Here is a 144,179-nt window from a genome sequence, read left to right on the forward strand (position 1 = left end):
AGAACCACTTGAATGGACTGGCTGCTCTGACTATTCATCATGATATTGCAATCACAGCTGATGAAGTCATAGATAATTTATCGAAAAAATTCCGAAAACCTGATTTCCTTTTTTAATAATTGAAAGACTTTTTCGCATATTAAGGTCATAGAAGTAAAAAATGAATCCCTATTTTTTTTTTTGTTTTTATATAATATAATAAGTGATTTTCCGCCGTGGTGTGATGGTAGCGTGCTCCGCCTACCACACCGTATGCCCTGGGTTCACACCCCGGGCAAAGCAACATCAAAATTTTAGAAATAAGGTTTTTCAATTAGAAGAAAGTGTTTCTAAACGGGGTCGCCCCTCGGCAATGTTTGGCAAGCGCTCCGGGTGTATTTCTGCCATGAAAAGCTCTCAGTGAAAACTCATCTGCCTTACAGATGCCGTTCGGAGTCGGCATAAAACATGTAGATCCCATCCGGTCAATTTGTAGGGAAAATCAAGAGGAGCACGACGCAAATTGGAAGAGAAGCTGGGCCTTAGATCTCTTCGGAGGTTATCGCGCCTTACATTTATTTTTTTTAATAAGTGATTCTCATGATTATAAAAAAGAACCAATAGAAATAACTTAAAAGTAAAAAAAAAATTATCAAATTAACTCCCCCACCACAAAAAGCTCTCTACGCCACTGGTTGCATATATGTATGTACATACTTATATACCGATTTAAAATTCAATTTAATTCATGTCGCATTTATTAGTTTCATTAATAAAATCCATTAGCACAAATGTGCAATAATAGATAATTGTGTCAACTAAGCTCACAGCGAGACTTGACATAGCTGCGATAATAGTTGCGAAGTTCAATTGTGTGTTTGTGTACTTCAAGTGTGCAGCTTGTCTGCAATTTATGCGCCAATTATCTGCCCGGTTACCAAAATAAGCTGCTATGGAGGGGCATATAGTTTGAGGTGAATGTATTGTCTTTCGTTATAGTTACATAATAAAGCTCTCAAAATATTCTCTTACGCTTTATGGAGGCTCGATATGTCCTGCAATGCAAATATGCGTTGGAGAGACTTCGCCCTGGCCGAACCGTACATCTGTAGTGGGTTTATGGGGAAACATTCTCCCCCATATGGAAACCCCAGCGAAGTTATGCAGTTACGCTGTGAGTTCCTGCTATGGAAGGCAAAACCTCAAGGTGTCAAACACATCCATCTAATTGCGTGATCAGCAGCCTAACGCCAAGTTCCATTCGCGGATATATATCAGGGATGCATTAAACTGAACCACGTCCCGTAATCTTTGAGAAAGGCTGGAGTAGTCTCCATACCAAAAATGGAAAATGCCAGTCATCTGCTCACGAAATACTATAGGCCTATTAGATTGACACCTTTTCATTATCACTAGATTACTAGATATGTATATAAAATCACATATGAACGAGGTGTTCTCTTCAGGTCGCTGGTTATAAACCAATTGCTTAGGCGGTTCGACGGAGGACCTCTCAAATTTACGGCATATGCACATGATTTTTCAGTAATCATAAGCAGCAGATGCCTAGCAACAATCAACTCTCTAATGGATAAGGCACATCATGATGTACATGCCTGGGCATCTGGAGTCGCGTTAACTGCCAACGCGGAAAAAATGATCTAGTGTTATTTACTACGAAATATAAGGTCCTTAATTGGGCAAAGCCTAAGCTCGAGGGGTAACCCTACAAGAAAAATATAGCACAAAATATATAGGAGTTATCTAAATGGTAGAGAGAGCGAAGAAAACCTATGCGGCACTGTATGCATGCAAGAGGGTGCTAGGATGCACGTGGGCCCTATCACCCAAACCCTCTCATTGGATATTTACGGTAATTGTGAAATCCATACTTTACTATGGAGTTCTTGTTTGGTGGACAGCCACACAAAAAAGTATGTAGTTTACCAAAAAACATGAGAGGTATGCAGAGTATCAATGATTAGCATAACGGGAACCCTAAAAACTACCCCGACAGTAGCATTGCACGCCCTTCTACACATCCCGCCTTCAGACCTAATAGCTAAAAAAAAAGCGCGTTAGCAACTGCATTGGTGGAATGGCCTAGAAGGTCGCATGTGGTCATAATAAATCGCTCCCGAGATGGTCGGGCTTGGTAACGGAACGTACCGGATCTGCATCCGGCAAAGGACCATCAACTCGATAACACTCCCCAAGGCCTTCGGGGAGTGTCCTTATCGCTACAACAACAACAACAACAACAACGGCCGGTGAATTGGCAAAGGACGGTTCAATACTCGCTCAAACGCTATAGACGTCCCAATTCGTTTGTGTTAAATTAAAATAAGACAGCAGCTGCATATGATCCATCAAACAGAAAAGCCGTGGACAAAAGCGCGGACTACGATGGTGCACCCAAAAAGTGGCTCATATCTCTGAAGAGTGGAGATTTGTGGCTCATGATGGGCATGCTAACAAGACGCTGCTTTCTGGCTTAACATGCTTATAAGTTAAGTCTCCTCTCGTCAGTAACAGCAGGTGTAGGAAGTGCGAGCTGTGGAAAGAAACAGTTGAGCAAGTTCTGTGCTCGTGTCCTGCGCTCGCCAGTTCAAGGCTCCAGTTATTAGGGAAGGCAAAGTTGCCAGATCTCGAGGCAGCAATTAAGCTAGGTTCTAGAAAACTTCTAGTGTTTGCCAAAAGGACGGATTTATTCTATAACATAAGTCCTGGTACTTGATTAGGGTTACTCCTTTTGGTCGTAAAACAATTTTTTGTAATATTGCGGACACAATCAGTCTATGTGAGGTCTTTATTGAACGGCCAGTTCAACCTAACCTAACCTAACCCCTTAAAAACACACACACGAGATTTCATAAAAATCGGTCAAGGGAGAGTTCAGTCACAAACTCTCGTACAGAAGAAATATATGCATATCACGATTTATGCGATAGCTATATCTAACTATTTATTTGAAATATTGTAGAGCTTTCAAATAAAGTTGAGATGCCCTTGCGAAAAGTCCAACTCTAGGACATTGCACGCATTTGTCAGAATCTGTAAGTCCTGTCAAGTTAAATCAAAAATTTTCTCATATATTCTCAGTAAATACAGGCCTATTAAGTCACCGTTATCCTATATTAAGCAAAAAAAACTGTTATTCAACTGTGGGATAGCAATGCAAATTAAAAATTCTTCCCACCATTAGTTTCACCACCACCTTCGACCGCTTTTCCACAATTTAAAATTGAATTGAGAAATTCTTTATTTTTTAGCGTCTCTACCACAAAAATTACATGTTTATGCATGTTTGCCACTGATCGCTGCAACCGCATGCAACTAAGGACCTTCAGTAGACGAAACAAAAATTTTGTAGAAATCAGCGATTTCATTTGCAAACTGGGCAACCCCAATTCGCAAAGAGTGCATAGGTACGAGATGTGTTGGTTCAACAACCGGCCCAATAATCAAAGCTACGGCAGACATCAAGTTCAAACAACCACAAACCCGCCACAATAGCAGCAAGCAGCAGCAGTTTCTTGTTAAAAGCCTTGGCATATTGGGATTGCGCGTGCAGCATCAAACTCTTTTACCACCTTTTCATTATTAATATATGTATGTATGTGGGTCTCTACATCTGTGAATATGTGCATATGAATGTTTGTTTGCAGGTCGATTTTTGTCCTTTTTTTCTCTGGATGGCTGGTGATTTCTTCTTAAATCAAGTAGGACGGCATTGTTTTTTGTTTTTTTTTTATACTCAGCTGAGCAGAGCTCACAGAGTATATTAACTTTGTTCGCATAACGGTAATCCGCAACGACATAAACTAGTCGAGATAGATATAGACTTCTATATATCAAAATGATCTGGGTGAAAAAAGAAATTCATTTAGCCATGTCCGTCCGTCTGTCCGTCCGTCTGTAAACACCATAACTTGAGTAAATTTTGAGGTATATTGATGAAATTTGGCATGTATATTCCTGGGCGCTCATCTCAGAACTTTATTTAAAATGTACAAAATCGGACTACAACCACGCCCACTTTTTCGATATCGAAAATTTCGAAAAACCGAAAAAGAGCGATAATTCATTACCAAAGGCGGATAAAGCGATGAAACTTGGTAGGTGCGTTGACCTTATGACGCAAAATAGAAAATTAGAAAAATGCTGTACAATGGGCGTGGCACCGCCCACTTTTAAAAGAAGTTTTGCAAGCTGTAATTTGGCAGTCGTTGAAGATATCACGATGAAATTTGGTAGGCACGTTACTCCTATTACTATATATGTGCTAAATAAAAATTAGCGAATCGGATGACGAACACGCCCAATTTAAAACAAAAAGTTTTTTTAAGTCAAATTTTAACAAAATTTTTTATATCTTTACAGTATAAAAGTAAATTATGTCAACATTCGAATCCAGTAATGATATGGTCCAACAAAATACAAAGATAAAATAAAATTTCAATATGGGCGTAACTCCGCCCTCTTTCATTTAATTCGCCTAGAATACTTTTAATGCCATAAGTCGAACAAAAATTTACCAATCCTTGTGAAATTTGGTAGGGACATAGATTCTATGACGATAACTGTTTTCTGTGAAAATGCGCGAAATCGGTTTGAAGCCACGCCCAGTTTTTATACACAGTCGACCGTCTGTCCTTCCGCTCGGTCGTTAACACGATAACTTGCGCAAAAAACGACATATCTTAGCTAAACTTGGTTCACGTACTTATCTGAAGTCACTTTATCTAGGTGTAGAATATGGCCGAAATCCAACTATGATCACGCCCACTTTTCCGATATCGAAAATTACGAAAAATGAAAAAAATGCCATAATTCTGTACCAAATTTGAAAAAAGAGATGAAACATGGTATTTGGATTGGTTTATTGACGCAAAATATAACTTTAGAAAAAACTTTGTAAAATGGGTGTGACACCTTCCATATTAAGTAGAAGAAAATGAAAAATTTCTGCAGGGCCATATCAATTCAAAAGCCCTTGGAATCTTGGCAGGAATACTGTTCGTGGTATGATATATATAAATAAATTAGCGGTACCCGACAGAAGATGTTCTGGGTCACGCTGGTCCACATTTTGGTCGATATCTCGAAAACGCCTTCACATATACAACTAGGGGCTACTCCCTTTTAAAACCCTCATTAATACTTTTAATTTGATACCCATATCGTACAAACACATTCTAGAGTCACCCCTGGTCCACCTTTATGGCGAAGTCCCTAAATGGCGTCCACGCATAGAACTATGGCCTACTCCCTCTTAAAATACTCTTTAGTACCTTCCATTTGATACACATGTCATACAAACACATTCCAGGGTTACCCTAGGTTTATTTTACTACATGGTCATTTCCCCTTATTTTGCCTCCAAAGCTCTCGGCTGAGTATGTAATGTTCGGTTACGCCCGAACTAAGCCTTCCTTACTTGTTTTTAATTTAGATTGATTTCCCTTAATTCTTAACCCTTTATTTAAGTTAAAGGGTCTTTTTCTTTTGATTCCAGCTCATGTTCAAACATGTTTTATTGAGTGTATTTTATTTTTTTAATGCCTCAACCTGTTTTTTTTTTTTTTTTTTTTGTTTTTATACTAACTTCATACCAACAAAAATGATTTCACAACCTGACGCAATTATTGCATCACACTGAAGGCAAATAAATGTTGGCAGCATAAATTTATGTGTGATAAAGCGGGACATGAACGTTTACACATATATTGGTATATGGTTATGGCAATTACCCAGCAAAAAATTTTTGGTAGAGAAAAAAAATATTTACTACTTACAACTCTCGGTAAAAATAGGGACACAGTTACACTTTTTCGAACGAGTCATGAAAAAGCGTAAGTGTGTAAAGAGAAAACGCTGGTTATATTAAGAAAACATAAATTTATATTGGCTGTTTTTTTTAAGCGGGTTTATTTAGTTTGACTGTGTAGCAAACACAATTTTGTTACAAGTTTGAAACTTGGAATATAGTTCAGAACCCGATGGTAATGCAATAATAAGAACTCGCATGGATCGAAGTATTTCAAAAAATTTTATTTGTGGTCCGATTTAGCTCATACATATTTTGAACACATAATACATATCTACATGAATAGAAAGCGACCTATGAAAAAAATCGCCGCCAGGTGGCGTAAGGGGGTCGATTTGGCTCATATTTGGTACAAATATTACAACCAGTCCGGTAGAGGTTACATCAAAATACTTTGGAGTTCGAGAAGGGACAAGCATACGTGGCGCTGAGTCGAGTAAAGTCTTTGGAAGAATTACGTATTGAAGACTTAGATTGTAACATATTGTCAGATAAGAGTCCGTGTAATAATAAGTCACTAAACGGTTTTATTGAAAACAATACTTACATTAAGCAATAATAATACTAAAAGCTAGAAAATAATTAGGTAGGTCCTAGGTACTAGTCATTACACTCCTGATAAATCTAGGGCGTTGATCAGACAATTGAATAAAAGCATTGGGCGCGTGAAATTTATAAATATGTGAGGCGCAGACCTGATTAAGGTTCAGTTGGTCTTACTTATGACTCTCAATAGAAATTTGACGCGTCCAACGCTTTTATTTAATTGCTTGATCAACGCCCTATATTAATGAACTGAATTGTTGCGCAGAAGGCGACTTAGTCGCCACTGCTTCTCATGCGCATTTCCCTGCGCTCCCTTTTGGCATGCATCAATAGCGTCATCACTAGAAACGTCATTTTACTCACCGCAGTCCAACATTGTATGTCTCTGCACATTAGGTGAACTAAATTTCTAATGGAAGCTCCTCTCCAAAAACTCCGTGTACAGAGAGTCTTTCGCCGTGAAAGCGAGTGCAATGAAACTGCGTTTTGCAATTTGGTGGGACAGTGTGTCCAGAAAGAATCCTCCTCTATCCTACGCTTATGTAGATATTCCTTGAAACCGACGTGCCCACTCAATATCTGGGTAAGTTGATAATATAGTTCACCGTGCTTTCACTCGCACCATTCTGGTATATTCCGTACTAACATGCAGGTTCAGCGCCCTTTCCTCGATTCTTCCTAACTTTCTTGTCACCAAACTAATGTTCGTGACCTTTCGCTTTTCTTGGCATATTTAGATGGTCGGCCGATAAAAATACCATACAGATCGGCCATTTCGCTTGACAATAAACCCACTTGTACTTTTCGGGATAAAACCAGAATCGCGTCGTCCGACATCGTACTACTCATATAGCAGTAATACGGTAAGCTGCTAGTAGCTCTTTTTGGTGGATCATTTTAGATCCGTGCCATACTGGTGCTGCATAAAATATTATAGAGCTGGTGATGTTGGATAATAGCTGACGGGTAGCTTCGCCTGGGTCGTTGGGCATTATTCGCGTTAGGGCTGCACTAACTCTAGGTACTTTTTCTCCCACCACACTAAAGTGCTCCTTAACAAGTTTTGAGTCAATGTTCACTCCTAAGTAATGCAAGAAACTCCACGATTCATCGCAACTGATTAAGCAATCAGCTATGCGCTATGACCAGCAGAGGTGCGTATCTCCGCAATTAAGCACAACCCATTCTGTAGCTACTTTTTTAACCACTGCCGTGAGTATTCAATAATTGCCGCTAGATGGGACTTCTAAACATTATCTAACTGGCGACAAGTGTTTTTTTTTTTTACTTTCAAATATAGATATAGTGTTACTAACGGGTTCTGAGATACGGCTTGTCAAGTTTTTAAACTTTATTTTCCTTTATATGGGCGGTGCGACGTTCGATCTCCAAAATTTTATCAAATATTTCTTATGTTTTTGGTTTTAACAGAAAAAATCCTTATACCAAATCTCGTTAGGGTTTCTCGATTTTTGTTCGCTTAAATGGCAGTAAGAGCACCAAAGAGTGATTACCTAAAAAGGGCGCACTCCTAACTCCGATATCAGTATCTAAGCCTTACGTGAAAGCATGTGACGGCAAAAGGCAGTGTGCAGTCAGCATACGTGACATGAACCTATAGCACTATACTTTTAATGATAAGATGCACTTTTTTAGTGTAAGGTTGTAAGACCTGCCATGATCTTCTTCACTTTACAACCCCATGTTTGCGGCCACGTCTTTCGTTATTAATCAATCTTGAGTAGCCTTCGCCTTCTCTTAATCTCACAAAATCTTATTTGGACGTCTACATTATAAGACGCAAGGAATGCGCTCTTTTTAGCTAACCTTTTCAGTCCTATCTATTCCTTCATATCCACGATTCCACTAAAGATGTATGTTTCACTCTATGCGGATTCATTCCAGAAATTCCTTACAATTCAACACACTTTTAGCCGTTGTACTGCGCGAGATTATTGCATTCATTGCTGCTTGGCTGTAAATATAAAAGTTGACGCGGCTGCAGTTTGAACTATTTTCTCCTCGTTTTTCTACCGCTTTGGTTATGGCCTGGAAGGTTCAATGTGGCTATGTTAAAACGTTCCCGAGATTGTCGTGCTAGTACATACCTTATTGGTGCTTGTTACCAGAACGTTCCGAATTTTTATCCGCAAAGGACCATCAGCATCAATAACACTTCTCAAAACCTTCGGCGAGTATCCTTATTGCCACAACAACAACAAAATGTCACTAAATACACAAGCATTTGTTATAAAATATGATTTCCTATTGCCGAATTACTTTAATGTACGCATATATTTGCATATATATTAAAATTTTTGTAGCTCATCCATCAGCCTGTGTATATATTTGCATATACATATGTATACAATGTACATACATATATAATATTTTATTTTATTATCTTTATATATGCAGAACAACTTTAAAAACTGTAGAGCTTTACATCAACAAAAAAATATTAAATGCCAAATTATCATATCTGCCTACCCACAAGCAAAAGTAATATACATTTATATGTTTAATAAATATATTTACATAAAATTGTATGTATTCTCACACAAATAGACACATTGGTATACGAATGCAACTCTGTTTTTCTTCCCGCCATTTTTGTCCCCAAATCTGTGACTGCAATCGTCAAGAAACTGGTCTTTTATCAAATAATTGTATCCATCTCTTTTTTCTCGCATTCAATCTCTTTACAATAAAAATTCATTTAAAAAATCTCTTAACATACAAATATTTACTCTTTAAAAATCGAACCAACTTTTTTTATTTTATTTTTTTCCACCCAACCTTTCGCTTCTACTTAAACATATTGCCAATGTTGCTGTTCGCTCACCTTTTATTTATAGGCGCTCTGTGGCTCCCCTTTTGCTGGAGCTGGTAGCAAAACAAAACGGAAAAAGCACATACAAAGCAAAAAAATAAAAATCTAATTTAAAAAAAGCAACACAAAGAAAATAATGAAAAAAGTGGTTCCAGCAGCAACAACTCTCATCACTTCTCTGTTTTGTTTTGCTTATATGTTCGCCACAAGCCGTTTCGTTTTTTATTGCGCTCTGTCGTTGTGGACCCACCTTCGCCTGTACAATATTTAGTATGTATGCTCTGGAGGCTATGTATAGGCGAAGTTGGTTCTGTCATCGACTAACAACTGCCTAGTTCTCTTTCTTTATAGGCATATTCTTACTTATGGACAAACATACATACCAATAATTTCCTCTTCTTTTCTTTCCTTTTATTTTACTACCACTTTTTCTACTTTGTGATTTTTTGAACTTCAGGCAGTGCATTGTATTCACTTGTTTTTTTTTACAATTTTATTGCTGCTGTCTCTTCTTGTTTTCTTTTCGTTTGGTCTGTACTTTTTGATTTGTTGATTTCTTGTATTATTTGTATAAGTTGTTTCTTTCAGTTGTTATGGCGCTCCAACAAACTCTCTTTTGTTTCGTATTCAGATCTCTTAGTCTTATATGTGGATCTGAGAATACAGCACAATGTTGTACGTGTAGCTGTCGAATTTTGTCACAAACATTCGAAATTACTACCGATACAGTTTAAAGGGTCGTGATTTATCTTGTTGCACTACAGCACTTTTCAAGATCCCAAATTCAAAGTAAATGTCAATGTAAAGCACTTATTTTTTTGCTAGAAATACTTATTGAGTGTTTGATCGGTCCAGTTTGCGTGGTAATTTAATAATACGAGTTGTATTATGGGATCGCCATGGTTGTACTGATGAACAACGTTTAGTTATTTCAAGCTTTGCACCAAGAAGAAATTTTAATACAGATGTAAGAAAATTTACCTATTAAAGACTCTGTGGGAAACTCAAGAGACTGGTGGCGGGTTTCTAACTCGTCAAAAACCTATACTCAAAGAGTGACTAGTACTAGAAGCTTTAGTTTACTCCTCCAATCCGCACTTCCTTCATTGCTGCTATTACTGACAAGGCCTAATTAAAAAGCTTGTGATGCCAGAAGGCGGTGTCCAGTCAGAATGCACATCGTGATAAGAGTGATTTTGTTAATCTTAAGTTGAAGGACGTACACATGATTTTCGGAACTTTGCAACCCTGTGATAGGTTCAACGCTTTTCCTGTTTGGTCAATCATTTGCAGCTCTAGCCTCCTTTTAATCTCGCTGTCTACGTTACCAGCTTCGAGGGATGCGTTGTGTTTAGCTAGCTCATCCACTTTTTCATTTCCACCTATTCGCATATACCCAGGGACCCCATATAGGTATGTAGATGTATATTTCTCTCTATCCAGGGATTGCTTACACTCTAACACACTGTTAGATGTTGTTATATGACAGATTATAGCCTGCTAATTGCTGCTTGGCCGTCAATGTTAAGGTTGTCGGCGCAGTATACCTCAGATCCTACTTCATACATTACCTTAGAATTACATGTCGGTATATACTTGTATCGTCTCGTCTGCTATTTGAAATCTTAAGCGCCAATCTTGCATTTCTATTATGGCTCTAAAAGATACATCGAAGAGCAGGTAGAGAATAAGGTAGTCTGTCTGTCCAATACGTGATACCAAGTCTCAGTCAAAGAAACAACAAAAAATTGGAAAAAAGTATTTCCTAATTGGCAAAAAGTGTTTCTAATAGAGGTTGCCCATTGGGCAGACAATCCTGGGGTATTTCTGCCATGAAAAGCTTCTCAGTTAAAGTTCATCTGCCTTGCAGCGGACGCTCGGAGTCGGCATAACACATGTAGGATCAGTCGCGCTCATTTGTTGGGAAAATTATGAAGGATCATGACGCAAATTGACAGAGAATCTCTGTCTAAATACCTTCGAAGATACATGCCGACTTATGAATTATTTCTTTTATTTTTATAAATACAGTTCAGTTAGTGTTGAATTGGGAAGTCCGGAGTAGAGGTTTACGCCCATCGCTTTATCGGCGGCGGCGTAGGCTCTATTATATACCGGCGGCGGCGGCGTAGGTGGCCCGCCGGCGTACGCCGGTGTTCTCACATTAAAGAGCTTGATTTTTCTATTTAAAAAATAATATTTAGGAAAGATTTTGTTTGTATGTATTTAAGGAAATCAACGTGTTGGCCATTTCGGAAAGATCCGGGGTTTTTGCCTCAAGATCTCACAGACCGTTGAAAATTTTCAGGAGTAGCTCCTTGCGGAGGGATTGTCCCTCGTTCACTTACTCCAGAGAGGCTTCGAACCTAATCCCAGCCTTTGCTGCGTCTGCTGAAAAGAAATAGAGATACATAAAATAGCCACACTTTTGTCTGCATATCTCGTGCAAAGCGCAGTTTCACCAGGGGTTAACTCCTAATAATCGTCGCGAACACAATTTCTTTAAATCATTTGTGGCTCCATGGCGACCACGCACTTCCGGTTACTATTAATGGTCTATTAATACTCATGGCTCTCGTAGCACAGGGCGCCTCCAGTGTTTTCGGCTGTTTTTAAGAGCTACAATTCCCGATGTGCGAACAATAGCAATCCCTACAACCAGTCGCTACCGCGCCTCCTGACCCTCACGCCATATGCCAGTACAGAAGCTATAGGACTGCGACTTCGAACTCATACCTTCGTCGACTTCACTTTCATAGAAGCTCTAGGTGTAGCCCTGAAGACTTTCCAACGGATGCTTTTGTGGCGCTATGCTGCCGAGCTACACCAGAGAAACGCCATGAAACGTTAGGGAGTGACTACTCGGCCAAGGATGCCGCCTTCGAAATCAAAAGCAATATAAGTGGAAGTCATTGCGTAATGGGTGAAAATCGTATAATCCTCGGCGCATCTGCATGATTAAAATTTTACAAGGACCCTGGATAAAATTTTTAAAATGTAGACCTAAGCTTGCAGACGTTTGTGTTCACAACATTCAATAGTCTTCATTAAATCAAAAAGATATTTTAGAATGAATGTCGACCGATTTTAAGTTGAAAGATGTTTACTGATGTTTTCCGGCCTTATGATATAAGAGTTAATTTTGGATGACCGCATAGCTTCTGTTTTCAGACTTGTTCGAATGTCCACTACGTTAGGGTAGTAGCACACACTGTCATTAGTTCGACTGTCTTCGGAAAGCTTTTGCTTCATCACATTGAGTGTTCTTGCGAAGGAAAAAGCCTCACCTGGTAAATATATGTGCCCACGTATTCACATTTGTAAAAGGAGCCGTAACGTGTAGTTGATGTTTAAACTTGGTTGGTAGGCTATAATCAATGTAATTCACTTCAAGGGACTAGTTTTGGATAGGGCCGCCAACTTTAGGAAATGTCAAACCGGGAGACTTGGGTGTTAAAGGACGAAGTGTGAAAATCAAAATTAAAATTTCAGATGCTATTTTATAATTTCGCAAATAAACAACAGATGTTTGAATGTAAGCCCAAGCGATTTTTCAAACCCTTCTCAGACATACATATATCCTCAACTTAAGTATGAGGTAAGAATCATTTCAATGGAATGCCCCTAGAACCTACTAAAGGATTTTGCATCACTGATTTCGATTATTCTTTCAGCCAATCGCAATATAATATTTTAAGAAAAAAAAAAACGGCACCTTTTTTGTGTATTTTGTTTTTTTTACAACTTGAGGACAATTTGAAAACAATTTGAACGCTTTGGGTCATTTTATTTGAATTCATTGTTCATTATTAATTTTTTGAAAAAAATATGCAAAGTGAGCATATAAATTTATTATATAACTTTTCTTTTAGTGTTTTGTTTTAATAACTTGGTGAATTGGGTGATGGAAAGTCCGTGTTAAGCTGACATCGAAAACGCCTGTTTTCTTAAGTAACTTTTGAACATTTAGAACGAGTTAAATTTCGCAATTAGTTTCTTATAAGTGGCAGTTATGCGCATCAGTTGGTACCACTTTCGACCATATCCGACCAATTTTCGACATGAACAATAAATGGCCTAAACAGTCTTAAACAAGTAGAAAATATAGTAACACGCCGCCGCTGCGCCGATATTTTTGACTTTCGGCGGCGGCATACGAAAAACGACCCTAGTCGGCGGCGGCGTTTATCAGCGGCGTATATCTCTAGTCCGGAGATACTCATAGCTTCGAAATTTAGGATTTTTGAGTTAGTTCCCGATTTAAAATGAGAACATACTAGAACAGATCTTTATTCGCGTGAAAGACTAGCACAGTTCAACTTTTGCGTAAAAAACTAAAATATTTCGTTTTTTTTCAGGCAGAAAGGCGAATTTTGTTTAGTCTTATAGCGTTTTCTTTTCTGAAATAAATTGTTGCCTAAGTAAATGGTAAAGCCTTAATAGAGTTACTCCTACCCACGAAAAATGTCAACATTTATAGTGCATGCAAAGAACATAAATGGCTACCCCGTGTATTGGCTGATCTTCACAAACGCGCTGTCAATGATAATTAAAATTCATTAGGAATTATTTCCTTCATTTCAATTTTCTTCGCTAAAAATTTGTGGAGTTACGAAAATAAATCGTCACGATCAGGTGGTTTAGCAGAGTTGCACTGCCACACGGCCAATTTATGCAGGGTAAAAGTGTAACGCTTTTGCGTTGCGAGCAGGCAACAATTTTCACAAAAGAACAAAATACCCCGTAAAGGCATTGCCTGTTTTTAGAATAGAACAAATTATATTTACAACCCTTGCGCCGCGTACAAAAAGCGTAACACTTTTGCCAGAAAAGAAAACGCTTTTAAACACGAAAATTTAAGTGTGGTAGTCTTACATGAGACCGATGATATTATTTTGTTCGATTACCCTCTTATTCAGATATGGTGAAATTTAGTTGTATCTATACAATTTAGCTTAAGAGGATCTAACTGGCATATATGTACATATTTAAGAGTTTGCACTCCTGAAATTGTGAGCCAATTTACGTTCTACTCTTACGCAATCTGTATTATGTCTTTCTTTATCCTTATGCGCACACACATATAATTACATATACATATAATTGTAATACAGATCTTAAAAATTGATTTTACGGCTCCAACATATGCATACTTACCTGTTCATTTATTGAGTAAAGGCACGATCAAACTCTTAACATATTCTTAGGCGAGAGTACAACATATCTCTCTTATTACTACAGCATGGAGCAAAGTTTTTTTCAACTCAGAATATTTGATCTTCTATCAGCATAACACTCCAAGTGAGAGTTCTTATATAAGTAGAAATGTGAGCAAATATACATACATACATGTATAAGTCTCTTCTAGGTGACATGCAACCACTTCTGGCTTCGGGTATAAGCTGCAGGTCGGTCGTGGCACTAAGAAATCACGATACAACGTGAACAACAGCAGGTCTTTAGGTTGATATCGACTGAGTAGAATGATCACTTGCTGATGACTGAGAAAATAGGTGTGTATGAGCGTGTTTGTGTATGTGTAATAGATTATGTGTAACCGCATGTATATTTTTGTATATTCATGTGTATACTTGATTTATGTTTGTTTCTTTATAAATTTTCTTTTTATTGTCGTCACTACAGCCTATCATCAGGTAATGCGCTTGTATGTGTACTGTACAAAAACACATCCTTCTGCAAGTGTTGAAATCTTTGTATGATTGTACGTATATATGTATGTATGTATTAATATCCTACCTGTTTGTAGGTGTGTGCACTCATATTATCATACATTTATGCACTTTTATTCTCAGATAAAATAAGTATGAATATATTTGTTTATTAGTGTGCCGATGTTCTGCCTGCTAATTGCTGTGACGCTGCCAGCAACCGGTGTTGTTGCTCTTCGCTGCGTTCTCTGCTGGGTGCTCCCGCTTTATATGGCCGTTGCATGCAACTGCAATTCTGCTTGTGACTTTTTGATTTTGCCATTTTACTTATGTTTTGGTTTCTATTATTTATTTCTACGCTGCTGTATCTTTTCCATATTTTCTTTTACTTTTTCATGTTGATTTTTTTTCGTTATTTAAAATTTTTTTTTTAATTGACTTGCATTGTTGTTGTTCGTTCGACTCCCTGCTGTCTTTTTTTTTTCCTTATCTACTCCCTGCATTATGATTGTGTTGTTATTCTGTGGTTGCTGCTGTTCGCTGTATCTGTGGCTCTGACTCTGACTGCGACTAGTCACTAGTGTCTCCACTTCTGGTTAGACATGTGTTTGTTGTTGTTGCACTGATTGGGAGCATTAGTCGTGCGCTCGCTCATTGCTGGCTTTGTTCTGATTGTTGTTGTTGCTGCTGGTGTTGCTATTGAGCTGGTTGCCTCTTGTGACTATGTAGCTGGTGTTTTCAAGCGTTCTGAGTTGCTGCACTGTGCGTCGGCGTATGTGTGTGTGATGAATATTTGTTTTTTATTGCTTTTTCTTTATATCGGTGTATCGGCGAGTAGTCATTGCGAACGCTAGAAGCAGAAGGTGGCAGAACCTACACCGCGCACCGATTGCATTGGCTGGCACAGTTGAATGCGAACAACGAAGCGAGTAAGACGTGTTTTGTTGGTTGGTGGTTAACATATTAACACTTTTTTTCTTGTGAACGAACACTTTGTGTGCTGTACGCTAAAAAGTCCGTAGTTTCAAAGCGCCAACACAACAACAACAAACGCAACGCCTAAAAGCATTATAGTGCATACGGTTTGCATTGTGTATGAAAACGCGTGTGTATGTGAGTATGTTTATGTATGTGTGCTAAATTGTTATGCGCGGACATGTAAAAATTGAACAGTGCCAAAACAAAAACAAACAAAATATTAAAGAAATATAACAAATAATAAGCACAAAACCATAGAATAATGTTTAAAACGTTTTTTCACGTAATTGAAAATAATTAACAAAAATTATAATTAATTGTTAAAAATATTTCTCGAGTTTTGTATATTTTGAAAAATTTGTAAACAAACCGCAAAGTAAATGAAACATTTTTTAGTGAGAATGAGAATTAACTCTAAAGATTATCTCAAGTGAAGACTAAAAAAATAAAAATGCAAATTTATTTAAATACAATAATATACTAATGAGAAGTGCTGTGAAAATTTTTAAGAATATTAAAAAAAATTATATGCAGAAATAAAACTAAAAGATGAAATTTAGAATTTTTGAAATCTGGGTAAAAAAGGTGCTCATAACGTTGAAGAGATTTTGAGGTATATAATACTTAACATAATAATAATAATACCGTCAAAATTTATTGATTAATTTGAAAGAACCTAAATAAGCACCTGAACCAAAAACAGATAAGAAGTTTATAATTTTTTTTTTAATTTTGTGATTGCTGAATTGAGACGCAAAAAATATAAAAAATAAATAAAAGCAAATTAAAAAAAAAAAGACAAAAATATTTTTTAAATAGTAAATTTGAAACAAATAATATTCAAAAAACTACACGAAAACTTGTTTCTGTAGAATATAAAGGCTTGAGAATATAACGGTAAAAGTTAAAATCCTCAACAATGATATAAAAGAAAGTTTCAAAAATTATTGTTTTTTAAATTTGAAAATAATTTTGCGAAATTCCTTATATATTTTTTAAAGAAAAATTGCAAATATTTAAAAAAGAATGCTAGGAAAAATTATTTCATAAAAATTTTTTTTATTTGACAGGCTAAAAAAACATTTTTTTTATAAACTAGTTATAATTCAAGTTTTTTTAAATCTTCATAGATTTGGCTGTTTTTTGTTTACATAATTGTGTGTCTGCTTTGTATTAATAGATACATTTTCAAAGTTGAAAACAAATGTTTATATATTTTCGTACATTTTTTTTCTAAAATTTGCAATAATTTAAACATTACTTCAAATTATTTCTAGCAATTCTTCTGGCGATCTTTTTGCAACAATTTGAATAGAATTTAAATAATGTTTTTTTTTGATTACTTGTGCAATTCTTATTTATAACAATTTAAAATTTTTTCTTTTCTTTGAATAATGAAAACAATTACGAAATTTTTTTTTACATTTATTTTCAATAAAACTATTTGTTTTGTTTTTAAATTCTAACATTTATTTCTTAAAGTTAAAGTGTTTTCTTATTTTATTAATAACAATAAAATCATTTGCAGCATTTCAATTCTAAAATTAAATTGGAAGCTTTAGAGAAGTCTTTTTTCTCATATTGTGACAATTTGGAAGTAATTTTTTCGAAAACAAAACCAAATATAGGTATTTAAATTTTATTTACACAAAATATGTATTTTTGTATTATACTTAAAATTGTTTTTCTATAATTTATTTATTCAAACAACTTTTTAAAATAAAAGATTAATTTTTCTTAAATAACCGTTTTTTACAAAATTGTTTTTTTTTTTTATTTTTGTTCTCACAATAATTTTATATTTGTTATAATTTTATTATTTGTTTTTTTTTTTTTAAATCTTTTCTTCTTAAAGTTAATTTTTTCTAATTTTATTAAAAGCAATTAAAAGGTATAGAGCATTTAATTTTTGCAGAAAAGTTTTTTCTTTTCATATTATGACAATTTCGAAGCAAGTTTTTTGAAAAGAATTTTAGCTGTTCAAATTTTACATAAACAAAACTAATAATTTATTATAACTTTAAATTTTTTTTTATCCAAATAAATAAAAAAAAAAATCTTCTTCAACAATTTTAACCGATTTTTCGAAACTAACCCTTTTTTCTAAAACTTTAAGCCTATTTATTTAATTAATTAATTTTTTTTAATATTATTTAAATTTATTTCCTTTTCAGTATTTCAAATAATGTTGATTTTTAAATTTGTATAAAGAAGAACAATTTCTTTTTCAACATATTTGATGCATTTTTAATATTTTAGATATTTTTTTTATTGTTTTGTTCGTTTATTTTTTAGGATTTGTCTGAGCTTTGGTTTTGACTTTAGCTTTGACATTTTTTTCGGGCACTATTATTAAAATAACTTCTGCGTAAAAATTTTTGCGCGCAATTTGATATTTTGACATAAAAATGCACACAAAACTTACAAAAATAAACAAAAATTATGCCTCTAACATTTTACAGGACCATTGCGCTAAACGAATTCTAATTTGGCATGGGAAAGAATTTCACAACTGCACGTAATATATACAAACAATTGACAAAAATACGCGAAAGTTAATGAAAATTGTTGCGATTGCAAACAAGAGTAAGAAAAGTGAACAAAATTAGAGAGAGTGAAATATTTATTAGTAAAATTACAAAACTAAATATTGCACTAAATTGCATATTGCACTAAACAACTTCGAAAAAACATTATACTGCCTATTTACCTACATTAACGAAAACACTTAACAAGCAAAAACTTGTGGTAAGCAAGAATATTCGTGCGCGACCTCATCAAAAACGCGAGTCCCCAATACCAACACCACCCACTGCTGTGCACCGATGTATTGAGTGTGTATGCAGCAGGTGTGTGAGCGCGCTTATTAATACACAACAACAATAATAAAAAACCAAAACAAAAAGTAAAAAATAATAATAAATAAACAACTCATAATACAAAAAAGAGAACAAACTGCGAAAACAAAAAGAATTATAAAAAAGTAACCACAACAAACTCAGCTGCGAAAGCGTGACAAAATAAAAAAAAAACTTAAAATAAAATTAAATCACAATAACAATAACATGGCTGTTGTATTTTATATGCCCGAAGCGGGCGCTGATGATTCTGCATCGAATGGCAGCAATGGCAGCACGGGCGGCGGCAGCGCTGCCTCATCCACATCACAGTCCCCGAACACAACAACATCGGCCACGCAAACGCCAATGCAGAGTCCGATGGTATCGAGCCCACAATTTGTGATGGCCCTCTGTGAGGCAGTCTATCAGTCATTGAACAGTAAGTAAACAAATTTATTTATTTTATTAATAATTATATTTAATATATATTTAAGCAAATTATTGAGATAGTAAATATGTACCTAAAATAAGCTCTACATTTTTTTTTTGTTGATTTAGTATTTTTTATTTTCTTAAAAAAAACTCTTAATATTTTACAGAAAAATTTGAATATGCAATTAAAATATATATAATCTAAACAGTTTTTTCGCAGGGTGTGCTCCCTTATTGATTTCCTTATTTCTTATATTCCACATAATACTCCGCCTTCTAGTTGCTTTCCAAGCCTCGCAGTCGGCTTCTTTGAAATTTTCTATCAACCCCTTTATAATTATAATTGATTCATAGGTTTTTTTGCTACCACGATTTGTATAGGAGGCGATTTTAAATTTTACCGTTACATAACTCAATGAAATAAATTGAAAAATAACACACAGAAAATTTTCCTCAAAAGAAAATTTTCCCAGGATATTCAGATAATATAAAAAAATAAATGTAAGGCGCCATAACCTCCGAAGAGATCTAAAGCCGAGCTTCTCTTCCAATTTGCGTCGTGCTCCTCTTGATTTTCCCTACAAATTGGCCGGACGCAACCTACATGTTTTACGCCGACTCCGAACGGCATCTGCAAGGCAGATGAGTTTTCACTGAGAGCTTTTCATGGCAGAAATACTCCCGGAGCGCTTGCCAAACACTTTCAATGGGCAACCCCGCTTAGAAAAATTTTCTTCTAATTGAAAAACCTTATTTATAAAATTTTGGTGTTGCTTTGCCCGGGGTGTCAACCCAGGGCATACAGTGTGGTAGGCGGAGCACGCTACCATCACATCACGGCGGCCGCCAATATTCAGATATGGATTAGTAAAAGGCTTTACTTTTTTACAATAGAAACAGAAATAGATGTGAAAAATATATATCAGATTTTATATAACAACAGTTGAGGAACTACTTAATATAAATTCCTGCAAATCGTGAAACTTTTCTCGCATGCATTAAAAAAATTTCATCATTTAGCAATTTGTTTCGTCAAGAACCTTATATGTAGCTGTCATCTCAACATTTAAAATAAATATTGCTGAAGACTATTTCACTCTTATGCGAATTTTTGTATAATTTTAAGTTTGCTTAGTTCTATCAAGCACAGTTTTATCAAGTTTTTTTGCTGAGAAATTATCATGATTTGCCAGATATCATATTAGCTCTTAGAAATCGCCGGGTGCAACACTGATCATAGGTAACCATCTGAATATCATCAATAGAATAAGTCAGCAATTAAGTAAATAAAGAAAATTGCTAAACAATAGTAAACTAAAGTAAGCGGTAGTAGGTAAATGAATTAGTGAGTCATTCTTTAATATTGTTATTCTTATTATTATAGCATTACTTCTACGATATGTTGCACTCAGCAAACTTTTCTAAAATTGAAAAGTAAATACGTACATATATACTTAATTTACCAAAAAAAATTAGCATTGTATGTACAGTGCATTGTAAAACAGAAATACGGTAGTAATCATAAGTTCTTTTAGATAGAGCGTTCTTCGGAAGAGTTCTGTGATAAGGAATTTTGAAAAATAGGCAGCCGAAATAGGATGATTTGTAACTCAGCTGTCGATATGGTATTTTTGACCCGTGAATTAAAATTTTAAGTCATAACTACACAAGATTTTCTTTTTCGAATATATTTCATTGATATTTTGTTTAATTTTATCACAGTTTTTTTAAGCTTTACTGTAATTTCTTACTTAAATAAATTTTGTTTTGCGTACAAAGGCGCTTTTGCTTTATTCAAAAAATAGTTTATCCTCCTGATTAATGGCGCGACACTGGCTTTGACAACTGTCGACTATATCAACTGATATCGCAAAGCTTCAAGTATGGACAGCTGCAGAATCGAAAATCATGCGACACTAGCCACATACAGACTAGAGGCCTGCACTACTAATTAACGCAGTTACATGTAACCAACCTACGATACAGGCGAGTACATGGTACATAACTGTAAATTTCGCTTCTCGTCGTTCTATGTTGGGTAACATGTAATAACCATATTATGCTAGTAACAAGCTATGCAGTGGAATAGGGTGCAGAGATGAGCTTTATGAGAAACTTTGTGTATGAACATTATGGAGTATGCAAGTATATATGTCGTTGTTGTTGTTGTAGCGATAAAGATACTCTCCGAAGATTTTGTGGAGTGTTATCGATGTTGATGGTTCTTTGCCGGATATAGATCCGGTAACAAGCCCCATTAAGGTAATAGCTCTACAGTCTCGAGAACGATTTAAGTAATATGACCAAATTGAAACTTCTATGTAATTTCGCTCTGTTTGGAACTATTTTCGAGATCTCTTATGGACAATTCTATGATCATTTGCTGCATCATTCTGGGGTCGCTTCAGAGCTTGTTTGGAACTGTTTTCGAGATCATTCCGTGGTCCCTACAAGATTGTTTTGAGACTGTTTCACAGATAATTTCAACGTATTTCACACTCAATTCTAGACCATTCCCGGAATGGTTTTGGGAGTGTTTCGAGACTTCTTCTGTTCGCTTGAAGACTGTTTCGGAAAATTTATGGGTCGCGTGAGGATCACTTTGGAATAATTTGGAGATAATTTCGTAGAGGTAATTGTAGAGAATAATGAGCTGCAGAGATGGCGTTATCAGAAAGTTTGTTAATGATAGTTCGGGAGTATGGAGGTAAGAGTCAATTTAAGATCATTGCGAGAAAAATTGAAGATTATTTTTAAATTATTTTGTATTCTTTAAAAGAACTTAAGGGTTTATTTCGAATCTGGATCATATGCTTATATGGATCGCTAAAGGATGGTATAAAGATTGTTTTGGGGTTATTGCTAGATCAGATTGGTTTAATGAAGGGGTTAATTTGAAGCCATTTCGGGATCATTTTGGGGATTACTTTAGATAGTTTCGGGAACTTGCTATGACTGTTTACGGAACCATTCCGCGGTCACGTCGGGACTTTTTTGGAATTGTTTTCAGGATCATTTCTTGATGCCCTCAAGTTCGTTTCGAGACTGTTTCTAGAATAATTTTTGCTTTCGAAAGTGTTTCTTGACTCTTTCAGGGTTAATATGAGTTCAGCATAATAGTTCACTTTGGTGATACTATGAGCCCAGTTTGGGGTCACTGCATGACCATTTTGAGATCGTCTTCGGGATTATTTCTCTGTCTTTTAAAAACTAACTATGCTTAAATTTAATTATTTTTAAATTGTTTTGTATTCTTTAAAAGAACTTAAGGGTTTATTTCGAATCTGGATCATATGCTTATGTGGATCGCTAAAGGATGGTATAAAGATTGTTTTGGGGTTATTGCTAGATCAGATTGGTTTAATGAAGTGGTTACTTTGAAACCATTTCGGGATCATTATGGGGATTACTTTAGATAGTTTCGGGACCTTGCTATGACTGTTTGCGGGACTATTCCGCGGTTACGTCGGGACTTTTTTGGAATTGTTTTCAGGATCATTTCTTGATGCCCTCAAGTTCGTTTCGAGACTGTTCCTAGAATAATTTTTTCTTTCGAAAGTGTTTCTTTACTCTTTCAGTGTTAATATGAGTTCAGCATAATAGTTCACTTTGGTGATACTATGAGCCCAGTTTGGGGTCACTGCATGACCATCTCGAGATCGTCTTCGGGATTTTTTCGCTGTCTTTTAGAAACTAACTATGCTTAAATTTAATTATTTTTAAATTGTTTTGTATTCGTTAAAAGAACTTAAGGGTTTATTTCGAATCTGGATCATATGCTTTTGTGGATCGCTAAAGGATGGTATAAAGATTGTTTTGGGGTTATTGCTAGATCAGATTGGTTTAATGAAGGGGTTACTTTGAAACCATTTCGGGATCATGCATGACCATTTCAAGATAGTCTTCGGGACTAATTCGGTGCTTTTAGGAACTAAATATGCTTAAATTTAATTTCTGTCCTTCCTGTGTGACGCGGAGTTCAGTAAGGACGTTAAATTGGATTTAAACCCTGCAGACGGTTATCGTGTATTAACCGAAATATATTGGTACAAAAAAAAAATTGTGTTTTATTTCAAAATTTTTTACCGCATGCCAGCGTAACAACAACAAGTTAAATTCACAAGTAAAATAATTGTATTAAAACTAAATTCAAATCAAATAAGCATATAAAATATTTATGACTTATTTATAGTACAAAAATTATTGCAAATAGTTTTTTCACGTTATAAATAAAACCAAACAACAATACGCGCCATGGTTAAAAAAAAAACACACCCAATTTTACTGGCCGCATGACCAAGTGACCACCGTTTTGGCATTATTTTGGCCATACCAGCCGCCCCAAATATCTGTTTAACCAAACGGTAACGAGATACTATTTACTTGAACGTATTTACCACACCCGTGCCTTGCTTTGAATGCAAGCAAAACAAAAAAAAAAACGAAATAAGAAAAATGTTAAAAAGAAAACAAACGAGCATAATATTCATATTGCAAGCTTAAATAACAACAGCAATCAGATATTAAAAATCCAGTTTGGCGCGTGTCAAGCTAACAGCAGCCCAAAAAACAACGGTCATACTTGTAGTCTTTATTCAGACATAAGAAAATCTGCAGGCGATCGAATCTCCAATGTGAGTCTGCGCAGGCGCATTGATGTATATTTATGTTGTGTTTATGGTCACATGAATATTATATTAGTGAGTATGTAAATGACTTTACTTTTATGGTAATAGATGATGTAAAATTTTGATATGATCTTATGAAAATAAACTGGTTTAATATGAGAGCGTTTACGAGTAGGTTGAAATTATATGGTTATAGGAATGGTTGTTTTTTTAACTGGATAAATATAAATAAGTGTCAGAGTTATACGTTATTTGTTCACGCATCTAAAATCATAGTATTGTTGTTGTAATCTCGAAGCTTTTTGGGGTGATGTCGTTGCGACAGACCTTGACCTGTGAATCCTGATTTTTAGATGCTAAGACGCGTTTATAGACGACACAGTCTCTCGTGCGATCGAACTTGTGCTTGAGAGCTAACTTTTTTTAGAGTTTAAAGCGTAGAACCTCATTAAATTTGTGGTGGCAGTATATGAAATTTTCATCCAAACTGCGGGAGCCTGAAGCGCCGTCAGATGCTACAAATAAGTAATTTGCTTTCTTAGAAAACATAAAGCCTTAAAGTCCCGATAGGTTTTTTTTTTATCAGAGGATTTAAATTAGAGAGCGTTGTACTGAGCAGTTCCCTTGTATAAAATGAAAAACCTTGCGAAATTGTTTTGATCCGATCTGTAAGTGATTGACAGCAAAGAAGTTCAGAATGTGAGAAATGTTTGGTTATGTTCGGCTAAACTGGCCGGTCAATAAAGGCTTCACATAGACTGAATATGTCCATAGTGTCCCCAGAATTTGTTTAGCGACCAAAGGGAAAAACCTCAATAAGGTACCAGGGCTTACGTTATAAAATAACTCCGACCTTTTGGCAAATACTAGAAGTATTCTAGGACCTATCTTAATCGTTGCCTCGAGATCTGGCAACTCTCCTGCCTCTTGTAGTTGCAGCCCCGTCCTCGTGAGAGCAGGACACGAGAAGAGAACGTGCTCAACCCTTTCCTCCACCATCTCGCAATGTCTACATCTGCGGTTACTGACGACGCGTCCTTTATAAGCATCTGACGCCAGAAGGCAGTGCCCAGTTACTGTGCCCATCTTGAGCCTTAATTCTGCTTTCTTTAGAGATATAAGCAACGTTGTGAGTCTAACGTCGTAGAATTTGCACATGATCTTAGAAATTTGGCAACCCCGCTTCTGTTACCACATTTCCTACTTGATGAATCATATGCAACTCCTGTCTGTTTTTGATTTCTCCCAAAGGGATTCGGACGCGGTATGTGGATAAGTGAGAACTGTGGTTGTTAGTGTTGTAGTATTAGCGATAAATGTATTCACGGAGGTGGCGTAGTCTTATCGATGTTGATAGTATTTTGCCATATATATGTAGGTTCTTGTTGTATACGTCACGTCGATCGTAATATCAAGTCAAAAATAGTATACCTGACGTCCAAGCATATGCAAAGATGGATTCTATAATCGAGAATAAAACCAGTCTAACTTCTAAGTAAACTAGTGCACATTATTTCGATAATATTATATTTTACTCTTTTATTGAAATTATCACTGGTAAATTCTGTTGCACGCTCGCTTGGCTGCAACATAGATATGATCATGTTGTCCATGCCTACCTTCAATGTTTTATTATTTAAGATATTTTTTGATTGGCACTTTTTCGGATAATAACTTATTTTTTGTTCTTTTTGTTTTTTTTTCAAATCTAGATATTAATATGCTTTCAAACAACAACTTGTCTCTCAGTCAGTATCGTGTGCCACTTATGGTTTTTTGTGTCCCTTAATATTTGTTTATATTTATTTTTTCAAAACCAATGCATGTATGTATGTATATAGTTTTTGTTGTATATATGCACATCTTAGCTTATAACCAGCTGTGCTGGTCTTTAAGCCAAGCAACATATACCAGAGAACACTAAAGTATCGTATAACGTTCAAACCGAGGCTCCTTACAGTACTTTTATATGCAGGGCGCGCAAGCGCATGCGATCGCTGTTGTGGATAAATATACAAACGTATCTAAGTATAATATATAGATGTACATACCTCAAGATATACACGTAGTACGCAAAAGCCAAAGAACTTTACACCCAACATAACTGGTTAGCTGTTTTGAAGTGCATTGAAGAAATAAAAGTAAAAAAAAAGAATTTATAAAAAACTCACAAGCACATATACCTGTAAATATTTTTGCAATTTTGTAGCGTACATATGCATATATTTAACCAAAAAGTTTCGCTTCTCTTAAAAAAAACAAGAGTTTCAGCGCATATATACATACATAGTAGAAATGGTTGTGAAAAAGGAAGCTCTGCAACTGCAAACAAATCGAATCTGGAAAAACTTGTTTTCACAGCAAACAACCACAAACCAGCTTAGTATGCTGAAAAAAGTATAAAATGTTAAGTCATGAAGTAACAGCAAATATACTTATTTATACTTGAGTATGTATTTCGAGATATAAGAACAATTGCTCAGCATAATCTCTTTTATAAACTGTTGCCTTAAACAGTTTAAGTGCTTGCAGGATTAAATGACAATGCTTTAATCAAACAGATCTAGAAAACAAAGTTTTAATATTTTTACTTTCCAGATTTGTTCTTACAAATTGCTTTGTAGCTTAGGTTGAACTGCGGACGACACATAGACTAGCTTAAGACTAAGAAAATTAAATTTGGTGGGTTCTTATATACTAAGTTGCGTGTAATGATATATGTACAATTAAACCCCCCCCTGCCCCTCGTTTTAAAATTAATAGGAATTTTTCCTAATATTTGATGGTATCAGTATCTAATGAAAGATAGGCGTTCTCCATCGAATTGACCTTATAAATTATATCTCGTGAAATGTAGCCATAAAAGGGAGTAACATTTGGCAAATAATCTATATTACCTCTCAAATTGTTTAGAAATATTACTTAAATATTCAAAATGTTCATTCTAAAACTAAATATCAATACTTAAAGTAAAATATTTCAACATCAAATATAATGCTTTTTATAAACAAAGCATATACATAAGTAACTGTTTATGTAGATACATATGTACATATATAACCCATGTTTACTTGTGGCAACGCTGAGTCATCAAAGTCAACACTAAGGAATAAAGCAAAAAAACTTACTAAAATGCCTAGCAAAAACACCAAAACTCTTCCCACCGGTTAAGGCTATTGAACGATAAGATTACACATACATAAATTCTATACTCATTTGTAGAACTTAACACATACCGACGAAAAGTTAAGAGCTGCCGTTAGCAACCCTTTGCCATTATAATCCCTAACTGAACCTATTCATACCTAGCCTAGCTTTTGTTTATCCTGAGCAGTTTGCTCTTTTTTTTTGCTTTTATTTTTTATACTCACTCTCATTTTATGACTTTGCTCCATAAATTTTTATTATATATAATTTTACTTCACTTTCTCATATGCCCTTGTTTGTATGAGTAACTCTTGAATTCGCACTCTGTTTTATACAATCTTATTTGCTTTGTATAATTTATCTTTTCTTTTAATATTCATATCTTTCGCATCCTTTTAATGGAGTCGGCTTTAGTTGTATGTGTTTTGAATTCTTTCATTCCTTTTCATGCCTCTATCCTTAAGTGCAATATGTAGGCCTCTCGGGAGTTCCATAAGCGTAGTATGATGGCTGTTTTATTTTGTAGGCATTCTCTCTGTCCTCTTTCCATCAATTTTTTATATTTCATAGCAACCCACGGCTTATGAAGAAAAAATGGTATTTTAATACATCATATCATCTAACATTAGATACCTGGTTTTGCTAAAAATCTTTGTTCTGTATATCGCTCAAGTTATATCGAAGTAATTTTCTTGAAGATGTTCTAAAGTCAAAGCTTTTGGTAAACGTAAGTATAAAGTTGTTATTTACACAGTATTCAATACAAGATGTTTTTTTTTTATGTTCCCGTAAGTATTAACAGGGTCATGAGGTAAATATAAGTATTGTAATAGGAATTATAAAAAAGTATGATTATGTTCGTCATTGTGTTTGTCTGAAAAAGATCACGATGAGGTAGTATATATGAGAACCATTTAAGTTTTACATTGGTGTAGTTGTTTTTAAGAAAAACTTCAAAGTTTTGCTGCAGGATAGCCAGGTTTCAAACATATTCGTATTGTGGCTAATATTAGCAATTCCCACTCATCACTTTATCGCTAGTAAATAACTGCTTAAAACAACAATGTAAGCAGATTAAGCCGCAAATAGCTGCGAACATCTGTACACAGTAACAAAACACGCAGGCGATATTTCACACACAATTACATATATAGCCAAAGCCAATATGAGATGCAGAAACGAGAAAAAAAGAAGCAACTATTCGAGAAGGCTGTTCGCTAAAAGTCTAGAACCTGAAAAAATACACGAATGAATCAACTGAGAGTATAAAAGCAGCGCAATCAAAGGAATAATCTGTCAATTTGAAATAAATGAATTATTGAAGTTGTGAAGTTCTACTATCATTTTAGTGCTGTCTATAAAAAATATTTTGATATAATGAAGATTTGAGTTTATTATTTGACAGTTCAGTGATACGAACAATAACAGAGGCAATTTAACGCGAACTCCTAAAACTCGAAATGAATTAAATTTTAATTATAACAAAAAAAAAAAAAAAAACCCGAGGAGCTTTATCAAGATACATATGTACTACGCTGTTCCCTTTACGCTAAACTCGAATCTGGTGTCGAATTCGGGTCGGCTATAATCAATGTCCCTTTCCGTAACGAAAGCTTCTTTTCTTTTAGGAATACTGATTTCAGTTATGGAGAACCGAAGGCCTTTGGGAAATATAACTTCGTTTCTAGGTCTGAATTTCTATGTGAGACAGGAGCATTTGAGATTTCTCTCCTTCTAGTATTAAAATGGATCAATTGCAACTAAATAGAAATACTTGTTGGTTCGGAAAATCCTCCCATCTTAAATTCACCGAAGGCATGATGCACATACACTTCTCCGCTAGCATGTCTGGGAAGTCCCCATGGAAAAAGTCTTTTCTAAAACTAATGTTTTTAAGTTAACTAGAATACGCTCAGGAGTTGAAGTTCAACTACACTAGAAGCAACTTTGCAAGTAAGAAAAAAATGTTAGTTTTTTTAAGAGGGCCTTCGTCTGTCGCTTAGCTATAGCAACCGATACCGAAAAGTTGATGTTTTATTATCGGCTTTTTGTCGACTAGAGCTGGATTTCGTTTCGATTTTTAATCGATTTAATCGATCTTATTTTAAGGAATGAAGAGTCAATTTTTATTTAGGTTCGTTTGATTTTTTTATCTTCGAAGTTTGGTTCATCTTACAATCTTCTAAACTGAGCTTCATTAGTGGATACTTAAAGTTCAAATAAAAGAGTTTTTCAATCTTCAGAAAGCTCTACCTAATTTAGAACCATAAATTATGAATATGTGCCATTGTATTGATGGCTTTTAGTGAAAGGATATAAATGAATAAATTTTATCACAACCGCCTAGGAGATTATGGCGTTGCGTAATAAGTCAGGCTAACTATCCCTGTTTCAACATAACTGAAACCAATTGCGAAACCAAGGAAAGCCAAGACACAACAAAAAACACTTTACGAGCAAAAACCGTTTACAGGGTCTTAGTCAATAATGCTATAATAAAATAAAACACATCCATTACTAAAGATTTTAAGCCATACAAAACATCTCCAACGATTAAATAACTGTAAAGTACTTCATATTATCATAAACCTCAGGCAAACATTTTCAATGCATTAACTAAATATGCTTGAATTTAAAATTTACTTCTTCAGTTGTCGGCACGTTAGGTTTAGAGCTATATCAGATATATGTACGTGTGTATGAACATATTTTTTGCAAACAAGAATTTAAATACATATGTATGTGTATAAATGTATATAAGCATACATTTATTTGTAAGTACACTTATTGTTCTTTAACTCCAACCCAAAATTTCACACATACTTTTAACCTGCTGCAGGCAATTCTTTATACACTTGGCGTTCAAGGATGCTAGCACTTCTCAAATGCCTAGCATATCCTCTTCCGTATTAATAATGACTCATATATGACGACTTTATATACATATATATAAAATATATATATATAAAAGTTAGTATAAGTGCATAAAATAAAAATGTCTGCATTCATATGCTTAAGTTTCTGCAATCCCAAGCAAATAGAGTTGTTACAGAGCACTGCCATTAGGGAGCCTATAAATACTTAAGAAGAACAATAACTAAAAACTCGTCATTTTTCTGTACACATGAGCATATATACTTACTTACGTGCTTTAGCATAACACCCTACCACGTCATACTTGCAGCACACCTACTCGCATTTACAGTTGACTGTTGTCAGGCGCCTGTTTTGTAGCCTAAATGGTAGGCATCAACAAATGGTGAGTTTAAAAATTACTGCCTACATTCCGGCGCTCTGCGCATTTTTACATATTTTGTTTTGCATATTCTTAATACTGGCCCTTTCAATGCTGCGCTTGCACGCCCTTTTTGGCGCTCAAAATGCTGCATATCTATTTTATCGACCATTTTACTGTTGCCAACAGCTGTTTTTCTGTATACACACAGTGTTTTCGCCTATAAGTATGCAAGCTTTTTACTGTTGCCAACAGCTGTTTTTCTGTATACACACACAGCACACAGTGTTTTCGCCTATAAGTATGCAAGCTTTTTTTGTGTTGCGTTGCGCGCTCCTCGGCTTTGCCGATTTTGTTTTGCTCAGCTAATTCGCTGTGGCAAACGGCCATGAACCTGATGTTGGTAGGTCGTTGTCGTTGTTGATGTGTTGCTCGTTGGTGTTGTGGCAGTCGTTTTGCTTTATAAGCTGTGTATCTAGGCGCTAAGACGCGGCACACTGCGCTAGGCTGCTCAAATTGTTGTTATATATTCGGTAGAAGTAAAAATGGGCGCGTCAATGAATGCAGCAAAACAAATATGGCGTCGCCGGCAATTGGCGCGCTTAGAAACAGCTGTGCGCTACAGCAGTATGGCTGAAATTTTCATAATTTGTTTATTAAAAGCTGCATGTTTTCGTTGCTCTTGTACGGCCTTTGAAAAAATTCGGAAGTGCCCACGTAATTTTATTTACTTTACTTACACAAGCTCTTTCAAGTTAGCCAGTTTACCTCCACCGCCCCAATATAAACACCAAAAGCTGTTACAGTAACAGTATGAAGCTTGCAAGCCTCGCTGAGGCTTTTGTTGTCGGGATCTTTTGTGTTGCTGATTTCTTTGCTGTTTTTGTTTTTTCTTAAGTCATGTTGTTGTAGCCTTTGTGTCATTGCCATTGCCATTGACTTTACTACTTGAAAAACAGCAGCCGCTGTTTCACCATTATCCAGTTTTGCTGCTTTTCATTTGTTTTTGTTGTTTGTTTTGATATGTATTTATGCCCTCTTGCTTGCAATTTTTCCATGCCTCATTTTCTATTATCGCATGACTAGCAACTGCGTCACCAACTGCTAACACCAGTCAGCAGCTTATTATATCATGAAATTTTCTTGTTTGTTTTTGTTGTTGTTGCTGTTGCTGCATCGCTTGCGCTGCACTCTTCGCAACCATAACACAAATTTGCATTTAGTTGCGCCACATAATGTGGCAGCAAAGTCAATGACGAGCAACGTTGAAAAATTTGCACCATTGCAGTTGCGTCTGCTCACTGACCGTTGTTGCCAACCCGTACAGAAACAGCTAGGTGTTGTTGCTCTTTGGTTTTTCATTACATTTAACACGCTTGTTATCGTGTTACCATTCTCTTTTCAGCTCTTTTCCCAAGATTTTTTTTTTTTTTTCAAACCATTTTTTGCTATTATTTTACTTTTTCTTGAGCTCTAGGTAGCTCGGCAACATTTATTTTTGCTGCAAAATGTACATCAATTTTGATTCATGTATATAAACAAACTGTGTTTTCGGTTTATATTCGGTATTATATTTTTTATTGGTCTTGTTTTAATGGCAACGGCATTGCTACATATTTTCATTCCGTAGTTTTTCTTTTGTTTAGTCTACAGTCATTCTAAACTTCAATTTCCATGGTCTTTCAATGATGAATTTTTTTAGCTCTAAGTTTCATTTCTTATACGGGCCAACAAATAATATTAAGCTGCAGTTGAAATCTGAGTTTCCTAACATCATATCAGGGTTGCTTTCTAGGGATAATATTTATGTAAGCCACAGAGAGGGAACGAAGCTACTGGATAAAGTGGAAAATCTGTCGTCAGATCATCTACAACTAGAGTTACTGGGTAAGGTCAGTGACATAAGACAGGTTGTCATACCACGAAGATAAACTATAAACTTTTCTCCACGAACCATTTTGAGTACGTGGTAAATGCCACAAAGTCCTTGATATTATACTGCACGATCTGGCGCAGATTATCCAGAAAGAGAACTCCAAGTAAGCGCTGCCTTGCGACACTTAGAGCGGGGCAGTTCCAGATGAGGTCAACCACCATTCTCTCATCTTAATCAACCTTTCAACGAGCCTCTGCCAGTGTAGAACTGTCTTTTTACGTTCTTCTCTTGATCAGAGATCCACTAAAACCTAACTTCAACACATTTTCCGCGCCTGGGACCGCGTTTTGCATTACTTCGGGTAGGTAAGCACGCTACGTGAGCTCTTTGTCTCTCACGTTAACAGGGTACGCATACATCTTACCGTTTTGCGAGAAGAATATTCCTGACATAAATGTTGACCATATCCCATCTTTAACTTCCGCAGTTCTCCGACGCTATGCGCCGTGATCCCATTGGAAAAAGGTGTGATGTGCATCATTCATAAGTCCACAAAGAATTTTCAAGCTTGTCTATTCTGTGGAGATATTCACGGAAGTACCAGTGGGCAGTTAAAAACTGTGTTAGGTAGAAGTTAACCTCTCAATGTGGTAGCTCCAAAATTTGTTCCAGCTCATGAATCAGTTCCTGGTGCACTTGCCAGCAGCTCTGCAGCTCAATTGCTATCGATACTACATAAAATGAAAACTGACAATAATGTCGCATCAATTAATATTGATATATGATACTCCAACATTGATAAAATATCCTCATGAAATATCTGCTAGAAATACATTTACTGTGAATAAATATCCTAATTTGTAGCCAAAATTTTCATTAAATATTTTCGAGTTTAAAATAACAAAAAATAATAACAACAACTGCCTTATCGGTATCTTCATTTTTAGCCTCCAGTACAGGCTCTATAACACTCCCTATCTGAACTAAAGCTCCATACGTTAATTTAAGCCTATCTTTATTATAAACAAGCATAGCCGGAATACGTGTCCACCCCAACGTTGGCTCGCCTACATTTGAAAAATGGTCCCCTACCCTCCTTATCATTATTTTTCTCTTCCTCTTTTTCCACACTGTCACACTACAACTTCTAATCTCTTTCTCACTTCCACTCTCACTACCGCTCTCGCTCTCATTTCCACTCACATTTCGTCTAACACCTTGCCTCTGCACCAAATGTCTGCTTTAAATATTTGAAGGCCATCTTACCTAAATAATAAGGCATAAGTCACTAGGCCGTTCCCCTTCCCCGAGAAAAGGGAAGACAAGTTTGTAGAATATTCAAAAGGACAATATTGTACCGAATTTTATGAACTTCTGATTACTATGCACCTTCTGCTAACGTTCGAATCGCTGAACTGTCGAATAAATAACTCCAATATTCAGTATTGCAAAATGGTCTTTATTTAGACTACTTTGGGAGTAGTACAATTATACCTCCCTATCACGTTCTTCACAAAAGCGTGTTAAAATCAAACTGATTAGTCATTCCTCAGCTTGCGCTGCTTTTATACTCTCTGTTGCCTTTCTCCTAAAGTCTAGACTTTTCACGAACATGGAACAGTTGTATCGCATACTTGGTTATTTAGCTATATGCGTGTGTATGTGTGAGTGACAACTTCTGCTCTTAGCTGATGACTTGACTTGATGACTAATTTCCTTGCTTTAAGCTGCTGGTTATGTGTGTGGAATATTCTTCGTCTACTTCTATGTAAGTGTGGCTTCTTGCTTTAATATGTACATGTACATAAGTGTGGCTGCTTGCTGTTTTTGTTGTTGTGAATATTTACTAAGAGCATAATGATGCTAACATTCGCCACAATATTAAAAAAAAACATCACATATACATATACTGAAGGCTTTATTCTTTGCGCTGTTCGGAATAATGGTCCCTGAAATTCGCAATCTTTAGAAAAGGATAACGAAAGGACGTTATCATATTAACTATCTGTAGCATCCTTGAAATTTGTTTAAACCAAAATCAAAGCTCTGATAGAATAATATCTAGCAGATCCGATTGTAGGCACAATATTATTTACGTTATCTCAACAAAATAAATATAAGTTGTTGCCTATTCAAAATAGCGCTTCATTAAAATTAAAAGAAATATTCTAGCAAGCAGACTGTTGTAAATATGTATGTACATATGTTGAGGTTACCTAAATATATGCGAACGTTGGTACACAGTCTTTTCAAATTTCAAGTACTATAAAATTAATTCTTAGCAGACTGCTTGTCTTTCAATTCTTCGCCACTCAAGCATCTGTCTGAGCTAGAAGTAAAACAACAGTAATAAAAAATAAAATGTAAGGCGCGATAACCTCCGAAGAGATCTAAGGCCGAGCTTCTCTTCCAATTTGCGTCGTGCTCCTATTGATTTTCCCAACAAATCGGCCGGACATGTAGGTCCCGATGTTTTATGCCGATTCCGAACGGCATCTGCAAGGCAGATGAGTTTTCACTAAGAGCTTTTCATGGCAGAAATACACCCGGAGCGCTTGCCAAACACTGCCGAGGGGCGACCCCGCTTAGAAAAATTTTCTTCTAATTGAAAAACCTTATTTCTAAAATTTTGATGTTGCTTTGCCCGGCGTGTGAACCCAGGGCATACGGTGTGTTAGGCGGAGCACGCTACCATCACACCACGGTGGCAGATTCATATATATAAAACTATATACATAATACAATATCAAACATACATCATATGTACAGGGTGATCCGTAACGTGGTTTGGTATTATATTGTTACGAATTTTGGGAAGTTCCTGAAAATTTTGCTCCTTCTGCGAACGCTCGAATCGCTGAACTGTCGAATAAATAACTCCAATGTTCAGTATCGCAAAACGGTCTTTATTTGGCCTACTTTGGGAGTAAACCTTCAAAAGTTCAATTATATTTCACTACTAGCGTGTTTAAATCTAACTGATTATTTCTCAGCTTGCGCTTATTAATTATTTCTCTGTTGGCTCGTTCGCAGAGATAAGGTCTAGACTTTTCACGAGCATGCTTTCTGCAACAATTTTATCTCATACTTGGTTATTTAGCTACATATATGCGTGTGTAAGTGTGCTCTTAGCTGATGACTACATAATCTCTCTGCTTCAAGCTGCTGGTTATATGTATGGAATATTCTTCGTTGCCTTGTACATAAGTGTGGTTGCTTGCTTTAATGTGTACATGAACATAAGTGTGACTGCTTGCTGTTTTTCTGCTGATTATTTACTAACAGCATAGTGATGCTAATATTCACCACAATAGGCTACTTTCACAGTGAGTTTTTCCGCTTCAACTGTGTTCATTATGAAATCTTTATAATAATTTTACCTGATGGAGCGCATTTTTTTGTTTAGCATAGCCCAAAATTGGGAACTGCTAAAGTGTCCATCGAAAATTCGTAGGATTCATAAAATTTTACTCCAACGATGTCGCAAATCAGCATCAATATTAGCTGTCCACCTTAGAATCATTGGTCTTTTTTGACTTGAATAATCGAAGCTATGCAAATAACCCATAAATGTTTTAGACCCCTGAACTTAGAAAAAAAATTAAGATGGCGAAAATTAATCGGGTTTGCAAATGCCGTCACGCAAAGAGAATATCGGCCTCAATCTTCACAAGGTTATATCACGCTAAGTTATTTATTTATTTTTATTTTTGAAAAGGGTGCCCCTGGTTTAAATGCTTGCTTGAGTCAGTGCGTTTAAAAAACACATTGCATGGAGCACCCTGTAGTTAAGCATACTTTCATATACATAACAAACCTACAATGCATGTACTATATATCGATAAATATATATTCATGTCTCTGTTTCCGCGCCAAACTGTCTGGCTAGCACCTCGTCAACTGTCCTTCATATCTTCTAGTTTAGTATCATCACTAGGCACGCTGTTGTCGTTGTCGCTGGTTTGTTATGTTGATGACACATGCTTCTGGTACTTTTACACGTTGTACGTGAAGTAGCAAATGTTATGAACTTGAGTTATTTGCATTTAATTGGGTTTTCGACTTTCATTAACTTTAATATTACTTGTCAACAATGCCTTTTCTGTAATAAAAGAAAGATGAATAACAAAATCGGATATCTTTCATATTAACATGAACCTATATTTGCTATATTTCAATACTTATGGACAGTTCGATGAACGTGAAGCTAGCGAAGCACTTTCGGGGGATCAAAAAATTTATAGGTCAGTATTTTTTCGCTAATTATACGCTAATTAATGCAAAGAGATAAAATTTGGCGCGCTTTTCTAAGTGCTTTTTGTTTATTTTTGAGTGTATCGCCAACTTCACGTGAACTCGTAAAAGCTGACAACGCTGATAGAAATGAGACTTAGTTGTTTTTTGTCGCGTTCTACTCGTTATTTAGTTGCGATAAGAAAAATTGTGTCGCTCTTTATTAGTGTTTTTCTTTCTTTGAGTACTTCGCTAATTTCACTAAAAACTGACATACACTTCCCTGGTCGTAATGCTATTTAGCTGATATTTTTTTCAAACGAAAGTATGCATTGGATCTTAGTTTTAATTTAAAATGTATGGCACAGCCAATTTAAAAAAAAATTGTTATAGTTTAGTCTGAAGTTAAGATGTGAAACCATCCACTTACACAGACGATATTTGCATCGGCCGGTCAGGTGCAGCAGGATAAAATGACTTGTAAATTAATTTCATATATGACCAAATTAAGATGATATACCTTTAGGGAGTTGGGAAGGGAGTGAGAGTGGTAGTTGGAGTGGGACTAAGGTTGGATGTGGTAGTGGGAATATTAGTATTAAGGGAGAAGGAGTGGGTGCAGGAGTAGGTTTGGGATTGGTATTGCGAGTGAGAGTAGAAAAAGTGAGTGGAAGGGGGAGCGATAGTTTAATCGGAAATGGGTTGGGGTGGAGAATATAAAGATACAAATAGTGTAACGAATTTAAAGCAATATCGCTTATTTGCAACCTTCTGCTAACGTTCGAATCACTAAACTGTTTAATAAATAACTCCAATATTCAATAATGCAAAATGGTCTTTATTAGACTACTTTCACAATAACACTTCTACTTCTCAACAGGTAGCGTGCTTAAATCAAACTGATTACTGATTGCTCAACTTGCGCTCTTTTATACTCTCCGATTTCCTCGTTCGCATACTTCTAGGCGTTTCTAGAATTTACTAAAAGCTATAAAATTATCAGATATAACTACAGAAGCACGTTTCTCATATGCGCGTGTGTATGTGAGTGATACTTGCACAAATGATTGCCTACTTTTTTGGGCATCTCAGATAAGATATATGCATGTGTTTGTACGTATATATATATATGTGTAGACATAATGATTGCTCTACCGATGATTGCCTACGTTTGGCAGTATCTCAGATATATGCATGTGTTTGTGCGTTTCTCTCCGCTACTTGTATGGACATATGGGTAGACATAATGATTGATTTGTTGATGTGCATACAAGTCACTGCTTAGTATCGGCTTAGAGATGATATCATCCCTTAGTGTTGCTAATATTCGTCACAATAGGATATAAGATGAAGAGGAGAAGCGAAATTAACCAATTTTCGGGCAGAAATAAGTCGTACCAGGCAGACTATACTAGAATATATTTCAAACCTAAAAGTTAGCAGTGGTACAGTATACTTTGTTTTTTAGTACTTTATTAGCTGCTCAAAATGCAATAGTACTTGTTTTTAAATTTTTGCTTACTTCTCATATCTAATAAAAACTACTTTTTTACAATTCACTCACTAATATAATGGTTAGTAGGAACCTCTCGGTATAGACATTTCGACGACGGTAATTATTTTCACCCTTCCAACGTTCCTATTTTGCTATAACTTTTCTATTGACTAATCGTGTACTTTATGTCTATCAAACGGGCTCTTCATCCCACAGCCACATAATTACTTATTTCCATAATAACAATAGTTGTAATATATGTTTATACAATTACAAAAACATCAAATTCATTATCTTTGAATTATAAGTGGTCATAAAATCACAAGCAACCGTATAATAAGGCGTAAAAGGCACATTTTCTACACCACAACTCATTTTTTTTTTTTTTTTTTTTTTTTTTTTTTTTTGTTATTATTGCATTTATCAATTTTTTATATAATTTAAAATCTCAATAGAAATTAATCATTTAGCAGTCAATTAAGAATTATTTAACTATACATGCAATAAGTAATTTAGCTGCGCATTTAAAATAGTTAAATAAAACATAAAAAGATATATATTTGTTTTTTGTTAGTTTGGTGGAAATTGGAAATATTTGCAAAATGTGGTTCAATGTATGTGGGTGCTGAGTGTATGGACAGTTCTGCTGTCGTCGCCAAAATGTGTTACGTAGATGTGATCTGTGTTCATACAAAGTGTCACAATCTGTTTCAAGTAAAATAAAACAAAATGTATCTTAAAGTAGTTCCTGATTTTTTTGCTCATTAAATTCTTTATTAAATTTGTAGTATTTTATCCTTTTAACGACCAGTTTAAACCCATTAATCTTTCCGATAAGCCTAATGCACTATAATTGGTGCCGTGACAGCAACCGTGTGTCCCGGGCTAAAAAACCACCCCATCTGGAACCGTCGCCCACACCGGGACCGCTTTTGTATAACTTCAAAGTGACGTTACATACTCTCGTGTTTATACTCAGCGTGCTTTGCACACAGAGCATATTAACTTTGGTAACATAACAGTTGATTGTAACGGCATAAACGAATCGAGATAAATATAGAGTTCCTTATATCAGGATTAAAAAATAAACCCCTCGTAACAAAGTTCGAAAAAGTAATTTATCTGAAAGTAGCTGTAAAATTGCAACTCACGCTGAGTATATAATGTTCGGACACACCCGAACTTAGACACCCTTAGGTACTGGCTTTCTCATATTTTGTAGCTTGAAGCTTAGCTGGAAGTCTGACGACTTTTACAATTTTCTATAAGAAATAGTATTCATAGCTTATTATACGAATTTATATTATAGTACCTCTTCCGATTTTATGCAGTCCTCAGCCTTAATCAAATAAAAATGGTTATGTCTCATTCTCTTCCTACGTGATGAAAATAAATTGGCATTGGGGGCTTTCAGCCAACAATTCCTTTATTGATATGTTGCAAACATGTTTCCTTCAATTGAGTGATAGAAATTTTGCTTTATGAATGACGAGTTGAGCCAATTGGCAAATGAAATAATTATTTATAAATTTGAGGGAAAAGCGCTTGTTAAATTATTTTTCACAACTCACTATAATATTGAGAGTTGAGTGAATCAAGCGAAAAAAATATTTTGTTGAGCGTTGATTTGATCAGAAATTCCCAGCAATGCGTTCAACGATCGGTCAACAATTGTGCTTGTTGAAAGTGCACATTGAAAACTAATGAGAAGAACTATTAGAAAATCGTCAAAAATTTGCGATTTCCCATGGAATGGTCAAAATACATATACATATTGGGCTTTGTATACTAAAATATCAGTGCGTGTTGATTCTACTATGCCTCTAAAGCAAAAATTAGATATTAATCAACAAATTTTAAGGTGCTAATAGCTATAAATAGCAAAGAGAAAATTCTAAGTTGATGTGACTTCAAAGCACATCCGATTTGGTTTTCTGCTAGTTATTTCAGTTTTCAAACCCGGCTGTACTTGTAACTTTGATTGGATAACGGTTGGTTGTACATTTATAAAGGAATCGTGATAGGTATAGAATTCCATATATCAAAATCATCAGTATCGAAAAATTATTTGATTGAGCCATGTCCGTCCGTCCGTTCGTCTGTCTTTTAACACGATAACTTGAGTAAATATTGAGATACCTTCACCAAATTTGGTACACGAGCTTATCTGGACCCAGAATAGATTGGTATTGAAAATGGGAGAAACCGGATGATAATCATGCCCACTTTTTATATATATAACATTTTGGAACACACAAAAAACTTGGTAATTTAGTAAATAATACACCTAGAATGTTGAAATTTGACATGTGGACTGATATTGAGACTCTTGATAAAAAATTAAAAAAAATTTTTAAAATGGGTTTGGCGCCGCCCACTCAATTTTACAAATATTATTAATCATAAATCAAAAACCGTTAAACCTATCGTAACAAAATTCGGTAGAGAGGTTTCCTTTACTATAAGGAATGCTTTGAAGCAAAATTAATGAAATCGGTTAAGGACAACGCTCATTTTTATATAAATACTAATAATAATAAAATATACGAATAAAATAAGCTATATCTTTGCAAAAAAAGAGCTTTATATCAATGGTATTTCATTTCCCAAGTGGATTTATAACTATAAAGAGGAAAAACTTCAAATTTTAAGAAATGGGCGTGGCAGCGAGCATCGAGTCATACCTCGAAGATAAATTAGTTCAGAATATAACCATATGTATATGTATTATTGCGCAGCCTTGTAACACTGTTAAGCACACAAAACAAACAACAACAGCATTTCAAGTGTACAGCTGTGTATGTAATATTCGGTTTCACCCGAACTTAGACTTTCTTCCTCATTTCTTATTTCACTTATTTGCGCTCACTGCTTGTTTGTGACATTGGTTGCATTCCAAACAATCAATTGTTTAGTGAACTGTTTAGTCATGTCCAGATACGTGCAAAATATGTTATTGAATGATAAAGTGCTTGAGTAATACTTCTCAAAAACGATACATTGAACTAACTGACAAATGAAATTTTTATTTTAAGGGAAATTAATTTTTAAAATAATCAGCTCCATGTGAGCTTTAAAATGTATCTGCCTTTTGAACAAAAACTTTGTTCACAAAATATGATTTTATGGGATGGATAAAGGTTGAAGTTTACTTGAGAACGCGGGTCTTAGGTTTTCAGACTCAAGTGGCAGAAAACAGCGAAAATTCAATTGAGTATTAGGGCCAGAATATGTATGGCCGTGATAATTTGCGTCGATGTCACCGATTTTCACATTCATTCCTTATATAATATCAATTTTTTTTTTTGTTACGTTGTGAATATGTTTCCGTCAGTGAAGTGATTCTATTATGGGGATTTTAGCAAACCGCCAAATGAAATAATTATCATTAAATTATAAGGAAAAGTACTCTTAAATTATTGGGTGTGAAACACTTCACTAAAAATATAAAGACCAACGATTTTATTCATAACCAACACTTTAAAATGACAAAGAACTGTCAGACAGCCGAATGAACACGTTGAGCAAATGTAGCATAACAAGTAAGGAAGGTTAAGTTCGGGTGTAACCGAACATTACATACTCAGTTGAGAGCTATGGTGACAACATAAGGGAAAATAGCCATGTAGGAAAATGAACCGAGGGAAACCCTGGAATGTGTTTGTATGACATGTGTATCAAATAAAAGGCATTAAAGAGTATTTTATGAGGGAGTGGGCCATAGTTCTGTAGGTGGACGCCATTTAGGGATATCGCCATAAAGGTGGATCAGGGTTGACTCTAGAATTTGTTTGTACAATATGGGTATCAAAAGAAAGGCGTTAATGAGTATTTTAAAAGGGAGTAATCCTTAGTTCCATAGGTGGACGCCGTTTCGAGATATCGCCATAAAGGTGGACCAGGGGTGACCCTAGAATTTGTTTGTACAATATGGGTATCAAAAGAAAGGTGTTAATGAGTATTTTAAACGGAGTGATCCTTAGTTCCATAGGTGGACGCCGTTTCGAGATATCGCCATAAAGGTGGACCAGGGGTGACCCTAGAATATGTTTGTACAATATGGGTATCAAACGAAAGGTGTTAATGAGTATTTTAAAAGGGAGTGGTGGTAGTTGTATAGGTGGTTGCCTTTTCGAGATATCGCCATAAAGGTGGACCAGGGGTGACTCTAGAATTTGTTTGTACGATATGGGTATCAAATGAAAGGTGTTAATGAGTATTTTAAAAGGGAGTGGGCCTTAGTTCCATAGGTGGATGCCTTTTGGAGATATCGCCATAAAGGTGGGCCAGGGGTGACTCTAGAATTTTTTTGTACGATATGGGTATCAAATGAAAGGTGTTAATGAGTATATTAAAAAGGAGTGGGCCTTAGTTCTATATGTGGACGCCTTTTAGAGATATCGCCATAAACGTGGACCAGGGGTGACTCTAGAATGTGTTTGTACGATATGGGTATCAAATGAAAGGTGTTAATGAGTATTTTCAAAGGGAGTGATCCTTAGTTCCATAGGTGGACGCCGTTTCGAGATATCGCCATAAAGGTGGACCAGGGGTGACTCTAGAATGTGTTTGTACGATATGGGAATCAAATGAAAGGTGTTACTGAGCATTTTAAGAGGGAGCGGGCATTAGGTCTATAGTTGGACGCCTTTTCGAAATATCGCCATTAGGGTGGGCCAGGGGTGACTCTAGAATGTGCTTGTACGATATGGGTATCAAATTAAAGGTGGTAATGAGTATTTTAAAAGGGAGTAATCCTTAGTCCTATAGGTGGAAGCCTTTTCGAGATATCGTCATAAAGGTGGACCAAGGGTGACCCTAGAATGTTTGTACGATATGGATATCAAATGAAAAGTGTTACTGAGCATTTTAAGATGGAGTGGGCATTAGGTCTATAGGTGGACGCCTTTTCGAGATATCGCCATTAGGGTGGGCCAGGGGTGACTCTAGAATATTTTTACGATATGGGTATCAAACGAAAGGTGTTATTGAGCATTTTAGGAGGGAGTGGGCATTAGGTATATAGGTGGACGCCTTTTCGAGATATCGCCATTAGGGTGGGCCAAGGGTGGCTCTAGAATGTTTGTACGATATGGGTATCAAACGAAAGGTGTTGCTGAGCATTTTAAGAGGGAGTGGGCGTTAGGTCTATAGGTGGACGCCTTTTCGAGATATCGTCATAAAGGTGGACCAAGGGTGACCCTAAAATGTTTGTACGATATGGATATCAAATGAAAAGTGTTACTGAGCATTTTAAGATGGAGTGGGCATTAGGTCTATAGGTGGACGCCTTTTCGAGATATCGCCATTAGGGTGGGCCAGGGGTGACTCTAGAATATTTTTACGATATGGGTATCAAACGAAAGGTGTTATTGAGCATTTTAGGAGGGAGTGGGCATAAGGTCTATAGGTGGACGCCTTTTAGAGATATCGCCATTAGGGTGGGCCAGGGTGACTCTAGAATGTTTGTACGATATGGGTAAATAACGAAAGGTGTTACTGAGCATTTTAAGAGGGAGTGGGCGTTAGGTCTATAGGTGGACGCCTTTTTGAAATATCGCCATTAGGGTGGGCCAGTGGTGACTATAGAATGTGTTTGTACGGTATGGATATCAAATTAAAGGTATTAATGAGGGTTTTAAAGGCGAGTGGTCCTTAGATGTATATGTGAAGGCGTTTTAGCGATATCGACCAAAATGTGGACCAGGTGATCCAGAAAATCATCTGTCGGGCACTGCTAATTTATTTATATATGCAATACCACTAACAGTATTCCTGCCAAGATTCCAAACGCTGTTGATTTCGCCTTGTAGAACGTTTTCATTTTCTTCTACTTAATATGGTAGGTGTCACACCCATTTTACAAAGTTTTTTCCAAAGTTATATTTTGCGTAAATAAACCAATCCAGTTACCATGTTTCATCCCTATTTTCGTATTTGGAATAGAATTATGTCATTTTTTTCATTTTTCGTAATTTTCGATATCGATAAAGTGGGCGTGGTTATGGTCGGATTTCGGTCATTTTTTATACCAAGATAAAGTGAGTTCAGATAACTACGTGGACTAAGTTTAGTAAAGATATATCGGTTTTTGCTCAAGTTATTGTGTTAACGGCCGAGCGGAAGGCCAGACGGTGGACTGTGTATAAAAACTAAGCGTGGCTTCCACCGATTTCGCCCATTTTCACAGAAAAAGTTATCGTCATAGAATCTATGCCCCTACCAAATTTAAAATGGATTGGTAAATTTTTGTTCGACTTATGGCATTAAAAGTATTCTAGACAAACTAAATGAAAATGAGCGGAGCCACGCCCATTTTGAAATTTTCTTTTATTTTTGTATTTTGTTGCATCATATCATTACTGGAGTTGAATTTTGACTTAATTTACTTATATACAGTAAAGATATTAAATTTTTTGTTAAAATTTGAATTTAAAAAAATTTTTTTTTAAAAAGTGGGCGTGTTCTTCATCCAATTTTGCTAATTTTTATTCAGCACATAGATAGTAATAGTAGTAACGTTCCTGCCAAATTTCATCATGATATCTTGAACGACTGCTAAATTACAGCTTGCAAAACTTTTAAACTACCTTCTTGTAAAAGTGGGCGGTGCCACGCCCATTGTCTAAAATCTTACTAATTTTCTATTCTGTGTCATAACGTCAACCCATCTACCAAGTTTCATCGCTTTATCCGCCTTTGGCAATGAATTATCGCATTTTTTCGGTTTTTCGAAATTTTCGATATCGAAAAAACGGACGGACGGACATGGCTCAATCAAATTTTTTTTCGATACTGATGATTTTGATATATGGAAGTCTATATCTATCTCGATTCCTTTATACCTGTACAACCAACCGTTATCCAATCAAAGTTAATATACTCTGTGATCTCTGCTCAACTGAGTATAAAAATTGTTGCTCAGTAATTTGAAGTAATAAAGTATACAACAGTGAGTTCAGAAAGTTTTCGCTCAACGACTGATCAACAGCTGTATTCGCACAAAAGCGCCCAGTGTGATTGCTTGATCAACAGTTGCGTTCTCGAAATACGTAATTTGTTTCATTTCGTTGTTGGGACACTGAACTTGAACTTACTTATTGCTTTACGCATCAGCACTTTTCGAACAAAATAGTAATTATTCTATTTAAATACACCAATAATTACATACGAATGTAACGGGGGAAAAGATTGCTATGCTGTAACGTTTATAATCTGAGCCATAAACTGATGTAAGTACCTACTGCCAATTTTTCATAGCAAAATATGTAAGTGAATAAACTGCATATGCAACAAATCGCATTATTGCGCGCGAAATGAAGTGCTAAGCGGCTTACTGACAATATATGCACAAATTTACAAAAAGAAAAAAAAAACACACGTACATACGCAATTGTGTGGTCAGTCATGCAGTACACGACAGAAAATGGTAAGACGATATTAGCTCCTTATATCGAATCTCCTCACTTCGTCATCGTCATCATTACCATCATAATTATATTCTACTAAACTCATTTCCCATTTATATAGAGGCACTTGGGCGGTTGGTTAGTCAAACTAAAAATCGGTCAGACGTTTAGTATAGCGAGTGTACATTAGTCCGTCAGTTCGACAGTTGTTCAGAAAACTTGATCATCAAGCAAGTACTCATATTTCTATATACACATATACATATATACTTAATTCACCTCGCCTCCCATCATTGTTCCGCCTCTCAAAAGTGCTTCATAAAATTTAGCGCTTCTAAACGAAGTGTAAATTATTTTCAATTAGCTTTTCTACTTAGTGCTTTTTTATTGTCTTTAATTCATTTTATTTCATTATCGTTCGCGCTAATATTATCTAACTATTGCTATGTGGTCTGTCGTATATGGCTTTTTGTTTTGTGTGCTTCTTCAGCTGTCGCGCTATAAAAATAAAAAATAAATGTAAGGCGCGATAACCTCCGAAGAGATCTAAGGCCGAGCTTCTCTTCCAATTTGCGTCGTGCTCCTCTTGATTTTTCCCTACAAATTGGCCGGACGGGACCTACATGTTTTATGCCGACTCCGAACGGCATCTGCAAGGCAGATGAGTTTTCACTGAGAGCTTTTCATGGCAGAAATACAATCGGAGCGCTTGCCAGACACTGCCGAGGGGCGACCCCGCTTAGAAAAATTTGCTTCTAATTGAAAAATCTTATTTCTAAAATTTTGATGTTGCTTTGCCCGGGAGTTGAACCCACGGCATACGGTGTGATAGGCGGAGCACGCTACCATCACACCACGGTGGCCGCCAACAATCAATTATTTTCTGCATTGACAATCGCGCGCGCAGATAGGTGACTAATAGGCCGGCAGATAAGACTTGATTTATATTAATGAATTTTAATGCAACGCAAATAATCGTTGAGAAAGAAAAATTAAAGCGTAAAAATATATGCATAAATACATATGTATATACATATGTGTATATTCAATTGTTTAAATATATGCATATATGTATACAGTAACAGCTCCCTTGGGCGGACACTGGCCTTGAGACTTTTGTACTTCGTTTGAGATATTAAAGCTTCATTAGAAGTGGAAGGGTGTGCAAGGGCGCCAAAATATACGAAAATGGAACCAAATTTATGGAACCGGAATGTTCTATGGTATAGCGGTAATAACAGGATCGTACAAACTGGTAGAGAACCTGAAAAAACTGCATTTTCGTAAAATTTTATATTGGCAACAAGACAACATAGCAGAACCTGCTAGTAGTTGTTGTGTTAGGGTGCAAAAAAGCGCTTGCAAGAATTGGAGCAGGAAGAAGCCTTGAATAATAATAGGGCTCCAGTCATATAGGCATATATGATAGCGAAAAGGCGGTCAAACTAAAAAAGGAGACAAAGCTGCATATTATAATACAAGAAAAAAAGCAGTAAAACCATGCATACCGTAAAAGGTGTCAAATCAAATTTTCTAGAAGCCGCTAGTAGGCTAGACCCTAGGTAGTTTCCATTCGCAGTTATTTCATAACATAGGTCATGATTCTTGCGGGGTTTTTCTGTTTGGTGGTCGAAAAAGCTTCTGGTTGTGCTATGGACAAGTTCAGTTTATTTGAAGTCCTTAAGGACTGACAAATTCAACCTAACCTAACTTCAAGCGATCTGGAAGCCTCAAACTACAATACCTCTTAAATTTGAGTACATATATATCTGAGGCAAAATTGGTTTTATTCGGTGCGCCGACTTATTTTCATTTTGTTCAAACATGTGTCCGAAACTGGTACGACGTTTTTCAAACCTTTAAATTGATATTCATTCTCCTACTTTGTGAAACAGAGGTTTTTGAAAGATTTGTTATAGAAAGTGGTCTAAGTGTCCGCCGATAAGAGGTTCGCTTTCACTCTGAAGAGGGTTTCAGCCCATTTTAAAGCAAATAACTGTCTGCATCCCACCAAGGGAGTGTCCGCCTAACAAAGTGCAATTTGTTCTAAAAATTGTACCTAAAAAAAGCTGATTGAAAAGCTGTCCAATGGAGGTGTTCACCTAATAGAGATGTCCCTTAAGAGGGGTTTCTCTGTATACGTGTGTCATATTAGTTCTTCATATTTGCTTTAATATTGCACTTGCATGTAAGTTAATTGCGTGTAAAAATAAATCGGGTTCGAAAATATGTATTGATACGTAATTTGAGTGACAGGAAAAAATGACTGATTATGCAAAATAATCACGTGTTTGGTTCGATGTTGTATAAAGATCGTCGTGCTACACTCTTACCTATGATTTGAATACATTAATTTGAGACTTGGGTATAATATGTACATATATACGATGCGTTAGAAAGAAATTGATGTCCGTTCAAAGATGAAAGACTTTAAATCAAGATTTTGCTAATAGTTCCCCAATTTCCACATCTAAATTTCCTGGGACTCATTCGTTTCAATTTCAATTCACACCTGAAGGATGCTGCAAGGATAGTATAAAGTATTTCTATCTAACACAAATCCTTATAATACAGAAGCTTACAGCGATTCAACGACGTAACACGTAACATAGTATAATAAAATGTTACATAACAAAACCGACCACGAACATATAAAAGCCAACAACAAACCACCAAAAACAAAACCGAGACATAAAATATTTAGGCGAATTAAAGTCTAACATGATAGATACCCAACCCAACAAAGGAGATGTGTTTTATTTCAAAATGCATATGGTAGCAAAAAAATTAAACATCTTTTACTACTTCTTGAGCTAAAATTGCAACATAAGAAAATTTGTATTTATTTATTTCTTTGTTCTTCGTTGTTGCCCATTCATTAAATTTATATTACAGTAGTCAGACTAATGACTAATTCTTAATGCTTTACTTACTGATATAGTAAAGTACTCAGGCGTGAAGAAAATTGGTAGCGAAGTAACTTTATATGAATATAAATAACCACATCGAAGTACAAGCATGCATAAATAAAATGACAATAAATATGACAACAAATAATAGCATTCATAAATTTTATGTTTAGTCATAACAAAAAATTATTAGCTACTATAATTACTATTTAACAAATAATGAAGTGCGAAATATGCAGGCTCAAGACTAAGCAAAAAATATTGCAGACATATAGTATAACAAAAGAATAGGGGTATACTACATACATGCAGAGAAACCCCTTCTAACGGACATCTCTATTAGGTGTACACCTCTCTCGGCCTGAAAGTTTTTCATAAATCATGTTTTAGGTAAAATTTTTAGAACGAATTGCTCTCCGTTAGGCGGACACTCTCATAGCTGGAAGCGAACGGCCATTTTCTATAAAATGGGATGAAGAACCTCTACTGAGTGAACATGGACCTATTAGCGCTGACTACATTCACGACGGCGGTATAGCCGCCACATCTGTGATATTACTTTAACACATGTTCTTATGAGCGTCGCTATTTTCGGAGCAACAGAGCAGCACGACAATCAATCACCACAGCTGTTGTAGCCAGATTAAACCTAATTTTATTTTTGGGAAGCAACAGTGAGTGGCGTCCTTTTTATTTTGTCAATAAAAACTAAAATAGAAGTAAATAACAGATAATAACAGCTAAAATCATTCTTTTGGGCGTTTTTTAAACATAATTAATATTTTTTTTTCAATTTTTCGCTGCTATTTGCTGTAGTTTATATTGATGGCTGCCGCTTTGCTTTATTGTGGTGTGGTCTGTAGACGCCGTGTTGAATGTGATCAGCCCTATTATCGGCGTACACTGAGATCTGTTATCACTTTTGCGTTAGTTAAACATGTACTCAAGTCTAAGAAGTATTATAGGAACTGTATATACATATGTACTTAAAATTTATATGAACTGCTAAGTGTGTAACTTTATCTACACTTATCCAATTGCTGCGCAGGAAATTAGTACTGCTAAATTTCAGTGTGCATTATACTGGTATTCAGTTGCAATTGAAATGTGTCTCTCCATTTTATCTCTAAACTTTTCACAAATTCTATCACCGAAAATGGTGTGCGCCCACTATTCATCGCAACCGATTCAGCTTTAGTTTTTTCACTATGACCAACAGAGGTGTGTGTGTGTGGCTGTGTGTATTTAGAACAACCCGTTTTGTATCGAGTTATTTATCAATGCCGCGAGTCTTCAATAATTTCCGGTAAATGGGTTCCTAAGCATTAACTAAGTGATGATAAGCGTGTTTTTTAACCGCAAATGTATGTAGATGTATAGATGTATACACCTATTAAAAAACACGGCGTGTTTCTAGCTAGTATCGATCTTATGTAAATGAAGAGCAAGGCTTTCAGATTGCCTGTAGTCAGGTTAGTTTGAAGTGGTCGGTCCTTTAGAAATTCACATAAACTGTGTCCATAGAGTCACCAGAAGCTTATTCGGCGATCAAACTGAAAAAACCTCTCAAAAATCAAGATCTACGTTATCAAATAATTACTTCCTCTTGGAAAGTACTAGAAGTTACCTAGGGCCCACCCCACTAACGGCTTCCAGATACTATTATTGGATTTGACGTGATCTTTTAACCTTGCAGCCATACGCTTGTTTTAATAACTTTCCTACTTAATTTACCATGTGCAGCTGTTGTCTATTTTCCCAGTTTATTGCCTTTTAATCACCATCTATGCGCATATGACCGGCTCCCTATATTAATAATAAGTTTTTCCCTGCTCCAATTCCTCCAAGTGCTTACTTGTACCGTAACACTCTTCTTATTGTTGTGTTATGCGAAATTTGGGCCCCGCGTGGTTGTCAATACAAAAGTTTACACTTCATCAGTTTGCGGTTCCATTAGTTTGGTCCCATTTTCGAATCGTATATTTCGACATTTCGGCGCCCTTTTCCCACCTTTCCAAATCTATTGAGGCTCCAAGATATCAAGCAAAGCACAGCAGCTCTAAATTCATTAAATAATTAAAATAACAGTAAAATAGCTACCCACTCCGTTGAGGGGACACTTCTCTTGGGCGAACAATAGTTGGCTGACGGTGAGTGTCCGCTCAAGGTAAGTTTCACTGTATATACATATGTATATATATGAAAATATAAAAAGCGTTTAAAAATGCAGTTCAGTAGTAGATACTTATTTTAAGAATAAATAAATTTTGTTTGCGAAATCGCCACATTCAAGAGGGTTTGGCTTTGAAGTACATATCAAACGCTCTAGCGAAGCAGCATTGCCACATACTTCACTATTGCCAGACTTATGTGAGTACTTATGATGGATGAGCACACTGTGATGTCTTTTAAAGAATATGCATAGACATACATATATCTACAAATGTGCATTACATAAGTAGCTATTGTACTCATATGTATATATAAATAGACACAAGTATTTTAAGTACTTCAATTTTTATATAATTTTTTTCCAGGCGCAACCTTGACGTTTGTCGTAAGCCTTTACATTGTTGCAAGCTGACAAAAAAAATTTAAATTTTTTGCATTTATATAAATGCATTGTGAATTATATATGTTGTGTATTTGAAGTGCATAAATTCAGTTTTTAAAATATTTTTTGTTTTTCTTCAAACTAGCACACCGTCTGCTGCTCTCTCACCTTGCAACATTACTTTTTATCTAAGTATTATTATTTTGCGGCACATCGCTTTGTTTCTACAAATGTTGTTAATTGCAATAATTATAAATTTAATTAAAATCTTATGAATTCCTTATGTGCGTCCATTTGAAAATGCGTATAGGAAAATATGTAGGTTGTTGTGGTATAAAGTATCGTGGAGAGTATCACGGTTTGTTTTGACCTTAACGATGAGGGTTGTGCATTATTACTTGTTCTAAATTTTTTTTTTTTAAATAATAAGTTTTTAAATCTGTAGTAGTTTGGTCACCACAATATTCATCTATCCTAGCAGCCTAAGCGCTTTTCGTTTAAATAAATAAATATAAGTCACGATAATCTCTGAAAAGGTTTTAGGCCAAGTTTCTCTCCCAATTTGCGTCGTGCTCCTTTTAGTTTTTTCTACAAACTGGCTGAACGGAACCTAAGTGTTGTTTTACGCCGTTTCCGAACGGCATCTGCAAGGCAGATGCGTTTTAACCAAGAAGCTTTTCATTTTCTGCCAAGAATGCTTGCCAAATCACTGCCGAGGGGCGACCACGCTTAGAAAAACTTTCTTCTAATTGAAAAAACTTGTTTCTTAAATTTTGGTGGTGCTTTTGCCCGGAGCGTAAACTAAGGATCTTCGATATGGTATGTGGAGCACGCTACCACCATATCACGGCGGCCGCCGGAATAAATTAGAAAAGCTTTGTTTTTTTCTTAAAAATTTGTATAATGTGAAAAAGCACACACACCGTGGCACTGGCGGTATCGGCAAGGGTAATGGACCTGCCTGCCAGTGATGTCGTTTGTATATATTTTTTACAAATGATTAGCGACGGCAACTGGATAAAGCATGGAAGGTACAATAAATGTGATTAATGACTTTTTTCATATCAAAAATAAGAGTATTCAAAAAAGTGGAATTAATAGCAATCAAAAAGTCATTACTGAACTAAATTTTTTTTGATTAAATAAATAATTGAATTAAACAATAAATTGAGTGATTGAGATTTTTCAAATGTGATTAGCAAAAACATGAGCAATCAATTAATCGCACAGCCCTCCATATACCACTAACAAGCGGTGACTAAAAAATAAATACATTTTTTCAACCGAATTCACTTAATACTCATGAAAATAACATTCATTCAGTCGTGTAAATGTTCTAGCTATTTTTAACCAAAACAAAGGATGACATACTCAAATTACATTAAACAAAATGCGATTATTCAGAATTATTCAGAGAAATTCCCTTCTTCCTTGATTAAAACTTGGAATTGATAGATTATTTGAGTAAATTGAAATATGACTAACAAAAATATTGAGCATCATTAATCTTATCATATTATATATCATCATACTTACAATTAGTGACTAGGGAAAACAGAAATTTTTAAACCGAATTTCACTTCATCTTCACAATTCATCCAGTCATGTCGTATACATATTTCCGGCACTTCTATAGATTGTCTCAGAAAAATTTTCTTTATGGAGCTATTGAAACATTACCTACATATAAAATATAACGGAAGTATCACGTTTGTGACTTGCCGTGAATAATGTGTTAAAATATTGCTTTTATTTAACGCTAAAATTAGCTACGTTTACTTTCAGCCGTCAAAATTTAAAAATGCTTTATAATTGCCAATAACGATAAAAACGATAAACATATAAACTGTTTGATCTCAACATACATTTGCTAGAAAGTTAGAAAAGATTTTAAGAAATGTGATTTGGAAGTAAGAGTAAATTTGTTGTGTTATTATTTACTCATCTTATTGACACATTTTTTCTCTCACATCAATTTAACTGTACTGTATGTCACATTATTTGCTTAGTATACGTCAGCCAAACATGTGTAAATTCAAATCAATATGTCGTCATCACATCGAGCACTCTCACTTTGCTAAAAAAAATATTGACATATTAAACTAACGGCAACTTTTAAGCATTCATGCCAACGTCATGAGATGTTACTCAATTCATTGCAAAACGAAAACGCAGGCCAGATAAATATGAGTAATTGCCAAAAAATGTTGCACAGATCTACATACACATTTTAATACTTAATATCAGAGATCACAAATAACAGCTCCCGATACCGATACTTTCAATTTAAACAGTTATTTAATGTACACTCTTTAAATAACAGTTAAATATCGGTACTGCTGGTTTCGGTTTCTCACAGAGTTGCAATAAATGAAGAAAGGAATGGAAAGGAAAAGATAACAAGCGTTATCGACAAGTTATCGTATTGTTGTCGATGGAAAATGGGCGTATTATACATATATTTTGGATGAGATATCGGTTTTTTATCGGTTTGTTATCGATGTATTATCGCCGAGATGCATGAGAGCCTACGATCTGTCATCTAAGAACTATAAAATTATTTTGATAGCAAACGTTACCGATGACTTCGTTTTAGTTAGATTATTCGAAAAAACATAAATTCATGTACTTTTATTTATTTATTTATTTTATGTGATATCCTAGCACGACAACGACGAACATTACAATTGCTATAGAAAAATTATCGACTTAATTTAGAAAAATTATCGATTTGCTACCGAAAAGTTGTCTTTTTTTCTTGACAAAGTATAGATTTGCTTTTGGAAAAATTTCGATTTGCTATCGAAAAGTCATCGATTTTATATAAAAAGCATGGACTTGCTATCAATAAATCTACTATTTTTATCGAAAAAGTATGCATCAATTGCGAAAAATCCTCACTTTTCCGTTAATGAATCGATATTTTCGATAACAAATCTTTAAATTTTCGGTAATAACAAATCTCTAAACTTTCAGTAATAAACCGATAATTTTTACATAAGAGTTTTTATAGATAGCAAGTCGATATAATGTCGTTAATACATTGAGGACAATGTGATAATAAAAACAATCCCTTTTTTCCGAATCCTTCCATACATTCCCGAAATGATCTCGAAACAGGATTCCAGTTCTATTCGCTTTTTATGGTATTTATTGTTTTTTTTTTTTCTATAATTGATAAATTATTTTAAATTTTGGAATAGAAGATAGAAATATTTTTTCTTAGATAACAGCCATAGCTACGCAGATAGATCCCTTTCGATGGTTGCTAAGCCTTCATCATCAGTACGCTCCCGAAAAATTTGCTAACTTAATCCTAAAATTAACTCGTAATGCTTTCGGAATGGTCCCAAGAAGAAATCATAACGATCTGAAAATAGTACTGACAAAATCCCAAAATAGTTCCGAAATGTTCCCAAATGACTGCCCAAAATAATTTCAAATAAAAAGTGTACCAAAAAAATTACGAAAAAATCCAAAATTTGTATTGTCGAAATAATCTCAAAATGACACCCGAACAGTCCCCATAGCATCTAGTGCCCCTTTCTTTGTTAGTCTTAAAATTTTATTTTAAGCCTAAATATATAATAATTGAAGAACTGATATTCAACAGGTTCTAGAAATATGACCCCAAAAATATAAGATCGGGACGTAGTCTTTTGTTTCTGGTTTACATTTTGTGGAATAACAATTTTTTGGAGACCCTTATAATAAAATAGGGTTAAGTTTACATTATGTTAATACTAGCAGGACTGAAGAGAGATTTACAATTGCCGAAACCTATTTCGGTCGCAAACTAACAATTTGACAAAAACCTTAGGCATTAATCACACTAAGGTATCTCATTGATGACCAGAAAACATTTCAAACCAAAAATTAGTCACTGAGAAAGACCGAAGAAAGTTAAAAATAAACATATCTCACTGAGAAAACTCCTTTTTGTTTTTGGATATCGGCTGTTGTCGGTGATAAACCCAATTGTTTTTTCTGGTTAACCGTTATATGCAATCTTTGCCTAATACATACGAGTTGGTACAGTTTGCATATGTATTTCGTTCATGTCCCTTTCAGAATTCAGTGATAGGTACTAATACACTGAAATGTATCTTAGTAACACATTTACAAAAATGTCTGACAAGTCAATCACTTGTGACGTGCATATGATATATCATATGACTATTTTTCTTCTGTCAGTCAATTGTGATGAGCATATGAATAGTCAAACGACTAGCACTATTGTTACCACCTATTTTTATGAGTTGGGCAAAAAGAGACCATAAAATTTGCACTGTGAAGTTAAAATAAAGCATATGTATGTAAGAGTGAAAAACATAGATTTATCTATCACATTTGAATATCATATGACTAATCAATTGGTCATCACTGTTGCTACTCTAGAAAGATGAAACATCTAAAATAATTAAAAAATTTTCTAAACGTGCGAGCGCGGCTGCGAGTTATTATTGAAATTTGTAGTAAAGTATAATATTCAGGTTATTATAAATCACCCAGTATATTTATTCGTCTGTGACATGGTGATATATCAAGTATGTTATTTACTTACCTGTGACAGTTCTCTAAATCCAGTTTGATTGTTTAAATATGATAGGTACATATCTGCATCATCTTTGATTACAGAGATACGTTTGAGAGAGCAGTACGGTTATATTTTCACTTAGCACACAATAGTCATGTGTTAGAAGCAGATGCAAGCTTAAATATATACATTTTTGTACCCCACGTTTATCACATTCTTATTTAAAACTTGATGCGATCACGTGATTAATGAATGAATCATCAGTGATTATCATATGATTTGTCGAAGCATTGACACTTTTCTTGTAGGGTATGTACAAATGGGTCTCCAAATATATTCCAAACGCATGAAGTATTATTGGAATTGACAAATTCACGTGATGTTGAACCTGTATATTTTTACCCACATATTTAAAAAATAGATATATACTGACTTAAAAATAAATAAAGCTCTTTTAATAAAATCATGCCATTAGTCCATAAAAAGAAATGCAAAGGAATTTAAAGCTTTAACTGTAAACTCATTAATGCGAATTCGTAATAAAAATTAAAAATCTTTTAATTAGTCTCTTCATACAAATACAAGTTTAATATTCATAATTATCATTTTCATTCATTTCTGTTTAAAATTGTTTTCTTGTCTTCCAACTGGATTTCATTAAATCTCGTAATTACATGCAATTTTTGTTACTGCAAATGTTTTAATAATTAATTAACCGTTATATGGCTTTTAATGACACTTAAACGTCCGGTTTTCTGCGAATTATATAAGGACTGAGCCAATAAAAGAACGCTATAAACGTTCTTTGTTCACATGCGATCAACAAGAATAAAGATCATATAACGGCAACAAGTTGTTACTGATTGAAACAAGAATAAAACAAAAAAGGGCTTACCTATAGTCATTGTTTCTTTGTAGAAAGGAAGCCTCTTTATTTTAATTTTCTTTTTTTGCGGCTTCGTATAACAGAATTTCGACGAGTGACAGCTAACAAGATGGTTCTGAATGTAATTAAGATTTATTAATTTTGCAAATGCATAAAATGGTTTTCACTAGAAAAAACAACGGCAAATGATTGAGTTGCAAGGAAGTGCACATAGAACAGTCATATAGGAAGCAAACGAATATTACAAAGAAACTGTCAGACACATCAATGAGCTAAAAAAATAAATAAACCACACGATAATGTTCTTTCTTATACATAGAATCAAGAGAAGCAGTCTTAACGCCAACAAGAGGGCTATTTTATGATTTACAAAACACGTTAGCTAAATAGGACCAGAATCGGTCGGTAGAGAGAGGGAGGGAGAAAGGGAGGAAGGAAAAGCGGAGAGCAAAAAGATGAGAAAAAGTAAGTGAAGCTTAAGTGGAAAGGATAAAAAATCGGAAAAGGAAGCGAAAAGCAAGTGAGTGAAAGTTATAAGAAGGGAGACGGAAAATAGGTGAGCAAGATGAAGAGACATATGAAGTTGATGGAAAAGGAGTGGAGAATATTGGGGTAAAGGTGCAGAAAGAGTAATAAATACAAGTAGTGAAAACGAAAAAGTTGAGACAACGACAGAAAAAGAGCACAAAGGATGCGGGAAACGAAAGATACGAAAGTAAGAGATAAAAAATAAAAGGAAGAGGCACCATAAAACTAAGAGCAAAAATAAAGCCACAATGTAAAGCTAGAAGCAGATGGAAAACATCCGCAGAATTTGCTAGAAAAAATACAAGTAAAGTGAATTTCATAGCAGAACACTTTATTACCACTATTAGGCCTCGATGCATTGCGATCTTTATTTAGATCTACTTATTGTGCTTGAACTTTCAGCTTATTACTGTATGTGGAGGCTTGTAATGTATTTAGATACTTCTTTAGCTTTCTTGTCGCGAAGGGATTAAGAGTCACGCCACCTAGATGAGATAGTCTCTGCCTTGGTAGACCGACGCCTTAGTAGAGAATGTAAGCGGGCATTTCATCCTCCAGCTAACAAAAGCGATAGATTTGTGCATCGCATAGATTTAACTTACCAATATGATGTATTGTTGTTGTTGTCTGTATTGTTATTGCTATTTCTGTATCGATAAAAACACTCCCCGAAATGATGGTTGATGCCCCTTTGCCTGATATTGATCCGGTAGGTTCTGGTAACAAACACCATTAAGGTACAAGGCCGACCATCTCGAGAACAATTTAATGTGACCACATTGAACCTTCTAGGCTATACTGCCCTACCGCCTATTTCCATGAAGACCTTGGGCTTCCCAGAGCTTCGGCTGCTGAAGGAACAGGATTCGCCAGGGGTAGGTGAGTTTGACAATTTCGTATTTTAGCCACCTCTTACGCCAGGCATACCAGCCGTTGGTATATTATAAGCCTCATAACCCGCTGGTGGGACTTAGGTGATAAATGATTTGCTCTGGCCAATAGAATGCTGTTAATGCACCCTGCTTGGTCTGGTTGTCGGCCAGCTCATTTATGACCCTGTTGCCCGGGAACCAATACTAAAAAAATTTTGTTTTTGGCTTCAAGTACATTGAGGACTCCAACACATTCAACTACTAGCCAAAAAGTAATTTTATAAGACTGCAGGGCACAAAAGGCTGTCAGGCTGTATGACATAATGCGTATTCTCTTCGAGGAAAAGCGGCTTCGTAGATATTCTCTACCGAAAACCTCTATTGCATGGATTCCTTTGTGAAATATAGTGTGGTTCGTCTCATAGATTCCAGGACCAAAAATATTCAATGATGCGTTCAGAAAGTTATCACTCAATAATTGATAAGCAGTTTTGTGTTCGCTAAAAAGTTCCGAAAAATCTTCTTGCTAGGTATGTAAGCTTAGATTAACTATTTTGGGTTTATTGTAGATTAGTGCATATAAACGTGGCCTAAGAAAAAAGTGTAAGGCGAACTCATTCTAGAACAACGAACAACGTAGGTTAGGCTGAGCTGGCCGGTCAATAAAGACCGCACAGAAACTGCGTGTGTTCAAATTGTTATCTATATACTTTTTTTATATTCTACTGTTATTATATGTATAACTATCTAATAGTATGCATCATACTATTTCACATCCGGTTTATTTCGTGTCAACTATTCACTCATTTCCTAGCAAAAAAACCGTTAAATTGTAATTAATACCCCGAATTTGGCAACGTCCTTGCAACAACGCTTTTTCCAATCGCTGATTGTTAGTGCATTGATCGCAGTCACATTGAACTAGACATTTGCCAAAATTGGTAAGATTCTATAAAAGTACATATCAAACACTCCACATGAAATTTCGTGGCTACTAGTTTTACACATTGTGATGATTTCTATGTCTCGCCTAATAAACACCAATGTCCAGCACCAGAAATGGTCACTTAATGTTTAGCTTCAAGCAAAAAAAATAAGTTACTTAAATCATATATCTATAAATATGTGTAAATAATTTACGCTTATAAGCGCGTGTGGCATTCACAGAATGCATGCCACACCATAAATGCCCATTCGGTGATCTTTGCTTGTTTTGACATACAAAATTAATGCCAAATTTAGGAGGCGGCAGCTGTTATGACCGTTTAAGCGAGCAATTAACGGTATCTAACTAATTACAAGTACATAAGTGAAAATAATGTATTTTAAGTATATCGGCTAACAAAGAGTATACTTCTTAGCACTATAAAAACAAAAATCGATAGAATTTTTGAAACAACTTCCCTCATTTCTTACTTTCAACTGACAACTCGCGGTCTGCCATTCACTCAGAAAATGCGTCGATCAATCGAACGCATATTTTAATTTGACTTGAATTCGATTGTTGTTAGGTATGTGGCGATTGTGTTGTATTTATAAATTATTTATATTGCAAAATTAGAAAATCTTCCATACAATAAACATTAGAGTGCTTTAACTCCATGGTTTCCCTTATTTTGTATATAGCATTTTCAGTTCACGTGAAACTTTTTTCAAGTCAAATCAAACATTTTCGATGTCGTGAATAATATTTTCATTTAGAAAAACGTTATTTGTTTTACTTGGCCCACCCGAAAATGTTATCATATCGACTTCTCAGTGGAATATGAAACTATCTCGGCTGTAAGTTCAAAAACTCTCTATCTCAGAATTTGCTTCTAAACGCCATATCTAAGAGTTTTGTTGTGCAGTGGCCTTTCTCTGAATTTCTGTCATAATCACCCTATCTGGAGTCAAATGTATTGAAAATATGTTCAAATATAGTGTTTTTAAAAAAACATCTGAGTTCGGAATTTTTTATATCAAAGTCTGCAATAGGGCGTTCTTCAGACAAAATCTGATGTAGGCTGTTTTTGAAATTTTCGGAGATAGGACGTTATTCCACTCAGCGGTAGATACATATAGTTACACAATAGTTTATCAGTGTAAAAGTAAGGTACAATGCCTTTAGATCTCATAAATTAAAAAAATAATTTCATTTGATTAGAAAAATGTTTGATTTAACTTTAATAAAGTCACATTTAATTTGAAAAACGTCTTATTTGAGCTGAATAACTTGAAATACTTATTTGGTTCTTCGCATATAATCCTAATGCACTGTTCGTTCCTAATAGCGTGAATCGTTCCGGAAACAACTACATCATGCGCCCAACATGGGGTCTTTTTGTATAGTCTTGTTATGGAGTGTGGCTAGCGGTAGTAGGAAAGTATTTCTCGAAAAATTTTACGTTACAGATTGTATAAGCGGCAGTATTGGTGTTGCCCCACATGCTCACTATCGTTGGTTTTTATGTTTTATTTTATTACATTCAACTCGAAATGTAATAGAAAACTTGAAGCGAAATGCCAAAAATATTCTTAATTAAAATTTTCTTTGGTTTATATATAATTTGTGAAGAAATTAATCAAAAGTTAAGACCCCGTTGTTAAATTTTTATTAATTTAAATATTTAACTTCCTAATTCTAAAGTGAAGATGCCTCAAAACTTCAACCGTGTCGAAAGCTTTCTTCAGCCCGAGCGCCACGTGGAGGGTTCAGTGTTTAGGGTGTTTTCATTAAGTTCGCATATTATCTTAACCAAAGAAATATTTGACATACCCTAATGCGCTTTATGTCTATTGCACAATGTGGCATACTTCAATTGCTTTGCCATTTTTGGTGTAACTACTTTTTTTCGTTTGTTTACTTGTTAATATTTTCTCTTGCCAAATAGTTTGTCTGTTTGACACTTAATTCGCAACACTTTTGCTTGCGGTCATTACAATTGCCATACGATCTGTATATTCACTCATTCAATCAATTCGCCAGTCAGTCAAATATTCATGTATATATTCATTGATATACGGTGTATTGTTGCTGTCGCAATTTGTCATTTATGGTAGTGATTTGGTGAACAGCTGCACCAATATCGAATGAATGATTTGATTGTTTGTGATTATGTTTGTTTTCCATTTTTTCCCAATAAACAACAAAAAGTAGTTCTCAAACATTTGAGAAAGTGTAAATGCTCTCCAGAACTACGCTTTTTTACTATTTAGTTCTCAATGCTATCTCAAACCCCTCTATATTTTTTTCTTCTATTTATTTGTTAAGATCATTTTGATTTTCGTGCCGATTTCATCTTTTTTAAGATGGGTGTGGGAATATGAATTTTTGAAATTTCAAGAGGAAAACAGGATATTTTGGTTTAAGAATGCTATCAGCGGTTATGGGAGGTGCATCTGAAAACCAGCTTTCGAGATTTGAGAATAAATTTAGTTCTGAAATGCCTACCAATTTGACACAAATCAAAAAATGTTTATTGGGTTGTCTCGACGTACGCGAAATATACTCGCCTTTTGTTAAATTTTTATATACTCGGTTATTTTAGAGCTTACCAAAATCTATAGCTGGTATACGCAGATACATATGTTCATTAGGGTAGTCCTTCAATCAAATTTATGATTTTTTCGAGTCCAACTTCTTCAGATGGTAATACCTAGGGCAAAAATATATCACAAAGAAATTTTGGTTCCAATCGAAGGCGGTTAAGGAGTGTCGGACTGGATTCAAAATATAGTTTGTTCAATGGAGACTCAAAAAATTAAAATTGTATTTTTTGATTTTTACCACGCTTATATTAGCTTCACTGGTATGTATGCTTGTTTGTAACTCTCTAGGCTAGGCGCGCGAAAGAGAGTTACACCCATCAAGCGTGAATTATTGAAGACTCGCGCAATCGAGTTGTACGGAGACACAAACTTCTATGTTCTGCTACGGTGCTATAAACATCAAATATCTAAGTGGATTGTAGATACTAAACCGGCACCATAGTTGCTTATTTTTTAGTTTTTTTAAACTATATTTATATTATTAATACCCAAAATCGATAATACTGTAGTTAGCGATATAACATATAAATTTTGGTCGCGATTAGGTTAATCATATACATAATATCAATTTTCTGTATTAGAAATCAAAACCTTACATTTAATTTTTTAAGTCTCCATAGATAAATTTTTATCTTCACCATTGTGTGACATCCCTAAATTGAAATTAGGACCAATATATATGTGTGCTATTTTTGACGTAAGTTTTACCATGTAATGAGCCCAGACTGGAAATATACATTTGTTTGATTTATACACCCTAATGTACATATTGCAAAATTTTTGTCATATCTCATAACTGTTTTGTTACAGCACTATTGTCGTTTTGACATTTAACAAAATATATGCGGTATTTGGTGTTAGCTGAACTCCATAGTAGCAAAATGACACTTGGTATACTGACACAGTAGTTCGATTGTTGTATTTTAATTTATTAGCAAATTTTGCTTGTGTGCTGTATTATCTCTATTTGATTTTGTTTTTGTTGAATCCCCCTCATAAAGTCGAGCTTTTTTTCCACACCTAATCTTCTAGAGTCGATAGGCAACAAATCAGTATTTTCAAAATCTTTTCTAGCAGATCACACTTTTCAAGAAATTTCATATTAGTACTCAAAGAAAGAAGTAATAAATTTGACATTGTTTACCTACAAATAAGTCCTGGAAAAATTTTTATTGAAGTCTATTGTCTCAAAGTTAGCGTACTCAGAAAACACGTAAGTCACCTTCTACACAAATTACTTTTCATTTTCACATCACCCTACTTCAAACTGATCACTTTTCGATATCAAATCGGTAACTTTTATTAAAGAATGGATAATTTTTTTATAACATATCGATAAAATTTTTAATAATAAATTGATAATAAATCGATCAATTTTTGTTAACAAATTGATCGTAGGCCGATAACAATGTGGCAACACTTCGACAACCAATTGATAATTTTTCGATAGCAAATCGATTGTTTGTTTTTTTACTTAACAATAACTTTTCTATAAATAGTTCCTTTTTTTCTATAATTAATCGATACATTTTGATGAATAACTTTTTGCTAACAAATCGATAATAAGTGGATAACTTTTCGATAACAAACCGATAACACTATTATGATCGAATACTGCACAGACATATTTTTAGATTTTTTCACCTTTATGGACCAAAACTTTGGGGAAATCTCAAAGACTGCCTCGAATTGCCGATAAGACGTCATAATAATTCCACAGTAATTTTGAAAACAAGCAAAGTTTTAAAGTAATTCTTATGTTGTTGTTGTTGTTGCTGTAGCAGCGCTTCGCCCCATATAGTAGGTGCTACCACTCACAACTTATCATATCGTCTAACGGGAATCCAAGGAAACTTGCTGGTTCAATAGGGTTGACGAGAGATATAAAAGTGTTAGAGGCATAAGTTCCACATTGCAATTGAAAAGGTGGTTGCTGCCATGTGAGTACACGTTACAAGCCGGACATATTTTGGGTATGTGGGGTTGATTCTGGATAAGTAAGAGTTTAATTCTTACAGTAACTAGATCGAAGTAGATATACAGTGACGGACGTCTCTATAAGGAGGTTGCTTTCCTCAGGTGCAAGTTCGGGGTATTTGTCTTTAAGACCGGGATTCACAGTGCAATTTCTGGGATAGTAGTTCAACAACTTTTTGTGGATTACTCTGAATGCCTTTACACGCTCCTTTCTTTATAAGGCTAAACTCTTAGTGTCAGATATCTTCACATTGCCATATTGGGGACACGTAGCATACAAGCGGCTGTCAATAATAATAATGGTTATGAGCCTAAAGTGCCGGCAAGAGACTTGATGATTTTGTTATGGCCCTGAACTTTAGGTACAGTACAGTAGTAGGTACACGCCCACTTTTTCGATATCGAAAATTTAGAAAAATGGAAAAAAATGAGACAATTCAAAAACAAATACCGCTAAGCTAATTAGATTTGGTAGGTGGATTTGTTTTATGACGCAAAACGTTAATTCCAAAAAATTTTGAAATATAGGCGTGGCACCACCCACCGAACATTGACTTTCTTACTTGTTTTATTTCACTATATATAATTGACATTTTTGCAGTTATTTTTACGGAAATAACTTGCAGGTGACATATGTACTTAAGTTTACGTTAGTTTTAGCATTGAATGAAAATCTATCCGGAACTTAAAATATTTAGATAGTAAAATATATCTACTTATTTAAAAATTTCTTAATAATATGAAGCGCCATTCAATTTTAATTTGGCTTTATACATTATTTCATTATACAAAACCCTATATCAGCTTGCATTGCGTGTAATGCAATACTAAACAAAAAATCTTCGCTATCTAATTCAATTAATTAATTAATATAAAAATAAAAGCTTAAGCTATAATCCAACAACATTTGTTTAATTGCTGCGCGTAGCTATTAATTCTTTAATATTAAGTTTATTACGTAAATGCATAACTTAGCATAAAATTACAAATCACCCCTCGCTATAAATCACCAGATGCTGGTGCATTGTTATTGTTATCATTGCTTTTGTAATAATTTAAATAGCAATTACAGCATTTTGTACAATTTTTGACAGCTTTTTTTGCAACTCGCTACAAAGTTATTCTATTTAAATTTTTTTAATTTTTCTATTATATTGATTTATGTTATTTCTCGCAACGATACGAACAATCGAGTGGTTAAAAATCAATTACTTATAGCGCTTGGTTTGAATGAGGTGGCGAGTTGATGGGTGACGATAGCTGACGTAAAATATTATTTGACAGCAATAGCAGAGATTGAAAGTTTTTTGGTGCCTTAAAATTATATACCATATAAAAGATATTAAATGAAAGAAATACGATTTAATTTTTTTTTCATTTTAATTTTTTGCAAAATTTTTTGTCACAGTATAATTTTATGTTTAATTTTCGTTTTAGAGTGTAAAATAAACATTGACACAAATAAATATTTTATGCTTTTGCAAACCAAAAAATCTAATGCTAGATAATTTGAATTATTTCATATTCAATAGAGCAATTAAATAAATTAAAATTTAGGGCATAACAAAAACACTAAACCTCAAAAACCAATTTTTACAACAGGTTTAGGTTTGTGGTCGCCATGGTGTGGGGAGCGTGCCCAACTACCACACAGAAGGTTCTGGTTGCAAGTTGCAGCAAAATCAGTATTAAAATACTTTATTAGAAGTTTTCCAAATTGAATAAAGTTCTTGACCTGAATCTCCCATCAGTATATCGCGCCAAGTTATTCGTGTCAAAAATTAATTTTATTTTGATTTTAGCTATTTATTGTTGTAATTTTTTGTTTAATGCCAATGTAAAACAAGTAAGGACGGAACTGTCTTCGGCTGTGCCGAAGACTTCATACCTTCCATGAATGGGGCTGAATAATAATCTTATCCCATTCGTAATCTCCAAATAATGCGCTGCATAAGAAAGAAATATATAGTGAACAGATGTACATACCTAAACGATTTTAAGATAAATATAAAAAAATGGCAAAAAACCCCCCTATCTGAACGATCGGTTGTTTGGGATATATATTATATATAGGTCCGATCGAAATGAATCTTATATGATATATTATAATATATATCACCAAGTTTCACGTTTTTGTATTGGAAACTAAGGGCCCCGATCAAAGTGATTCTTTCAGGAAATATTCTATGATATATTGGAATAAATATCACCAAGTTCATCGTTTTTATACTGGAAATTAAGGGAGAAATGGCTAAAAATCTTTCTATCTGAACGATCGGTTGTATGGGATATATATTATATATAGTTCCGACTGAAGTGATTTTTTCTTGAAATCTTCTATGATATATTAGAATAAATACCACCAAGTTTAACGTTTTTATATTGGAAATTAAGGGAGAACTTGCCAAAAATCTTTCTATCTGTACGATCGGTTGTATGGGATATATACTATATATAGCTCCGATCAAGGTGATTTTTCCCGAAAATCTTCTATGATATATTAAAATATATTTATCACCGAGTTTCACGTGTATACTTTCTAAATTATGAGAACGATCGGTTGTATGAGATATAACTCTATATAGCTCCGATCAAAGTGATTTTTTCAGGATATCTTCTATGATATATTAGAATATATATCACGGAGTTTCACGTTTATACTTTCTAAATTGCGGCAGGAATGACCAAAATCGTCTTATCTGAACGGTCGGTTGTATGGGAGATATATGTTATAGTGCTCCGATCCTACCGGATCCTACATATGTCTAATATAATACAAAAATACATCCTTGTGCCAAATTTCATTGAGACATCTCAAAATTTGAGGGAATAGTTTGCGTTCAAACAGACGGACGGACGGACAGACGGACATGGCTATATTAACTCAGTTCGTCGCCCTGATCGATTCGGTATATATAGTGGTGAGTCTATCTTCTATACTTCCCAACGTTACACACATCGGACCAAAGTTAATATACCATTGCATGTTCATGAAAGGTATAAAAATATTTATTATAACAAATATATTAGCTGGGGACTTACAAGTACAAACAGTCAGTAAAATTTGTTAAGTCATCTAATCAATCAGTGGCTTGATCAAAATACTAATGTAGCTAAATGAGAGACGTTAAAACTAATCAATCAACCGAAGCTAAGAAACATATGTATGTGCATAACAAAAACGAAGTCTAAGTTCGGGTGAGAGCTAATATTGAATACCCAGATGCAGGTTTTAGACACAAAAACTATAATGTGCTTTGTGGTGTTATAAAATTACAAAAATTTAATAATATACTAGATCGTATATTACAGCATTTTTTAATGTGGTGAAAAGTTACTATATGTTAAACCTTTTATACGACATACCATATGCATAATGATAGTAGTACATTTACTTATTCTTCTTTAAAAATCTTCGTGCTAATTGCCCCAAAGGCAACAGAAAGTTTCTACTGAGTAGCGCTGCCACATTTACCTTTAAATCTACTGGTGTTGTCGAATATCGTTCTGACAGTCGTAAATACAATTTTTGATGTGTAAACATCTTTGCTCACGATATGTGGGAATCCTGAATTTAAACGTAAGTGGAGGCGTAAGCGTAAGCCTAAGCTAAATCCTAGCTTGTGGTATAGTATATAGGGGGATATATGTACATATAATGTAAATGCAGGCGTAGTGTAGGGTACTATAGTATCTCCATGGAGTACTAGAGAATATGTAAGCGTAGGCGTAGTGTATGCTGTGGGTTTCTGCCAATACAATACATATTTTATGGAGCACTAAAGGCTGTGTGACGTAGTGTGTGGTATTGGTGTGCTGTAATAAATAATAGAGAAATTCCACGTTCATAAAAGCGAAATTCCACAGCAACTCAAGACTAACCCGTAAACGCTTATAAATAAGTGAACCTGAGCTAGCATATACAATAATTGTGTGCATGCAAATGCACGTAGATATTTATACATCGCTGTTTCATTCTAAACGAAGAGCCAGAGAATGTTTTTAAACACAAAGCGCACGGTAAGCTTAAATTTATTGATTAAGGATTTTTTTCGTTATAGCATCTTTGTACATTATCTGAAGTAGCTACATGAGATATAAAAGTGCAAACAAAGAAATAAAACAAATTAAATTGAAATAAAATAAAATAAAATAAAATAAAATAAAATAAAATAAAATAAAATAAAATAAAATAAAAGTAAAATAAAATAAAATAGAATAAAATAAAATAGAATATAACAAAATAAAATAAAATAAAATAACATAAAAACAAAATAAAATAAAATGAAATAAAAACAAAATAAAATAGAATAAGACAAAATAAAATAAAATAACATAAAATAGAACAGAATAAAATAAAATCTGATTTTAATAACATAAAATAAAATAAAGTAAAACAAAATAAAATAAAATGAAATAAAAAATTTAATTAAATTAAAAAAATAAAATTAAATTAACTAAAATAAAACGATATAAAAAAAATAATAAATTTCGATAAAATAAAATCAAATATAAAACTACTATAAATCAAAGCAAATAAAATTAAGATAGAGTACAATAAAATAATATACAGTTTAATTAAATTAAAGAAATTTAAACCAAAATGAAATAAAATTTAACTAAATTGAGTTGAATAAAACGAAATTAAATTAAATTGAACAAACTTAATCATCGAAGTACTATCGATAGTTTATCAATACTTATCTTATCAATTTTCTATCGGATTGTTATCATTTCGTTATAGAATGCCATCGACTTGTTTTAAAAATGTATCCGTTTTTTATAGAAAAGTTATCGATGTGTTATTAAAAGGGTATCAATTTGTTATAAAAAGAATATCAATTTGCCTCGGAAACTTCTTCTTTACCAATTTATAACTGCGTGTCTCTATCAAAAATATATCGATTTGTTATAAAAAAAAATTTGATTCTTATCGGAGAGTAACCAATTTGTTATCGGCATTTTAGCGCTTCAGGATATTAGAAATTTTCGCCAAAAGTGTTTTAATCCGATTTTCACTGAAATAAAACCAGAAAAAGAGAAAGAAACACAGGAAACTTTAATTATTTCCGAAGCCTCTTCCATTCATACGTATACAAATTCTTACAAATCCATATTCTAATATTTGACAACTTTTGCGCTCAAAAATTTTTTCACAAAATTTTACCGGTCTTCACAAATTGCTGTTTTCATGTCGCTAAAAATTCACCAGCTGCGAAACAAAGTTATTGACCTTATGACTACTTGAGCAAATATAAGTTCACTTTACGCTAAAATGAGAAAACCAGATTAGTCTTACTTAATATCAATATTGTATATATCTTGCTGTGGGCCATAAGGTCAATTGACTATTGACCGTTGACTTTTTGTCACTCATACAGAAAATTTTTGTCGCCTTCTGGCATTGAAAGTAGTGTGACGAATATTAGCAACACTAAGGGATCTATCATCAGTTGCGAAGTATAAGTGTTATTGTGAAGTATTTCCAAAGTAGTCTAATAAAGACCATTTTGCATTATTGAATATTGGAGTTATTTATTCATTAGCTTAGCAATACGAACGTTAGTAGAAGGTTGCAAATAAGCGGAATTTCCCTAAATTCGTTACAGTATCATTGAAAGACAAACTACAAAGTATAAGGCAACGAAATTTTCTGAAAAATGGGCGTAGTCTTTAACCGATTTAGCTTAATTTACTCGCTCTATAGTTAGTAGGAAGAGTAAACTTTTGCCAATTTAGCATGATATTTTTAACAGCTTCTGGTTTGTGACTTATGAAATTGAAATTTTTTTTAATGAAAGCGGTGCCACGCCCATTTTCTAAAACTTTTTACCATGTTTGGAACTTGCTTAATTTCATCGTTATTAAGTTATCTGATTTGCTTTATTTACAAATTTGGGTGTGTTTCTGGATCCAGGCAAATCTGTGTGTGTTTATGCTAAAGATTTCAGAGAGACGGGCAGATGAACGTACGAACAAACATGCCTAATTAGACATATTTTTCAACACTTATTATTTTGATAATTTTTGTTGCGATTCAAGCTATAAGAAGTACAGCATGGTATATAAAAATATATACACCTGACAAATTATTTATTTACGCTTCAAACACCATCATTATGCATATAATCTAATAGTTGCGCATGCGCCATGTACCCGCATGAGAATGTTTGCGTATGTCACCTCGACTTGACAGGCAGATGCAATGCTACAAATGAGCTGGAATATTTAAAAATTTATAATTTATGTAAATTCATATAGAGAAGCTAAAAAGGCAGCAGTAACAAAAAATAAACACAACAAAATACTTGCTGATTAATGTATGTACATGTTTGCAAAGTAAACAAACAAGACGAACAGACTTACAGGCAACCTGTTGGTATAATTAACAGCAACAACTAAAGTTGCATTTAAGATTGTGAGCTGGAAATAAAAATGCAGCGCGTTAACTTGGCCTTGAAGTTTTATTTGTAATAATCTTTTATTTTATTCCATTTTAGATTTTTGTTTGTGTTTTTTCTTTCTGTTCCATTTTGCATATTATGGTATTTGTTTATATAGGTTTTTGCACTACTGCTTGCAATAAATACAGTAACAAACAGAAATTGCATAAATTACATAAATTAAGGGTGGTAGTAAAGAGTAAATACAGATAAAAATGAAAATGTAAAATAAAAACCTAATTTGCATCATTAAAAACTGCCAAGCGGGTGTAAAGTTAAATTGTCAAAGCACAAAAAGAAAAAATCTGAAAAGTGCTGCTATACAGTGATGTTCCATGAAATAGATCCACATGCTATCAAAGTCTTATAAATAAAAACAATTAAGGAACCTATGGGGTGTTATGTTGTAATGGTATATTTGTAGGTTTCATATTGTTACATCAATTCAATTCATAAAGTCTTAATCATTGCTTCAAAAATGTAAAAGTTTTTGTAGTGTCCTACAATGGGTACGACTTAATATAAAGTGCGAAGAAATTTCGCAGATTTAGTCATGTCCAGTTAAGTGAATGCTTGAAATTCCGACCCCATAACAGATATTGCCGTGCACCCTAAGTCGAATCCTAAAAATCCCTTTTATTCCTGGAATATCTGACTTCTAAGTGACTTAACTGCACATCTATCATATTAAGGTATAACGACAGTAGCGGCCAGCACAAACCTACTATATTGTTTTATCGGAACGAGTCCTTTGCGCTTTTCTCTCGCTGACCCAATAGTATGCGTTCATTACCCTGCTGAGAAATTTATAGCAATGTTAACTCTGAATATTATAATGTGGTTTCACTTAAAATCCTGATGTATTACATACCACTTCTAATAGCTTCGAAAGAAGTTACGTAGTTTATGCAAATCATACCAAAACCATTATAGCCCTATTCTTAGATAGATAGTTGTTGAGAATTGCACTGCGACCATTGGTATATTGTGCCCTCATCTCATTAATAGCACGTCATCTAAGCCAACTTCTTGTAGTAGCTTTGGCTTGAGGGCTTAAATGTGGCAGTACTCTGGCCATGGCGAGCCCTAAGCTTTGCCCTACGTTTCCAAATTGCATCGCATTTCAAGAGAATATGTTCCGTCTGCGCCAAATGATCACAGAATCTACAAGTGTCATTTGATTGAATACCCTATTTCTGCATTTGTTGTTGAGTATGCAATGTCCTGTAAGAATGGCTGTTCTCCCTTAGGTTTTTTTCGAGAGGCCTATGATTAGCGATTTGTGCTATAACCTCCTAACAGTAATTCAGATTGTCGCAGTCGCTACCTCTCTTGCCAGGCTGTCTACGTGCTCATTTCTTTCCACTCCACTGTCGTCTGGAACTCAGACCATCAGTACTACGTTGTGTGTTCCGATGCGGTTAAGCTTTTCACCATACTGCAGTATAATGCTGACTTTATTTCCAACGCCGAGATTGCTGTGAGTGCGGCTTGACTGTTGTTGTTGTTGTTGTAGCAGTGCTTCGCCCCACCTAACAGCTGCGATCGATCACAAATTGTCATCAATATCCTCTAACGGAAGTACCAAGGACTGTCATTTCAGTGCGACTTGACTGTCACTGAGTACGGCGATTGTGTCCTTCGAGTATTCGCGTCGCCGTATTGCTATATTTTGACACTTAAATGTGTTTCAAACAAAGAAGTTGCGTTGAAGGAATTTCGCTTTGACTGCGTCTCACAAAAAAATTCCCTTGATTACTACTGGTCAATCAGTTGGATCCAAAAAATTCAACCTTTTGTTCACATAAAGTTTGGAGCTATAATCCTCTTCGAGGTTATACGGATTGGTTTACAAAGCAAAACGATTTTCAGTGAAACCATGTTTTGATTCGCTAAGTATAATATAACAAACACTTCGCTGGACTTCCATGCAGGATTAAAAATCAAAACGGGCTGGGCGATGGTTCACATAAGGTTAGTTTAGGTTGAACTGACCGGTCCATGAGGACACAGACTGAATGAGTCCGTAGTGTTACCAGATGCTTGTTTTAATGACCCAACTGAAAACCCTTATCATGGTTCACATAATATATCATAGAATTTTTAGGATGGGCATCACAATTCAATAAAAACTTTTCGGCCAGGGGGTAAATTCGTTACCACAGGGAGGTATGTAACCAATTCATTGTTGCCTGGGAGACCAGAAAAGGGCTCATCCCTGCTAAACCCTGCCCAAAACTAGTGGATTGGAGGTTTACGCATCATGTAACTTGATACTACTTATATTAAGTATAGTACCTGGATCTATTTTATGCCACAGCCATAATATGATACTGCAATAAATTTTGAATTTTTGGGATTATGGGTTAAGCGTTATGTTTTAAGTTTTATCAATATTCAACCCCCAAATCTAGCCTGCCTACTGATTAAAATTAAAAAAAAAAAAAAATGCAAGTTCACCGGTTGCTGAGATTTTTTTCATTTTAATAATTTTAAAAGTAACTACTTCTATTTCAAAAAACATCACTGTATATGTAAATATAATAAAATATATAATAATGTATGCAAAATAGCAAATAAGTGCCTAATAATTGGCACCAACTTTAATCGTATTTGGTTTATTACTATAAGCACTTTTTAAAACGAGTTAAAAATTGTTCAATTCGACATGGGCGTTGCAACGTTTGAATGGTGGCTTGATTTATGTTGATTACACGGTTAAAAGTTTGTGTCCAAATCTAAAACTTTTTGGTACTAAATACATATATGGCCAAAAGAAACTAGTTTAATATTCGTTCTTGGTGAATATGAGTGCGCAGAACTGGGTTTCAATTTTAAACCAGAGGAAAAACTTTAGTACCAAATACTCGTGATGTTCACTGTGTAAATATACTAGCGTTATGAAAATGCTTCGTCCGCTTCTTATTGTTAACGACCGATATCGGCTCACTCATCTGTTACAAATTGACAACTTACTGGTTACACTCCGATAAGAAATCGATATTTTTTCGATAGCAAATCGACAACTTTTTGACAGCAAATCGCCTGCATTTAGATAACAAATCAATAACTTTAAGGTATCCAATCGAGAAATTTTCGATAACGAAAAGACAACAAAGCGACAATTTTTCGATAATAAAGCGATTTACGCCGATAACAACCCAATAAATTTTCGATAGCAAATCGATAAATTATTGGTAATGTATCAAAAATTTTCTATAGGCCATAGATAACTCTTCGATAGTTAATTCGATAAATTTTCGAGAATAAATCAAAAAAAAATCGGTTACTTTTCTATTTCAAATCGATTCATTTTCTTAATAACATATCAAATTGATATTATCAATAACTTTGCGATAAATAATCGCCAATTTTTCGATAATAAATCGATAACTTATCGAAAAAATCGATAAAACTCCAATAGCAAATAGATAACTCATTGATAACTTTTCTTATCGATATCAAGTTTATGTAGCTTGGATAGCAAATCGACAGCTGTTCTATATTTGTCACTAATAAGTGGATAAATGGATGCTCATATCCCGTTGGTAACAAACAGATAACTCATAGATACTATGCTTGCGCTTACACTTTACGACATGCGCTATCCACTGAGTTCACTTCTGTAACAAAACGTATCAAAACACTATATATTTATGTCAAAATGTTGGAAAGGAATGTATATTCGGTGGCTGGTTGCTGTGCCTCCCTGATACCAAAGACCCGATGATGCACATTCTCCTGGAACCATTTGCTGCTGTTTTAGTATGGCTAGTCAGTGTTCAGTTAAAATCCATTTGTGCAAACAATGAACCTACTGATATTTTATGCAAAGCATTTAGCTACGAAGTTATGCTCATAGTTATAAACCAAGTGTGTGTCTGGGCCTGGGCATTCACACAGTTAGTGGTCTTATTTGATGCCTTCATCGCCGAAGCTCCTGCAAATGCTTTTGAAACGGATACCCGTTTTCTCAGCATGCAGGTCGAGCGGCCAGCGGCCCGCGATTGTGGAAGTGATCCTAAGGTTTCTTTCCTTGACCTATTTAGTACGTCCTATGTTCGCCTACTATCGTAATTCGGACAGGTTTGCTTGGTCATCTTGCAAGTGTTCGAGGAGAACCAGCTGGAGACCCTAAACCCCTTGAATCTGCCATGTATGTTTCTTTTGATTGATGTATCTAAGTGGATGATGCATCTCGATCACCACTAGTTCTCTCCAGCATTTTTCACAAATGCAATTTCTCTTCATTAGATTTTCAGCTGCTTTTTTTACCCAAAAATGTATACAAATAATTATTTTTAGATTTTTTTTATTTTTTGTTTTTTTTTTGTTTTGTGATTTTAGACTTACTGTTCAGTAAAAGTTTAAAATCTAAACCAAATAAAATAAGAAATCGCATTAGTAAATTAAGAGGGTTCCAAAATAAAAAAAGTTTGAACCATTTTTTAAATCGATTGAGCTAAAATTTTTAACCGTGTATTTTTATATTTACAGTGAAAGAAAAAAACTGGTAAAATCAACCACTGAAATCAGTTCTTTTAACAGAAACAACAGTTAGATTGATTGAGAATTTGTAATTTTTACAGAATACTGTTAAGTTGAGACCAACACTTTTTCTTCTGTTGAAATGACTATACAGGTTTTTACTCTTGACAAAAAAACTCCTTTGGATCAACTAAACTCAATCAATTTTGCTGATTAACTGTTTATTCAAAAACAACAAATCAGAATTGTTAACTTTACTATCTTCATTTCTGTCAGTGTTCGTACGAAACTACATACGAACATATAAGTTAATATATAAATGTAATAAATTTAATTATTTTTGCATTTTACATTTTGAACTTTAATAACCTAAACTTGTTTTATGTTGAATGCAATATAAAAACTGTTTGCGCGCAAAACTTTTCGTTTTTATAATTTTTATAACCAGCTGTGCTTGTACGCTGTGCTTATTACCAGCTGTGCTTGGTAAAACGTTAACACGATAACACGATAACTTGAGCAAATATTAAGATATCTGCACCAAATTCGGTATCCGGCTTATCTGAACCCAAAATAGATTGGTATTGAACGAAATCGGACGATAACCATGCCCACTTTTTTATTTATTTATTTATTTATTTATTTATTTATTTAGTGTTTGTACAAGGAAATCGAAAATTTAAAAAAATGAGATGATTCAAAAACGATTACCTCTAAGCTAGTAAAATTTGGTATTTGCATTGGTTTAGTGACGCAAAACATATGGGCGTGGCACCATACTCATTTAGAAGAAGAAAATTTGGAAGATTAATATGCCGTGTATCAAAAGTCGTTAAAGATATCATTTTGAAATTTTGCCGAGACTCTATTCTTGCCAAATTATTAATTAAATTATCAAAATTAGTTTTTACTAGGTCAGCTCGTCTAAGTGACTTAAGTGTACCACAATTTAACTCGATAACATCAGAAAGACTTTTTTTCGTCAATACAGTTCGTCTTTGGAACTCCATTCCGTCAAGTATAAGGAATAAGTTAAACCAAAGCAACTTTTAACAAACGCTTTAGGCATATTTCAGTAGTCTTACTCCAGAAACATAGAAGAATGGCCAGCTATCTCTTTTTGTTGAAACCCTCACTTGTAGTTTAAAATTTCATTTTATTACTATTCATTATTTTAACTCTTACTCTTAATTTTTAATTTTTATAAATGTTGTTGTTGTAGCAATAAAAGATTTAAGAATCTTATTGTACTGATATATATTGAAATAAATACAATACGATACAATAAGGACTGAGTGAAAATAATCAAAATCGGTTAAGGGTCTTATAACGCAGCCTTATAACACTATTAACCACACAGAGCAAACAACAAAAGCGCTTCAAGTGCACAGCTGGGTATGTAATATTCGGTTTCACCCGAACTTAGACGTTCTTACCTTTTTATGTCAGAAGTAGTAACAATTAATTGTATGTTGACTTTCTGTTTCTGTTTTGATTCCAATATTTCTAAACGTTTTATTTATTTGTTAAAATTTTTAGTATGCTACAACGCTAAATTATTTTTCGTTCGCCTTTTACTCAAATATCGTCGTTTGTAACTTGAATTTAGTAATTAATTTCTTATTATACACACATGTATGTATACAAACCTGTGTTAGTTTGTGTTTATGCTTAATAATATATTTGTCATATTACAGCATTCTATTCTCAAACCGCGTTTATGTTTGTATCTCGTATTTAAACATACATATTAATTACTAAATTTGCATTTATATCCTAATGATCAATAAATACTTTTGTAATTTAATATTATTAATACTCACAATGTGCTGTTCACGGTATGCTAATGGCTAATTAAAAGTTGGTGTCATTTTACATGCAAACATTTATTACACTAAGGTAAAGGCTCTTAAAATTTAAATGATCTTGTTTTTAGCACCATGAAATAAAAAGCATTTAATAGACATTAAGTATTGATTTTTATTTTTTTTGTTAGAACATGCATTTAAGGCTGTACGTGCGAATGCGTCACGCTTAAAAATAAATACAATTGGTTAATAATAATTTAAGATACTTTCCTCTTTAATGGAGTTGAGGTGTCACGGCTGTATAAAAAAATTCCGAAGCGCACAATCCAGAAACGTTCACATTTTGTCCAAGCATTAATCAGACACGTAAAGCTCCCGGCCAGACATAAGAATGGCTCGTCCCAATTCAGGCTATTTATTAATGCGAGGAGACGCAATTTTTTATATAAAAATTCTGAAAATTTCCCAACTGAGTACAATATTTTTTTTTATTGTGGACCATTTTTGTTATTGTTGTCGTTGTCAGAGTTAATGGGCCAAAAAGATGGAATAAATTCATAGAAAAAGTGTAGACGCAGTGATCGAAAAGTTATCAAACAACTTTAGATTTGTTCTCGAAAAGCTATCGATTTATTATCCAAATGTTATCGATTTGTTCTTGTACAGTTATAAATTTGATAAGGATAAGTTTTCGATATTTGATCAAATAGGTATCGACTTTGTATCATAAAGTTATCGATTTACTGTCCAAAATTTATCAATTATTTACCAAAAGGTTAACGATATATTAACAATAAATTATCGATATGTTATCAAAAAGATATCGGTTTGTTATGGAAAAGTTTTCGTTTTGTTATAAAAAATTTATATAAGTGATGACTCGGCGATAACAAACAGATAACTCGATGATATTCATTCTCTATCGGTATTAAGCTGATAATAAAACAGTAAATTGTCAGTATCGGTTGCTATCGATTAAGCTCTTCTCGTAAAGTCCGAAATAATTTTTTTCTCGTAAAGTTACATTTTTAGTGGTTTAGTTGGGCGAGATCTTCTTAACTTAAAGCAATTCTTTTTGTTTTATCGGCCTATTGATAAAGAATTCCAGGTTCGATTCGAGCTCAAGGCCAGACAAGACTTACACCTATTTGTTAACGCATCAAACTTCAGAAGAACTTGATACTCTCTCCTTTTTTGTTTTTTCTTCATTGAATCTGTTCGAAAGCTTCACAAGTTCCAAAAAAGCGACTTATTTCAAAGCACAAAAAAGTCCTTTCTTATCGCAATATGCCTTTTGTGGAGTTTTTGATATTTGGCTGAAATTTATTTCCACAGCGACATATTTTCGCGTGATCAGAAAAACTAAAAAAGCATACTTTTGATATCGATCACGATTTTCGGGATAATGTCGACTATATCTCAGTCATTTCTGCACGCTTTGGAAGTCATATCGGTATTTTTAGAGGGCTTTTTTGAAATAATTCTTGGATATTTTTTATGATCGGGTAAGTTTGGAATCATTTCGGAATTTTTTTATGGACTTTTTCGGGATCAATTCAGTGAATTTTAGCTAAAAAAAGTATACTTATCAAACGTTATTTTTGGGATAGTTTCGGGAGCATTTTAAGATAATCTCGGGACTGTTTCAAAATCAATTCGGGACTATTAGAATAATGTTGATATTATTTTAGAGAATTAGTTTTTCGAATCTGGTTTTTGTCATTATGTAAGACTTATTTTTGGAATCGGTTAGGGACTACTTGGGGAGACTATTTTTTGAAACTTTCAGATTGTTTTATGGACTGTTTTGTGATCATTTCAGGACTGTTTTGAAACCATTTTGGCATTATTTCGGGACATGTTTGAGATTATCTCGGGACTGCAACCGAATCATGTGGGGTTTGGTTTGGACTTATTTAGGAGTTTTTTATAGGAATATTGCTATAGTTTTAACATCGGCCTTCAGTAGCAATATAACAAATATATCAACCGCTAGGCCAAATCAAATATACAAAAATTAAAAAAATTATTTTCATATAAAAATATATGTCTATTGTCCATATTTCAAATTTATTCTGAAGTCTCCTTCACGAATGCTTGAACGTATGAATATTTAAAAATAATTGTGGCTATTTTAGGTATCATTTTAGGTATTTTAGGTATCATCGATAGTCTAGTTTCGAAAAGATGCCAATATAGTATTGTAAAAATGTCAAACTAGTCTTGAAAACATAAATAGGATATAATAAGAAGTAAAACAAAAGTAAAAGGAATTGGAAAGAATAAAGGAGGGTAAAAACAGTTGTGTGAAATTGAAAGTAAGTAGCCGTTTCTGTAGCCGAAAGCTAGAACAGTTGTCAATTCTGAAGTGTCTCGTTAATGCTCTCTGGAATTACAGTCAGATATATAGTTACAGGGACTTACACGTTTAGAGTTACGACTTCACATAGTACGTGTTACAATTACACCTGCTCTTGGGCTACGATTTTGTTACGAGTGACTGATACTAACATTTCTTGATTACATTTACCTACTGCGAAGTTATTTCACTCCAATCAAGCTTATTTTTATTTCTTAATTTAATCAATTTTTATGCATAAACTTTTTTATTCTTAAGCAAATTTTTTGTTGTTGTATTATATATATATTTTATTGCATTCACAATTTTAATTGCGCTAACAACTTCTTTTCAAGCTTCATTGAAAACGATAAGCTATATTACAACATCAGAGCATAAAATGCAAATGATATGCTACTACGACAAGTAATAACAAAAGCAACAAAAACCTTAATATAATAAAATTACAAGCATAACAAAAGCAAAAAAAACATAAATTGCTAACTCATAATAATGTTCGAATGACGTTTAAATGCCATCAACGCTTCAGACCAAACAGTCGTATTTCTACGGTAGTTATTACAAAGTAATTTTTTTTTTACCTTTTTGTAATTATTGCTGCATCAGCACAAAAAAAATGTGCATTATAGAATAAATGACAGCAAATCTACCAAGTGTTATGCTATAATGGAATTAATGATGCTACTACATTTCAAGGTTAAAATGCGCCAGTTTCTCAGCTGAAGCCCGTTGGCGTATCAAAAAAAAACAAGCTCGTGAACGAGTAAGCGTTTCACGTGTGCCAGACAACAAATGGCCAGCAGCAACAATTGCAAATATCTACTTCATTGTCATCGCGAGGACAAAATAACGAATACAGCAACAACACAAACCAACGATAATTAATAAATAATTTGTGTTGTTATGTTTGTTATGCCTCTCAAGCATATGTCGCCGTTGTGGCATCAAACGTGTTTCAAATGTTTTAACTGCCAACAAGAAATGTTGCCCACTGGCTGTCTGTGTGGCTAAATTAGTTAGCAAGTTTATATAAAAACAAGTAAGGAAAACTAAGTTCGGGTGTAACCGAACATTACATACTCAGTTGAGAGATGTGGAGACAAAGTAAGGGAAAATCACCATGTTGTAAAAAGAACCTGGGGTAACCCTGGAATGTGTTTGTATGATATGTGTATCAAATGGAAGGTATTAAAGAGTATTTTAAGAGGAAGTGGGCCATAGTTCTATAGATGGACGCCATTTAGGGATATCGCCATAAAGGTGGACCAGGCCTGACTCTAGAATTTGTTTGTACGATATGGGTATCAAATGAAATGTGTTAAGGATAATTTTAAAAGGGAGTGGGCCTAAGTTCTATAGATGGACGCCTTTTCGAGATATCGCCATAGAGATGGACCAGGGGTGACTCTAGAATTTGGTTGTACGATATGAGTATCAAATGAAAGGTGTTAAAGAGTATTTTAAGAGGGCATGGGCCTTAGTTATATATGTGGACGCCTTTTCGAGATATCGCCATAAAGGTGGAACAGGGGTGACTCTAGAATTTGTTTGTACTATATGGGTATCAAATGAAAGGTGTTAATGAGTATTTTGAAAGGGAGTGGAACTTAGTTCTATAGGTGGACGCCTTTTCGGAATATCGTTATAAAAGTGGACCAGGGTTGACTCTAGAATGCGTTTGTACAATATGGGTATCAAACGAAAGGTGTTAATAAGTGTTTTAAAAAAGGGAGTGGGCCTTAGTTCTATGGGTGGACGCCTTTTCGGGATATCGCCATAAACGTGGACCAGGGGTGACTCTAGAATTTGTTTGTACGATATGGGTATCAAATGAAAGGTGATAATGAGTATTTTAAAAGGGCGTGGGCCTTAGTTCTATAGGTAGACGCCTTTTCGAGATATCGCCAAAAAGGTGGACCAGGGGTGACTCTAGAATTTGTTTGTACGATATGGGTACCAAATGAAAGGTATTAATTAGTATTTAAAAAGGGCGTGGGCCTTAGTTCTATAGGTGGACGCCTTTTCAAGATATCGCCATAAAGGTGGGCCAGGGGTGACTCTAGAATGTGTTTGTACGATATGGGTATCAAATTAAAGGTATTAATGAGGGTTTTAAAAGGGAGTGGCCCTTAGTTGTATATGTGAAGGCGTTTTCGAGATATCGACCAAAATGTGGACCAGGGTGATCCAGAACATCATCTGTCGGGTACCGCTAATTTATTTTTATATGTATTACCACGAACAGTATTACTTCCAAGATTCCAAGGGCTTTTGATTTCGCCCTGCAAAACTTTTTCATTTTCTTCTACTTAATATGGTAGGTGTCACACCCATTTTACCAAGTTTTTTTCTAAAGTTATATTTTGCGTCAATAGACCAATACAATTAACATGTTTCATCCCTTTTTTCGTATTTGGTATATAATTATGGCATTTTTTTCATTTTTCGTAATTTTCGATATCGAAAAAGTGGGCGTGGTCATAGTCGGATTTCGGCCATTTTTTACACCAATACAAAGTGAGTTCAGATAAGTACGTGAACTGAGTTTAGTAAAGATATATCGATTTTTGCTCAAGTTGTCGTGTTAACGGCCATGCGGAAGGACAGACAAACGACTGTGTATAAAAACTGGGCGTGGCATCAAACCGCTTTCGCCCGTTTTCACAAAAAACAGTTATCATCCTAGAATCTAAGCCTATACCAAATTTCACAAGGATTGGTAAATTTTTGTTCAACTTATGGCATTAAAAGTATCCTAGACAAATTAAATGAAAATGGCAGAGCCACGCCCATTCTGAAATTTTCTTTTATTTTTGTATTTTGTTGCAACATACATATCATTACTAGAGTTGAATGTTTATATAATTTACTTATATACTGTAAAGATATTAAATTTTCTTTTAAAATTTGAATTTAAAAAATTTTTTGGGCGGTTTCGTTCTCCGATGTTGCTAATTTTTATTAAGCGGACATATAGTAATAAGAGTAACGTTCCTGCCAAATTTCATCATGATATCTTCAACGACTGCCAAGTTACAGCTTGCAAAACTTCTAAATTACCTTCTTTTAAAAGTGGGCGGTGCCACGCCCACTGTCCAAAACTTTACTAGTTTTCTATTCTGCGACATAAGTTCAACTCACATACCAAGTTTCATCGCTTAATCCGTATTTGGTAATGAATTATCGCACTTTTTCGATTTTTCGAAATTTTCGATATCGAAAAAGTGGGCATGGTTATTGTCCGATATCATTCATTTTAAATAGCGATCTGAGATGAGTGCCCAGGAACCTACATACCAAATTTCATCAAGATACCTCAAAAGTTACTCAAGTTATCGTGTTAACGGACAGACGGACGGACGGACATGGCTCAATCGAATTTTTTTTCGATACTGATGATTTTGATATATGGAAGTCTATATCTATCTCTATTCCTTTATACCTGAACAACCAACCGTTATCCAATCAAAGTTAATATACTCTGTGAGCTCTGCTCAACTGAGTATAAATATATACATATATACATATATGTACATGTTTACAGATTTTTTATATGCAAGATAAAATTTTATTCTGCTGTTTTTATTCTTTTGCCGCTAAGGAGTGGTCGGCAAGATCGTGCCTTGACGTATAATGCCTGCAGTTGCATATAAAGCATCAGCATCAATGCAGCAGCAGTAATAACAAACAAAAACAAACACAACAACCTCATACTAATAACAACAAATTTGCGCTCTATTAGTTTTTGTTGTCTGCTGTAAAGCAACAACCAAACTATAATCAAATTAAACATTTAAACAGCAGAGCGCACGGGGGTTTGCTTAGAAATTATCTTCACTCTCTCACCTCTTTTGCACTCTATCTTGGTCGTTTAAGCATTTAATGGGGTATGTTTTTCAAGTATTTGGCCATTTACATAGCAACTGCTGTTGGTTTTGGTTTATTACTATACCTTTCATGAACATGAAATGGTATATTAACTTTGGTCCGATCTTTGTAACGTTGAGAAATATAGAAGATAGAGTAGATAAGTATACCGAATTGAGATTCTCAATGAAATTTGGCACAAGGCTGTATTTTTGTATTATATTAGACATTTGTCGGATCCGGTAGGATCGGACCACTATAACATATATCTCTCATACAACCGATCGTTCAGATAAGACGATTTTGGCCATTCCTGCCGCAATTTAGAAAGCATAAACATGAAACTCGGTGATATATATTATATCATAGAAGATATCCTGAAAAATCACTTTCATCGGAGCTATATATAGTTATATTCCATACAATCGATCGTTCAGATAGAAAGATTTTTGGCATTTTCTCCCTTAATTTCCAATATAAAAACGTTATTTATTCTAATATATCATAGAAGATTTCATGAAAAAATCATTTCGATCGGAGATATATATATCGCATACAACCGGTCGTTCAGGTAGAAAGATTTTTAGCCATTTCTCCTTTAATTTCCAATATAAAAACGTTTAACTTGGTGATATTTATTGTAGTATATCATAGAAGATTTCCTGAAGAAATCACTTTGATCGGAGCTATATATAATATATATCCCATACAACCGAACGTTCAGATAAGGGGGTTTTTTGCCATTTTTATTTTATATTTATCCTAAAAATTGTTTAGGTATGTACATCTGTTCACTATATATTTCGTATCTTATACATCCGATTATTTGGAAATTACGAACGGGATAAGATTATTGTTCAGCACCATTCATGATAGGTATGAAGTGTTCGGCACAGCCAAAGACAGTCCCGTCCTTACTTGTTTTTGTTGTTGTTGTAACTATTAACGTGCAAGCGAGATCAAGGATAGAGGGTCAAATGCGCAATATTACGCCACCGTTTTGGAGGCTGCTGCACGAACCTATGTAAGATATTAGTCTTTAGTGCTTGGAGTTATTTGTAAATCACTTAAGTTTTTGTTTCAAGATTCTGCGCAGCTGGTTGTTTGCTTTTATAAAAATAAAAATGTGCAAATTTTTTAGGCTCGTCTTATGTTAGGTTATATCAGAGGTGCCCATGAGAGTTTCGCAGAGCTTTTCAAATCTATTTTGCACTTACATACACACATTCGTGTAAGCGCAGCGACTTCGTAAGTCTGACTGTTGGAACTCGTCGCAATATGGCCACAGTAGTATTCTCAGAAGGCTTCCCGCTGTGCCTCCAACATCAGATTATCACACGGCATCATTAAGTTTTGGCAAGTGTCGCACGTTGAATTAAGTGAGACGGGGTGCAAGGAAAGAACGCAATTTCACTTTACACCGACGGTTCCAAAATGGATTGCGGTGTGGGAGTGGGTGTCTTCAGTGAGCATCTTAAAATTTCAATGTCAGTGCGTCTTCCCAATTTCGAGAGTATTTTCTAGACGAAAGTTCTGGGTAAAAGGGGGCATTAACGCTCCTATCGGAGGACGCGGTGAAGGGGTGCGAAGTGTGCATTTACTCAGATAGCCAAGTGCATAACTCCCACTTTCCTTCGTCTTTCTTTCACCTGCAAAATGTCGTTTCAAGATACAGAAAACTCCGCAGGAATAACCCTTGTATTGGTACCGGGCCAAAGGAACATTGAGGTCAGACGAAATATTCACTGCAGCAGATTCAAGGAGTTAGCGGTCTCCAACGGATACTCTCCCAACACCTGCAAGACAACTAAGCAAATTACGATAGTAGTTGAACAGAGGACCTTCTTAATAGATCAGGTAAAAAAACTTTTTAGGATAACTGCAACAATCACGGGACACTGGCTGCTTGGCCTGCATGCTGAGAGAATGGGGCAGCATTTCAAAGAGCTGTGGCGGAGAAAGGCAACAAGGAAACAGTCGCGCACTAATTGTGTGACTACCCAGCTCTAGCTTAAACTAGGTTTATAAACTATGTGCAGTTATACACTGCCGAAACCCCAGGAAGTAGCTAAATGCACCGTTAGAGATATCAGCAGGCTCCTTGCCCATACCAAATGGTTTGAACGAAACACCTACTAGCCATGCTAAAACAGCAGCAATTGGTTCCAGCAGAATGTACATCAAAATGGCGACCCGTGCGCTTAGGACTTTGTAGCTGGGCGGCACAGCAAACAAGCAACCACACAACCTGTTCCCTTTCTTCGTCAAAGCAAGAACTTTATACTATGTTAATGCTACTAACTTGATTATAAGAACTTATAATATAGTACATCATTCCTAGAATCTTTGTTTTTGTAAAAGTGTATGGTAACATATCTTTGTACCTTGCTTATGAGATCTTCTCTCCAGCCTCGTCCAGCGTTTAGAAAGACTTCAAATAACCGTTGAAATAGTAAAACATAAATTTATATAAGGACAAAGTTCATATTATATTTATTATGTTTATACTTATGTACGAGTATGTGCGAATATTTACACGCATGTTTATACGTATGCAGTTGTATAAATTAAGAACGCATTGACATATTCATGAGGACAATATTTAGTATTATGTAAATATGTAATAGAAGTAAAGTGCTCAAATTGCATTTTAATAAGCGAAGTAGTAAGACGAGAAGCCATTTATTACTACTTGTAAAGAGAATACTTATTTTGCGTACATATTTATATTGTATATCACAATAAGCAACAGGAAAAAATTACTAAAAATGGCTTAGCAAACACTCCGAGTGTATTCTGCCATGAAAAGCTTTGTAGTGAAAATTCAGACACAGCATAAAATATGTAGGTCCCATTTCCAGGAAAATAAAAAGGTGGTACTACGCAAATTAAAAGAGAAGCTCAGCCATATGTTTAAAAAAAATTGTTTAGCTTCGATATCAAAGATTTCTTAAAAATGTTTACTGGGTATTTCATTTTATGCAAATATTTATATGTACAAGTAGTTGAGCATGCATGACATTTGCAACTTCAAGATAAACACATCATTTGCCGTGCATATGAGCATTTATATGAGTATTAGGGTGGCAATTGATTCCGACGAAAAGTGGTATTACCCGATCACTGAAAAGTTCCGTATGGCTTGCTCATGTCAAAAACTACTTTTCTGTCACTTTGGCAGATGAAGTACCTACTCTTATAACAGCCCTGCAATAAATAATGTGCAATATAAAAGTCTGCCGCTGCTGAGAGCAAAAACGGAGATCGTGATCCTTACGACAAAACGCATTCCCTCTAACATCAATATGAAGGTTATGGTTTAACAAGTAGGAACACGTATTATTATAATCTTTAATTGGCGCTGAATGACTGTTCCTTAAAAAGTCCTGTCTGTTATCCCTGTTTTGCGATAAGTTATGCCAATTGTAAGCGCAAGGGGAGTTCAAGTCTTCCACCACTTGCCTCTACCAACTTAGTGTAGGTCGCCACTGAAATAATTTCTTGACCTAACCGTCTTCGTTCAAACGCACAACATGAGCTAGCCAGCGAAGCTTTTTGCTTTTTATTCACCACACTATCTTCATAACAGCAAAAAGCTCATACATCATAATATCTCCTTTGATACTCGCCGCCGGCATCACGGACATAGTCATAATTTTTCCGGACAACTTTTCTCTCGAACACTCTAAGGCCATTTTATTTTCTGTCGACGCCGTTCATCATTCGTAGTCTTACATCAGGATCTGTATGATGAGCGACTTATAGAGCGTGATTTTTTATTCTTCGTCGAGAGGATAACTTTTGGGCACTTTCGAAGCATCTGCTAGAAATCAACACCAGAGTTCATAATCTTGTATACTTTGGTACCTAGGCACATATGACTTTTGCAAGATAATGAAAGGAAAAATCATATACTAGTGTTTTTTTCTTAACTACCAATAATTCTTCTTTTTATGTTTCCGATAGGAGCATACCGCGAAAGTTTTTGAGAGTTTAATCGAGGTTGATGGTCCTTTGCCGAATATTTTTCCTGTACGCTTCAGAGAATAACACCATTTAGGGAACGATATAATTTGACCACGTTAAGCCTCCTCTTACCGTATAAAACTTGGAGTATCCAGAGCCTCGCCCATTTCCTATTTTCTACCATTTCTTGTAGCTATAAGGAGGCATCCCTAGAGTTGGGGAGAGTTTTATCGCCACGATTTGACCACGTTGAACCTGCTTCCGTGCGGAATTTGGGGAAACCAAAGCCTATCTAGCTAGATCAATAGTATTCGCCCATGGGTTGATGAGTTTGACAACTGGGTTGGTTGAAATGGTTGGGCTATACAGCCCCTTGAATCACAACAATTTCTTATCACAACGTATGCTGATTAGTTTCCACATTTATTTTTTAATTTTTATTTTTAAAAAAAGGAAAAAAAAAACATATTTTTTTTTTGCTTAGGATTATTAAGAATTAATGAGCTTAACAATGATAAACAATAAATGTTGTTCAACTGTTATGCAATTATTATTTTGGTTTATAGGGAAGAGCATAAAAAAAGAAGGAAACATTGACTGGCATATTGCGATGGTACCATTTTCAAAACCGCCACATCATCATCGTCAGGAAATTTTCTTAAAAACCTTAACTTAAATTCGAACACACCATTAAAAATACAAACAATATTTTATTTTGGGAAAAAATAAATACAATATGAGAAAAATTAGCACCCTAATAAACGCGCATATTAACATAAACTATAAATTTTATAATTTCATGCAAATTATATACAGTTTTTATTGGCACATTTTTTACGTTCTTTTCTTACTTGCATACTTGCACACTAGTTTCCTTATTTTTCTTCTTTTTTCCATATATTGGCTCTTTAATGCCGCCCTCTTCTGCTTGATTGATTTTTATGAGTTTTGCTTTTGCATTTAAACTGCTTTAAATGCATTAAAAAGTGCTTGCGTATCATTTATGTATGTATGTAATTTCAATACAATATAATAAAAACAAGTAAGGAAGGTTAAGTTCGAGTGTAACCGAACATTACATACTCAGTTGAGAGCTATGGTGACAACATAAGGGAAAATAACCATGTAGGAAAATGAACCGAGGGAAACCCTGGAATGTGTTTGTATGACATGTCTATCAAATGAAAGGCACTAAAGAGTATTTTATGAGGGAGTGGGCCATAGTTCTATAGGTGGACGCCATTTAGGGATATAACCATAAAGGTAGATCAGGGTTGACTCTAGAATGCGTTTGTACGATATGGGTATCAAACGAAAAGTGTTAATGAGTATTTTAAAAGCGACTAATCCTTAGTACCATAGGTGGACGCCGTTTCGAGATATCGCCATAAAGGTGGACCAGGGGTGACCCTAAAATTTGTTTGTACAATATGGGTATCAAAAGAAAGGTGTTAATGAGTATTTTAAAAGGGAGTAATCCTTAGTTCCATAGGTGGACGCCGTTTCGAGATATCGCCACAAAGGTGAACCAGGGGTGACCCTAGAATTTGTCTGTACAATATGGGCATCAAACGAATGGTGTTAATGAGTATTTTAAAAGGGAGTGGGCCTTAATTCTATAGGTGGACGCCGTTTCGAAATATCGCCATAAAGGTGGACCAGGGGTGACTCTAGAATGTGTTTGTACGATATGGGTATCAAATTAAAGGTATTAATGAGGGTTTTAAAAGGGAGTGGTGGTTGTTGCATAGGTGGTCGCCTTTTCGAGATATCGCCATAAAGGTGGACCAGGGGTGACTCTAGAATGCGTTTGTACGATATGGGTATCAAATGAAAGGTGTTAATGAGTATTTTAAAAGCGAGTAATCCTTAGTTCCATAGGTGGACGCCGTTTCGAGATATCGGCATAAAGGTGGACCAGGGGTGACCCTAGAATTTGTTTGTACAATATGGGTATCAAAAGAAATGTGTTTATGAGTATTTTAAAAGGGAGTAATCCTTAGTTCCATAGGTGGACGCCGTTTCGAGACATCGCCATAAAGGTGGACCAGGGGTGACCCTAGAATTTGTTTGTACAATAGGGGCATCACACGAAAGGTGTTAATGAGTATTTTAAAAGGGAGGGGCCTTAGTTCTATAGGTGTTCGCCTTTTCGAGATATCGCCATAAAGGTGGACCAGGGGTGACTTTAGAATATGTTTGTACGATATGGGTATCAAATGAAAGGTGCTAATGAGTATTTTAAAAGGGCGTGGGGCTTAGCTCTATAGGTGGACGCCATTTCGAGATATCGCCACAAAGGTGGACCAGGGGTGACTCTAGAATGTGTTTGTATGATATGGGTATCAAAAGAAAGGTGTTAATGAGTATTTTAAAAGGGAGTAATCCTTAGTTCCATAGGTGGACGCCGTTTCGAGATACCGCCATAAAGGTGGACCAGGGGTGACTCTAGAATTCGTTTGTATGGTATGGGTATCAAAAGAAAGGTGTTAATGAGTATTTTAAAAGGGAGTAATCCTTAGTTCCATAGGTGGACGCCGTTTCGAGATACCGCCATAAAGGTGGACCAGGGGTGACTCTAGAATTCGTTTGTACGATATGGGTATCAAACGAAAAGTGTTAATGAGTATTTTAAAAGCGACTAATCCTTAGTACCATAGGTGGACGCCGTTTCGAGATATCGCCATAAAGGTGGACCAGGGGTGACCCTAAAATTTGTTTGTACAATATGGGTATCAAAAGAAAGGTGTTAATGAGTATTTTAAAAGGGAGTGGGCCATAGTTCTATAGGTGGACGCCATTTAGGGATATAACCATAAAGGTAGATCAGGGTTGACTCTAGAATGCGTTTGTACGATATGGGTATCAAACGAAAAGTGTTAATGAGTATTTTAAAAGCGACTAATCTTTAGTACCATAGGTGGACGCCGTTTCGAGATATCGCCATAAAGGTGGACCAGGGGTGACCCTAAAATTTGTTTGTACAATATGGGTATCAAAAGAAAGGTGTTAATGAGTATTTTAAAAGGGAGTGGGCCTTAGTTCTATAGGTGGACGCCGTTTCGAAATATCGCCACAAAGGTGGACCAGGGGTGACTCTAGAATGTGTTTGTATGATATGGGTATCAAAAGAAAGGTGTTAATGAGTATTTTAAAAGGGAGTAATCCTTAGTTCCATAGGTGGACGCCGTTTCGAGATACCGCCATAAAGGTGGACCAGGGGTGACTCTAGAATTCGTTTGTGCAATATGGGTATCAAACGAAAGGTGTTAATGAGTATTTTAAAAGGGAGGGGGCCTTAGTTCTATAGGTGTTCGCCTTTTCGAGATATCGCCATAAAGGTGGACCAGGGGTGACTTTAGAATATGTTTGTACGATATGGGTATCAAATGAAAGGTGCTAATGAGTATTTTAAAAGGGCGTGGGGCTTAGCTCTATAGGTGGACGCCATTTCGAGATATCGCCATAAAGGTGGACCGTGGGTGTCTCTAGAATGTGTTTGTACGATATGGGTATCAAATTAAAGGTATTAATGAGAGTTTTAAAAGGGAGTGGTGGTAGTTGTATATGTGAAGGCGTTTTCCAGATATCGACCAAAATGTGGACCAGGGTGACCCAGAACTTCATCTGTTGGATACCGCTAATTTATTTATATATGTAATACCTGTAAATATTTTAAGGGTTTTTTATTTCGCCCTGCAGAACTTTTTCATTTTCTTCTACTTAATATGGTAGGTGCCACAACCATTTTATAAAGTTTTTTCTAAAGTTATATTTCGCGGCAATAAACCAATCCAATTACCTCACCATGTTTCATCCCTTTTTTCGTATTTGGTATAGAATTATGGCATTTTTTTCATTTTTCGTAATTTTCGATATCGAAAATTGGGCGTGGTCATTGTCGGATTTCGTTCATTTTTCGTACCAAGATAAAGTGAGTTCAAGTAAGTACGTGAACTAAGTTCATTAAAGATATGTCGATTTTTGCTCAAGTTGTCGTGTTAACGGCCATGCGGAAGGACAGACAAACGACTGTGTATAAAAACTGGGCGTGGCATCAAACCGATTTCGCCCGTTTTCACTAAAAACAGTTAACATCATAAAATCTATGCCCCTACCAAATTTCAAAAGGATTGTTAATTTTTGTTCGACTTATGGCGTTAAAAGTATCCTAGACAAATTAAATGAAAAAGGGCGGAGCCACGCCCATTTTGAAATTTTCTTTTATTTTTGTATTTTATTGCACCATATCATTACTGGAGTTGAATGTTGACATAATTTACTTATATACTGTAAAGATATTAAATTTTTTGTTAAAATTTTACTTTAAAAAAAATTTTTTTTAAAGTGGGCGTGGTCCTTCTCCGATTTTGCTAATTTTTATTAGGCGTACATATAGTAATAGGAGTAACGTCCCTGCCAAATTTCATCATGATATCTTCAACGACTGACAAATTACAGCTTGCAAAATTTTAAATTACCTTCTTTTAAAAGTGGGCGGTGCCACGCCCATTGTCCAAAATTTTACTAATTTCCTATTCTGCGTCATAAATTCAACTCATTTACCAAGTTTCGTCGCTTTATCTGTATTTGGTAATGAATTATCGCACTTTTTCGGTTTTTCGAAATTTTCGATATCGAACAAGTGGGCGTGGTTATAGTCCGATATCGTTCGTTTTAAATAGCGATCTGAGATGAGTGCTCAGGAACCTACATACCAAATTTCATCAAGATATCTCAAAATTTACTCAAGTTATCGTGTTAACGGACGGACGGACGGACGGACGGACGGACATGGCTCAATCAAATTTTATTTCGATCCTGATTATTTTGATATATGGAAGTCTATATCTATTTCGATTCCTTTATATATGTACAACCAACCGTTATCCAATCAAACTTAATATACTCTGTGAGCTCTGCTCAACTGAGTATAAAAACAGTATTATGTTGTTACTTGTTTTTTTTTTTTTTGATGGTTGTTGTTGTTTGTATGCCTTTAATTTATCATACCGTCGCGACGCCACAACGCAACGCCTGCACATGTGCGATATTTGTATTAATAAATTTGCTACTTTGCATAACTTCGTATGAACAAATAATACACACACACATACATACATATATAGTTATATACACATGTGCAAGTGGCTATGTTGGTGCTCACCTCTCAGGTGTCTTTTCTGCTTGACTTAACGCTAATTTGCTGATAAAATTGATACAAAAAAATTACAACATTGTAATTGTAAAGCACTTGAGGTGGCGAATTAAAGCTTTTTTTTTTGTTGCATGCAGTGTGGGTGTCATAAAGACGCCAAGTGGTGCAGGTGGCACTAACTTGTTCATTTTTATATTGTTTTGCTCATTAAAGCAATTCTGATCCTCATATATGCATGTATGTGTGTATGTGTTTGTCAAATTTATGTAGCAATTATAAGCTTAAACGGCATAATCGATAGATCAAAAATAGGTGCTCCTCTGGTGTATCTCTTACTTTTTTCAGTTTTTAATTTACGCATGACTTTGAACTTAATTGAAAGTTTTAAGGCTGACTACAGAGTGGAAGCGTAAGCCTTGCTATAATATAAAGATTGAAAATTATGAAAATGATTTCTTATGGAAATTTGTAAAAGTTGCCACAGTGGCAAAAACATTTCAAGTTTGTGAAATATAAGATAATAAAAATTGCTTCTCGCTTAGCATAGCTTATAGCGAGCACTCTGCTCTCAACCTAAGGCAAATGTATTCATGTGTTAGCTCCAGTGTTGCCATTTTAGCTTTTTTCAAGCTAGATTTACCTTTCTTCCGTTTAGATTGGAAACCTGCGATTCAGCTTTAAGCTTTTTCAGCTTTTTTTTTAGAAATTGTTTAGCTCTTTTTAACTTTTTCAAAATTTTAGAATAAACAGTTTTATGTAGATTCAATTTTTAGAACATTGGATGTGTAAAACACCTTCCAAAAACTTGAAAAAGAGGTTCTCAGTTAGTGTGGAATGTAGAGTTTATATCTTTAATGGATTCTCGAAAAGGAAAAGGAGGAAAAAGAAGATTTATTGAAAATAATTTTATCGGCCTTATTATTTTGAAAATAAAAAACCATTTACCTCAGACATATTACGAAAACTTATAGACTATAAAGGATTTTTATTTATCATGTGACCCTATTAAATTAAAACACAGATAGCATCTGCTAACTATTTTTTTTAAATTTTTTATGAAATTGTAGTAAAAGTTAATTAAATTTTTTTTTAGTCTGTTATGTCTTGGATGAAAACATTAATAAAACGTATAGAAAGTTGCCTTAAAGCTTTAGCTTTTTTCTTAGCCTTAATCATTTTTATTTAGCCTTTTTTCGCTTTTTATTTTTGTCAATTTAGCCTTTTTCTTAAAAAGTTCTGGCAACACTGCCTAGCCCAAATAAAAATACATAAACTTAACGAAACGTGTGCCATTTTGCTTATAGCAGTCCAACAATTTATGTGTTAGGGGAACTAAATTATTTAAGAACGTACCAAAAACTTTGTGTGTAGAGGGCCCTTCAACGAGAAAACGAGAGCAACGCAACATCAGGTATTTTGCGTTTTCCAATTCTGTCGGAATGTGTGAACAGAAAGGATGATCCTCTATGCTACGCTTATGTAAATACTCCTTAAAACCGCCGTGACAATAAGTGGGGTCTGTTTGAGGTGGTAGGTTAGCTCGCCGTGCTTCTGCTTGTATCATTGCGCTATATGCCGAACTAACGGTCCACCTTTTGTTTGTTACCTTGTGCTTGTCTTGGCAACTTCAGATGGTCGCCTGAATCAAATGTAGTAAAGATCGTCCTTTTCAGTGGACAGCGGATCAACTGGGATTTTCCAAGATAAAACAAGGATCGCGTCGTCGGACACCGTCCGAAAAGCACGGCAAGCTGCTAGTATATCTTTTTGTGGGTGCTCATTTTAGAGCCGTGTCATACTGGTACTGCATATAATATTTTCGAGCTGATTATATTGGATAAAAGCTGACGAGTAGCTTTGACTGGGTCGCCGCTGTTGAGCATTGTTCGCATTAGAGATCCACTAACTTTAGAAAATTTCTTTCCCACCACCCTGAAGTACTATTTGAAAGTTAGTTTTGAGTCAATGTTTAATCCTAAATATTTCAAGAAAGGCCTTGAATTTATATGATAATCTCCTATGGCTAGGACTAACTCATCCGCAGACCGCTCTGAGCTCATCAAAACCACTTCTGTCTTATTGCTAGCCATCTCCACACAGCTATTCCTTCATTCTTTCTACGGCCTCGTTACATAATGCTTTGAGCAGATCCAGTTGCTTGGCCACTCCAACGACGACAATATTATCGGCATAGATGACCATTTGCATGCCTCCGGGAAGATCGATTCGTAGAGCACCATCATACATCGCATTCCATAAAATTAGCCCTAGAACAGATCCCCAATTACACCGCCTGTGATGTTGTGCTTTCTTAGTCACTCATCCGTATCAAAAATGAGTACTCTGTCGCTTAAATAGCTACCAATTTTTCTGCACAGGCGTGCCGACGTCTCGTAGCGCTGTCTGCGTACAGTTCAACGTGTTAAAAGCATTTCTAATATCCAAAGTAATCAGCGCGCAAAGCTTTTTTTACTTTGACCTCCGGTTATGGTTTCACGTGCTATATTGACAACTGTTTGTATTGATTGTTTGTTTGATTTTCGAAATTCAAACTGATTATTTGACAAGCCACCTGGGCTTTACAGGATCTACTGTAGACGCTTACTAATAATACTTACGAAAAGATTTTTCCTAACAAGTCCAACATACAAAGTGGCCTGTATTTTTATCATTGCTTGGCGGCCACCTTACCTGGTTTAAGCAAGAGGACCATTTTTTTTTGCCTTTCCTTGAGCGGGTGAAGAGGCCTTCTTGTATACAGTCGTTGAAAAGATCGGTAAATACTGATGTTCCTGACCTAATCGCTGCTTTAAGGCCTATATGAGATTTCTATACCTTCGACGCCCTTGCATTGATAAATCCAGTAATCTTGTTCGGAAAAAGAATTTCGACGACTCTCCGCACATAGGCTGCCTTTATTTCTGCCCTTTAATTTTAGCCAACAACGTTATGTAAGTCAGTCCCCGAGGAAAAAATATTTTATACGCTCTTCTGTTATATCGTCGTTCCACCAATATACAGGACATGACAGCATTACACGTCATTCTTAATGACTTAGATATTTGAGGTGATATACTTTCCGCATGTGTCCTTCGTATTGGTTGTCTGGTTAACTAAGACTCGTACTGAAAAACCGGCCGATAATGTACCTTATTTTCATCCGCAGAACCGAACTAAATTTATTATCAACTTAACAATATTGTTTAATATAATCTTGGTCTGAAATAAACGTATTTATTTAAATTTTATTTAACTACCGAATTTAATATATTTAACTCTATTTAATTCCCTCTCTCTTCTCTTCCAGATACGCCAGCTTTTCAATATCCACCAGCCAGTCCATGTTGTCACTTACACAGTCCTTCCCCATATACAGGTAGTGGAGGTGGTGGTGGCGGTGGCAGTGGCGGAGGCGGCGAAGTATTCTTTCCACCTAGTCGCAGCACTCCACGTACACCACGAACCAGCGTTAGCTTTGCCGCTGGCGAAGAGACTACTTTTTTTCGTCATCACAATATAAGTGGTAGCTGTAGTAGCGCATCACATCTCCAGCCACCTCAATCGGCACCACCAATGCCGCCAAGTAGTCACGCGAGCGCACATAGTCAAACAGCACCGCAACAATATCAACAATATTCATATCCACATTACCAATATACCCCACCGCCGACACCGCTCACGGCCAACGCGAGCACCTGCACCGGTGGCAATGCTTTCGGCTCAACGGAAACGACAACGCATCACCGCACTTGTACAGCATCAACATCGACGTCGTCATCGTCGTGCGGAGCGAAGGGACATGCGCGATTGCATCGCAGTTTTTCGGATGCGCAAAAGCGGTAAGTGGATTGAGTTTTGAAAAAATTTTGAATGTAAGACATTGATTTTTACTTAATACTTACATATAAGTTATTTACTAAAACTTCAATAATTAGAAATTTGTCAACGAAAGAAAACTTTAATGAAAGTATTAGAAACTTAACGAAGTTCCTAAAACTTAACGATAATTTCTCAAATAAATATATCTAGTTGGTTGCATTTAATACAAATTAGAAATAGTTAATTGTGCTTTCTAATTTTAACGAAACACTCTGAGTAGTTAAGAACTTTTAAATTATTGTTAAACATTTTTCGTAAAACAAGCTTGAACTCATAAGTTCAGTTAATTGCTAAAATTTCGAATACAAGATAAACACACCGAGGGGTTTACAACTTATACGGGGAAGTACCTAAAGAACCTTAATTAATCTTATCGAAAACTAGTATTGTAACGAAGTTCTGCTTATTTTTCACCTTCTGCTAACGTTCGTATCGCTGAACTTTCGAATAAAATACTCCCATATTCAGTATTGCAAAACGGTCTTTATTTAGACTACTTTGGGAGTAGTACTTCACAATTACAATTATACTTCACTAATAGCGCGTTTAAATCAAAACTGGTTCCTCATTTCTCAGCTTGCGCCGCCTTTATACCCCTAATGCCTCGCTCGCACATTTCTCCCAAGGTCCCGACCTTTCACGAACTTGCCTTCTGGAACAGTTGTACTTCATACTTGGTTATTTAGCTATATGCGTGTGTATGTGTGAGTAACAACCTCCGCTCTTAGCTGATGGTAACGTGCTGTGTGATTGTTTCTCTTTCTTCTTCACTCCTATCTGCTGACTACATATGTGTACGCGAAACAATATCTCTGCTTCAAGCTGCTGGTAATGCGTATGGAATATTCTTCGTTGCCTTGTACATAAGTGTGGCTGCTTGCTTGAATGCTGTTGTGCATTTACTTAGCAGCAGCACAGTGATGCAAAGAACTGTTAATATTCGCCACAGTATACACAGGTGAAGCGTCAAAACTTTTAAATGCTAAGCTTAAGCGATGTAAGATCATGCATCAGCTTAAAGAAAGAAATCTTACTTGGACCAAAGGAATTCTCTTATAAATTAAAATTAGAAAAAGTTAATGATCGTTTTTTGTCTGAAATTTTTCAAAAATGTATATAGCCGAAGAGCATTCAATTTCATGTCTCTTATATGGGGTCTATCTCAATATTATTATAGTTATTTTCCATTTTCTAAAAATTCTAAAATAGAGCGTTTTTTAACCAAATTCTGAGACAAAGCGTTACTAAAACAGCAGCGGACACAGGGTGATTCCCCACTCAGCTACCGATATATTGAGTACGTCGATTAACTGTATAAATTATGATTTTACGAAAAGAGACAGTTCGGTGGAATAACCTAAAAAGTAAAATTGTAATTTCAAATTATTTTTCAGATTATTCTCAAGATGCTAGTTCGGACTTATATACGGCATATGATTATCAACATCGATAAAGCTTCTGAAACCTTTGGACAGTATTTTTGTCGCTACTACGATTTCTCGAATTTGTTCGAAAAGAAGGTTCCCACAGTTATCGGCTTCTCGCGAGAGTACCGAATCTCGAAATACACGCAAAGCTCGCGATCTTCTGGTTATTCAGTTTAATCACTCTCCATTTTATTCGAGAAGAAATCGTAAGCAATATATAATACTGCAGCGACTAAATTGAATGGATGGAAATCTCTAGGGAATACGAATAGTTTCCAGCATTTACACCTCAGCCAATTTTGAAGCCACCGGCCGTGCCTCTCTTCCAAATAGATAATAATCCATTACGGCATTAAATGTTCCCGGCGAAAGTTAATTAAGTATGCTACTGTGCCCTTTCTGGGTATCCCTCCAGCACCCAAATACATTTACTCTCAATGTGGTTTGTGCCGACGTGCATAATATGTGCATGTCTATCGGAAGCAAGTTTGGGTTGGCATCTAAGGCCACTGTTTGGTAGACTGAACTTTTTTTCGGCTGTTGAGACTGTAGTTCTTACTAAGAGCTTCCCACCACTGCCTCATACAACCATAGCACCATCTTTGCACTGAGACCTTAATTCTTACCGAACCTCACCTTTCAGGCATAGTGTATGAGTTTAAAAACGATTATTAGTCCCAGATACTAAGTACTTCTTAATAGGGTTAACTGTTGACCATTTAGCATTGATAATTCAAAGGAGGATGGTTTGTACTTCCTGTGAAGAGTAGTAGATCCGTCTTCTCCTGATTAAGCCTAAGGTCACATCCTTGTGTTTACCTACTTTGTTTTTTCAACGTTCTTATTAATGATTTCACTCATTACTGAAGGGAATGAACCCGAAATTAGTATCCCACAGAGTACGCCACAATCTTTACACCATTTGTGTTGAAATTTGCTAAATATCGTTTATAGTAATGAGTCATAGGTGAGAGCATCCCACCTTGTAGTGTTCCCTTAAATATGTATATATCTGCTTACTAACTCTCGCTACATCCAGTTGATATATCGCAGTTAAAAAGGAAAAGCGAGATCCAAATCCCTACTGGATCCTCCACCTCTGTTCTCCAGAGCGCTTATTTTATCGCGTCATCTTTTACATTGTTCAAAGCAACTTCCACATCAGCAAACGCGATGAGATTAAATTGTTTATACATAGTACCACTCCTACCACGAGCACCACTCCTACACTTTAAGAACTAAATTTCAAGAAAGTGTTTCTAGCCCATATAGCTCATATCGCGGGTATTGAAATTTAATTACAAGGAAAGTTCGGTGGTTATAGTACTTGAATTCCTAGCAGTAGTAAAAATAATAATTTTTAAATAATAAATAAAACTATTAAGTTCAACATCTTAACCTAAATTAGAGTTTTGCAATCCTCCAGATAGCTTCATTTGACGTTTTCATTTCCACCAACGCAGGGTAACCCAACTGAGAGTCGAAGTCTCAGTAAGCATAGAGAAAACGAGAATTTCGACGACTTATAGATTAAGTGTCTAACTGAAGATGTTGGGAACGGCCTTAAATCAAATATCTTCAATTTAATATATTCAAAACAGAAAGACATACATCTGTTGTATGCCCACTGCTCATTATCGCCTTCATAATTCATTATATTTCATACCAATAAATAACTAATTATATACAACAATTTATCGCCTGAGAACGCCTACTTTGCGCATAAACGTTGCAATAACAACAAAATGAGATATACATATAAACAAACTGAAAAAAAAATCGAAAGCTCCTATTATACTATAGTGTTTATGATAATGAAATGTGAATGAACGGAAGTCTAGGGAGGCAGGCAGCATAACCATATGCCATACGATCAACGCTAGCGATCAACGACCGGCCAGTTGTGCGACAACAGCTCCCGCAACGCATTAACGCGCCATTTAGATTGTGAAATCTCATTTTGCCTCTGTTATATGCTAAAAATATCAATTCCCATGACATCTTTTCACGCACCAAGTGTATTATTATATGTGATATTTTCAGTGCTGTGAGCTATCGGTCAGTTGGCAACTGCAACGACTACCGCAACGATACGCAACTGTACAAGCTCCCCCAGCTTCCAATTATGAATACACATATCAGTTTCTCAAGTATTGACCGACTGACTTTGGTGACAAGCAGTTAATTGCAACACAACTAAATATCGACAAGACCAATGATGCTGAATGCTACAGTTGGCTGTCAAGATAATCCCTTCGTTTTAAGAAAACCGTACCAGTGCAATATCCCACAAATGCACGTCTCACATCTAGTGAAATGTCATGCGTTACATCGATCGTCGTCACTTTATCGCCACATAAATATTTCGCCATGAGAATGAGCACAATAATCAAAAGCAAGTCACTTGCCTTATACCACCCCTTTAACAATGCCAAACACATATCAGCTTCTAGAATTTATTGTACACTAATTACAGTTTGTATTGTGATAATATTAAAAATATTATTACGATCGCTAATAGTAATTCATATTTAATCAGCAGGGACCTTCGTTTCGCTACAATTAAATTTCTTTATAGATTCTTTACGTTGAAGCTCTATTGATTTTGTTGTTTCAATGTATCTTTGTTCCTTTTTTAGTGTTTTAAAATATGTTTTATCATTGCTATATTTTTACGTTAAAACTTTGATTGTCTCAGTATTTTTATTATTTTCTCATACCATCTATTTATATGCATTTCCTTTGTTTGTTTAGCTCGCGTCGCACATCAACCGCACAGGATGATGAACGTGAATGTCATAGTGAACATGAGACCAGCTGGGATGAGTTCGATGATCGTTATGATAATTTTACAGCAGGCCGTGAACGTTTACAGGAATTTAATGGACGAATACCGCCGCGTAAGAAGAAAAAGGATGTGCCAAAATCGAAATCAGAGAAAAAGGTGAGTGTGTAAACTGAAGAGAGAGAGAGAGAAAGAGATGGTACCAATACGCCTAAGAAACTGTAGATCTATTTAAATAGGGATTCAAGTGGTTGAAAGGCGCGATTCACAGCTTCCGTAACCAAATTGTAAACCTCACCTACGCGAGGGAAGTCTTGATATTTGCAGCCAAGGCATTACTCATGGAACTAGGGGTTAGGTGATTTTCGGGCTTGTACCTTGTTGGTGCTTGTTACCGGAACGTAACGGATTTATTTCCGGCAAAGAAACATCAACATCAATAACACTCCCCAAAACAACAACAACAGCATATGTTTAAATGAAATTAACTTAAATTTTGTCACTGTTTTTATGCATATGAGTCATGGTGTTCTATAGTGGTCTAAATCCTGAATTATTACTTACTTTTTTACTTATTTGGAGCTCAATTACTTAAACGATATTGGGCACTTCTAGTATTGGCCACCATATGCCTCTTAACGGAGTGGAGGCCTCCTTTTTCTCTGTTTTCAACGAAGTGGAGGTATCCTTCCTTCTCTTCTGGATTTCGATAAGAAAATCATTTAGGCAGAACCATCTTCATTAGTTCGCTGAAAATGGCAGAGACAACGCAGCCTTTGGGTAATTGATTTGTCTGGGTAAAGCTAATCGTTAAATCTCCTTTGATGGAAGTCATGCCAATAAGTGGAGGTCCATAGATCTTTCCAAGAATTTTTATTTCCGTAAACCAATTAGGTACTCATAAGAACCAGCTTCCAACTAATGAATCAAGGAGCCAAGTGCGATTTAAGATACTTTAAACAAGTACATTTCTGAAATATAATATATCGCTCTCTATGCAGTATTTTTATAAATAAACAAATTTTGATCATATATATCTCGAGATACTCCAAAAACTCGCAGGGGTCTCCGGATCATAACATTTTTAGTATCAAAATCTCAAAGTTGTATAAAAAGGGCGTCATTACCAAACACTCGTGGAGTTCGACGTGTACGTATAGAAAACTGCTAGATTTCACTAGGTAGCGTGCTCCGCCTACCACACCAAAGATCCTGGGTTCAAGTTCTGGACAAACTCCCCAAAGAAAATTTCAAGAAAAGTTTTTCAATTAGAAAAAAGTTTTTCTAAGCAGTATCGCCCCCCAGCAGTGATTTGCCAAAAACTGCGAGTGTATTTTAGTATGCAAATCTTCTCCTTGCTTTGCAGCTGCCGTTCGGAGTTGGCCCCATTCAGCCAATCTGTAGGGAACATTAAAATGGAGCACGGCGCATACTGTAATAGAAGCTCAGCCAAAATCTCTTCGGATGTAAATCACGCCAAGTACTTATTATTTATTTATAGCACTCTGCTAAATTTATAACTTTTTGATAACAGATCCCTAATTTTTCTTATCAAACCACTTGATGAAGCTTCCATAATTTTTTTATAACACACCGGGAAGTCTTCGACTAACTATTCGATAAATAAACTATAACTTTTTGAAAACAAATCAATAAATTTCGATAGCATGGCGATAATAAATTGTTAACACTCCAATCACAAAACAATAACTTTTCGATAACAAATCTATAGCTTTTTCATAAAAAAAATGGTAACTCTCGATAAATAATCGTAAACTTTTTGATAGTTAATAGTAATCTTTTCGATTAATAAAAAATATATTTTCGGGAACAAATAGACAACATTTAAATAAAACAAGTAAAGGTGTCTAAGTTCGGGTGTAACCGAACATTATATACTCAGCGTGGGCTTCAATTGAACATTTCATTTCAGATAAATTACTTTTCAACATAACACGTGGCACCGCCCGTTTAAAAAAAATGTCTCCCCATTTCCTCTTACAATAAAACTTGTTTATTGAAATACCATTAATTCAAAACTATTTTTTGCTAAGTTATAGCTTATTATTCCAGTCTACGACCCTTTTGAAATTGTTTTATATCTAAGTTGCCGTGGTCTTTAACCGATCCCGTCCATTTTTACTAGAAATATTTTCTGCTATAGGCAAAATATGTGTACACAATTTCATTACGATATGTTAATTTTTCTTCGAGTTATGGCTCCCGAAACATAGAAAATTGCTTAGTCAAAAAAAGGGGCGGTGCCACACCCATTTTCAAAATGTTTAGTGTATTCCAATTTAATGTTAGAATTCAATTTAGAAAGTAAAACTCTACTGACACAAAGCTCTTTTTCGCTAAGATATAGCTTATTATTTTCGTCTCCGACCCTTTAAAAAATCTTTTATATAAAAGTGGGCGTGGTCTTTAACCGATCTCGTTAATTCTATCTAGAAATAGTTCCTGCTATAGAGAAAATCTGTGTTCCCAATTTTATTACGATCCGTTAATTTTTCTTCGAGTTATGGCTCCCGAAACATAGAAAATTTCTTAGTTATAAAAGGGGCGGTGCCACGCCCATTTTTTTAAATTTGAAGTTTTTCCTATTTATTGTTATAAATCCACTTGGGAAATGAAATACCATTGACCACGACCTTTTTAAAAATCTTTTATATAAAAGTGGGCGTGGTGCTTAACCGATTTCGTTAATTTTTCTTCAAAGCATTCCTTATAGTAAAGGCAACCTCTCTGCCGAATTTTGTTACGATAGGTTTAACGATGTTTGATTTATGATTAATAATATTTGTAAAATTGATTTTATCACAAGTGGGCGGTGCCACGCCCATTTAAAAAAATTTTTTTTAAATTTTTATCAAGAGTCTCAAGTCCACATGTCAAATTTCAACATTTAAGTGTATTATTTACTAAATTATCAGGTTTTTCGTGTTTTACAAAATTTTGTATATACAAAAGTGGGCGTGGTTACCATCCGATTTCGCTCATTTTCAATACCAACCTATTATGGGTCCAGTGTACTAAATTTGCTGAAGATATCTCAATCTTTACTCAAGTTATCGTGTTAACGGACGGACGGACGGACGGACATGGCTCAATCAAATTTTTTTTCTATACTGATGATTTTGATATATGGAAGTCTATATCTATCTCGATTCCTTTATACCTCTACAACCAACCGTTATCCAATCAAAGTTAATATACTCTGTGTGCAAAGCACGCTGAGTATAAAAAAGATATCTCGTTAATAACAAAATTGACAACTCATTGATAACCCTTGTTATCCCAAGTAAGATTATAACACCTCAATAACTCTCCTATACCTCGTCGAAAGCACATCGATAAAAAAACTAATAACTGGACTAGAAGATAGATTCTGTACCTTCTTACGTCTGAGTTATATGAATTTTATTATTTATTCAGAGACAGCGCCGATTTCAGAATCACCTACGAATGAATCAGTTAAGAACATGTTCAAAAGACTGAGAAGGTGACAGTTGGCACTACGTAGAACAGAACAATGTTAAAATGAGATAGTTCTGCACTAGTACGGAACTAGTTCGAAACTAGTTCAATTGGAGGCAAAAGATTTATATAGATGTTTATCCAGACGTAAACTATAAATAAATCCTCCACATTTATATTTCACCTACGGGTCTCCTTTCAGGGACTTCTTACAACTTTTTTCTGGAAGATGTCCTCTTGAGACAGAACATGCTTTGAGAAAAGAGATATAGTACTTTATTTACCCAAGATAGAAGCTCGAAGAAGGAATACAAACTAAGGTTTTTCCAGCATTTGGCGCTAGGTTTACCCAAATACTTTCATGTATCGAAGCGAAAACATTTAATAATTCCTTGTCAAAGTAGGTAAATAATGAGTGAATACTAAACAAGGAATGCTAGCATTAAAAAAAAGAAGATATTGAACACATCTTTGTACAGGCTGGCATTAGCCTATGGATACAGGTGTTCTACATTGTTCCACTCATAAATTAATCATTGTAAAAGCCTCAAGAAAAAAATGATAACACATTTGTAGTAAAATACTAAAAAAACTATGACATGACACACTTCATTCATTTATAGATACAAATAAAGGAAACTTTCCAAAGTCTTTGTCTTCAAAACACTTGTGGTGGGCATATGTGAAACGAAAAAAAAAACCAAAGTGTGGAAGCAAGACCTGCAGGCAAATAGAAGTCATTAAACAATGAAACGCAAATTAAAAACTAACACAACTGTGCTGAAAAAAATAAGAATTTTATTACGCTGCAGAAACTAAATAAATGCAAAATTGCATTTTAAATCCCAGGCGGGCTTGTGCACCATGCGGGCCAATGGACATAAGCTTACTGGCAACTAACGTTTCACTGCGCTAACACTCGTCTCCTTTGCTTGGCTAGCTAGACTAGCATGTCAATGAGCAAGCGCGTCAGCCACGAGCTGGCTCCTTACAGCCCTCCCGCTTGTCGTGTGTGCAAGCTAGAAGGGGTTTCATGGCGTTGGCACGTAGCGGGAACACACGTGGTATTATTTTTAAATTTTTTTGCTTCTGGTTTTTTTTTTTCTTTTTTTTTGCTTTTTTTTTGATAGTTGAGTTCACTTATTTTATTGACGCCGCCAAGCTGCGCAATTAAATTTTATCGCAAAAAATAACGAATTTTATTGTCACTTGAATCCGCAACACCGGCTGGCTGATTGGGTCTGGCAGTCGCCTTGCTGGCTGCTTGCTTTACTTTTGTCCGATTTTTTATGAGGGTTTCTGCAACAGAAATTTGCAAATCTATGCAATTTTTACGAGCGCTGAGTATTTTGTAAGTTTATTTTCGTTTTAATTTTAATTTATTTATTATACATTTTTTTTTTTTTAAGTTTTGTTTTGCATTTGGTTTAGTATCTATAAGTAATTTTCTTAAAATCACAATCGAAAGCGTATTTATATGTACATACATACTACGCTTGGTTGAACTAGCCGGTCAATAAATATCTCACATAGACTGAATTTATTTGACGACTAAACGGAAATCATCAATTAGGCGTCAGGATTTTTACTATAGGATAATTCCGTCCTCTTGGCAAATACTGAAAGTTTTCTTGGATTCGGCTTAATTTCTGCCTCGAGATCTGGCAGCTCTGCCGCCCCTTGTAGCTAATATGAGCAACATAGTGATTTCCACATCATTTTAGAAATTTTTCAGTCCCTCGCTTCTGTCCCCGCCTTTTCTGCTCGATGAATCGTATGCAGCTCCTGTTTTTTTTTTTTTTAATTTCTTCCAACCGCATTGGGCAGTCTAACGTTGATACATATAGTTCTGCACCCTCCTTTTCTAACTCATGGGCCTGTTTGTTACCTTCTATCCCTTTATAACCGTAATTCTCTTCAATGCTTCTTTGCATTCCAGGACACTTTTTGATGGAGTATGGTTTTAGATGATTGCCTTGATCGCCGCCTGACTATTAAGTAATATATAAATTACCGCGATTGTAGCTTAGCTCAATCAACTATTTGGCTTATTTTCATGTATTTACAATCGATTTTTGCGACTTGTTCTAAAAAATAATCACAATTGCCTATTTAACCGTGGGTTGGCCACCCTGTGTTGGTGAAAACAAAAATATCCAATGAAGCTATCGAATAGATTGCTATCCTCCAGGTAAAATCTAACTTAACTGGATATGGTGAAAACCACGCTTAATCTATAAGTAATATAAATGCATCGACTGTTATTTAAGTACAAGGAAAAAGAGTAAATAAAAATCAGCTGTTTTGTTGGTTTTTGTGTATTCACAATAGATTTTTTCAATTAGTTCTACAAACTATTCATAATTATCTATTTAACTGGAAGTTGGTCACCCTGTGCTGCTAAAAAATTAAAATTTTTAATTACGCTGCCTTTATGGCCGTTTTTGTCATCACGGTTTAAGTTTGATATTATATACCCACCATATAATATCAATCCCTTAAAATAGCTTCATTTGACATTCTCGTTTATACCAACATAGGATGTCAAGCCCCCAGTTATCGACAATTGTAGAATAAAAGGCAAACATATATTGTGAATACACAAAAAACAGCTGACTTTTATTTACAGTTTTATATTGCACGTAACTGACGGTCGATGTTTCAGTTAGCATAGAGAAAAAAAATTTCGAGAACTTATAGCTAAATAGCTACTGAACTGAAAAGAGTACGAACAGCCCTTAACGGAGCAGATGTAATAAATAGAACCCTGGAGAGATGTTCTACGGTAAAATCGCAACAACTGTGGCTCTGTTTCAAATATTGGTTAACAAGCCCAAAAAAATGGATTAGTATTGGTTATATAGGGACCTATAGGAGAGTCTAACCTAATGTGAGTGAGAACACCTGCAGTGGAGATAAACTTAGTAAAACTCTTCCTTTAAAGAAAAAGGGCTCTTCAAATATAATAAAATATATTGCAATTTTTGCATCTTCAAACTCTTTCAGCCCCCCTCAAGGGCTGACTCATTATAAATCCTACGGCTGTCAGTGTAATTTGATAATTGGCGCAAAAGTACTACACGTCGTTTTTTATTGTTAATATTATTATATTTTTTTTTAACTAACAAGCTCTGTTTTCAATTTATATGTCATCAAATTTGCTTTTTTATTTGCTTTTAAATTTTTTTTTGCTATTGAACTGATAACAATATTTTGCAAAATCTTTCAAGGCTAATGACCTTTTCTAGTTGTTTATTGAAGCGCGTAATTACAGTTTCAAATTACAGTTTGTTTTTCTTATGAAGGAATTTTTTTTACAAACAAATAAAGATTTATTTATACGCTTGTGGAAGTGTTTTTTGTATTTGTTTTTATTAATAGATGATAGCAGTTCGGTACGAGGAGTGAAGAATGTCAGATTGGATTTAAATAAAGGTATATGGGAGCATGATGTATGTAAACTGATTAAAATTGGAAAAGGGTATATGTAGCTTTTTAAAATATCCAGTTTCTTTTCCAAAATAAAATAACAAAGTTTTCTGTTTTGATGGCATACTTTGAAACCCTTATCTGTGTTGAGCAAAAGAAATCATACTTTTGTTTTATTATAGAGTTTAGAATGCGTCTGATTCGCGAGTCACCTGTGTACGAGTTGACTCTACTCGCCGTCAGAATCAAACTCAATTTGATATTCATAAGACAACCAAAGTCATGTAAGTGTGACTCATACTGAAATATTTTGACAAGTGCATCAAAACTTAATCTTGACTCAGACTCGTCGTGTGTAGACCCTGAACTGAAACTAAACTCGAATTAGTGGAAAAAAATTCCGTCAAGTACTGTTTTCAAGAAAATGTGATAAATGGATTAATAGTCTTAAGAACTGCAGGTTCTTTTATAAAAAGTATTTTGCTGTTCCTAGCACTTTCCTCCTTCCTTAAAACAAGTCCGACCCAAAATTTAAGTTAACATCACCAACTCATTAGTGAACAGCGTCAAAGATTCGCTCAAATCACTGAGTTAGCACCGGCCTTGACGTAAGTGTCATGATGTCGACAACAAAAATAATGCGCCAATATCCAATGGCACTGAGACGAGCTATTGAAGAAAAATTAGGAGCCCCTTACCGAGCCTAAAATACTAATTCTCGTAGAATTTGCTTTTGTTTTATTTTTCTAGAATACCTTTGTAAAAACAAGTTTAAATATTGTATTAGAATTAAAAAAATAAATTACCCACCCCGTACCACTACAATAAGGACACAACCAACGGTAACCATAGGCGAAGAAAGGTGATCTGTGCGACAGTTCCCGTAGGTGTACGTAGGGAAAGTGTTCGACAGTCCCTTAAGAGATACAAAAAGGACCTGCCGAATAATGCCCGTAAGTACATGAAGCAGATGAGAAAAAGATCTTGTCCGATAGTACCCGTAGGGATATACAGAGGACCAGTCCGATACTAACCGTTCAGGCTTATTCAGGTACACTTGGTTTCTCCATCATATATGCTCAAACAAAAACGACCACTCCAACCCATATAAAGAGATCAGAACTGGCTATAAACGCATATTACTTTATGACTCATTCCGGACTCATCCTAGGCATCACTTATTGGAAAAGATCAAAATATAACTCTTAAAAGTTGATTTTTATTATAGTAATCGAAAATAATAGTTAAAAGTTGAATTCAATTATGAAAGTAAGAAATAAAAGCTAAAATTTTGCTTTTTTACAAAATCGAAAAATAGTAGAAACCTACCACTTGACTTTTATTGTAATAATCAAAAATAGTTGTTAAAGTTTGATTTTTTTTATTATAAGCCAAAAATAATTTATAAAAATCAAAAATAAAAGCTAACATTTGATGTATTTAAAATTCAAGAACAAAAGTCAGAACTGATCTTTTGGTATTTGGTTTTCGTATTTTAGGTTCGTGCTAATCTTGTTTTCCCGGCCATATCGGGTTTGTTTTTCTTATCATTTTGTGGTAATTTCGAAATTATTTCAGAATCATTTCGGAACTTTTACGGGTTCACTTTAGAATTTGTTCTGGATAATAGAATGTTTTAAGTACCGAAATTAATCGAATATGAGATTAATTTCGGTGCTATTTCAGACTTATTTCGGGACTATTTCCTGATCACTTATTGCCTGTTCCAGGATTGACTCAGAGCTATTTCTGGATAATTTTGGGATCACTTCAACACAGTTTCGGGATTATATTCGGGCCTATCTCGGGTTATTGTAGGTCGTTTAGGGATTGTTTTTAGGATCATTTTGCCGCTATTAAGGACTGTCGGTGGTTCTATTCGGATCTATTTCAATATTATTGGCACGTGATTTAAATAACGATGAAAGAGATCAGTGGCGCATATTCACTATTTATTAACTTTCTACTAAACTCTGACGATTTGAAGTCGTAGGTGCAGAGTCATAGTCAAAATAAAATAGTTTTTAAATTTATATGCTTGTCAAATGGTTTTTTTTTTTTTTTTTTTTGTTATGAACATTTTCACTTCCAAATTTTCCTGTACGACTAAACAATTAAAGAAGATACAAAACCAAAATTGTAACAAGTGTTCTAAATGTATTACATTCACAAGCAATTAAACTACGAATAACGCAAATTACAAAAATTTGTATAGCAAAAAAAAGTGTGTAAAAAGCATTTAATTTGCATAAGAACAAAATGAGCTACATGAAACCACCACCCTAACAGTTCCTCAATACAAATGAAGGGAAGTACAACAACCAAAAAAAAATATTATGAAACCCAATAAATATACTAAACTAACTGACCGCAATTGTAATGAAATATTTATTCATTTGTTTATATGTCCACTTCGCTTACTCTACTAAACTTCCAACTACAATGACCAATAATAATCGGAGGGGTCACAAAAGAATTGATATCAATTTTCGGCACATTTTTATTATAATTATAAGCGCATTTGTTATATTTACCAAATGGCAATGCAAAAGTAACATAAAAAATTATTTATTTGATAACTGCAATCGACATTTAGTAAGTATCTACTTGTGAAGAGATACTGCAATACTTAGTTGCTTAAGCAAAAGCATTAGCAGTGAAATTCTGCACGTGTGAAGTGGTCTTTAGGGAGGATTTTATATGCCACCGATGTGCATTAAGCAGCACATTTGACCCCAAAACAAAAAGTTACAGTACATAAATATAAAGGGGATGGGATGTTTGTAACCGCAAGACCCTTCCAGGTGTCGATACACAGACAAATAGAGGGTTGATGTTAGTTTTTGTTGTTATTTATGTGAGTTAGCGGAAAAATGTAACAATGATATATTTAATGGACTATTAAATGTTATTGATATTATAATTCTTTATCATTTTTGATTTACTTACTTGCAATGTAAGAAAATGAGCAATATCGTGCTGTTAGAAATTTGGATTATCTCGTATCCAGTAATGTATTTGAAAAATATGTGATGTGCAATAAATAGATATTATAAGTATTTATACTTTTCGCTTTTCGATGTGTGGAAAGAAAATGCTACCAATATAATGCGCGTTTTTAAGATTTCATTTGGATATCTTTGTAACAAAAAGGAAAGTAATTTCAATGATCATATCTAACAATTATGTCTAAAAACGGCGACAAACTAGCTCCATAAGTTACTACTCAATATGTTTTTCCTTCCCTCTTCCACCCCATATCAGCAAGCGCCCTGAAGCGAAAATCTGTAGTTCGAAAGTGGTACGCCCCTGGTGCATGCAGTACCACTAAAAGTTCGCTCTCTATCTCATTTACATGCTTTCAACTGGTGCTGTACCAAGCGGCGAAATTGTAACCGTTGCATTACTATTCTATAATTCCGAACCAGTGTCAATATCTATAGTTAAAAAAAAACCTCCGAAGAGATCTAAGGCCGAGCTTCTCTTCCAACTTGCGTCGTGCTCCTCTTGATTTTTCCTAAAAATTGGCCGGACGGGACCTACATGTTTTATGCCGACTCCGAACAGCATCTGCAAGGCAGATGAGTTTTCACTGAGAGCTTTTCATGGCAGAAATACACCCGGAGCGCTTGCCAAACACTGCCGAGGGGCGACCCCGTTTAGAAAAATTTTCTTCTAATTTAAAAACCTTATTTCTAAAATTTTGATGTTGCTTTGCCCGGGGTGCGAACCCAGGGCGTACGGTGTGGTAGGCGGAGCACGCTACCATCACACCACGGTCGCCACCAGTATCTATAGTTATGATTATTATTTTTTGTTGATTTTTTTGGGTTATATCCGAGCCGGACCGAAATTCCGCATACATACTGCTTCTAGTACGATTTTATATCATTATAAGATAGCGGGAAAGTTTTTAAGATGTAGGGGCAAGAGGCATACTCATAGTCGAAACTTGTTTATTAAACAATGTTTAAGCTATTAGAAGGATTCTTTTTTTGTATACTAACTATTTTTCTAATTACATGTTAAATATTGGTAGATTTTTAAACTAGTGAAAATCTACACTCAATAGAACAAGTACTTATTTGGTATTTTAGGACTAGTTCTGAACCAGAAATTTTGATCACTAACTGCTGACTTCCATTCAGGGTGAATGAGAATGCACAGACAAATTGCAAGTCATCACTTGCGTGCATTTCATTCGCGTGACAGTTGCCAACAAATTCCCTAATATTGCACAGTCCCGCCACTTTGGATCAGTAGGTGAACTCGGATGCCTACTAATTTTGGTGTTTCGGGAGATTGGGCGTTAACGAACCTAGTTCCTAGCTCCTCTTTATGCCAGACACAGGAGGCCAAACCACCATATAAATATATACACCACCTAAACGTCAGCTGCGACTCGCCGGACATCGACCAACCGGTTCTTTATCTACGACTCGCCGGGTATTGATTCCGCCAACCACCATTTGCTTGGGAATCGAGCCACCGATTCATCGTCGCCGCCATCAGCCGCCTGAATTACCATCGTGCCCCCTCTACTGATCGATAAGACAGTCGTTCGCTGCAAACCCCGTCCCCGTCAACCGATACACCGTTCACCGAAACCCTATCACAGTTTACCGGCTGTACCAGCAAACGTAAGGTTACCGTCAACCGACTAACCGCTCACCCGTTCCACCACCTGTCCACCGGACGCTGTTCTTCGGTCAAACGCCTGTCACCCCTTCCATTAATCAGCAGTTTGTAACGTTCCCCTTCAATATTACAATAAGATATAATTCTCTTATCATTTCAAATATTTATCTCCGCGTTTCAATTAACACTAATCCAGATCTCGATAAAAAAAAGCATGGAAATGCAACAAATATGTGATTCATATGGATCAATTTGTTGTTGCACTTGCATTTTCATTTTGTTTTTCGGACTCTGAACCACTGTCCATGGGAACATAGGGTATTTCTTTTTGGTGCCAGATTTAGGCAGCCGTTCCCGTTTTGTTATCCAACAGCTGGGACGTCCAAAGCGGTATATTATATATCTCACCTCACTGTTATTGTGCAAAATGACAAGTAAAATTCACTCTACAGAATGATGTTCCCAGTCAATCATGATAATATTATCCGAACTCGTTCAGTATTCTTAATGTCTTCATATTTGACCTTCAATTTGTTTAATAATAAATTCTTTCTAAGAAATTTAAATTACATCGCAATATTTGTAACGTTTTTAAATATATTTAAAATATTTGTTCTTTTTATTTTCTTTTATTTGTTTTAGCAATTCAAAACATATATCTGGCCCACTGTCGTCACAGTGATCATTGTAGCAATGGGCTGTGGTTTCCTTGTATCGCGATGAGTGCACCAGATGTGAAGCGCAAGCAGCAATAGTAACGACAGCAATACTTACAGTAAAACAAAAGCAGCAGAAAAGCAATGCATACAAAAAGAGTTATTTACACTGAAAAAATATAAAAAAAAAGACAAAAACAAAAATATGCGAAATAAAGAAAATAAAAATACAAAAAAGTATAAGACGGTTACTGAATCGCACCGAAGTTTCCAAAGCAATAAACTAGCTTGAAATTATACGAAAGTCAAGAAATTGCAAGAAATGGTATGGCATGTGGAACATAAAATAACAAAAATGGAGCGCATAAAATGAGGCGATCTGTACGCTGCGCAAATATAGAGTGAGAGGTACTGAGCAGAGATATCGAGCGAATAGCGGAATTATTAAATCAAAAAGCTCTGGTTTGTATGGCGGTGAGAGAGCATCAAAAGCTTGCTTACAGTGGAAGTGGAATGCATTTGGAACATATTTTATGCAAAAGTTGGAAAGTTCAAAACAAAAATACAATAACGAATTTCAGCATCGAAGCTTTTCTTGAAACAAAAACAAAAAACGGAACAAACAAACGAATTCAAAGTCAAAACGAAACAGAAGTGAAACCGGGAAAAAATAAATTTTTTATAGTAAAATAAGCAATTGATATTTTTGTAAAATGTTAGAGGTTGAAAAATATTCTAACTACAGATATGTATTTGTAAAATCTAAGCGTGGAAATAATGCAAAAAAAAGCAAATAATACTATTTTGGCATATATTTATACTGCCACAAGTTAAAAGCAAACTGCGGGCTTAAAATTAAATATTTTTCTACACTGAAGTTATCTCTTTAAAAAATTTTTGTTTATGGTAAACAAATAAGACTGGTCAAAAATAAAAAGACAGCATTTTCTACTAAAAACAAAAAAATAAATGATTAGACAAGATATGCAAAAAATAAAAGTACTAATATGAATTGAAAATTTATTTAAAATCTAGCAAAAAAACAAAAAACAAACAATAGAGGACACAATTATACCGACTTCTGAGAGGAATATCACCGTATCACGGCTCCCTATCTTAGAATTTGGTTGATGAACGCCCTAACTGAGAATGGTTTTCATAAACCCCAAACTTAATGTCAAAATTAATTGAGTTTGAGCTCAAACAGGGCGTTTTTGAAACAAAATCTGAAATAGTGCGCCATACAAACGTTTTGTAAGAAAGGGCGTTTACGAAACGGCAGCCGAGATAGGGAGATATACCACTCAGCAGACGTAAAACTGTAACAGAGAAACTAGATATGCTAAAATAAAAAAAAAAAAGATTTTAATCTGCATTTATAAAATATATAAAAAACATTGAGGTGCTATTTAATTAAAGCCAAGAATTGGTGTTGATTAGTTTTGGAAAATTTTTAATAGTATTTCTTTTAAAAAGCACAAAATATTATTTGTTATAAATTTTTCGTGTACCCTAATTTTTCAGGGTCAACATTTTATTGCGCCACATTTTTGATACAAAGTTTACAATGTTGTAAGATATATTTGAAATAAATAAAATGAAATTAATTAAAAAACAAAATTAAAGTTGAAGAAAAAAATAAGTTACATCTAAGCAGAACACAAACAAATTTTCTAAATTGGGGATTAATAACAAGCACACAACTGCTCCTAATGAAAAATGTTTGCTAAAAATTTGTTCCACACCGTTTGTGTATAAGTAGCAGTTCTTTAAGTTCAACTTGACACACAACTGCCATAAGTCCATAGTCACACGTAGCAGTATTTTTCATCAAATAAACTAAACAGTTAAACAAAAGCAAAGTATTTAATAAAAGCCAAGAGTTGGTGTTGAATAGTTTTGGAAAATTTTTAAAGCATTTATTCGAAAAGACGAAAAATTTCGTAAAATATTTTTGATAAATTTTTCGTAGACCTAAAGTTATAAGGGTCAATATTGTATTACGCCACATTTTTGATATAAAATTTACAATATTGTAGAAGAAAAGTTAAAGTTAAAGATCAGCAACAAATTTTCAATGAGCGGATTAATAACAAGCCCACAACTGTTACTAATGAGAAAATGTTTTCTCAAAGTTAGTTCCATACCGCTTGTGTGCGAGTAGCAGCTATCTAAGTTAAATTTGGCACTCAATTGTTATAAGTCCGTAGTCACACATACTATTATTTATCAGCAAATATACAAAACAGTTAAACAAAAATTAAAGCTGGGTTTTTGGCACAAAAAAGAATTTACTTCTAAATTTAACTAAAAAAAATTTAAATATATAATTAATTAAAGGAAAAAAAGAAAATAGTTTCAAACGTGTAAAAAATGCCATTATTTTGCATTGCACTAAGCCAGTTGTCACAAAGAATATACATTTCACTCACTCTCAAAGCCACTGTAAACCACTCTAAGGCCGTTTTTACTATCTTTAGCAAAACTAGTTTTCAGCTAGGCTAACAATCTTTCCACCAACACAGGGTGACCAACCTCCAGTTAAATTATAATTGGAAATATTTTTCAGAACAAATCGCAAAAGCTATATTGTGAACTAACGAAAACTAGGCAAACAGCTGACTTCTGTTTACACTTTTCCATTGCAATTAACTAAAATGCGTAGATTCAGCTAGCGTGGCGAAAACGAAAACTTCGATATATTAGAGACTAAATTAATATGGTAAAAACGGCCCTAAAAGCGAAAAAAGAAATATAGTATTCATTGAAAATTTATATTATAAAAGATATATTGTTATCGCGTTAAATGTTGTAACAGTTGAAAGTAAATGGGAAGGTGCTAAAGCTTAAACTAAAATACTTATTAAAATCAGTAAAAAAAAATAATTATAAAACAAACAAACTAAAAAAAAAACAACTTGCGGATAATAAAAATGTATAATAAAAAATATATATAAAGAGATTTGTGAAAGGTTAAAAAAGAAGCATGTTATAATACAAACATTATACAATAATATATAATAACTTGAAAACGTTGCTTGAAACGTAAGAGTAACAAAAAAATACAAATTCAAAGTCTTCGCTGTAATTTAAATTACAAAAACACATTTTATTGCAATAAGTAAAAGATTGAAAAATTAAAAAATGTGTTTAAAAATTTACATTAAAAAATGCTTTAAAATATTTAGCAAATATGTATAGTCAATTTTTTACACGGTTATATAATTGTGCATACGGATTGACTGTAATCTGAGTTTAGTTAATAATTTGAAAAATATTTTTGTGATTTCTTTTTAGTTTATAAATTTTTTTTTAGAAATATAATATAATATAAATAAAGTATATTGGGAAAGTTATGACTTTTTTGTTTCAAAACTACAAAAATAAAATAAAATTGTAAGAGATTAGTCAAAAAACAATGTTACAATTTAACAAAATAAAATGTATATATATTTTATGAAAACATTAAGGCAATTCATTTAAACTCTCAAATGCTCTGTAACCAGGTAAACCTCGTCAATGAATACTTGTAGGTTTGCGTGACTTACAGGTTTTACGAGCTTTTTGCCTTAATATAATTTGAAAATATTCATACGAAATTTGTAACATAACCTTAAGTGGTTCTCATTTTCGAATTGGTCTCAATATTTTAAATATTTTTAAAAATTTATATTTTTATGTAGTGCGCTCAATTCTTGCGAAAATGTTCAAAGCCTTATGAAAAAAAAAATGTTCTTTGATAGATTCTTTTTGAACATACATACATTTTTTTAGCTTATTCAGTTTTTGGCACAAATACAAAAATTAAAAAACAAACTTGCTTTAAGAAAGAGATGCTCGTTAAGATTTAATGTGGGTTCGCTGATTTACCTATATAAGCGATACTAAAATATGCAAATATTTTTAAATAAGGAACTAAATAAGCCTACATAAACAAATTTTGGTATCAAAGCCGCACTTTGTGGTGATGCTCTATAGAAAAACAAAAATAGTAAGAATTTCATCGCCAAGTATTCACATTAGCATAAAACGCATTTATCTTTTGGTTTCTTGATGCTGTTAACATGATTTTTATATCAATCATTGAACCATTGTGACGGGTATCAACTGATAACCAAACGAAAGTCTAATGAAACTGCAAGTCGAATCCATAACTGTGTGACCGCAAGGCGAATTCAACCAATTCGCCGTGCAGAAGAATGTTAAGTCAAAAGAAAATTTTCATTGATTTCCATTAACTGACATATCGTTGTATAAATCGTTGTATGGAAAATAATCAAGAAGAAGCAATCAGCTGTTGGCATAATAACACCTGGTACTGAATTCGCTTTGCTACCCTACTTTCAACAAAAAAAAAACAAATCCATATAAAATAAATTAATTCATAATGCATATAAATGCATATATCTAAGTTGTTTTTCAAGTGAAAATACCGAATGTTTTGATCTCATCTCACTAACATATCGATCGCTGAATGTGATGTTGCCACTTTATCTCGGCTCCTAGTTCGAAAACGCGCTATCTAAGAATATCTTTCAAATGCACCCTATTTCAGAATTTGATTTTCAAAACAACCATATCCAGAATTTTGTTAGAGAACCGCTGCAGCCAATGTCAAAATGTATTAAATTAAGCTCAGCTAGAGCGTTTTTGAAACAAATTCTGGGCAGTATTCAACTGAATCTAGTACAAGGCGTTTATTCAAAAATTTTCTGAGATATGTCGTTTTCGAACTGGCAGCCGAGATAGTGTGATATTCCACTCAGTGGTCGATATTTAGTGTATTAAATATAATGCAAAACAAAATTCACCAAAAACAGATCTCGCCTACCAAAGTCGGATAATTAAAGCCAATAATTATATACATTTTGGTCTCTATTTTTTCACGAATTTGTAGTTTATAAAAGAAAAAAGAAAACTAAAAACTAAATATTTCGCTTGAAAATCAGCTTTTGAAAAACACATACACTTAAAGAAAAAATATGGTAAAATCAAAATAATTTTGATTGCGGCTTTCTGTGCATTGCTTACTCAGCCGAGTCAACATTATAACCAGAAATGTGTGAACTTGGAATGAGCAACGTTCTTTTTTGGTAGAGAGGTTGTAAAATAATTCGCCACTACTGTACATTATAGGTCAAATTTGTCTCTATATATGAATACACAGCAGAAGTAATAAAAACAGTAATAATTCAAAAGTCACAATGGGGTGGTAATAACATTGTAAGTTTTCATTTAGCTTCAATATAACAAGCGCGTATAAATAAAATTTGTAAAATAAAAAAAAAACAAAACAATAAAAATAATTAAACGAACATAAGAAGAAACAAAATAATTTTTCAATGTGAATACCATATACAATTTTCGATTTCATTAAAAAACATACATATTTATATTATAAAACAATTCCCAAAAAATGCAATGATCTCATGACATAAATAAACTGTAATTTTGATTTTTTGTTGATAGAAGAAAAGGTCATACAAAAATTTATAACTTATCTAAGCATAAGTAGTAAAACCTAAGCATTTTGTGAAAAAAGTACATATATATGTTTTTTGTTTCCCTCATACATTAAAAAACTTTGCTGCATAAATGCTACTCAAATGACATAAAAGAACAAACAACTTCAAAAGCTAACACAACTTCAGTTGTAATTTTGTAGAGATATTGTTTATTATATAAAAAAAAATAGTTTAATCTTAGTTTATTAAGACATACGACTTTATAAAATAATTAAAACAAATAAGGCAGGTGATTGCAAAAATTTCTTGTCATTGAAATTTTTTTTTATTTTTCTTATTTTAATCAATAATTTAGAGTTGAATTCGTTTGTGTATAGAAAATAGTTGTAATATGTATATTTCGTGCATAAGTATATGCCTATAATTAATTTAAGGTTTTTCTATATAACATTTTTGGTTAAACTTGCAATGCATATAAGATTTCGTCACAGTTATAACTGAAATGGGTCAGTTGCGTTTTGTAAATAAAACAAAAAAAAAACACAAATAAGAACAGAAGATAATTTTTCTTTTTGATATTAAGCAATAATTAAAAAAAAAAAAATCATAGACAAACCTCCATAAAGCTGTACTGCTTTTCAGTTGTTCATTATATGTCAGCCAATACTGTACAAACTCTTTTGCCTTTTCCAAAAAGGTATCTCGCCTAGATATTTTCAAATATGAGGCCAGCTGTGCTTTAGCAGGCAAAGTTAAAAAATACGATTTTAGGTACGCTATATAAAATGAGTTTCCAAGAAATGTGCGCCTTGTCACAACATCTTCAACATAGTTTACAGCAGTGGTGCACTCGAGAGCTTCGGGAAACTATTCGGCGCTCACCTACGTAAATATATCATTCAATTAATAATCATCTCATGCGTGAATTCTATGCTCAAGCATTCTCTATGGCATGGAAAACCCTCGTATATACACATTATATGCCATTTTTATATTTTTAAACATGTGAACTCAGTCGAAAGTTCTTAATAAAAAAATGTTGTTATCACGGCAGCTTCATAAAATGTTTAAGCAAATATGCGCCCAACGCGGGGCGCCAACGTTACAGGACTGCTTGCAGCCGGTCGTAATTAATATTCTTATTCTCTTTCTTTTTGAAGTATCACAGTTCCCGCTTAAGCTTTCATTGTAACATCGTGAGTAACTGATAATGATAGATCAGCTTCAATTCATTTTTTTTTCCACCCTCATCGACCTGTACTTACTTCTCAAAGCTCTCACAATTTAATAAACTTATTATTGACTCATTTAAATTGCAATCATACTCTTACCATATACTCATTGTAGCAAAAAATAACATTACTTAAATAATTAAATTAACGACTTGTGTACAGCATTCTTAATGAAAAAAAAACAGCAATAGCCAAAATTTTTCAAAATGTATTGAATTTTAACAATAAAGCCAATAACAAAAACGAAACGATACGAAATAAAACGAATTGAATTTTGAATTGAACGATTTGTAAATTTTTACCAAATGAGCCATGACAACTTAGTCAATTTTGAAATTTCAACGCGTTATGATAAAAGAATTTATGTTATACGTTTTTTTTGCGTTGTTGAGTTGTCAATTTTTGACATTTAAGTTGTGCTTGTGCTCATTTTTAGTAGTTTTCACAATGATCTCGGTATATTTTGTGCTCAATTTAAGCTGAGTGAATATGTTCAAGCGCATGCTGGCGATAACGAAATGTTGTGCTTGAAATAGTAATAACGAAACGAAAGCGATATTAAGTTTATTCAAGGCTAATTTATACATGGTGACGGCAAGGCGAATTCAGCTTAACTCGCTGTGCAGAAGAATGTCAATTCAAATGAAGATTAGCATTAACTTCGATGTATGGAAAATATCAAGAAGAAGCAATCAGCCGATGGGATTATTCCATCTGGTACTGAATGCGCCTTGTGTAAACTTCGTGGCAAGGCGAATTCTGTACACAAAGTTGTTGTTGATAATTTCCAAGCAACGCCTTCGTACAACAAGATACCAATTAATCCAAATCAAAGCTGATTTTCATTTGACTTGACATTCTGCATGGCGACTGGATTGAATTCGCTCTGTCATCACCTTTAGAAATGTGTGATTTAATAGGGAAGTAAAAATTGTGGCAAGGTGAATCCATACCAGGTGGTGGCAAAGCGAGTTCAACCAATTCGCCGTGCAGAAAAATGTCAAGTCAAAAGAAAATTTTCATTGATTTCGATTAACTGACATATTGTAGTACAAGGCGTTGTATGGAAAATAATCAAGAAGGTGCAATCAGCTGTTGGGATAACAACACCTAATACTAAATTCGCCTTGAGTAGTGGCATACTTTTTAAAATGATTTCGCCTTGCTCACAACTTCTAAACTTTTGCCTTGTCAAATTTTACATGAACGGTAGTGCCAATTTAGATTTTTGACAATTATGATCTCTACTACTTCGTAAAACTTCAATTTCGTTATGCCGCCCGCTTAGCGCTGAAAAAAATTCACCTCAGCTGTGAGTATCCAAAAAAATTTACAATTAAAAATTTCTGTTTATTTTAAACAAATTTTTTTTAGTCAGTTAGAAGAGGAAGAACATAAGAAAAAATATAAATAATTTGTTTACCTACATATATACATATTTTTACGTGGTCATCATTTTAATCAATTGCCATTATTATCATTTTCATTGTTTAGTTTATAAAGAAAGTCATGCATTCGCTCAAATTGCCAAACAAAGCCACAAACAAAAAACTGTAATTAACGCATAAATACATTTTTTTTTACTTAAAACAAGCCAAGCTAATTTGTAAATAGCGCAAATTTTATACATAATACATACATATAAATATTTAGTTTATTTTTTTTATATATAAGTAGTTAAGTAAAAAAATGTATTTAAAACAAACTGCCTTTAATTTCGCGCAGTGCATTAGTAAATACTTTGAATAGCACAAACAAAGACGAGTAACTTTGTTCTATATTTTTTGCATATCTCATATTTTATTGTTAGCATTGTTGCCAAATTTCTACATAAAGTGCTGCCAAGTTATATACTTACATAACTACTTTTTTTTGTTGAAAAACATATTACTAAAGTAAAATAATATCAACTTAGTTACAATTTAATCGCTGTAAACATTAGGGAGATTCGCTTTGCCTTACAAGGTGCACAGTTTGCACGGATTGTTTAAATCCTATGACAAAATATGCGAGACTACGATCGCACCCCATTGCAAAGTTATAGAATACATAGAGTTGGGATTCTACCGGGTATTTACCATTTTTATGGGTAAATACCAGGAAAATACCCGGAATATTCCTTTTTTGTATCTTTTTTTGAGTATTTAAAAATCATTTGAATCGAGGCTGCTGGGAATTACAATTCAGAAATTAAATTTATACGTCATTTGAAATTAAAAAAAATTCGTTTTGATTTTAAACAAACAACCCAGCAAACAGTCTTATACAGGTCTCCTTCCGATATCATATATGAGCCTTATTGGCGTCATATACTGCTAATTTTGAGTCTTTTAATGACACTACTTCAGCAGGGCTTTTAGGAAGAGTTTTTGACATATATCCGAAGCGGAAAACATAGGGGAGAAAATTGTTGTGATAAAACCCCCATGAGGACAAGATGGAAATGTAATAAGTAGTAGTTTAATTATTTGTTTATTTACAATAAATTGTCGCAAAAAATTTCTGAGTTTTTATTCCGGAGCTGCCTAGTTTAATGATTTTAATATTTTTCGTTTGTTCATAATTTCATCAAATTGGAGTCATAAAAGGCTCTAAGGTGATATCATTTTTGAAGCTGATATTTTTCGGACCCATATTGAACACCAGAACTGTAGGAGAATATTTATAGGGTACACATATTTACGCAAACAAAGCTACCCCTCAAACAAGCTCACGGCGCTCATAATTTAAGAATCCGAAACGAATCCAAAATAAGTGGGCAATGTAGGAATCAGAAAAGCATCGAAACGCGTACGAGGGTAAAAGAAAATTTTATTTTTGGCTTTTATTTAACGGCCTAAAATCTCCTAACCCAGCATGCAAAAATTATCATTTATCAACTATTTATGTTCGTCACAGCGAGTTTGGAACAAATTATTTAGATTTTGTTACGACAAATTTTCATTTTAATACAAAATGAATTACATTTGTACATTATAGTTAACCTTGCTATTCTTTTTTTGTATAATCATCAACGTTCATCATGGACGATTCTCGACATATTTAATGTGATCGCAAAGCTGCCACGCTCTGTTCAGGTGTGTCGAACTATATGTGACCCCAATAAGCGTTGACGATGCCTAATAAATAGGCCATATATGTCTCAGATAATCAGAGTTTATTAGAGTTACAAATGACATCGGAGAGTTCTAGTAGAGTATAATATGAGCTGTTTAAACGCCTTTTAAGACTTACTTATGACTTATAGGAAATACATTGGTTACGGCACCCCAAATGAGCACATACCGACTGTAAACGTTCCAATTTAGATATTTTTCTGGCTCTTGTTTGACTTAAAATCTTTACTGGATAAACTTAAATTTTTGCAACGGATGTATTATTGGCTAAATATTGTTGAAAAACGCTGGATTACAGATTAAAACTAATTCAACCGAAAGCGTAATAGCTAACTACCCACCAATATAGGACAAATTGGGTACATTTTGGATTGAATTTGTGTGTTTGTTTCCCATATATTCCAAAAGATTATTTGTACCCTTTTTTTTGGGTAAATATTTGGGTATTTACCCATTTTTACCATATATACCCAATTTACCAGGTATTTACCATTTGGGTATTTACCCATTTCCCATCTCTAAGAATACATCAATAAAGCTTGGACATAAAATACAAAACAAATACGACGAGAAAAAATATAAAAACAATTGCTCAATCTTTTCGTGAGCAAAATGAGAGGAGCATCTTTGAATCAGGGTTGAGTTTCATTTACTACAATTCGTTGCACGAAAATACACATAGCTTTGAGCATTCTACAAATTGCACGGGGTGCATATAATTTTTGCGTGCATTTTTTTGTTATGACTTTGCAATCCATGCAATCTGTGCACCGTTTGCACGGCAAAATGAATTCACCTAAAAAAAATATATATATATATTTGATAAAATATCAAAATACATGCAATTTATTTTTCTGCTTTAATAACATTTGACTTCCTTCTATTTTGTTGCATTTGCTTTTTATACTGTTTCATTATTTGCTTGAAGTATTTAATTTGCTTTTATTATATGTAAAATATTATATAGTATGTATGTATATGGTTTAGTATTTAAGCATTTATAATATATTGTAAACCTTTTCTTTTTGTACAGAGGAATATGAAATAATTTGTATGTAAAAAGCATTTATATAAAATTTAAGTATGCATATTAGCTATGTATAAACAAAAGTATATTATAAATATGCATTAAAGTATATTAAAAAATCATTATTATGATCTCATAAATGTTTATCAAAAATACAGCATATATATTAAATATAAAATTAAAGAAATTTATATAAATAAAAAAAACCGCAATGTGAGAGCAATAAAAGATGTGTGGATTTTATTTAAACTAAAAGAGATTTTTAAAATTAAGTGCCTCTGAGCAGGTAAGTTAGGATGGACAGCTCACTTGGTTCAAGTGAAAAATGCACTAAAAAATAGTACCAGCCAGAGAGCCTGGGGAGACACGATAGGTGCTTCTTGAGTACTTGTCAGTGGCAGACTCAACACCATACCCCTGGGAGACACTAGATCCTTCATTTCATCCTTTGCAAGGTGACATAGTCTAGAACGATGTCTGTGTCCACCGAAGAAACCGAAAGGAATACGAGCTGTGCATGACGTCGGTAGAGTGAATTACGACCTCGCGTAATCATTAGAAGCAATTTAGCTTAGCTCAGCGGGTTAGTGGGTCAGAATATACCCGCGGTAGGTATGCCTGTCGTAAGAGGCGACTAAAATACCAGATTCAAGGGGCTGTGTATCGCCACCCTTCAGGTTGCCAGCGCAATATATGGCTTCTCCAAACCCAATTGCCAACCTCACCTATCCGCGGCGAATCCTGTTTCACTAACAGACGAGGCTCTGGCGACCCCAATCTCCTCATGGAACTTGGGGATGGGGAGGGAGGTGATGGCCTGAAGGTTTAATGTGGCCACATAAATCGTTCCCGAGATGGTCGGGCTAGCACCTTAATGGTGCTGTGGTACCGGAGCGTACCGGATCTGTATCCAGCAAAGGACCATCACATCGATAACACTCCCAAAGCCTTCGGGGAGCAACCTTATCGCTACAACAAAAATAACCTCGCGTAATCCGTAAAACAAGACCGATTTGCTCTGTTCGAGCGGGTCGAGAGCCTCCTTTTTTAGAGCCAATACGAATACGACCTGGCTGAGTCGGGATGTCCTTCCGCAGAGATAGACCTTTCCCAGCCTTCTATCTTATACAGCGCAACAGAACTGTCGTCTTCGCAAGCAAGGACCTTGACCTGGTCCTAATACTATCCACTGTCAGAGCGTCGTGGTGAACCACTGATACTAAGTCTTTTTCACGGTCCAATATTCCTATGATAACCCGTCCTTGGTCGGCAAAGCTAAGCGGTGATTTTGGTGCTTTTTTTCGGTAGAGGCTGCGCTTTCCATAGATGTTGCCAAAGTGCTTAGGAAACTCGGACGAATTCCGAGGAAACGAGTAGTTTCTGCAGATTTGCACCATAACGACTTTGATGTTGAAGACGTTGGTTTAACATTACTGTTGGGATGGTGGCTGGTAACATGTGTGTGCAGGACATGCATACATGCTACATATGTCAGGGTTGATTTTGAATAAGTTTTAGTTTGGGAGTCTGCTGTCTTCTACTGAATAAATTGGGTATTTTGAATAAGGATGATGCTCTATTTATGGGTTAGACCAATCGGCCGACTTCTTGTACACCGGATCGCTTTATAGCGCTTATTGAGATCTCACTTTATCTCACCAGTACGATCAGCATCCATCTACGATCAGTTCTAAACTATTGAGTCTGTAAAGCGTAAAAATTATAAGTTAAGTCTGCATAGCATTTCGTTGCTCTCCTTTAGGGACAGGTGGTTCCATGTGTCGGAGCGACTAGGGGTTTTTTTCCGACTAGTGCCTGACTTTTCAGAGTAACCCTGTTTAATTTAGAACGTCCCTCGCACATCATCGAATCAGCAGAGTGCAACTGGACTGCTTCATATCTACCTGCTTCGAGAGGGTACTGAACCCGACCCATTCAAAGAGAGCGGTTTTGCTGAATTTTGCCTGGAAAATATATTATTTAAGACGTTCATACTCCGGTCAGTGTGTCACGTACAAAGGATGATTTCATTATTCGGGATGTTCTGGGCTAGATCCTAATATTCGTTAGCTGCGAAATTTTTATAAATCTTGTCTGCTTCCCTGCTGTTCGCGCTCCAGGATGTCCTACGGTTCAACCATAAGCGTATCTCCACTAACTTCTTACAGCAACGCTTCTCAGCAGGCCGCATCAAATACCCACTGTTGCTCGCGTTAAACGGCTCCTTCAGCGCACACATCTGCTCCAGAATATCACTACAATCTTCTTAGCATGAATAGTAGAAATGCCGATCACCATCCCTGGCCCCGCCTCCCCATTCTTGTCTGGCACAACCACTCGCGTAAGACGGAGTCATCGACTACTGATCCCCCACACCATGTGCTCCGTATTCCAGCAAAGAATATTTAATATTGCGACAGCAGTTCAATACAGTTCATGCCTTGGCTCTTGCCTCCTTCACAGATGTTTTGGGCACAGCTTTGGCACCACTCCGACGGCTGCGTTCATTGTACCTTGTTGCCAAAACACAATTACCCAATTATTAATCATGGTCTTCATGCAGACATCGACATAGTCCAGCGAATTAAAAACAGCGGCTACGCTGGCAAGGCTATTATACGCGAATGAAGAACGATGCTTCGGCCAAAATGGCATTTTTATCTGACCCCGCAAACGGAAGCAGAGCAAGAGGATAATACCATTTTGTTGACCGCACCAGACGGAAAGCGGTTTAAATTCGCTTTTTGTGACCAACTGGCGCCAGTTAGCCCAACGATGAACCGATTGCCGCGCCTTGCTGGACGGTCATAACCGTTTAAGCGGTTACGTGCCAATTCAGTAAGTATGTGTAAACTGTAACTTCCCTATCAATGCCTAGGCACTCCTTACATCCCTACCGCAAAGGATAACTAATGTTCTGTAGCTGGAAATGACTCATTGCCGTAGTATAGTCTGCGACAATTAAAAGGTTAGTTTGAACACCGTTTAATCAGCCTCTCACCGTGTCATTCACTATCGTAGTATGTCTGTGGTGAGCTGATTTCCATATTGTGAATATCTAAGATCATTAGCACCAAGTAATAAATGCTTTGGAGGGGCATTTTTTGTATGTAAAAGCCGAATATATTGCGAACGCTGTAAAAACAAATTCGCTGCATATAGAGCGCTTCGCTCTAATGTATAGATATCTCCGTATTCATTATGTGAGTCTTATATTTTAACAAAACAACTAAGGAGAACATAATTGACCTAGTTGTTGTTTCATCATATAGGAAAGGCCTAACGTTAGCGAAACCTAATTAAGTTGGCTTCCAATACCGGAAAATGGTACCGAAACATGCAATTGGTATAATCGTAGTTTCTTTTTCACTCACAACTGCATGTTAACACGAAAATATGTGAGGAAATCCCCAATTGCTAAACACAAATTGGGCAATTACGTGGCAAAATTGTAAGTGGCAAAACGACATGAAAAAGAATGTTACAATAAAAGTTCAAATTGTATATCTATGAATCCAGGATTTCATAAATGTACAGTAACTTTGTAATACTAAATATTACATGCCGTGACATACATAACAGCCACATTTTTCTGTTAACTGAGTTATGGTTTCCAAAGTACAATTATAAGCACACACACAAAACATAATCGTGACAGTGAAAAAGAAAAATAATAATAGAAAATATACTAAAAGAGCCTGCCAAAGGATAATACGTATACATTAATGCCGTGGGCTTTAGAAGGTGAAAGTGTAATGTGAGTCGTAACCTGCTGACAATAGAAACGAAAGGGTGCTTGTTTGCCATGCTCAGGGATCGTTCCAAACGCAGAGGGTTGCCTTGAGTTATTAGCGCAAATTATGCTGTGATTATGTTTGCGTTTTTTTGTTTGCTTACACACACTTATGTGTAGCAGCAAGCACTTTTTCAGCGAACTAGCCGCAGCATATGCAATGGATTTCATATTTTATTATAACTTTGATATTTTCTTGTAGTCATCATGGTCTTGTGTTCTTAGAGCTGATTAAATTGTCATAATTGCCCTTTTTGCGGAAATTGTAGCGTGAACACGCGCGCACACTCGGCTGACATGTGGTGTATATAATTTCCTTAGTAATAATAAGTTGGTCAAAAAGTTGTGCATGAAATCTTGTATAGAATTTCAATTAAATTGTGGTTAGTATTCAAAAAAGTATTTTATATTTCTTTTGATTTGAGGCTTAACTATAACTATGCGTTAAGCGTGATGGAAATGATCTGTTTAACCAACTGCACGCATAGTTTCGTGTGAATTTTTGTTTCGTTGTAGATATGTGCCCACTGTGCTTATTAAAAGGGTGCTTCAATTGAGATAGGTCGGCTATGGCTTCACATGAAATTAAAATTTACTCCTCAAAATGAAAAAAAAAAAAAAAACATAGGGAATTAAAATACAGCAAAATCTTCTCCATTGCATTTTTAAAGATCAAATTTATTAAACGACTTACGTCTCTTCCATCCCAAATTATCCTGGCATCTAATACTACGAGATTGCCTAACTTAGGCGTTTTTACTTCCTTAATATTGATTTGCTTTCATTTACATTCGGAAATTTCAATACAAATTTTTTATATCTTGCAATTGATTTTTGAGGAATTTTCTGTGGTCCTAGAGTCTTGAAACGTGAAAAAACTGTAATGCAGGAAACGCGATATTTAAAAAACTCGTTCAAATTATAAAATAAATAACCTAGAGACCTGAATCTTTGAACAATGCTTAGAGAACTATTGCTTGCTTACTTAATTGGAGCTCACCGTTTAAATCGTTATGGTCGTCGAACAAGTCGTGCCATTCGCCTTTTCGCTATGCCAACTGTCGCTAATTGGTATCACCAAGGGCATTTAAATCATTTCCCAGAGCCTCCTCATTTGATGGTGTAATGGTGTATGCTTCTGCACGATATAGCAGGATGGATACGATAAGTGGTTTGTAGAGCATGGCTTTCGTTGGCCGAGAGAGGACTTTACTTTACAATTGTCTATCTGAGTTTTATTTTCTTGGACGTTAGCGGAGTGAACTGCCCTCTAGTGGCCCAATGAAACTAGGCTAATCTTGTTCATGTATCCATACTGCGTGTTACGGCAGTTAAGCATAACGTTATGGAAGGAAAGTCGGTTTAATCGGCACTGCGCATTTTTCTGCGCTCCCTTCAGCATGCATCAATCGCGCCATCATTAGAAACTGCATTTCTGGTCAAATAATGTATGGCTCTGCACACGCAGTGTGAGCAGAAAGTATCCTCGTTTCTGCGCTTATGTAGATACTTCTCGAACAGGCCATGACGAGCGGGTTACGCTGGGTAATAGCTACCAGGTAACTTCGCTTTTGCCGCCGATGTTGGGCACTATTTGCCTTAGGAATTGTGCAACTTAATTGTAACGGGATAACCGGAAAGATCGCAGAGATAGTTGACTACATGAATAACAATAATATCCGTATAGCCGCACTACAAGAAACAAAGCTAACTGCCAGATCGGACCGAACTTGCGATGGCCACAACATTCATAGGCAAGATCGCACAAGGGGTAATGGTGGTGGCCTTGTCTTTATCATCCATCACTTCGTGCAATATAGTCTATTTCAACATAACATCAGCCGCAGGGATAATACCTTAGAAAGTTAAGGCATAACCATCCGGTAAGGCGATGTTGACCTAGAAATAATAACATCTATATTCCTCCTGTCACCTGCTGTCCAAGTAGTTATCGTCCTGATATCAGTACGCTACTCTGTGGCGAAAACCATCCTATCCTCGGCGATTTCAACGATCACCACGACTTCTGGCATTCCAGCTTGGCAGTCGACAGCAGAGGCAGGCAACTAACAGAGCAAACATACAATACGTCTTTCTGCACGATGAACGGCGATTCCCCCACCAGAGTTGCAGGTAATTGTCACAGCTCACCTGACATCTCAATCGTCAGCGCAGGGCTCATATACTGCGTTGAACGGCAGCCGACTCTTACTTTAGCATCTGACCACCTGCCTATACTCCTTTCAATATAGCGACCTGCCAATTTCATCACCTCTGAAAAGCGGACTTCTTAATTTTAAAAAAGCTAACTGGGAAGGCTACAAACCTTCACTAATCAATCTTTTGCTGCTCTCCCCATCCCGACTGATGTCCGGCAAGGCGAGCATGCGTTCCGCAAGGTCATCGCTTCAGCTTCTGCACGCTTTATTCCGACCGGTAGAATACCTGAAATCATACCGCATTTCTCGGCTGACGCCACAAACTTAGCAAGAGAAGGTGACCTGGCGAGACATCTCGACCCTGGTGTAGTAATAAAAAAACATTGAAATAAAGTTTATTTTCATAAGGATATTGCCTGTTATACGAAAGTGGGCATGGTTCATCACCTAGTTCGTTCACTCGTTCACTAGGCTCAGTACTAATGACGATTGCAATCAGTTTATGTAGCTTTGTGGTGACAACTTAAATGATTTTTGATTTATAACCAATAATACATATTTACAACTTTATTTTGTTTGAAAAGTTCGGTGCCACGCCCCTTTTTTACAACTGTAAAAAATGAAATTTGGTTCTTGTAGCTGCAGTATTTTTACGTTTTCCAAAATTTCATATATATTAAAAGTGAGCGTGAATTTAGCCTTTTTTCACAAATTTTAAGCATCTGTGAGAGACAAATGCTAAGGAACCCACCTTTTCCATTGAATTTCGGGTCAAAATACATGTCCCATACCTAAATTTCATTTGACAGAGATCGCACTGTACATCAATTGCCCATATTTACATGCTCTTATTGAATAACCCTGCTCTCATAAGTAGTTACATTCTCACTTACTATGTAATTACACGAATAAGGCCATTACCACAAATATTTCAACCGCAAAATGCGTGAAATATGCGTAGAACGAATGTTGACAGGCGGCTACTGGACCACCGGTAACAGCCAACTGAAATTATTGGTTTTGATATTGAATCGACGCGTGTCAGCACATTAAACTGTCAAAGTTTGGAATTCAACTCGACAAAGCTGAATCAAAAAAATATGCTAAGAAACACAAAACAAATTACCTTTGCACAAAAATCAAAAGAGACTCTGCAAAAATAAAAACAACTACAATGTAAACCTTCAAATTTTCTTCATACATCTGCATACAGACTTCTTGCTTGCAGGTCATTTGTTGTCGCATTTGACAGCAATTCGTGCCGCCTCGTAGAGGCAAATGAAGAGACCCACTTCACGCAAAAGCCCATTTTTACAAACAATTTAGCAACCTACTTATGCATATAATTTTTCTCACCCCGCTTCATACAATCAAATCTTTTTGAGTATCTATTACTAATATTCATAATTCGTTTTGAGCGACACACTTCCGTCAAATGCTTTGATTTGCTTACCATCGTAACGAAAGTTTTTTGCGGGTATTAAATGTGGAACAGCAAATTCTGCACTTTGATCTGTCAAAAATGACAGCTATACAAATATAAATACAAATATGACACACGTTCGGTTGTTAATGATACTGTATTTATAGAGGATTTGAAATTTTATAAAGAAGAATTTAGGAAAAGATTTAATGTCACAAAATCAATACGACTTCTTTGTTGGGGTGAGTTGTTGTTGTTGTTGTTGTAGCGCAGAGGACGCACCCCGAAAGCTTTGGGGTCGATGGACCTTTGCCGGATGCAGATCAGGTACGTGCCGGTAACAAGCACCATCAAGGTACTAGCCTAACCATCTCGGGAACGATTTGGTATGACCACATTAAACCTTCTAGGTCATCCGGCCCTCCCACCCCCTAGATCCATGAGGATTTTGGGGTCGCCAGAGCCTCGGCTGTTCAAGAAATAGGATTCGCCACGGATAGGTGAAGTTGACAATTGGGTTGGAGAAGCTATATATTGCGCTGGCAACCACTTCAAAGGGTTGCACTACACAGCCCCTTGAATCAATTTAGTATTTTAGTCGCCTCTTACGACAGGCATATCTGCCACTGGTATATTCTAAGTCCCCTAACCCGCTGGGGTCGTCTTTTTTTTAGGGTGAGTCTTAGTTTTTGGGGTGAGTCTTATTCTTTGCTTGATTTTAGGTGTCCTGATGATCTGACAAATTTTAAATGGGGAGTTCTATGAGAAGCCTATTTTGTAATCAATATTTGTATGCAAATTTTGAGATATTCTGTGCGCTCCAGTTTTGCAGTTGTTTGCAAAGTGTTCCGATTACAGCTTTTCATAGTCTAGCTTTCCTGTGTTTGTGGCTGACACTTTCAGTCGAGCAGAAGAAAGCGCGAACTTTCGCTGCGTTGTAAGTCGTTAAAGGGATATCGAATTATGCGCATATCTTAAGCACTGGGGGTATGAAACACGGGTATCAAAACATGACTGAAGTTTCCGACCCTGGGGCCAAGGACACCACCTTTGCTCACCCTGGCAACAAAGACGAAAAATTTACATTTATATAATGACGGGACAGCGCTCATGGAATGCGTACTTTTCACATCGTCCCTCCAAGTCGTCAGTGCAAAGGATCAAGCTTTTTTGTGGACAGTGGCGTGGTTATCGTCCACATGCGTACAACAGAAACTTGACAACGAATAATTCTTTCCATGACGAATCTGACACCGAATATTAACTTTTATGTATAAAACCAGAATGTTTGGCTTCATTTGCAGATTAAATGTAGAAATACCTCGATTTATTGGCCCAAATTATTTTCAAATTTCTTCGGCCTCTGCAATTGTTTCGTCTATTCTAGCTGCACAGGACTTTTTGGTTTCAGTAGATAGCCCCTTTTAAATATTGTACAGAATAAAATCCTGACAGAGTAGGTGTCAAAGTAGGTAGGTAAGCTTAATAACGGCGACCTATGTCGCAAAAGTATGTAAGCAAAGCTCGTTTGAGCTTACTGAGTGCTACACCGGATATGTGCTACAACTAGGCCGAGTTGTTTATAAAATCAAAAATATGTGTAGCCCTTATTTAACATGATCTACTAAAATTTAAAAAAAGGATTTCCAAAGGATTTTTAACGTGTTCTAGCTAGAGACGGGCATTTGCACAGAAAAAGCTCAACAATCTCTTTTGCAGTTACGTATTTACAAATTATGAAGTGGTCATTACGGAATACTCATCCTTTCCAATGGCCGGTGCAGACCGTTATAAATTTATGGTTGTCGGTCCCGGATTTACCCGGTAGACTCCTTGCCCTCCTTTCATTGTAGTCTGTCGATGTAGCTCTTAGAGTTACAAACCCGTTTTGCTCTTCTACTTTTCTGCGGCTTTGATCACGTAAGCAAGGGTATGCCTACTTTGACTGTCATGCCCTCACCTCCTTCTGCTGAACGCGTGCAAGCCAGCTTATCCACTCGTGGTGTGTCTTTACATATATGCTTATTAATTCTCGCTCCTCCCAGCTCAGCTGATTTAGCGCTGTTCAGAACAAAGACGAAATCCCATTCCTCACTGGTTCCTCTATCCCTGCCCTTTCGAGGACTGATTCTATCGCGTCAGCATTTAGGTTGTTGAAAGAACCTTTCACATCAAAAAGCGCGACCAGATTAAATAGTATATGCATAAGGGATTTCTGCACTCTTCACTGTGGATTTTCCCTTTAGGTAAGATGTAAGAGTTATTTACCTGAAATCTCTGGCCATCCTGTATCTTTTCTTTCCGAGTTTGGCGCAAATACCATGCTTACTTTGCTCCGCGAGGCCGGAATGTGGCTATAACGAATGCATGCAGCAAATATTTCTTTTAGTTCCTTACCCAAAGATTTTTGAGTCTTCTGCAGCATAATGGTAAGAATACCATCAACCCCTGGTGATTTATACGGCGAAAAGCTATTATTTCACAGGAAATTTTATCTGTTGCCAGTATATTTCCTTTTAGTCCTTAAAGTGCCTCCTGCTTTACTGTTTCTGTTATTTGTGCTGCCTTTCCTGGGCCATCCGGAAAGTAAGCATCGTTTGTTTTCTCGCCGCGTACGGACGTGTTTTTAATCGCTCTCATAGTTTCACGTATTCTTAAATTTTCTTTTACTTGAAATTGCCAAAATGGATGAATTCTGTGGAAAGTGTAATAAACAATTTTCCAGAACTGGTGACAATAGTCTAGTGCCGTGTAATGGATTATGCAAGAGGATTTTCCACAGAGCCTGTAGTGAGGGTATATCGGACTATGAAGTAAAGCTAATCAAGGCTAACCCTCATTTGCTTTACTTGTGTGAAGTGTGTGAACATGCCGGACAAGCTATCTAATATTTTGAACGCTATTCTTGTGGCTCAAAAACATGGTTTTGACATAATTTCTAATGCTGTGTCTAAAAAATTCGATGATTTAAAAAATCATATAATGGACCCCTGAAGTCATCCAACAACAACTTAAATGTTGCTGAGTCATATGGTTATCCGAATGTCAGAAATAGTGCGCTATTTATTTCTGCTCTCCCCATGGCATCCAATAACAACAACTTAATACAAAGCAACCTAATGGATTTTCCCGCTACCCCGCTTGGCCCAGAGTTCTCTAATTCCCCTATCGATAATCTGAGAGCTAATGCTTCATCACCTGCACCTACTACTACTCTTACATCTATACCTGCTGTTATTATTACTCAGCCGCAAACATCAAATATTCTCTCTACTACTCTCTACTAAGCTAACAATCATAAAAATAATTCAAATGTGCCTTCTGATAATTCCAATAAGTCTGATGCTCAAATGGTTGTCAACAATGTGACAAATACTAGTGCAGTGTCGCGCTCTGCTGGCACTGTATCGTATGCAGCATGGCGCAACGATAGAAGGTGGCAGCATGGAACAGCTGATTATAAACTTTTTTTATTTGATTTGATACATCAACTTCCGGTGCAGTACGATTTTGACATTTGTCCATCGAATTTACAAAAACAAAGTACATGAGATTTTAATTTATGTTTGTAGGTATGTCACCATGCTGCCACCTGGTATCGTTCCGCTATGGTATGCAGATGCTGCAGCTAGCGCAGTCAATGCAAATGTGCCATCTGTTGATGTTTCTGACAGGCAACGAAAGAGTGCATCAAAAGAAATTACACAAAAATCGCGTGTTTTTAGTGGTAGCAATGACAATGCTGAGTTAGATGTATTTGTGCGGTATAAATGGATTAATTTGTCCTCATTTAAGCCATCGGTCACTGAGGAGAGTATTGCTAAATACATCTCTGATCACTTTGGCATTGCTGCTTCTAATGTCGCTTGTTTTAAGTTAGTAAAGAGAGATGTCGACATTAACACTTTAGTGAGAGTCGCTTTTAAAGTTCGAGTGATTGAAAGTGAATATAGCAAAATTTTCAATGCTTCTCTTTGGCCCAGTAATGTATACATTAAGCCCTTCCGTTTTTTTCGAAAAGATGTAGAAATTCCCGCGGAGTCATAGGTTTGTCTGACACCTTTCATAATGGCCTCAACGTCTATTATCAGAATGTTAGGGGTCTAAATACTAAACTAGTTTATCTTTTTCTCCGTAGTCATGAACTCTGTTATGACGTTTTGGTTTTTACTGAGACATGGTTGAAACCAACTGTGTTTAACTCTGAGATATTAGCAGATTCTTATGAGATCTTTAGGAAAGACCGACGAAACAGAGTTGGTGGAGGCGTGTTAATCGCCGTACACACCAGGTTCTCTGCTGAGGAAGTGTACTTCGATGATTCTTCTCATGTTGAAATCCTCTGCGTGCGAGTTAAACTTTTATCTACTTATAAATATTTTGTTGCATCTTATATTCCGCCCAGTCAGATATTTCTATATACTTAAAACATTCTTCCCTATTGAAATTTATATTTGCTATGTCAAGGTCTGTTGATTTTATCTTAGTGGCTGGCGATTTTAATCTGCCCTTTGTGTCGTGGAATTTTATTGACGGAATGCTAGTTCCCACTGCTTGTAATGTTGTATTCTACGAGTTTTTAAATGACCTTGCAGACATTGGTCTTTATCAACTTAACAGAATTCATAATAAATTTGGCAAATATCTTGATTTGATTTTTTCAGACGATACATCGAATTGTTCTGTTACTCGATGTGATCCTGTGGTATTGCCTGAGGATGTTTATCATCCAGCACTTTCAATTTACCTGGATTGTCTTAGCTTACCCGTGCGGTATACTACCGATCCGAATGCGTCTTCGCGCCGGTTTCTGTTTAGAAAGGCCAATTGGCCTTTACTAATTGACGAAGTCTCTAAAATAAAGTGGCCTGAGTGTGCCTTTTTCCAAAACCTCCTCAGCATGTCCAGCTACTGCTTGGAGCTCTAGAGAACTTAATTATCTAAAAAACAAAAAAAACACGCTTCTTCAAGCGTTTCAAATTATCTGGCTCTAATAGTGACTATGCTGCATACTCCATCTTGCGCCTTAAGTACAACAGGCTACAGATAAGATGCTATAAGAATTATCTGATGAAGGTTAAGCATCGGATCTCTTCCAATCCAAAAACATTTTATTCCTTCGTCAACTCCAAAAGAAAAATTAAAGGGTTTCCTTCTGTAATGAAGTATAACGATCGGATTTCCAGTATTGACTCCGAGATTGCAAATATGTTTGCTGACTTTTTTAAATCTAATTACTCGACTATCCCTGACTCCCCTCCGGTGGATTATCAATACATGTTACCTTCGCTTAACTCAGTAGGTATCCCATATATTCATACAGATGAGGTACTAAGGCATCTGGAAAGTCTGAAAAATTCCTACTCCAGTGGATCTGATGAAATACCATCTGTTGTACTCAGAATTTGCGCTCACTTTCTTTGTCAACCCCTTACCTGCTTATTTAATGCCTCTTTGAGGCAAGGGATATTCCCTAAGAAGTGGAAGGAGTCGTTTATAATACCACTTTATAAAAGTGGGAGTAGATCTTGTGTCACAAACTATAGAGGAATAGCCAAACTTTGTGCTATTCCAAAACTATTTGAATCAGTTGTCACAAATCAACTGGCTTTTGCAGTATCTTCGGCAGTGGACCTGTCACAACATGGCTTTTGCAGGGGTAAGTCCATTATGTCTAACTTGCTGGAGTTCACAACCCTCGTATCCAATAACTTAAGGACGAACTGCGAAGTTGATGTAATTTACACTGATTTCAGTAAGGCGTTTGATAAAGTTTCCCATTCCTTACTCCTACTAAAATTCGATTGATTGGATTTTCCATCACGGCTTCTCTCTTGGGTCTCTTCGTACTTGTTAGGTAGAAAGCAAACCGTTGTGTTTAACAATTGTTTGTCTGAATTCATCAATGTATCTTCTGGAGTTCCACAGGGCAGTCACCTTGGTCCAGTGTTGTTTCTGCTCTTCATTAATGACCTCCCAAATGTTTTGAAGCGCTGCATACCGCTGATGTACGCTGACGATGTCAAACTGGTTATGCCCATTCGCTCACCTGAAGATAGGGCACTTCTTCAATTGGATCTGAATAATCTGGTTGAGTGGTGTGCCGTGAACGTCATGTCACTAAATTTACCGAAGTGCAAGTTTATGTGTTTTACGAGGAAATCTTTTAAAACCTATCAGTACATAATAGGCGATTATATCATTAAGCAAGTCACAAACTTTACTGATCTTGGCGTTATAATGGACCCTAAACTGGACTTCAAATTACATATCGAATCGTGTGTGAATAGGGCTAGAGGCACTTTGGCTTTTGTAAAAAGGTGGTCAAAGGAATTCAATGACCCCTGTGTCACTAAAACTCTTTTTTTTATCGTTAGTAAGACCTATATTGGAATATGCTTCCATTATCTGGAACCCGCGTTATCAGGTTCATAGCGAAAAATTGGAATCGGTCCAGAAGCAATTTTTGCTCTTTGCTTTAAATCATTTGCCCTGGGATCCATCAAGGAACCTACCGCCCTATTGCAGCCGGTTAAAACTTTTACAGGTGCCTTCACTACAGAGCCGTAGGGAGATGCTTGGCGTTTTATTTATGGTAAAACTATTAAGGGGGATGATAAACAGTCCATTTCTGCTTGGCGAGGTGATGTTTAATGTCCCTTTTAGGCTCTCTCGGTATTTCCAACCGCTATATTTAAATACATGTAGATCGAATTTTCAAATGCATGAACCTCTTCGTTGCCTGTGTCAAGATTTCAATAATCACTGCAATAGTATTGATACTTGCGACACACTTTACAGTATAAAAAAATATATACTCACTGCCTTGAACTTCTAACTGTTTCAAAATCACATGTTAAACTAAATATGTTACCTGCTCCAGTTACTTTGGGCGGGTGGCTTGGAATCACGTCCTTTCCAACCTCCCACATATCGCAGCCCTACTCATTGTGTGTTAAATATATGTACATCAGCTGGGGTGCCTTTCATGGGAGTGTTTTGCGCCTTGCACTCACCGGCGTCACCCCAAACCGTCGACTCGTAGGTGGTTTTACACCCTCCATTCCTCATCTAGGGGCGGAGCCTCCTCGTGGTGGCACCTGGTAACACTTCGGCGGCTAATTCGAGCGGCGACCTCTCTTCCCACTCTCCTCAAACCCTTTTTTCCCTTCTTCTTCATTTTTCCTTTTTCTCTCCCCCTCTACTTAAATGGGCTGGATCAAGGTGTTTTACGACCCGTGCCGAGGATCAGCCTGGCTGGGGGCCCATAAATAGCCCAGTCGTTAACGGAGTGCATCGTATACCGGGCGACCTTCGATGCTATTAAACCTTACCCGGACATCGCGGATCTCTGTCCGGGTGGACCTTTCCCCTTCTCCGCTACTCGTGGGTATAAAGTATGGAGGATAAAATTCTAAAAAATTATAAGGAGGGCGACTCTCCAAAGAAGAAGTCGTTAGGAGCTTGCTCCGCTAAGGCTACGGCTCAGCCGGGCCTAAAATTAACTGAGAGAACTCCTCAGAGGTTCGCTGCTGCAGCGGCAGATAGGCAGAAAAGGGCCGAGAGTTTATCCGGTTCGAGCAGTCCGATGGCCAGTACCTCTCATGTAGGGGGTACTGACCGGGAGGTCATCAGTGCCACTACCGCCCCTCCCTTGGGCCCCACCAACAAGCCCTCCACCCAGCGTCAAGCGTCTGGTGGGTCAACTGCTGGGGGCCTCAGGGCGAGGGGAGGGGTCGGCTATAGGGCCAAGGACAAACCTAGGCAGGAAAGGGCTGAGGTAAAATCCAGTTAGGGTACTCCAAAGGCCGGTACCTCTCGGGGAGGGCCACCGACCGGGAGGCCCTTGGGGCGGCTGCCGCCCATCCCGTAGCCACCAGCACGGCTGCCACTCAGCGTCAAGCGTCTGGCGGTTTGGCTGCTGGGGGCTCCAGGGGTGTGGGAGGCCGGCTCCAGGGTCAAGGGAGGCAAAAAGCCCAGTCATCAGGACAAGCGCTGGGCTGCCCGGATCCTGCGTAGGAATGCCTCCTCACCGGTTAGGGAGGAGGAAGTTTCCGCGGAGGACTGGGCAAAGGCTCAGCGTGATCTTGTTTGGGCGAAGCAAATGTTGCTGGAGTTCAGATCGGAATGGGTCGAGAGCGATGAAGCTTCGAAGCGCCAGCGGTCCATAGATGAAGCCAACCCTACGGCGCCGAAAAGGGCCAAAGTGCAGGGAGGCTGGACTCGGTCTTTCGCCGAAATAGCCAAGGATCGGCAGATCATTGGTATGATGAATGACAGCATCGAAGATGGCAGGATCCCGAAACACCAGTGGAAGTGGATCGAGGCAGCGCTCGCTACTGTGGCCGTTAAGGTCAAGAAAGATAACCCTGGTCCGCCGCCTTCTTATACCGATGCGGGGTGGTTCCAGGGCAATATAAAACTAATTGCGTGTGACGACGCCAGGTCGGCGAAGCTTTATAAAGCCGCCGTTTCGCTGATAGGGGAGGTGTATCCGGGCGCGCGCCTCAAGGTAGTGGAGGCGTGTGATATCCCCTCACGACCAAGGGCGCGAGCCTGGGTTCCAGTGACGCCAACGGACCCCGCTGATATCCTGGAACTTCTCCAGGAGTACAACCCGGGTCTACCGACCCAAAACTGGAAGGTGGTTAACGTTGAGAAGACTGAACGGGCCACGATGCAGATAGTCCTGCTGCTCGACAGCGCAAGCGTCGAAGCGTTGAAAAGGCAGGATTTCAGGGTAAGCTACGGCTTCAAAAATATAAGCCTTAAGGTTTATAAGGCTGATGTCGAAGCCTTGGTAAACCTTGCATCTCATGCGGAGGTGGCTGAACTCCCCCCCCACTGAAGACGAGATGGAGGTAGACGAGGGCGAAGAAGCTGGGGGCTATGCTTCGGCAAGTTTGAGCGGAAGCTTAGCTCTCAGAGGGTTATACTCTGAGGGTCAGCTTCTGGAGGTTGGCGATTTCGACGCGACGCTCACGGGGGAGAGCACAAACAAGCAGTGATCCGGGTCCTCCAAATAAACCTGCATCACTGCAAAGCAGCATTAGCTGCACTCCTACTGCACCTGTCTTCAGGTGTGGTAGACATCGTTCTAGTCCAGGAGCCGTGGATTACTGGCAATAGGATCTGTGGCCTGCGGACACCAGCGTATAAGCTTTATAGCGCTCAGGAAAAGGGTAAGCCTCGCACATGTATATTGGCTAAGTCTACTCTTAATGTTTTTCTTCTACCCAACTATAGTGATGGGGATTTGACAGCGGTCAGCGTCGAGGGGCTAGGGAGGAGCTTTAAACTCGCCTCCTTCTACCTAGCGCACGATCACCACGGCTCATTACCACCGGATAATTTCAAGGAGTTCGTGAGAGCGGCAAATCCACGAAACGATTTTATGTTGCTCGGAGGCGACGCCAATGCACAGCACGCCCAGTGGGGCAGCAGAGATACAAATGACAGAGGTGAGTCTCTATTCAACTATCTGTTAGGCACTAACCTGAGTATATGTAATAGGAGAAATGATCCCACTTTCATTACGAGGAACCGCAAAGAGGTCCTTGACATAACACTGGTCGCAGACTCTTTCAGTGACCTTATCGTTTCTTGGAGGGTTCTAAAGGAGCACTCCTTTTCTGACCATAGATATATAAGTTTTTCTATATCGCAGGCGCACGCAAGTCCTAAGTATATACAAAACATTAGAAGAACTAACTGGGGCTACTATAAGAAGATTGTAGGTAAAAAGCTATCTGAGGAGGTACGAGTCCCAGAAATCGAGGAGGAGCTGGACTTGTTTGTAAACAATTTCAGTCAAAATTGTAGGAATGCTTTAGATAGGGCTTGCCCGGCTAAAAAGGTTTTGGAAACACACAAACCACCATGGTGGTCGGCTGATCTTGATAAACTTAGAAAGTCATGTAGGGCGGCCTTCACTAAAGCAAAGCGTGATGGACATGAATCCCCATGGGCTGCTTATAAAGCGAAGATAAATATATATAAAAAAGCAATCCGGAATGGAAAGCGATCCTCCTGGAGGGATTTCTGCGGCAGGATTGAATCCGCATCCACGGCCTCCCGGTTAAGGAAGGTGCTATCAAAATCTCCAACTCAGCTAAGTTACGTCCAAAAGCCGGATGGGCACTGGACGGACTCCAGCGCTGAAACCATAAACCTGCTAATGGGTACGCACTTCCCAGCAGGAACGGGCGTGTCTTCAAGTTTTGTCAGCGGAGGGTCACCTAATGATCAGCTGATAAGCGAAATCACAGACGATAAAAGGATAGATTGGGCGTTACAGACCTTCAAGCCCTACAAATCGCCGGGGCCGGATGGAATCTTTCCGGCTCAGCTCCAGTATACTGCCGAACTTATAAGGCCCTGGATTAAAGGGATGTTTATAGGTTGTCTTAGGCTAAATTACGTACCAGTATCGTGGAGGGAAGTCAACGTGGTATTTATTCCCAAGGCAGGGAAACCCTCCCACTCTAAACCAAATGATTATAGGCCTATAAGCCTATCTTCTTTTCTGCTTAAAGCACTTGAAAGACTTCTAGGGGGTCACATCAGGAGGAGGATTGAGCCGTCGCTTCTTTCGCGAGCACAGCATGCCTATACTAAGGGCAGGGCAACTGAAACGGCCTTGCACTCACTGGTATCCGCTATCGAAAGGTCGCTAGACCTCAAGGAATACACATTGGTGGCATTCCTAGATATAGCGGGTGCTTTCAACAACGTTCTCCCTGAGTCCATCACCTCGGCGCTGACCGATCTGGGGGTGGACGCGTACCTGGTGGAGTGTATATACAATCTGCTTACGCGTAGGCAGATTAAAACTGAGCTAGGTGGATGTGTGATCCGCAGACCGGTCGGCAGAGGAACTCTGTTCTCTCTCCGCTACTTTGGGTGGTTACCGTCAACCAACTACTCCGCCTCATGGAATCGGAAGGTCACCAAGTGATCGCGTATGCAGATGACATCTGCGTCACCATGCGGGGGAAATTTCCGCAAACTCTTTGCAACCTAATGGAAGGGGCACTATCCAAAATCTCGCACTGGGCCACAGCCACAGGCTTGGAAGTGAACCCAGACAAAACCGAGCTTGTCCTCTTCACGAGGAGGTATAAGGTGCCAAATCTAACACCGCCAAGAGTTGGGGGTACGGTTTTAGCGTTTAGCCATCGAGTCAAGTATTTGGGTATAATTCTGGATAGGAAGCTATTGTGGAATGACCATATAGTGGAGCGATGCAAAAAGGCAGCAGCAGCGCTGTTCACCTGCAAGAGGGCAATTGGCACCTCCTGGGGATTCTCCCCCAAGGTGACATACTGGATTTATACAGCCATTGTGCGCCCGATTCTTCTTTATGGTGCCTTGGTCTGGTGGCCTGCACTAGCCAAAACTACCTATCTTAAGACGCTTCAAAAGGTGCAACGGAGTTCGGAACTCTGCATCACCGGGGCTCTCGGCTCCACTCCATCTAAAGCACTTAACACAATGCTATACCTTCCACCTCTTGACCTGGTGGCGAAGGAAATAGCGGTCATCGCCGCTCTACGCATACGGGAAACAGGTCTCTGGTCAAACGGATCTGGTGGACACGCGACAATCCTGGGCACGAGCGCCCCAGTCCCAATACCGGCGCGCACTGACTACTGCACGCCAAATAACGTCTTCGTTAAAAATTACAGTATATATATACCATCGCGACAGGACTGGAATACCAGACAACATACGGTACCGGGTTCCATCAACATATTCACGGATGGTTCTAAGCTTGACGGGAAGGTGGTAGCAGGCCTTTTTTCGCCGGATCTGGGTCTAGAGGTCTCTTTTCGCTTACCCGATCACTGTAGTGTTTACCAAGCGGAAATGCTGGCAATACACAGGGCTGTGAACTATCTCGAGTCTATGCCTAAGGATGGTAAACGAGTGTTTATTTTCTCATACAGCCAGTCCGCATTAAAGGCCCTGGACTCATTCGTCGACAACGCAAAGTCGGTCACTGAATGCCGCAGATCTCTTAACGAGATGGCCCAGCACTTCAGTATCAGCCTTATATGGGTACCTGGGCACAGTGATATCGAAGGCAATTGCAGAGAAGACCAGCTGGCCAGAAGGGGCACCACCGACCATGTCCTTCCGGGAAATGATTCGGTAGGCATACCCATGGCCACTTTCAGGCTTCGTGGGAGCACAAGCACTTTAAGAATCGCAAATGGACTATGGTCAGTCATATCTTCGTGTGAGATATCCAGGCAAACCTCGCCCTCATATGACAAGGGGCGCACAGAAGCGCTTCTGACTCTAAACAAATCAGCTCTATCGTCCCTGATAAGGGTTCTAACAGGGCATTGCTTAATAGGCACGCACGGTGCTAGAATGGGGGTAGCGACCTTCGACTTTTGTCGCAGCTGCAGATGTACAGAGGAGGAAGAGAGCGTCCAGCACCTTCTCTTCACTGTCCAGCGCTTAGTAGGCGTAGGATGGCTATCCTCGGTAAACCTTTTCTACATGACCTAGCTGAGGACTCTTGCTATGAAATAAAGGCTTTGGCAAAATTTATAATTTCCACGAGGTGGTTTGACCCGCTTTAGGCAGGGTAGGGGTCCTCTTTTGAGACCGTACAGGGTATTACAATGGGCCCTTTGGTGGCCTAAGTAGTGAGCTGTTACCATAGTGTTCAGCTCAGCCCTTGCAACCTAACCTAACCTACATCAGTTGCTCGAAATCACGTCCATTCCGACAGCACTAACAATCAATAGTTACTTTGGGCGGGTGGCTTGGAATCACGTCCTTTCCAACCTCCCACGCATCACAGCCCTACTCATTGTGTGTTAAATATACATCAGCTGCTGGAAATCACGTCCATTCCGACAGCACTAATAATCAATAGTTACTTGGGCGGGTGACTTGGAATCACGTCCTTTCCAACCTCCCACACATCGCAGCCCTACTATTGTGTGTTAAATATACATCAGATGCTCGAAATCACGTCCATTCCGACAGCACTGATAATTCCGTTGCTCGGCATCACAGACCATCCCGACAACTGATTCAATAATATATGTATATACATATTTTATAATATAATTTTGCTCACTATGTATGCTTGTTAATTTTACACTGTAATCCGCATTTATATTCATTCATTCATTCATATTTAGTCTGATTGATTGTAAAATTTGTAGAATAACAAATAAATAAATAAATAAAAATAAAAATAAATAAGGATGTCTAGAGTTTCAGCTGCTGATCCTGTGCATGTTCCATCAGCGCGCTAAGCAAAGGTTTATTTGAATGGTTTTTGGCCGGAGTCTTTCTAATCCTTGCTAAGTACTTCGAGAATTCGATAGATACGTAATGTTCTTGCCGAGGCTTCGACCATTTCGTGACTCCACTCTGACCACTGGAACATCGTAGGTATTGAAATAAGGTAAAAAAGGAGCATTTAATGTATACCTAACGCAGTCTGTTTACCTTCTGCATGGGTGTAAAAATTGTTGAAATTTCTTGTCTGCAGGCCCGTTATCTGTGGGTCTACAGTTCCTGCACCAGGCATATACCAATGTCCTCCTTCGATAGACAGACTATAAGGCAATTTTCTCATGTTGCAGACTGATCTTTGACAACGTAACCACTAGGCCGGTGACGCTCTTGCTCTTTATCAGGAGTTTTTACGCTCTTCTAAGGGCTTATTGGTCTCCTCAAGGCTGTTATCTGGTGCTGTCGCTGCTGGAAACATTTTAATTTGGCCTCCTTGATGCCTGCACGGACTCATTGCAAATCATCACCACCACTGGTTGGCTGTTTCTCCGCTGCTTCTCCACTTTGAGGAATGTCTCGTCGTCCATGAGACATACACATGCTGCATTCTCAAGCCCAACCAAATGCACGCCCGGGGTCTCATGGAAAACTCCGAAGCCGGGATCAGCCGGGAAATGCCATCAAAAGTGTTGCTAACTTTAGCAGGTGTCAAATTAACCACATATTTCTTTACTTTACTTTACTTTAAATACACATCTATTAATGATGATTGACTATGTATGCTAATGAGACTGCGCTGGTGACTTTTTTGCACTTCATGAAGATCCAGTGTGAAGCCATTATAAGGCTTAATAGTCAAATCAGAAAATAATGAATCCAACACAATTAGATTAGGGTAATGATATGGTATTACTACTACTACTGGAAACTAATCAGGCGTAAAATGAACATGTATATACGCAAGTACAATAACAAGATAAAATCAAAATAACATTTCGCTTCATTCTTAAAACAAGAAGATTTTGTTAAACGGATTAAGAACACCTGACAAGCGTCATCAAGTAGAAGTAAACACAGCGTGAACAACTGTTGTAAATTAGAAAATAATAACAAGAGTAGCAGATGAGATATGAATAGGCATAACAACAACGAGTTTAACAAGAATTTTAAGACATAAATATTATAACAATGTCTAGAAAAAACCAAGTAAGGAAGGCTAAGTTCGGGCGTAACCGAACATTACATACTCAGTTGAGAGCTGTGGAGACAAAGTAAGGGAAATCACCATGTTGTAAAAGTAACCTAGGGTAACCCTGGAATGCGTTTGTATGACATGTGTATCAAATAGAAGGTATTAAAGAGTATTTTAAGAGGAAGTGGGCCATAGATCTATA

At 35.9% G+C, this 144,179-nt stretch overlaps 1 protein-coding gene and 1 long non-coding RNA gene across 8 annotated transcripts; one reads left to right on the forward strand and one right to left on the reverse strand.

Moving 5' to 3' along the window:
- Positions 1-6,493: 6,493 nt before the first annotated feature.
- On the reverse strand, positions 6,494-9,405 carry LOC137252438 (uncharacterized). Of its 2 annotated transcripts, none has more exons than XR_010953557.1 (4): positions 9,126-9,405; positions 8,916-9,055; positions 8,464-8,584; positions 6,494-8,404 (listed from the first exon to the last, which is right to left on the reverse strand). It is a non-coding gene; the product is annotated as an uncharacterized lncRNA (long non-coding RNA). The 2 variants fall into 2 exon arrangements; XR_010953556.1 differs by having other exon boundaries at positions 8,894-9,055.
- A 6,330-nt stretch (positions 9,406-15,735) lies between these two features.
- hid (head involution defective) lies at positions 15,736-115,669 on the forward strand. 6 transcript variants are annotated; one of them, XM_067787217.1, is made up of 5 exons: positions 15,736-16,448; positions 18,298-19,114; positions 94,321-94,852; positions 99,074-99,263; positions 111,294-115,669. In XM_067787217.1, the coding sequence occupies exons 2-5, from the start codon at positions 18,901-18,903 to the stop codon at positions 111,372-111,374; spliced, it is 1,017 nt and encodes a 338-aa protein (XP_067643318.1). In that variant the 5' UTR covers positions 15,736-16,448; positions 18,298-18,900; the 3' UTR covers positions 111,375-115,669. The 6 variants fall into 6 exon arrangements, with proteins under 6 accessions (XP_067643318.1, XP_067643319.1, XP_067643320.1 ...); XM_067787218.1 differs by having other exon boundaries at positions 15,736-16,420; XM_067787219.1 differs by having other exon boundaries at positions 15,736-15,974.
- Positions 115,670-144,179: the final 28,510 nt, after the last annotated feature.

Source organism: Eurosta solidaginis, chromosome 5, assembly GCF_040869045.1.
Source record: "Eurosta solidaginis isolate ZX-2024a chromosome 5, ASM4086904v1, whole genome shotgun sequence".
Taxonomy (NCBI): domain Eukaryota; kingdom Metazoa; phylum Arthropoda; class Insecta; order Diptera; family Tephritidae; genus Eurosta; species Eurosta solidaginis.

Bases quoted from the DNA above. Each gene is read 5' to 3' on its own strand.
- hid (XM_067787217.1), top strand. From the start codon at position 18,901: ATGGCTGTTGTATTTTATATGCCCGAAGCGGGCGCTGATGATTCTGCA. The intron at 19,115-94,320 runs GTAAGTAAACAA...CTTCTCTTCCAG, and splicing joins AGTCTATCAGTCATTGAACA to ATACGCCAGCTTTTCAATAT. The intron at 94,853-99,073 runs GTAAGTGGATTG...TTGTTTGTTTAG, and splicing joins TTTTCGGATGCGCAAAAGCG to CTCGCGTCGCACATCAACCG.